Source organism: Leopardus geoffroyi, chromosome B4 (genome assembly GCF_018350155.1).
Source record: "Leopardus geoffroyi isolate Oge1 chromosome B4, O.geoffroyi_Oge1_pat1.0, whole genome shotgun sequence".
NCBI lineage: Eukaryota > Metazoa > Chordata > Mammalia > Carnivora > Felidae > Leopardus > Leopardus geoffroyi.
Window position 1 is genome coordinate 81,911,192 of NC_059341.1, and position 144,179 is coordinate 82,055,370.

Below are 144,179 nucleotides of genomic sequence, written 5' to 3' on the forward strand. Positions count from 1 at the left end.
AGAATAGAGGAAGAGATAGAGTTTCCCAGACAAACAAGAACTAAAGGAGTTTGTGACCATTAAACTAGAGCTGCAAGAAATATTAAAGGTGACTATTTAAGTGGGAAAGAAAGACCAAGAGTAAGAAAGTGTCAAAAGGAACAGAAAAAATCTCCAAAAACAACAACAAAACCAGTAATAAATGGCAATAAAATAATATCTATCAGTAATTATACTGAATGTAAATGGACTAAATGCTCTAATCAAAAGACATAGGTTATCAGAATGGATAATAAAACGAGAACCCTCTATATTCTGCCTATAAGAGACTCATTTTAGGCCTAAAGACACCTCCAGATTGAAATGAAGGGAGGGAGAAACATTTACCATGCAAATGTATATCAAAAGAAATCTGAAGTAGCAATACTTATATCAGACAAACTATACTTTAAAACAAAGACTGTAACAAGAAGTGAAAAAGGGCACTCTATCATAATAAAGGGGTCTGTCTAACAAGATCCAACAAATAAATATTTATACCCCAAACTTGCAGTCACCCAAATATATAAAACAATTAGTAACAAACATAAAGGAACTCTTTGACAATAATACAATAATAGCAGGGGCCATTAACATTCCATTTACATCAATGGACAGATCATCTAAGCAGAAAAATCAACAAGAAACAATGGTTTGAATGACACACTGGACCAGATGGACTTAATAGATATAATCAGAACATTTCATCATAAAGCAGCAGAATACACTTTCTTTTTGATTGCTCATGGGACATTCTCCAAAATAGATCACATACTATGTAATATTTGGGCCTGAAAACATCCAAAAAAAAATGATGTCATACCATACATATTTTCCAACCACACACACAAGAAAAAAGTTCAGAAAAACTACAAATACATGGGTACTAAAAAACATTCTACTAAAAAATGAACGAGTTAATCGGGAATTAAAGAAGAAATAAAAAGAAATATATGCAAACAAATGAAAAGCACAACAATCCAAAACCTTTGGGATACAGCAAAAGCAGTCATAAGAGGGAACTATAAGCAAAACAGACCTACATTCAGAAGCAAGAAGTCTCAAACACACAACCTAACCTTACACCTAAAGAACCTAGAAGAACAACAAATGAAGCCTAAAGCCATCAGAAGAGAAATAATAAAGATTTCAGCAGAAATAAATGATATAGAAACAAACAAACAAAAAACAACAATAGAACAGATCAATGAAAACAGGAGCGGGTTCTTTGAAAAAATTAATGAAATTGATAAACCCCTAGCCAGATTTATCAAAAAGAAAGAGGAAAGTATCAAAATAAATAAGATCACCAGAGAGGAGAAATCACAACCAACACCACAAAAGTAAAAGTAATTATAAGAGAACATTATGAACAATTTTATGCAAACAAATTGGGCTATCTGGAAGAAATAGATAAATTCCTAGAAACAAATAAATTACCAAAACTGAAACAGGAGGAAATAGAACACTGGAACAGACCAATAACCAGCAAAGAAATTGAATCAGTAATCAAAAATCTCCCACGAGTCAAAAGTCCAGCGCCAGATGGCTTCCCAGGAGAATTCTACAAAATATTATTTATTTATTTATTTATTTATTTATTTATTTATACCAACTATTTAAATTTTTTAAATTGTTTTTATTTAGTTTTGAAGGAGCGAGAAAGACAGAGCATGAGAGTGGGGGAAGAATAAAGACACACACACACACACACACACACACACACACACAGAATTTGAAGCAGGCTCCAGGCTCTAAGCTGTCAGCACAGAGCCCGATGCAGGGCTCGAACCCATGAGCTGTGAGATCATGACCTGAGCCGAAGTTGGATGCTTAACTGACTGAGTCACCCAGGCACCCCAATATCTACCATTTAAAGTTAATATATAATATAAGAAAAACTTCCAAACTCATTCTATGAAGCTAGAATTACCCTAAATCCAAAACCATCAAAAACCCACTAAGAAAGAGAACTACCAACCAATATCTCTGATGAACATGGATGCAAAAATTCTTAACAAAATGGTAGCAAATCAAATCCAATAGTACATTCAAAGAATCATTCACCACAGTCAAGTGGGATTTATTCCTGGGTTGCAATGGTAGTTCAATGTTTGCAAATCAATCAGTGATATACCACATTAATTAAAGAAAGGTGAAGAACATTATGATCCTCTCAATAGATGTAGAAAGAGAATTTGATAAAATATAGCTTCCATTCTAAATAAAACTCCTCAACAAAGTAGGGATTGAGGGAATATACCTGAACATCATAAAGACCACTTATGAAAAACTCGCAGCTGATATCATCCCCAATAGGAAAACCTTAGAGCTTTTACTTTAAGGTCAGGAACAAGACAGGGATGTATATTCTCACCACTGTTATTTAACATAGTACTTGAAGTCCTAGTCTCAGCAATAAGACAACAAAAGAAATAAAAGGCATCCGAATCAGCACGGAAGAAATCAAACTTTCACTATTCCCAGACAACATTTTATTCTATGTGGAAAACCCAAAGGACTGTCACCAAAGTATTGTTATAACTGATACATGAAATAAGGAAAGTCGCAGGATACAAAATCAATGTAGAGATATCTGTTCCATTTCTATACACCAATAATGAAGCAGCAGAAGGAGATATCAAGAAGTTAGTCCCATTTACAATTGCATCAAAAACTATAAGATACTTATGAGTAAACCTAACCAAAAAAGTGAAAGATCTGTACTCTGAAAACTATAAAACACCGATGAAAGAAACCAAGGATGATGCAAAGAAATGGAAAAACATTCCATGCTCATGGATTGGAAGAAAAAAAAATTTGTTAGAATACCTACTACCCAAAGCGATATACACATTTAATGCAATCCCTACCAAAATACCACCAACATTTTTCAAAGAGCCAGAACAACCAATCCTGAAATTTGTATGGAAGCACATAAGAAAGCCAAAAAAATCTTTAAAAAAAATGCAAAACTGGAGGTATAACAATTCCAGATTTCAAGTTATATTACAAAGCTCCAGTGATAAAGACAGTATGGTACTCTTAAGAAAACAGACACATAGATCGATGGAACAGAAAAGAAACCAAGAAATGGACCCACAGCTATATAGTTAATTAATCTTCAACAAAGCAGGAAAGAATATCCAGTGGAAAAAACCCAGTTTCCTCAACAAATTGTGTTGGGAAAACTAGACAGCAACATCCAGAAGAATGAAACTGGACCACTTCCTTACATCATACACAAAAATAAATTCAAAAGGGATGAAAGATATAAATGTGAGACAGGAAACCATCAAAACTCTAGAGGAGAACACAGGCAATAACCTCTTGGAATCAACCAAAGCAAGTTCTTACTAGACGTGTCTCCTGAGAAAAGGGTATCAAAAGCAAAAATTAACCAGTGGGACCTCATCAAGATACAAAGCTTCTGCACAGTGAAGGAAACAGTCAACAAAATTAAAAGGCAACCTTTTGAATTGGAGAAGATATCTGCAGATGACATATCTGGTTAAGGGTTACTATCCAAAATATATAAACTTATAAAATTGAACATCCAAAGTCCAAATAGTACAGTTAAGAAATAGGTAGAAGACATGAATGGACATTTTTCTAAAGAAGACATCCAGATGGCCACCAGATACAAGAAAAGATGCTCAACATCACTCATATTCAGGGAAATGCACATCAAAACTACAATGAGATATCCCTTCACGCCTGTCAGAATGGCTAAAGTTAAGAACACAGGAAACAACAGATGTTGGCGAGGATGTGGAGAAAGGGGAACCCTCTTACACTCTTGGTGGGAATGCAAACTGTGCACCCACTCTGGAGAACAGCATGGAGGTTCCTCAAAAAGTTAAAAATAAAACTACCCTACGACCCAGCAATTATAAATACCTAGGTATCTACCCAAAGGATATAAAAATACTGATTTGAGGGACACGTGCACCCCAATGTTTACAGCACCATTATCAACAATAGCCAAATTGTAGAAAGAGTCCAAATGTTCATCAACTGATGAATGGAAAAGGAACACACACACACACACACACACACACACACACTCAAAATGGAATATTACTCAGCCAACTAAAAGAATGAAATCTTTCCACTTGCAATCATGTGGATGGAGCTAGAGTGTATTGTGCTAAGCATAATAAGTCATTCAGAGAAAGACAAATACCATATGATTTCACTCATATGTGGAATTTAAGAAACAAAACAGATGAACATAGAGAAACAAAGACAGAGAGAGAGAGAGAGAGAGAGAGAGGCAAACCATAAAACAGACTCTTAAGTATAGAGAACAAACTGATGGTTACCAGAGGGGAAGTTTGTGGGGGATGGGTTAAATAGGTGACGGGTATTAAGGAATGCATCTTGTGATGAGCACTGGGTGTTGTATGTAAGTGAAGAATCACTAAATTCTACACCTGAAACTAATACTACACTCTGTTAACTGACTGGAATTTAAATAAAAACTTGAAACTACAAAAAATAAAAAATAAAACACAAAAGAGTACAAATATATATAAACCTCTGAAAAAGGCAAGCAAAATAATGGGACAAAATAAACACTGAAAAAAAGTTGTCACCATTAGCAAATGTAGTGTGTGTGTGTGTGTGTGTGTGTGTGTGCATGTGTGTGTTGGATGAGAAGGAGAGGAAGCTAGACCTCTGTGTTTAATATTTGACAAGGTAAGCACCTAAGAGTAACATAATTTCATCTTTTGTACAAGTGTATTTGTCTCATCACTGGTGTTTCCATCAAGATGATTTCTTGGTTTCACTCTATACAGTCTAAATTTTTTTTCATGATTTTTCATGACTTTTATCATTGATAAAAATCCATTACTTTGGGAGACAAGTAATTATTCTTTGTGTTTCCTCTTGTCTTGACTATTCACTTGTATGACATTAAGTCAGGATTGAAAGAGGGATTGGCATGAGTTTGTTTGACATCGTTAGGACATCCACATAGGCACTTAGGTTTTACATTCTGTACACAAAATTCAAATTAACCATGGCATTTTAAGTAATGGTGGTAAATGAATATGTGAAGGGAAGAGTTTAGACGTATTTATGATGGTATTAACAAGTAATTTCAGTATAGAAGTGAGGTAAGAGATATTCAGGGAACAAAGAAAGGCAAGAGTAACATTGGGGAGTCATGAAACTTCAAGATCTATTCAAGTGTTATGGAAACTGAGTATAAGTTTAAGGAGATGAAAAGGTAAGACTTGAAGCTGGAAATATACATTATGGACCCAGATTATTAAAACTAATACATGAAACTAGATTGTGAAAACCTCTGGATTCTCTGCTTTATGAATTAGAACTATGATATTCAACTCACACATATGAACAGTTTCTGAGATGACTATTGAGCCTATCCACAGACCAACTGACTAACACATATAAGGTTATTTTATATATTAATTTTGTAGTTCTGAATACATATCACAAGGCTGGGACTATATCTGATAATTTGCCCTGATATCTTCTTAGATTTCACAAAGTTGTTTGGTGAGTCCGGAATCAGGAGAAGTGAACTGAAACTTTTTTCTGATTAAGGTAATATTCAGAAGATTATCATATACTGAGTTTTTATTTTAATGAGATATTTTAGAGTCTGTGAAAAAAGGCAACATTTACAGTGATTTATGAAGTGCACATTTTTAAAATTAATTAATGGATCTTCATAAATCTGGAGGGGGTCTTTACTAAGAAATCTTGATTTTTTTCTGTACCAAAATTATTTCAGTGAAAATGTAGAAGTCTGTATGATATAACTTCCATTTGTGTAATAGTAGAGGATCCACAAATGTATTAGAACTGACTTTTATAACATAGGAATCTAGGCTACATCCAACAGACTAAAATATAAAAAGAGGTTGAGTATAAAACACTGCTGGGGCGCCTGGGTGGCGCAGTCGGTTAAGCGTCCGACTTCAGCCAGGTCACGATCTCGCGGTCTGTGAGTTCGAGCCCCGCGTCGGGCTCTGGGCTGATGGCTCAGAGCCTGGAGCCTGTTTCCGATTCTGTGTCTCCCTCTCTCTCTGCCCCTCCCCCGTTCATGCTCTGTCTCTCTCTGTCCCAAAAATAAATAAACGTTGAAAAAAAAAATTAAAAAAAAATAAAATAAAATACTGCTAACTGGTGTGTGGAAAAAGAAGGTGTAGGAAAAATCCACAGAACAAGACGAGGAACATCTGGCTTAGAAGCAATTCACATAAGGCCAAAACAGAACAAAGGAAAGAAAAAGGTTGCCCTTGACTGCAAGATGAATATGAGGCAACATGTGAAAAAATTTTTCAGTCTTATATGCCTTAAAAGAAGTATAAATTGCAAGTAGAGAGTGACATTTCAAGGAGATAGTTTATAGGAAGAGTGATGTCAAACGTTGACAGTGGATTATTTGACAGAGATACTGGCAGGATAAAAATCACCTAATAGCAGTTTGAAGGGACAACTTAATAAAAAAATAAAGACAATAAATCCAGAAATGAGAAAACTATGGGTCAAGAGTGTATCTGTCTTTTTAAATTTTGAAAGGATGTCATTTAGAGGATCAAGTAGAGATAGTCAATGTCCTACCTTAAATTTGGCTAAAGCCTCTGCCAATCAGACTGATAAGAGTTCCAGAGAAGTAAACTTTAGCTTACTGTAAAGAAAAATACTTTCTAACAAGGAGTCTTGTACAAAATAATTTTGTAATTGTCCCAAGAGTATTTAACAGGTTAAGAAATAATACTGAATGTTCACTCCTCCTGTAGCCCTCATGGGATGACCCTGGAGTTTGCCCTCATTAAGAAATTGTAATTAACTTATTTTCAGTCCTCTCTCAGGGGGACTGTTTCCTACAAACTTCAAAAAAACTTCATGCTGCTATTTTCTGAAATAGTTTCACAGGATTGGAAAAAACTACCGCTACCGTGGATTTTAGCTGCTACTATTTTTGCAGGTTGTCACAGACTGGGAAATCTTGTTACTGTTCTTAAATTTCCATTTTGCTCCCATCTTCATTCAAAGGTTTGCAAAACATGTCAGCATGGAGGCAGAAATTTTCGTGCAGCTTGATTTCATAGATCTATTGGCACGTACTTTAATTTTGGTAGAGAAATACCAGTAATTCTCTAAGGGAGCCAAGGAGATTCCTAGTCCATCATGTTCATTGGTGTTCCGGAAGACAGACACAACAGGTTTTCAAACAAAATTATACTAAAGAAAGAGCAAGCTTTAATAATAGGTAATAAAACTTATGGCTCTGTAGGCAATGCCACCAACAAAAAATATAGTCATGTTGTGCTTAAGGAGGTTGTTATTTTCTTGGGGATTAAACATTATTTGAGATGTTTAATTTTGGCATTGTCATTGATAGATTTATTTATTTATTTATTTATTTAATTTTCTAAGGTTTACTTATTTTTGAGACAGAGAGAGAGAGAGGAGAGAGAGAGTTCTAACGGGGGAGGGGCGGAGAGAGAGGGAGACACAGAATCCCAAGCAGGCCCCAGGCTCCATGCTGTCAGCACAGATACTGATGTGGGGCTCGAACTCATGAACCATGAGATCATGACCTGAGCCAAACTCAGATGCTCAACTGACTGAACCACCCAGGCACCCTGATAGTTTTTATTTCTTAAATGCATTTTCTTTTCTAGATTGCAATAAAAAGAATTTGGACCTCTGAAGTTTTCCATGGAAAAGTTCATAACATAGAAAAACAATATAAGTTTAGGTAAGAATAATTAAAAAGGAATCACACCTATTTTAGATATATAATAAGACAGCCAAGAACATTTCCTACATGTCTAAAAGATATTTTCCTTGCATTTCAAAATGCTTTTCTTAATGCTTATTTATTTTTCAAGGAGAGAGACACAGAGCATGAGCAGGGGAGGGACAGAGAGAGAGAGAGGGAGACAAAAATTTGAAGCAGGCTCCAGGCTCTGAACTGACAGCACAGAGCCCCACACGGGGCTCAAACCCACCAACTGTGAGATCATGACTTGAGCTGATGTTGGACACTTAACCAACTGAGCCACCCAGGCGCCCCCCAAATATTTACTCTTAATACTAGTGAGCTTCAACCATCAATAAACTTTGCTATCTAATCAATAAACTTTGCTATCTAATCTATTCTTTTACACAGTTGACCTTTTTTTATTGGTTCCTTATTTTGAAGTTTTAATTTTTTCTCAAATCTAGAAAAGTTTGAGATGACATGAATTTCTTGACAGATTTATGTGGAAAAAATACAGTGTTAATAAACTTCACAGGATAAAATATATAAGGCATCACTCACATTTTAGTTTTGCACTTAAATAAAATTAGACTATTTCCAGAAGTTGAAGGCAGATTGCACTTTAAAAGATCTCTAGATGAGACAATTGGGCCTTTAGAAATTTACCTGTACTTGTAAGAGGGTTTTTTGTTTTTTTGTTTTTTGTGGGTTTTTCTTTTTTTTTGGTAGAAAATTCATATTATCTTGAAATGTACTTTTAGCTTCTTTGTCTTACATTTACTTATTTTTATACTGTAATGAAGCAAAATATTATTATGAGAAAAATAAACACTAAGTGATAAATTCAAGGAAGTGTCTTTTTCTTACTATGAGGAGTTTATCAGATTTTAATGTTTGAAATCACAAATGACATCTAACAATTACAGAGTCATCTGTGTAAACTTAATGGGGTGATGAATATGAAGATGTTTTTTCATCTATCAGGTTTCTTTTAATGTGAAGTGTTATACGTGATAATAGAGAAATAGAATTTGCCATGGGTGGTAAGGGAGGAGACAACCACTCAGAAGTGACTGACTTCATTCTTGTAGGCTTCAGGGTCTGTCCAGAGCTTCACAGTCTCCTTTTCCAACTATTCCTGATTGTTTATGGGATGGTCCTTCTGCGGAACCTGAGCATGACTGACATCATTGTGATTGATCCCCGGCTGAACACACCAAAGTATTTCTTCCTAGGCAATCTGCTCATCATTGACCTCTCCTACTTCACTGTTATTGTACCCAAAGCTGTGGTCAACACCCTATCTCACAAAAAGACCATATCCTTTGAAGGTTGTGTGACTCGATTGTTTCTTTATGCATTTTTCATGGTCACCGAGGCCTCTGTCTTGGCAGCCATGGCCTATGACCGCTTCATCGCCATCTGCAATCCACTCCTCTACACTGTCCGCATGTCAAGAAGCCTCTGTATCCAGTTGGTGGCTGGTTCCTATCTCTGTGGCTGGGTCAGTTCCATCCTTCAAATCAGTGTAACATTCTCAATGTCTTTCTGTGCTTCCCGAGTCATTGATCACTTCTATTGTGATTCAAACCCAGTTGAGAAGATCTCCTGTTCCAATATCTTTATGAATAAGATGGTGTCATTCAGTCTGACTGTCCTCATTATTTTGCCCACAATAGTTGTTATTGTGGTATGTTACATGTATATTGTGTCTGTAGTTTTAAAGATGCACTCCAGTGAAGGGAGGAAGAGAGCCTTCTCCACTTGCAATTACCACCTGGGGATCATAAGTTTGCTCTGAGACTATTTCCTTTGTCAATTTCACACCTCCCAATAACTTTAAACTTTGTAAAGTGGCTTCAGTATGTTACATTTTGTTCACACCTATGCTGAACCCTTTAATCTACTCTGAGAAATAAGGGTGTTAAGATGCCATGAGAAAAGTCCTGTGGAAGAAAAAGTTTTACTTTAAATCTGCTTCCACTTGTTTTACTGTTTCTTGTACCAATTGATTTTGTCTGCTTGATCTTCTAGACTCAGACATTTAAAGTTCAGGCTGATTAAAAGACAAAACAAAACAAAGCATGTTAACTCTTTTATTCCACAGCATTAATAATTTCCCATAAAGAATGCTCCAAATAACTTATTCACATTTCCTCGAGGCAATGTTAAATATGAAAATTCTGGACACCCATGAACATTGGCATATTTCTACAAGGAGTTATATATTTCTTAGTTTCCAGGCATTAATATGTTATGCAAATGGGGAAGTATAGAATTTTAATGTTTCTCTTCCCTGTATACCTAAGTAAAATTGAAATACAGAAAATACCTAGTACGATTAACTTAGAAACTGTGTGACCAGGTTTTATATGCAAATATATTCAGTATAAATGCTAATTCTGTGTTTTGTTTTTAATGTCATTCCAAAGATGTGAGTGCATGAAAATAAGATAACAAAAAAAAATGGAAAGGTAGAATAGCCAGCGATCCTTGTTGAATTGAAGGGACCAAAGAGGGAACAAGGGGAAATTGTAGTGATTTGGTAAATTACGACATTTTGTTTGGTTTTCTTTGAATGCGATGGTCATCCCTACTTCACTCTAATACTGTGAGCATATTTTAGGATGCTTATGGTATTTTACAGCTGATGCCCTGTATCATTTGGATAATACAAATCATTGGTAGTGACTATGCAACTAGTAAAAGCGCCATATAGAAATAAAGTCAGCTTGAAAATCTGTTAAAAAAAATCACAATCCTTACAATAATAACTATGATTACTTAAAGTATATGTGTGTGCATGCATATGTGTGTTATTCTGTCTATGCATGAGAGTGTTTGGATTAATTTGATATAGGGTAATTTTAAAATGTTATCAAGATGTCGAGGGAGGCCAAGTTATGGAGAAATTCATGTCAGAGTTACTGATTTTACAACTGATATAAATAATACTTCAGCCAAACAGTTACAGTGCTTAATTCCAGTCTATATAAAACAGACACAAACTCAACCTAATATAAAATATTGATATTTTATCAGGTCTCTTTTTTTCTGGTTTTGTTTATGTAAAAAGCCTCCTATGATGAATGTACAATGGCAAGCATCTTTATGGGTTAATGTTTATTAGGGTAAGAGACTTGATAAATAAGTTTTTTATTTAGGAAATAAAAGGAGAGAGGCAAAGTGATTGATTTTAGAAATCAAAGTTGTATTTATTCCCTCCTCCCTAAACTTGTGAATGAATCTACCATTTTTCTTGGTATTCGTATGCTACTGTTTAAATGATATTCAGAAAAACATCATTTGAGAGAGAAATAGGAATCCAGATCATCCTTGGGAAAGTGACTGTTGGCATTGGTTGTTATTAGTCTGGAATTAATAAGTAGGCTTAGATTTTACTTATTTCCACTAGATGCCCATTAGTATTAGAATGTCACTCTGTGGTAGATCTAATAAGTGTGAGTCACTAAAGAGTGTTGGGAAAAAGATTTGAATATTGGATTAGAATACAGCCTGGATTTGTTTGCTTTAGTTTTTAGTCTGGTTGATTGTATATCCTGTTTTATAGTCATAACAGCAGTATTCCAAAACATAACCTCACGAGTGGCATTGCTGGAACCGCTTCATATGCTTGAAGGAATCTGGGAAAGTTGAAAACCAAGGCAGAATGCTTTAAAAGGTGCTAAATAAGGTCTCTATAATTTTCTTTCAATTGCCATAAACATTTTCCTTGCTAATGTTCCTGGGTTCACAGGACTTATTTGAAAAGTGGAGCCTAATTTATACCTGTCTTGTTACTTATGCCATCAAAATTCCATCAAAACATCGCAATGTCTTATCAACATTTTGTTGGCCTTTGTTGGCATGTCTTTTATTTTTCAATGTTGCATGGAATGTTAATGAAACACCGCCACAACCAAGGGACTTTGCAGGTTATATTCCACAACATGTACATCATGTTGTTATTTTGAGGGGTCTTTAAAACTGTACCTAAAAATCCACATAGAGAAATCTTTTAATATTCACATGATCTTAAGAGGCTGAAGATTACATTAGACACCTTAAACACTCTTATGTGTGATGATTCGTCTTCCCTGGTTACTAGTTTTTGGACATGCACATATATTGGTTGTCCTATAACAATGTGCTGCATTTGGTCTTTAAATGCTATGTGCTGTTAATGCTTACTTAATGTTTAGTGTAATGAGGCAGAACTTTGGTGAGTTCATTTATAATAATATTTTCTATTGTCAGAATGCTGACATTCAGCATGCTGACATCTGTCATGATTCAGATAGTTGCAAGTCATTTTAAGCGCTGTTTGAAACTTCATTAACTTACTTATATTAAAGTTGACTAACTGATATTAAATTTAAATGACTACATTAAGCATCTGTGGGGAAGCACCAAGAGCTTGCTTCATTGTCTTAACTTTGGAAAGTTTCAACTTCTTATTATGAGATTTAAATTATTATAGTGATTGGAGAAACTGAACTGATTAAATATTGTAAAGTGTTGTAATATTGGATTATATTGGACTATGCTATTCTTTTTTTTTTTTTTTTTAGTTCTAATACTTTTTATTGTCAAATTGGTTTCCATACAATACCCAGTGCTCATCCCAAAAGGTGCCCTCCTCAATACCCATCACCCACCCTCCTCTCCCTCCCACCCCCCCATCAACCCTCAGTTTGTTCTCAGATTTTAAGAGTCTCTTATGCTTTGGCTCTCTCCCACTCTAACCTCTTTTTTTTTTTTTTTTTTTTCCTTCCCCTCCTCCATGGGTTTCTGTTGAGTTTCTCAGGATCCACATAAGAGTGAAAACATATGATATCTGTCTTTCTCTGTATGGCTTATTTCACTTAGCATCACACTTTCCAGTTCCATCCACGTTGCTACAAAGGGCCATATTTCATTCTTTCTCATTGCCATGTAGTACTCCATTGTGTATATAAACCACAATTTCTTTATCCATTCATTAGTTGATGGACATTTAGGCTCTTTCCATAATTTGGCTATTGTTGAGAGTGCTGCTATAAACATTGGGGTACAAGTGCCCCTTATGCATCAGTACTCCTGTATCCCTTGGGTAAATTCCTAGCAGTGCTATTGCTGGGTCATAGGGTAGGTCTATTTTTAATTTTCTGAGGAACCTCCACACTGTTTTCCAGAGTGGCTGCACCAGTTTGCATTCCCACCAACAGTGCAAGAGGGTTCCCGTTTCTCCACATCCTCGCCAGCATCTATAGTCTCCTGATTTGTTCATTTTGGCCACTCTGACTGGCGTGAGGTGATGTCTGAGTGTGGTTTTGATTTGTATTTCCCTGATGAGGAGCGACGTTGAGCATCTTTTCATGCCAGCACCATTTGTTAAAGAGACTGTCTTTTTTCCATTGGATATTCTTTCCTGCTTTGTCAAAGATTAGTTGGCCATACGTTTGTGGGTCTAGTTCTGGGGTTTCTATTCTATTCCATTGGTCTATGTGTCTGTTTTTGTGCCAATACCATACTGTCTTGATGATTACAGCTTTGTAGTAGAGGCTAAAGTCTGGGATTGTGATGCCTCCTGCTTTGGTCTTCTTCAAAATTCCTTTGGCTATTCGGGGCCTTTTGTGGTTCCATATGAATTTTAGGATTGCTTGTTCTAGTTTTGAGAAGAATGCTCGTGCAATTTTGATTGGGATTGCATTGAATGTGTAGATAGCTTTGGGTAGTATTGACATTTTGACAATATTTATTCTTCCAATCCATGAGCAGAGAATGTCTTTCCATTTATTTATATCTTCTTCAATTACCTTCATAAACTTTCTATAATTTTCAGCATACAGATCTTTTACATCTTTGGTTAGGTTTATTCCTAGGTATTTTATGCTTCTTGGTGCAATTGTGAATGGGACCAGTTTCTTTATTTGTCTTTCTGTTGCTTCATTGTTAGTGTATAAGAATGCAACTGATTTCTGTACATTGATTTTGTATCCTGCAACTTTGCTGAATTCATGTATCAGTTCTAGCAGACTTTTGGTGGAGTCTATCGGATTTTCCATGTATAATATCATGTCATCTGCAAAAAGCGAAAGCTTGACTTCATCTTTGCCAATTTTGATGCCTTTGATTTCCTTTTGTTGTCTGATTGCTGATGCTAGAACTTCCAACACTATGTTAAACAACAGCGATGAGAGTGGGCATCCCTGTCGTGTTCCTGATCTCAGGGAAAAAGCTTTGTTTTTCCCCATTGAGGATGATGTTAGCTGTGGGCTTTTCATAAATGGCTTTTATGATCTTTAAGTATGTTCCTTCTATCCTGACTTTCTCAAGGGTTTTTATTAAGAAACGGTGCTGGATTTTGTCAAAGGCCTTTTCTGCATCGATTGACAGGATCATATAGTTCTTATCTTTTCTCTTATTAATGTGATGTATCATGTTAATTGATATGCGAATGTTGAACCAGCCCTGCATCCCAGGAATGAATCCCACTTGATCATGGTGAATAATTCTTTTTATATACTGTTGAATTCAATTTGCTAGTATCTTATTGAGAATTTTTGCATCCATATTCATCAGGGATATTGGCCTGTAGTTCTCTTTTTTTTACTGGGTCTCTGTCTGGTTTAGGAATCAAAGTAATACTGGCTTCATAGAATGAGCCTGGAAGTTTTCCTTCCCTTTCTATTTCTTGGAATAGCTTGAGAAGGATAGGTATTATCTCTGCTTTAAATGTCTGGTAGAACTCCCCTGGGAAGCCATCTGGTCCTGGACTCTTATTTGTTGGGAGATTTTTGATAACCGATTCAATTTCTTCGCTGGTTATGGGTCTGTTCAAGCTTTCTATTTCCTCCTGATTGAGTTTTGGAAGTGTGTGGGTGTTTAGGAATGTGTCCATTTCTTCCAGGTTGTCCAATTTGTTGGCATATAATTTTTCATAGTATTCCCTGATAATTGTTTGTATCTCTGAGGGATTGGTTGTAATAATTCCATTTTCATTCATGATTTTATCTATTTGGGTCATCTCCCTTTTCTTTTTGAGAAGCCTGGCTAGAGGTTTGTCAATTTTGTTTATTTTTTCAAAAAACCAACTCTTGGTTTCGTTGATCTGCTCTACAGTTTTTTTAGACTCTATATTGTTTATTTCTGCTCTGATCTTTATTATTTCTCTTTTTCTGCTGGGTTTAGGCTGCCTTTGCTGTTCTGCTTCTATTTCCTTTAGGTGTGCTGTTAGATTTTGTATTTGGGATTTTTCTTGTTTCTTGAGATAGGCCTGGATTGCAATGTATTTTCCTCTCAGGACTGCCTTCGCTGCATCCCAAAGCGCTTGGATTGTTGTATTTTCATTTTCGTTTGTTTCCATATATTTTTTAATTTCTTCTCTAATTGCCTGGTTGACCCACTCATTCGTTAGTAGGGTGTTCTTTAACCTCCATGCTTTTGGAGGTTTTCCAGACTTTTCCCTGTGGTTGATTTCAAGCTTCATAACATTGTGGTGTGAAAGTATGCATGGTATAATTTCAATTCTTGTGTACTTATGAAGGGCTGTTTTGTGACCCAGTATATGATCTATTTTGGAGAATGTTCCATGTGCTCTCGAGAAGAAAGTATATTCTGTTGCTTTGGGATGCAGAGTTCTAAATATATCTGTCAAGTCCATCTGATCCAATGTCTCATTCAGGGCCCTTGTTTCTTTACTGATCGTGTGTCTAGATGATCTATCCATTTCTGTAAGTGGGGTGTTAAAGTCCCCTGCAATTACCACATTCTTATCAATAAGGTTGCTTATGTTTATGAGTAATTGTTTTATATATTTGGGGGCTCCGGTATTTGGTGCATAGACATTTATAATTGTTAGCTCTTCCTGGTGGATAGACCCTGTAATTATTATATAATGCCCTTCTTCATCTCTTGTTACAGACTTAATTTAAAGTCTAGTTTGTCTGATATAAGTATGGCTACTCCAGCTTTCTTTTGGCTTCCAGTAGCATGATAAATAGTTCTCCATCCCCTCACTCTCAATCTAAAGGTGTCCTCAGCTCTAAAATGAGTCTCTTGTAGACAGCAAATAGATGGGTCTTGTTTTTTTAATCCATTCTGATACCCTATGTCTTTTGGTTGGCACATTTAATCCATTTCCATTCAGTGTTATTATAGAAAGATATGGGTTTAGAGTCATTGTGATGTCTGTATGATTTATGCTTGTAGTGATGTCTCTGGTACTTTGTCTCACAGGATCCCCCTTAGGATCTCTTGTAGGGCTGGTTTAGTGGTGACAAATTCCTTCAGTTTTTGTTTGTTTGGGAAGACCTTTATCTCTCCTTCTATTCTAAATGACAGACTTGCTGGATAAAGGATTCTCGGCTGCATATTTTTTCTGTTCAGCACATTAAAGATCTTGTGCCAATCCTTTCTGGCCTGCCAAGTTTCAAAAGAGAGATCAGTCATGAGTCTTATAGGTCTCCCTTTATATGTGAGGGCACGTTTACCCCTTGCTGCTTTCAGAATTTTCTCTTTATCCTTGTATTTTGCCAGTTTCACTATGATATGTCGTGCAGAAGATCGATTCAAGTTACGTCTGAAGGGAGTTCTCTGTGCCTCTTGGATTTCAATGCCTTTTCCCTTCCCCAGTTCAGGGAAGTTCTCAGCTATTATTTCTTCAAGTACCCCTTCAGCACCTTTCCCTCTCTCTTCCTCCTCTGGGATACCAATTATGCGTATATTATTTCTTTTTAGTGTATCACTTAGTTCTCTAATTTTCCCCTCATACTCCTGGGTTTTTTTTATCTCTCTTTTTCTCAGCTTCCTCTTTTTCCATAACTTTATCTTCTAGTTCACCTATTCTCTCTTCTGCCTCTTCAATCCGAGCCATCGTCGTTTCCATTTTGTTTTGCATTTAGTTTAAAACGTTTTTCAACTCCTCCTGACTGTTCCTTAGTCCCTTGATCTCTGTAGCAAGAGATTCTCTGCTGTCCTCTATACTGTTTTCAAGCCCAAAGATTAATTTTATGACTATTATTCTAAACTCACTTTCTGTTATATTATTTAAATCCTTTTTGATCAGTTCACTAGCTGTTGTTATTTCCTGGAGATTCTTCTGAGGGGAATTCTTCCGTTTGGTCATTTTGGATAGTCCCTGGAGTGGTGCGGACCTGCAGGGCACTTCCCCTGTGCTGTGGTGTATAACTGGAGTTGGTGGGCGGGGCCACAGTCAGACCTGATGTCTGCCCCCAGCCCACCTCTGGGGCCACAGTCAGACTGGTGTGTGCCTTCTCTTCCCCTCTCCTGGGGGAGGGATTCACTGTGGGGTGGCATGGCCCGTCTGGGCTACTTGCACACTGCCAGGCTTGTGACGCTGGGGATCTGGCGTATTAGCTGGGGTGGGTAGGCAAGGTGCACGGGGGCAGGAGGGGCAGGCTTAGCTTGCTTCTCCTTAGGTGATCCACTTCAGGAGGGGCCCTGTGGCAGCGGGATGGAGTCAGACCCGCTGCCGGAGGGGTGGCTCTGCAGAAGCACAGCGTTGGGTGTTTGCGCGGAGCAAGCAAGTTCCCTGGCAGGGACTGGTTCCCTTTGGGATTTTGGCTGGGGGATGGGCGAGGGAGATGGTGCTGGCGAGCGCCTTTTTTCCCCGCCAAACTGAGCTCTGTCGCCCCGGGCTCAGCAGCTCTCCCTCCCTTTGTCCTCCAGCCTTCCCACTTTCGGAGCAGAGCTGTTAACTTATGACCTCCCAGACGCTAAGTCGCGCTTGCTGTCGGAACACACTCCCTCCGTCAGGCCCCTCTGCTTTTGTAAGCCAGACTCGGGGGCTCTGCTTGGCCGGCAGGCTGCCCCTCTGCCCCGGCTCCCTCCCACCAGTCCGTGCAGCGCGCACAGCCTCGCCGCCCTTCCTACCCTCTTCCGTGGGCCTCTCGTCTGCGCTTGGCTCCGGAGACTCCGTTCTGCTAATCCTCTGGCGGTTTTCTGGGTTATTTAGGCAGGTGTAGGTGGAATCTAAGTGATCAGCAGGACGCGCGGTGAGCCCAGCGTCCTCCTACGCCGCCATCTTCCCACTTCCTGGACTATGCTATTCTTATTCTTATGAGTTGTATATGAGATGTCACTTTGCCCAATCCCCTGAAAGCAGTGTAGGTCACAAAATCAATAAAAATTTTGAGTGTGTATAAGGTATTATCTGAATGATGTCACTGAGAACAAAGCTCCCTCACTATTAAGGCCTGGAGAGGGAGGGGAAGAAGAGAAGAGATGGGATTAAAAAAAAAAAAAAAAGCAACATATCTTGGAAGTGAAACATGAAAACAGGAGTACATTTCAAAGTAATTTCTTAATTATTATAATTTTGTAAAGGAAAAAGACAATAACTCAAAAACTTTAATCAAAGACTGATTTTTATATTTGTTGTTACTTTTATGAGATATGGATTCTAGATTTTTGAAATGGCTTCTTCCCTTACCAACATTTAAAACTATCCATTTATGGGGCGCCTGGGTGGCGCAGTCGGTTAAGCGTCTGACTTCAGCCAGGTCACGATCTCGCGGTCCGTGAGTTCGAGCCCCGCGTCGGGTTCTGGGCTGATGGCTCAGGGCCTGGAGCCTGTTTCCGATTCTGTGTCTCCCTCTCTCTCTGCCCCTCCCCCGTTCATGCTCTGTCTCTCTCTGTCCCAAAAATAAATAAACGTTGAAAAAAAAATTAAAAAAAAAAACAAAACTATCCATTTATTTGCATTGTTTGGCACTGTGATGACTATCATGAGTTTCTTTAATTGAATGTCTTGTACTTAGATTTCTCTGTGACAACTTACAGAAATTAACTTTCGATGACTTAAGCAAAAGTGAGGTAATTAGACATATAAATTTCTTTGGCTCTGGCTGCACATCCACAATTGTAAGGCTGGAGAGGATGAGTTGTCAGTCATCATTCCAAGAAATTAGGAGGTGGAAAATAAACAAAAAATTTCTAAATAGGATCTGAACTTATCTAATGCTCACTTTTGGAAATACTTACCTGTAAAAAGTTCAACTCTTTGTGTCTCTGCTGATTAGTTCTGAGACAGGATCTAAATATTTTTAAAAGTCCAAAAAATATTAGGGTATATACTTCAATATTTGGTCACCCCAGAATTAGTTACCAAAGATTTAAGGAAGGCATGTTGGAAGGATTTAAGCTCACATCTTACTTGAGAATATCAAATCTTCTCTACATTCTAGTGGCTGTGTGTGAACCAACTCGGGTCTAGAATTGGAGGTTGAGTGTGATCTGAATCACGGCAGCTCAAGTCAGGTCTGTCTATCTCACAGAAGAGGTCCACTGATTTTATTCCTAGACCTCTCCTGATTAATTAATTGTGAATGAATCTACCATTTTCCTTGATACTCAGATGCTACTGTTTAAATGATATTCAGAAAAACATCATTTGAGAGAAAAATAAGAATCCAGACCAGCTTGGGAAAGTAACCATTGGCACTGATTATTATTAGTCTGGAAAACACCCTTTATAGGCTTTCACTTTCAGTTTTACTCTTGCACATATTACATAGTAGGACTTCCACAGGCAACATTGTGGTAGGGTCCTCTCCCTAAGGAGAGAAAAAAACAAAAACAAAAACAAAAAAACCTTCAAGGTAACCTAGCTATGCCCCTATGACCTACAACATCCCTCATGACCTTGTAAACTGAGACTACTTAATCAAACTACATGTTTGTGTGTGTTACCATATATGGGAGACAAAGAAACAGAAAATGTATGAAAAAATTATGCCACAGGACGTTCGGGGCTCAGTTCTTAGGGCACGAATCCAACTGAGTGGTACGAGCAGGAATAAAGTTGCTTCCTGGAAAAAAAAAAAAAAAGCCTCAGTGTCAGGACTCTCTGTGAGAGAATCCTGCTACATTACTTGGGGGCTCATGTCTGGGATTTGGAGATGGTGCATTTCCACCCGCTTGCCCACCGGGGATAGGAACATCAGGGCACCGAGAGAGGAGGCCTCGCCTGATGCCAGCAGACAGCTTGATCCACTGGAGACTAGCCCTCTGGTGTGCCAGGGCTACGACCCCTTGTGCGCCAGCGGAACCTGTGAGGCCCAGGAACCAGCTCAGGGAGCACGCATCAGACTGGTAAGAGCCCCGGTTCATTTTGGCAGACCTGCCCCCAAGAGGCAGAAAGGGAGACTGATCACCTCCCAGAGTTGCCCTAGTAGTTCCAGCTGCAGCTCTAAGGCGCTGGACACTGGGTGGCAGGTTGGAGTCACCGTGTGACTGTGTGTGAGGATTTGTCTCATTCATTTCCTGGGTCAATGACTATTGATAATTAGAGCCAACTGTCTCTGGTTATTCCACCTCAGAACGGGGACTTTAAAGAATATTCCCAAGCAGCTGCCAAAACTCCCTTTGTTTTGGGTAAATTCCCTGTCTTCTCTGGACTGACACGGACTGACTAATTCCACTAGTGGAAAACAAAGAAACCTGCAGTCTGCTCCTCTGTCTGAGCTGACAGGAATTAAAACTGGGAATTCTCTTTCTCCGCCTTTTGCTGGCACCTCGTTTCTTCTGCCTTCCCTTCCACCTCTCCTGTTTCTGCACCACCTGGGGGTGGCCTGCATAACTGGCTCCTCAATGCCTCAGACACCATCAGCTCCTCCTCTCCCCCTAGATGTCCTGGAGCCAAGATCACCAACTTCAGATTACCCTACCAACTGTTCCAGGTAAAATTAATCATGGGGAACAAATTGTCTTACGTGGACCCAAGTTAAACATATTCAGTGTTTAAGCTCATTTAAGTTTGTTGGTTTGAGATAGACAATATTTATCAACATCAACAACAACAACCAAAAAAAACCCTTTTATTCTGCCTAGATTTGCTGAAGGTCAAATAAGCTCATTATCTCTGTTCCAATTTGTCAGCAAAAAGATGACTTAAAGTAATGGTTAACTTTGTCTCTCTCATAGTTGTCATGGGTAATTGTTAAGATAGCTTTCAAAGTCTTTGGTAACCTAAAACGTTAAAGTTTTTGCTTGCATAATAAATTGAGATTAAACTCATTGGATATCTAACAAGAGGCTAAAGCACTAATTACTAGATGTAGGTCTGTGCTCTTGACTTGTTGCAGAAAAAAACAAGGATATATGGGTCTGTTGAAAAACATGCTTTGTGCTTAATTGAGTCATAAGTTTGCCATCTAGGAAATTCTAATGTAACAGTTCACAACTGGCTACTACTTAGTTTTCACTGGAAACTAAAGTTTCTAAGAGTTAAAATTCTGCTAAATGTAGTTTAAACTGATAAAAATAAGAAAAGCAACTCGGTATGTAGAAAAGTAGGAGGTATGAAAAAAAGATACAATAAATGGAAATATATTTTTGTTGAAGGTAAAAGAGAGTAATTTTGTCCTAAATGAGACTGGTTATTGGGAGAGAAATGGCTTGGAACAAAATCTAAACGCAAAGAAAAGTTGTAGAAGGTTCGTGAAGGAAAATCTTTTTTTTTTTTTTTTCAACGTTTATTTATTTTTGGGACAGAGAGAGACAGAGCATGAACGGGGGAGGGTCAGAGAGAGGGAGACACAGAATCAGAAGCAGGCTCCAGGCTCTGAGCCGTCAGCCCAGAACCCGACATGGGGCTCGAACTCACGGACCACGAGATCGTGACCTGGCTGAAGTCGGACGCTTAACTGAATGCGCCACCCAGGCGCCCCAAGGAAAATCTTTAAAAAGAAAAATTATGTGTGGCCAGGATGGAGTAAGGTTAAAATAAATGGATTTAAAAAAAAATTTTTTTAACGTTTTATTTATTTTTGAGACAGAGAGAGACAGAGCATGAACGGGGGAGGGGCAGAGAGAGAGGGAGACACAGAATCGGAAGCAGGCTCCAGGCTCTGAGCTATCAGCCCAGAACCCGACATAGGGCTCGAACTCACGGACAGCGAGATCATGACCTGAGCTGAAGTCGGACGCCCAACCGACTAAGCCACCCAGGCACCCCTAAAATAAGTGGATTTTAAAAGTACACTGGGTTAAGATTAAAATTCCTCCTCCTTTGATCCAAAGGCTGAGGAAATGATAGCAATATCCTTGGTGCCAGCCTCCAAATCCTCCACATTTGTGTTGTTCCTGTTTAGCAGAGGAATGGATGCATATGCCATATGAAGATGGATAATATATAAAGGGCTTTTACTAAGATACATGGGAGCCATTTTACTAAACTTAGCCCATTGTATGCCGAAAATGGATATCCACATTGCTGAAACATATTTATGTGGGCGTTGTTGAAAAAGGTAGGGGAACAGACCTTGACTTTGGCCCTTTAACCCCCTCTCTCAACGGCTAATGATCAATGAAAGAGCAGACCTAGGCCGGCCGACTCCATCTTGTTCTGGGTCCTCCATCTTGTTCTGTATCCTCCATCTTGAGTGACTATGTCCCCGACTTGGCCACAGAAAGAAATTCTCACTCAAACCTCAGACCATGCCTCCTCCCCTTGAGTAACTTCCCGATCAAACCACGCCCGGCAACCTGCGAAACAGAACTCTGACCCTTCCCCAGCCAGTCGGCTAAGGTCACGACCATTACCTCACCGACTACCCCTAGACCCCTATAAAACCTTTGTGCTTTTGAAACTCGCTCTCTCTCTCTCCGGCGTCTCACCGCTGTGTCAGTGCAGGTAGGGGATTGAGCTCGAGCTAGCTCGAATAAAGGCTCTTTGCTTTTGCATTGGACTCGGCTCCCTGGTGGTCTTTGGGGATCACGAATTCTGGGCATAACACAATATGTAAGTTACTGTTGGGCCAAAATAAAATTAGGGCATCCTACAACAACCAAAAATGTCTTGCTTGGTCATAGTCCATACCCTCAAGGTCCTGCAGATGGGAAACAGAGGGGTAAGAAAAAACAGGAAAGACCAGGTCAGCTCTCAGAGGTAGGGTCAAGCCTGGGCAAGAATGACTACTCCCAGCACCTTGGGAGACTGACAGGACTTTTGGCTGCCAATCACATAGCCAGCCAAAACGCGGGGCCAGGAGATGAAATTTCTCCTGGTCAGCTATAGGAAATTGACATAAGGAATAACTTTCTTCCTTTTACCTATAGATGACTAATTCCCCAACCAAGGCCATTACTCCTTTGGAATGCATTATGATTCATTTTCTTTTGCACTTAGGCTTGGCCCCAGTACAAATTGGAAGAGGGAACCTGGCCTCCAGAGGGAAATATCAATGACAATACTATCTTACAACTGGACTTGTTTTGCAAATGTGAAGGGCTATGGGGAGACTTCCCCTATATTGGTTGTGTTTGGGTCTTAAAAGAAATCCAGATATATATAAACAATGTAAGGTGGATCCTAATTTAATGGCAACCCTTTCTAAAAGCAATCAGGAGGGGAAACAACTAAGGTGCCTTTTACCTGTATGCAAAACAGACCTAGAGAAGGAGGAAGGGAAATCTTCCCCCTCAACCTCCTGTTGCAGGGAGTACGGCTGTAGTCGCAAAAGATGAGTCTGAAAACAAAGAGCAGTTAAGTGAAGGTCCTCATACTCAAGTCAGAATGAGGCCCCCACTCCAGAATGAAGCTTCTTTTTATTAAGATAATTGCTAAAGATTACGTGCACAAAGTCAGCTAAGCAAGGGTGTTAATAAATCGAATAGTTTAGCTTTTCAAGGTTGAATTTCAAGTTAATTGGTTTCTATATCACTAGGAAGGGTCAGGTGTGACGGAGGATCCAATCCTGGACAATGTCAATGGCTCTAGGTGTTCCTTCCAGCAACCGAGTTCATCTGTGTGAACATGTCCTGAGGCCTTGCACCTTCTCCAGCCCTTCCCTTTTAAAAGTCTTTTCCTTTGTTGCTTCTCTCCAGCATCTCCCACAGCCTCCTCCTCCTTGGGTCCTCAATCTATACATACAAAAAAAAAAAAAAAAGCCAGGAAAACAAACAAACAAAAAAAAGCCCTTTACATTACAAGGTTTAAGACAGATAAAAGGAGATGTAGGTAAAGTTTCTGATCAGATAAGTATATAAAGTCTTTTCAGGATATTATGTAGGTTTTTGAGTTGACTTGGAAAGATATAATGCTTTTGTTGAATCAGATTCTTAATGAAACAAATGTTTTTTAAAAAAATTAAGAAAATCTAAGATTTAACCCTTAACTTATACTAAATCAACCACTATTTTATTTAAAAAAAATTTTTTTTTTAACATTTATTTACTATTGAGAGAGAGACACACAGAGCATGAGCAGGGACGGGGCAGAGAGAGGAGGAGACACAGAATCCGAAGCAGGCTCCAGGCTCTGAGCTGTCAGCACAGAGCCCGACGTGGGGCTCAAACTCACAAGATGTGAGATCATGACCTGAGCCGAAGTTGGACGCTTAACCGACTGAGCCACCCAGGCGCCCCAGCCACTATTTTTTAAACACAATGAGAGCCCAATGGCCTTCCTGAAGAGGTTAGGGAGGGAGGCTCTCATTAAATATATGGCTATCTCCCTGACGCCCCTAAGACTGAGATGATTTTAAAAGACAAATTTGTCACTCAATCAGCCCTAGATATTCAAACAAAATGCAAAAATTGGATGTTAGCTTTGAAGGGACCCTGGAGGAACTCTGGCAAGCTGCCAGTCGAGTATATTGCAACCAACATCAAGAGGAGAATAATAATAAAAAAAAGTCTGAGGCCTTAGTTGTGGCCTTACGTACTAGGTCAGACTGGACTTCCCAAGGTCCTGGCACCAGGTGCCATTTATATGGTGATTCAGAGCACTAAAATGAGAATATCCTCAAGAGGACAACCAAAATGAGAATCCCATAAGCCATGCCCCTTACTTGGAGACAATCACTGGCGATCTGATGCCCTCGGGGACCTCTCTCTGTGAGGGCTCAGATAACCGGGGTCAGGGGCTCTTCACGGTGGCTCCCCGAAACCAACTGTCTATCAGAAACCAGAGCCTCGGGGAACTCTAAATATAGAAGGAAAACTGGTTGATTTCCTTAACACCAGAGCTACCTTTTCTGTCCTCCTTTCCACTCCAGACCGACTATCCAAATGGAGCATGAGAATTAGAGGCATCTCTGGAAAACTTCTAACTAAATTTTTCTCTCAGCCCCTGGGATGTGTATGGTAAAACCTAATTTTTTTTCTCATTCTTTCCTAATGATGCCAGACATCCTTACTTCCTTGCTAGAAAGGACCATTATAACTAAATTAGAGATTATGGTGCTACTAACTCCAGGACGAATACAAAATTGTATGAGTTTGGGAAAATTACTGGATATTGTAGGCTGTAAGTACCAGGGTTCAGGAAAATAGTTTGCCTGCTATATCAATTATTAAAGGAGACTCAATTCCACTGACTCTCTCCTCCCCCCTTCTCAAAATAAACTGGGGTCTGTCTGACTCCTAGACACTGTCTCCAGCCCTTGGAATGGTTACAAACAGAGTAGGGCAATCACTATTACCGAGCTCACAGAGCTTAAAGATAATTAAAACACAGCATCAGACCTTTCATTTAGGGAGGCACAAAACTTATCAAATGGCCCAAAGGATGTTTACTGGAACAAGTTTGTCAAGGACAGTTCTGCAAATAGTATCAGCCTGTGAAGTCAACTACAGACTTGCTCTCCCAGGCAATCAAGAAACTGGAGGCTATCCAGAGAAGACTGACCATCAGGTTTCAATACTTTTACTATTGGGTAAAGGCCTTCACCTACAAGGTAGAAAAGGCACAAAAAGTAATACAAATTCTGCTTTATAAAATAATACCCAGGTTTGGCTTACCTAAAAATTTACAAATTAATAATGCTAAATGGCTGCCTTGACTCTTATAGTAGAACTCCTGACTCTTGAAAAAGTTTTACACTTCAAAAATAAAGCAACTGTCTGCTTATACTTTGCAAATCTCTAAATAACACCTCAGAAGCATTAGATGCTTAAATTTTTTTTTTTTTTTTAATTAGGTTAGGGCCAAACTCTTGGAAATAGAGCCACCATTGACTTACTGCTTCTGCTCTTCCATCACCTGGATTATGAGAGATTCCCTGACAAATGTTGTTCACAAAGTCAGGGTCTGTCCTAGACTGTTGGACAGGTTTGGAAACTGTAGATATTATCTTAAGATGCCATCTTTTTGGTCAGTATAACCTTGTTTCTCTTTGTGTCTGCTAATGTTTATGCCGCCTCATGCCTGCCAGCCTCCCTGTAGAACCATACCGTGGGCCACTTGACTTGTTGTAAATATTTAAAGTTTATCATGTACGTGATGATGTTAAAAATTTTTTTTTTAATATTTATTTTTTGAGAGAGAGAGTGAGCACAAGCACGAGAGGGGCAGAAGATCTGAAGCAGGCTCCATGCTGACAGCAGAGAGTCTGATGCAAGGCTCAAAGTCACTAACAGTGAGATTGGGACCTGAGCCAAAGTCAGACACTTAACCAACTGAACCACCCAGGAACCCCTGATGTTTTCATATCTGAAAAAAATCTTTCTGGCTGGGGAGAGACTGTCCTGGGGCTAGCCAATATCAGAGATAACAAAGGAGCCTGGAGCATGCCTTTGATAGGCAAGTAACCAATCCAAGGCCCTGCCTCCTCTATCAGGCACTTATGCCCCAGGAGAAAATATTCCTCTGTTTTAATCATCCCTGGGCCAGGTACCAAACAACGAGGGACCACCACCATAGTATACAGCCAGCAGAAATTATTCAAATCAGCAAATCCTAAAACATGTACCCTGCCCCACCTTGTCATTTCTGTAGGAACTCCTTTAAAAGCTATGGCGTAAGCCCTTCACTCACCTGTCTCCTGACCTAAGATGGTGTCTTTTTGTGTGGTCCTCCTGAGAGACTAAAGAAAAATTATCAGGTGTACCCACAACCGCAAGGAAAAGACCGCCCCCCCCCCCCCCTCCTCTCAGACGTTCCTGGAACCAGCCAGGGCGTGCCCGGTTGTGGTTTGACCTAAGGGCGGGAACCAATCAAGTTCTGCTGAGTGTTCAAATTTAAATGTCAACCAATAACAACTCTGTAACCACGAAAAATCCCTAACTTCCCCATAACCTGTTTGTGCCTGTCTATAAAAGTGCTGTAAAAACCTCGCTTGGGGCCTCTTAGCGTCACCCGCAAGTAGTGCGCGGAGGTCCGGGTTCGAACCTGCAATAAACGACCCTTGCCACTTGGCTTTGACTCTGGACTCTGGTGGTTTGTTTTCCGGGGTCTCTCGAATCGGGGCGTATCATTCCACGGCATATGGTAACCATCTTTCCCCTCTTCTTGGGACCTGTAAGTAAAATAAACTTTTTCCTTCTAAGCTTTGTTTTTCTTTCCTCCTGTGGCTGCACCAACTTTACCATCCTGCATCCAACAGGCACATTCTTAGAACAATGAATCTACATAGTCAGTAGTAGAAATATTTCCGGAAACCATTCCCAGCTAAAATAGCTAGCATTATCTGACTACAAAAAAATGTCACTGAGAAACATCAAATACATCTCACTAAAAGCATTTAAATGTATTCTGAACACACAATTCTATTAATTAGATCCACCTCAAAGTACCCTGACACAAAGGGAAATATTGGAGAATGGAGTTAATACTTTTAATTGCTTGCAGGTAACCTATTTTTGCAAATCTCAAAACGCATGGGTTTTATTTTTTTTTTATTTTTTTATTTTTTTTTAAAACATCTTTAAACTCCACCATTTGTACTTCTGTGTGAGTTTTTTTTTTTTTTAATTTTTTTTTTCAACGTTTATTTATTTTTGGGACAGAGAGAGACAGAGCATGAACGGGGGAGGGGCAGAGAGAGAGGGAGACACAGAATCGGAAACAGGCTCCAGGCTCTGAGCCATCAGCCCAGAGCCCGACGCGGGGCTCGAACTCACAGACCGCGAGATCGTGACCTGGCGGAAGTCGGACGCTTAACCGACTGCGCCACCCAGGCGCCCCATCAAAACGCATGGGTTTTAGATAAACCCATTGCTAGTCCCTTCCACCTTCTAAGTGACTTCAAAGGGGATTGCACAAGTTGGAGGACTTAAATATAAGCTTCCTCAGCTTCATGACATAATCTGCCTCTGATTATGGCATATCTTTCACCTCATTCATGTCTTATTTTATATCTTTCAATAATTTTTTATAGTGTTCTTTATAAGATCTTGGTTTTTAAAAGGTCTTGTACACATTTTGTGTATAACCCAATTTTTATTACAAAATGGATATTTTCTTTTCTTTTTTAATGTTTATTTATTCTTGAGACAGAGACAGAGCGTGGACAGGGGAGGGGCAGAGAGAGAGGGAGACAGAATCTGAAACAGGCTCCAGGCTCTGAACTGTCAGCACAGAGCCCAACGCAGGGCTTGAACCCACAAACTGTGAGATCATGACCTGAGCCGAAGTCAGACGCTTAACTGACTGAGCCACCCAGGCGCCCCGATATTTTCTTTTTCTATTACACTTTCTAATTGCTTACTATTGGTATAGAAAACTATTCTTTTGAGTATGTGACAAAACTCAAGTATTACTCCTCATAACTTCGTGTAGGTTTCCTATATATTTTATAGAATGCCATTGTGGGCAATTATGCTACATTAATGCTTCCCTCCCCTCCTTCTAATCCTTATCTATTTTCCTTATTGCATTAGCTATAACCTACAATGAAATGTTGAAAGCTGGTGCTGATCCTTAAGTTGTCATGAATAAGGTGAAACATTAGTAACATTTTGCTATGATTTTCAATATAATAATTTTGAAGAAAAACATTTATTAAGTTAGAGAACATTCTTTCTATTCCCATGTGGTAAAAAATTATTTTTCTATTTTCTGCAACTGTTTCTGTGAGATCGGAATGACTTTGTGCCAAACTCCTTCATAAACTTTCCAGCCACATTAAGTAGTCAGAGAGTTTTAACTTTTTAATTTCTTCTTTTCTTTTAGTACTTTTCCTAGAAAGTTATATTATGTCTTCCATGTTGTGTATTGTTCTAAATTTTCTATCATGATTAAAAATATTTATTGCTTTTGTAGTTGTCAATTTTCAAAATTTTTACATTTTTCTCTTCTTTTCTGAATTAGTATTGCAAGAGATTTGTTTTTAAACACTGCTTTTGATTTTGATGATCATTTTATTATTTAGTTACATTGTCATAATTTTAAAGTCATTAATTCTTAACAAATTATTTCTCATTAATTTCATTCTTAAACATTTCATAATTTCCATTTTTTATTTTAAGGTATAAACTATTTAGAAGCTTTATGATTAAAGGAGTCTCTCTGCTTACATAAATGAAACTTACTATTCTATGCCCTTATAATATTAATTATATCAGTACATTTTGTTGTATTGAATGTGAGTTTTGGCATAGGTTTGTAGCCCCATAATAACTTTTTACTACATTGAACTAACATATCTGGTGTATTTATTCCAATTATTATATTTTTAATTTACTGTGGTATTTTGTTATAGAAAAATCACCCATAAGCAGTATATGGTTAGATTTCATTTCACATCTTACAGAAATTATAAATCCAATTTACAGTGTTTGAATGGGGTGCCTGGGTGGCTTAGTCAGTTGAGCGTCCAACTTCACCTCAGGTCATGATCTCACAGTTCATGGGTTTGAGCCCCATGTAGGGCTCTGTGCTGACAGCTCAGAGCCTGGAGCCTGCTTCAGTTTCTGTGTGTGTGTCTCTCTCTCTGCCTCTCTCTCTCTCAAAAATAAGTAAACATTAAAAAAAAAAAAGGTTTAAAAAAATAAAAAAATAAAGTGGTTAAAAAATAACTCCATTTTTAATTTAATTTAATTTTATGGCCATTGGAATTTAACTTTTTGTTTATATTTTTACTCTTACTTTTTCTCAGAAATAATTAATGCCAAGATTCCAATCATATCCCAAAACATTGATAACCTATACTTAAATGTTCATGTAATGAACAGCCAACTTTGATAATATTTTTGGTATTGCTTTCCCCAGTTTAAGACCCCAAATTCAGAAGAAAAACAAACTTCAAAAAAATATTTTATAATCCAAGTATTTCTTGAGTTTTTAAAGATGACTGCTCCCTTGTAATCATGATTACATGGTAGAAATGAGTGAGAAGTGATGGTATAAATAATTGGTTATAATTGTTGTGCTCCCTCTGTTTCAGTAGTTTATCACAGTTATTTCAGTGACTCTGCAAGTCTACAATATGGTAATTATCAGATCAAAAAGAAATGTTCAATCTTCCTAGAATGATTGCATATAGGTACATATATTTAAAATTAATGTATTTAATTAATGGTATAATACTCATGATCAGTAGAAACATGGTCAGATACAAAGACTGATATCATGTTTTTATTAATTTTATAAAAGTATTACATATATAAAAATACACAAATCATAAATGTATAGCACGATAACCTTCTTTCATGTTGGAGGCGTAACTCATGGTGATAATACTCACCACATGATAACCAGAAGATCTAAACCCAGGTTCAGTATCTATCAGATTTTGGCTCCTTTTTTTCTCTTTCTTCTTCTTTTCTCTTTCTTTTTCTTTTTAATCTAGAGCCTCTGTGGTCCTCATGGAGCTTGGCTCTGGAGGCTAGTTACCTTAATAACTTACTTATACTTCTTTTTCTCCCAGGAGGACCATCTCCCAGAAGGTGAAGGAAACCTCAATGCTGCAATTATTTGAAAAAGCCCCACTGTTAGCCCAAAACCAAAGCCAGTATGGATAACCACGGTTGATATTCTAGTAGATTATCAGGGATTCCAGATGGTTCAGGACCTCTATTTACATATCCAGGACAATCTACTTCACTTCTTTAAAAGCACTCAACATCCAAGAATGCAAGACAGAATATCCTGAGGATCCATTCCTCAGGTTCACTTTGCATGACTATAGACTGTAATTCCTGGATTTGTTTCAGTCTTAGCAAAGCATCATTTGGAAAATTCACCTTGTGTCTTCTACAAAGGACTGTAGCATTTTTCAAGAAATCAACTACTAAAGGAAAGGACAGTTATTTAAACAGAGAAATTAGGGAAATTACTCCAAGTTCTCTATGGGAAGAGCTAAAATTGAGATAATAAACATGCATTTGGAAAATTTGGGGGAAAGGGATTCGTTTTATCTTGACACAGTGATTATACAACACTTAGAACAAAGTCATTAATTAACTTTATGTTTACCTTTTTTAGAATTAAAATAACAAGAGGACAACATCAGGATTCTGCTTTTTCATTTTCAGAATCTAACAAATTGCCAAACAATATAAGGTAAGAGCACATCTTAAATCATGCAAACTCTGACGATTAAGTCATAAACTGAGCACTCTTTTATTGGCTACTCTGGGAAAAATTCTCCATTTTCAGTTCTTCAGGCGAAAATTTATTAACATGAGAACAAATTTGATAGGAATAAATTTGGAAAATTCAAATGAACAGTGTCCCTGCCCCTAGGCAAGATTACAGGAAAATAAGTAAAATATATTATTTTTCAAAAAATATTCATGGCTACATCAGGCTCTCTTTTCATGGCTTAAGTATCTTATGCCTCCATAGATCCTAAGTATGATCTATTTATAATTGCTCTTTTTTAATACTGATGCTGGCAGGTGGTCAGAGGACTTGGAGTTGAGAGGAGTCTCATAGGACCAGCTAAGAGGGTTTTTGGCTTCACACAGGGTGGAAATCAAACATGAGCCAACAGAATATGAAAGCAGAGTTTACAGAAGATATATATATATAGAGAGAGAGAGAGAGAAAGAGACAGAGACAGAGACAGAGGCACAGAGAGACAGAGAGACAGAGAGAGAGAGGGAGATGGAAAGAGTGTGTCCAGGAGACTTAAAAAGGAAAAGACCATGAGTTTTGTCTTTTTTCTGGGTCTGAGGTTTTTACTGAAGATGGTGGTCTGATGTACGTGTCCTCTCAGGCAACGAGGAACTGGTTTGAAGAAAGACGAGGGCCCAGGTGTTATTCCTTGGAACCAGGGGCTCTTGGCTTGGAGATATGTAGCTTGGTGTCCTGGAATATGCATATGATAGATTTATAAGGTCCTTTTCACCTGATCTTTTCTTAGATGTTATTTTTTCTAAAGAATCATTGCCTCCGTGTCCCTTACTTGATGGGTATAGGCTATTTGCATTACAAAGCATGTAGAAAGTGGGGTGGGGCTGCAGGTCCTAGAAAGAATAGAAGTAGGAAAAAAAAAGCAGATTTTTCTCTCTTGGGGTCCCTTAGGTTTCCCTGTCTCAATACAGTTCCAATGCTATAGAAATACAGCCCCAAAACTAACCTTTTGATTCATCATTGGTTGTAACTGGTTTAAATTTAAGTGAGAATAATTTATAAAGTTAATGAACAATGATTATAGAATAACTTAACAAATCCTAATATTGTAAGAGATTATTTGGAGCTTGGATCAAATCCAGAGTTCATTTGTTTTGCCTTGTGCCTCTCAGCAGGTTTCTGCCATGGGTGACAGGGGAACAGACAATCACTCGGAAGTGACTGACTTCATCCTTGTAGGCTTCAGGGTCCGCTCCGAGCTCCACATTCTCCTCTTCCTGATCTTTCTGCTTGTGTATGCCATGATCCTCCTAGGGAATGTTGGGATGATGACCATTATTATGACTGATCCCCAGCTGAACACACCCATGTATTTCTTCCTAGGCAACCTGTCCTTCATTGATCTCTTCTATTCGTCTGTTATTGCACCCAAGGCCATGATCAACTTCTGGTCTGAGAGCAAGTCCATCTCTTTTGCAGGCTGTGTGACCCAATTCTGTCTTTTTGCCCTCTTCATGGTGGCAGAGGGATTTCTCCTGGCAGCCATGGCCTATGACCGCTTCATTGCCATCTGCAACCCACTCCTCTACTCTGTCCAGATGTCAGCACGTCTCTGCACTCAGTTGGTGGCTGGTTCCTATTTATGCGGCTGCATCAGCTCAGTTGTTCAGACAAGCACGACATTTACTTTGCCATTTTGTGGTTCTCGGGCCATTGACCACTTTTTCTGTGATATTGGCCCACTTCAGAGACTATCTTGTTCTGACCTCTTCATCTATAGAATGATTTCTTTTTCCTTATCCAGCATCATTACCTTGCCTACAATAATTGTCATTATTGTGTCCTATATGTATATTGTATCCACAGTACTAAAGATACGCTCCTCTGAGGGACGTAAGAAAGCGTTCTCCACTTGTAGCTCTCACCTAGGAGTCGTGAGTGTGCTGTATGGTGCTGTGTTTTTTACATATCTCACTCCGGACAGATTTCCTGAGCTGAGTAAAGTGACCTCCTTATGCTATACCTTAGTCACTCCCATGTTGAATCCTTTGATCTACTCTCTGAGAAACAAAGATGTCAAAGAGGCTCTAAAAAAACTTTTAGAGATGAAAAATGCTATGCCTTGATTATTATTTCTCATCCATCAAAGGTATTGTGGCTATTTCTTTCATCTTTCTTGTGACCATTAATGAAAATTAATCTCCTGAACATCATAAAAATATTAACACAGCTTTTTCAAGATGATGTGTGTTCCACATATTACATTTTTTTGCTCAGGGACATTGTTAATCCAAAATGTCCTTGATATCGGAAATGTCCTGGACATTAGGGCAGCATTTTTCAAGTTGAACCTTCCCACTGATCTAAAATAACATTTTATTTCCTGAATTGACTTTTATATTTTTATAGCTTGCTGTTAAATGTGATTTTGATATTTTATTATAGTGTACGAACAGTACTTGTTAAACAGTTATCAAACATTCAGTTTGACAAGTGAAAAAAGTATTATAAAATACTTTCACCAGCATTTTTTTTTTTTCAACGTTTATTTATTTTTGGGACAGGGAGAGACAGAGCATGAACCGGGGAGGGGCAGAGAGAGAGGGAGACACAGAATCGGAAACAGGCTCCAGGCTCTGAGCCATCAGCCCAGAGCCATACGCGGGGCTCGAACTCACGGACCGCGAGATCGTGACCTGAGCTGAAGTCGGACACTTAACCGACTGCGCCACCTAGGCGCCCCCTTTTTTTTTTTTTTTTTTTCACCAGCATTTTATATGTCATGTATTGAGAAGTATAATAAGGAGAAACAAAAAATAAATAATCTTCATAATACATATTAACTTGAAATATTGTTTATTGATGTGTTAGAGGCTCTGAGGCCCTCTAGGTGCTGGATCCCAACTAATATGAAGAAACAAGTGGGACAAAGAGAACTGCAAATATTTCTCAGTAGTCACTTCCTCAATTTGGATCTTCATAATTTTTTTGTGTTAGTTATTCTATGAAATACTTTTCAAAAATTATAGCAGGAAGGTAGTCATCAAATACTGTATGATCCAAAATCACTCTTTTATGACTTAGAATATTTATTTATTTGATTAATTTTCTTGATTACTTATTTGATATGTTCTCATCTTGTGGTAAGCTCAGGTATAAATAAGGTCATTCTTTTGGGGGGATGCATATATGTATTTAATTTTATTTTTGAAAATGTAAAGTGTTTACATAGTTAAAAGTCAAAACTGTATACAAATATATTCAGAGAAATCTCACTGCCATCTCTTTCTTCTCCATGGTGTTGCCACCAGCTTCTTATGAGAAACCATTTTCAGTAAGTTTCTGATTTATCCTTCCTGGATAAATTTTGGCATAGTTAAATAAATAAGTACACACGTAAATAAATGGCTTTTAAAAAGTTCTTCTTACCTGGAAAGTAGCATACCATATACAGTCTTTTATACTTTGCTTTTATTTTTTGTTTTTGCTTTTATTTATTTATTTTAAAATTTTAAAGATGTTTTTATTTATTTATTTTTTAATGGTTAATTTAATTTAATTTAATTTAATTTTAATCTATGTTAGTTAACATATAGTGTATTAATGATTTCAGGAGTAGAATCCAGTGATTCATCACTTACATATAACATGCAGTGCTCATCCCAACAAGTGTTCTCTTTAATGCCCATGAACCATTTAGCCCATCCCGCCACCCACCTCCCCTCCAGCAACCCTCAGTTTGTTTTCTGTATTTAAGAGTCACGTATGGTTTGCCTCCCTCTCTTCTTTTATCTTATTTGTCCTTCCCTTCCCCTGTGTTCATTTGTTTTGTTTCTTAAATTATACATGTGAGTGAAATTATATGATATTCATCTTTCTCTGACTTATTTCACTTAGCATAATACACTGTAGTTCCATCCAGGCTGTTGCAAATGGCAAAATTTCATTTTTTTGATCACCAAGGAATATTCCATTGTATATATACACCACTTCTTCTTTATCCATTTGTCATTTGATGGATATTTGGGCTCTTTCCATAATTTAGCTATTGTTGGTAGTGCTGCTATAAATTTTGGAGGTGCATGTGTCCCTTCAAATCAGCGTTTTTGTATCCTTTGAATAAATACTTAGCAGTGAAATTATTGGGTCACAGGCGAGCTCTATAATTAAGTTTTTGAGGAACCTCCAAACTGTTTCCAGAGTAACTGCACCGGTCTGCATTCCTACTAACAGTGCAAAAGTGTTCCCCTTTCTCTACATCCTCGTCAACATCTGTTGCTTCCTGAGTTACTAATTTTAGCCATCCTGACAGGTGTGAGGTGGTATCTCATTGTGGTTTTGATTTGTATTTCCCTCATGATGAGTGATGTTGAGCATCTTTTCTTGTGTGTGTTGGCCATCTGGATGTTAAAGAAAATCATTCTTTAGGGAGCTTACAATTTAGTGTGAGAGTCACAGCTTACACAGGGAATTATAATCCAGAGATGTGTATGCCAATAATACATACAAGTGGTAAGATTGTGGTTGGTAATAAGTGAAAATCTGCAGCGCTACGTGGGAGATATATTTGAAAGGAATAAGATCGGAGTCAGGGAAACTGCTGAATCAATTCATATTATTGATGAAAGCTTGAAGTATGCCAATGTAAATCTAAAAAGGCTGATTTGAAAAGCTGCACATAAAATACACAGTACTGGGGCACCTGCGTGGCTTAGGTGATGAAGCAATTGACTTTTTTCTTTTTTTTTTTTAACCTTTATTTATTTTTGAGACAGAGAGAGACAGAGCATGAGTGGGGGAGGGTCAGAGAGAGAGGGAGACACAGAATCCGAAACAGGCTCCAGGCTCTGCACTGTCAGCACAGAGCCTGACCTGGGGCTCAAACTCATGGACAGTGAGATCATGTCCTGAGCGAAGTCCGACGCTTAACCGACTGAGCCACCCAGGCGCCCCATGAAGCAACTGACTCTTGATCTCAGCTCAGGTCACGATCTCTTGGTTTGTGAGATCAAGCCCCACGTTGTTGCGTTGGGCTCTGTGCTGACGGCACGGAGCCTGCTTGGGATTCTCTCTCTCCCTATCTTCCCCTCTCAAAATAAACACACTTAAAAAAATACACAGAACTGATTAGCTGATTAGTATGAGGAGAGTACACCAAAGGAAGTGTGTCTCACATTTTTGAACTTGTATGATGTGCTTGGTGATGGTAAAAAGTAAAGGAGTTATCAGCAAACGAGGAATAGAGGGGAATTTCCTAAACTTGAAAAAGAACATTTAAAAAAAAACACAAAAAACTACGGTTAAGATTATATTTAATGCTGACAAACTAGAAGCTTTCCTGCTAAGATAGGAATAAGGCAAGGATGTCTCCCCTGATCACAACTTCCAGGATCCTTTTGCAAGTCTTAGGTAATGCAAAAGACAAAAAGGGAAATAAAAGTGGCTGAATTATGTCTTCCCAAACTCTGATTTTGTAGCCCTAACCTCCATTACTGTAATATGTGCCTCTGTTTGGACACAGGGCTTTTAAACAGGTCATTAAAATACGGCTGTTACGGTGGATTCAAATATAATCTGACTGGTGTCTATAAGAGATTAGGACACACAGAGAGACACTAGACGTGCACATGTACTGAGGGATGACCATGTGAAGAGAGAGCAAGAGGCAAACAGCTGCAAGCCAAGGAGAGAGACCTCAGAGGAAACCAAATCTGCTGGCACCTTATTCTTGGACTTGGAGTCTCCATAACCATGAGAAAATAAATTTGTTATTTAAGCCACCCAATCTATGGCATTTTTGTTTTAGAAGCCCTAGAAAACTATTCCAAAAAGGTATACAGAATGGGAAAAGGAAAAAACACTTTTTTTCCACATGATTCTATGTAGAAAATCTGAGAGAATTGACAAAAACAAACAAACAAACCCTGAAACAGAGATTATACAAAGGTTGTGGGATATATGGTTAACATACAAAAGTTAATTGCTTTCCATACACTAGCAATGAGCAAGTGGAATTTAAATTAAAAACATAATATCACTTATCTTATCATCCTTACCTTGAAATAAAATATGTATGTATAAATCCCACAAAATATGTACAAGATCTATAGAGGGAAAATTATAAAACTCTAATGGAAGAAATTAAAGACCTAAATAAATGGAGAGACATTATATGTTTGTGGAAAGGAAGACTCAATATTGTCAAGATGTCAGTTTTCCCCAACTGAATCAACACATTCACTGAAACCCCAATCAAAATTTCAGCAAATAGTTTTATGGATACTGACAAACCTTAGAAGTTGAATATAAAGTGTATATGGAGAGGCAAAAGACCAGAATAACCAACACAATATTGAAGGAGAAGAACAGAATCAGGGACTGATACCACACAACTTCAAGACTGACTATATAGCTACAATAATCAAAACAGTGTGGTACTGGTGAAAGGATAAAAAGATCAATGGAATAGAATAGAGAGACTAGAAATAGAATGACATCAATAGAACCAACTGATCTTTGACAGAGGAACAAAGATAATAAATGGAGGGGGAAAAAACAGGCTATTTAACAAAGGGTACTGGAATACCTAGACATCCACATACAAAAATGTGAACCTAGATATAAATCTAACAGTATTCACAAAAATTACTCAAATGAACTGTCGACCTAAATGTAAAACACAAAACTGTAACTTTTCCTAGAAGATAATATGAGAGAAATGTAGATGACCTTGGGTATGGTGATGCCTTTATAGATACGATACCAGAGTCATGGTCTGGTCCCATGATAAGTGGGACTCCATTAAAATTAAAAACTTCTGCTCTGCAAAAGTCATTGCCAAAAAATGAGAAGACATGAGACAGGCTGGGGGAAAATATTTTCAAAAGACATATCTGATAAAGGATATCCAAAATATGCAAAGAATTCTTAGTACCGAACTGTAAAAAAAACAATCTGATTGGTCCAATGTCTTGAACTGACAGATCCCAAACAAAGATATACAGATGTTCAAATAAACATATGAAAAGATGTTCCACATCATATGTCATAGAGAATGCAAATAAAAACGAGATGCGCTATAATCCTATCAAAATCACCCAAATCCAGAAACCTGACAACATCAAATAGTAGCGAGCATGTGGAGCAAAAGGAACTCTTTACATTTTCAGTAGAAATGCAAATAGTATAAGTACTTTGGAAGATAATTTGGTAGTTTCTTGTAGAACGAAATATACTCTCACTGATCTGCAATACAGAAATTGCCCCTTGCTGTTTACCCAGTGGAGTTGAAAATTTATGTCCGCACAAGAACCTAGAGCAGTTTTATTCACAATTGCTCAAATTTGAAAGCCACCAAGATTTCCTTCAGTAAGTGAATGGATAAACCGTGGTACATCCAGAGAATAGAATGTTATTCAACACTAAAAAGAAATGAGCTACCAGTGTGAAAAGAGAAGGAGGAAGTTTAATTGCATAGTACTAAGTGAAAGAAGCCAGTGTGAAAAGTCTCCCTATTATATGGTTCCAACTCTACGACATTCTGGAAAAGACAAAACTTATGGTGACAGAAAAAAAGATTGGCAGTTGCCAGGAGTTGTGGGATGAAGAGATAGAGCACAGAACATTTTTAGGGCAGTGAAAATACCCTACATGATACCATAATTATAGATACAGGTCATTATATATATAATGCCATGTATATATACATAGATGTACATATATGTACAGAATATACAATACCAAGAATGTACCCTGAAGTAGACTATGAATTTTGGATGATAAAATATGTTAATACAGGTTGATCAATTGTAATAAATTATGCCAGCCTGGTGAGGGATGTTAATTAAGGGCTTTTAAGCTCTGGAAGGACATGGAAGAATCATAAATACATATTACTATGTGAAAGAAGCCAATCTCGAAAGGGTACATACTGCATGATTCCCACTAGATAACATTTCAGTTGTTGTATTTTTAAACTGCAGAATACATTTTTGAAATAATTTCTGTATTTTTCTTGTTATTTGCTTATTTATTTATTTATTTATTTATTGACTGTTTTATTGGCTTTTGTTTGCTCTGAGACATCATTTGTGTCACTTGTCAGAGGCACAACCTTAGGCTTGTGAGTACTCTTGGATGACAGTGGTTTTATTGAGACTAGTTTCTGCTGTATCCTCCCCTGAACATTTTATTGGGTGTGCCTCTGTAGGTTTCCTAGCTAGCAGGGAAGCTCCATTAATTCTCCTTTTGTTCTATTGTTTTGACAGCGTTGTGGGGCAGATATTTCTCTACTGTCCGATCCATTGTTTTTGTCACCTCTGCAAGGATAGCCTTTAAGTCCAGTCTTTGAGGTTTGCCCCCATCCTATGAGGAGGGCCTTCTTCACTGTCTCCTTCCCTGGTTCTCTCTGGTAAACTTCTACTTGGTCTGCATGTAGCTTTTTGTTCTCATGGAGCTACCAGCTTATCACCAAATGTGTATAATGTTTGAGAGTCACTTATGCCTATGCTTGAATTTTCCCACTTTTTTCCAAATAAATTCAGTTCACTTGAGGAGAGCTTTGGGGCCCTCTGTTATGGACTGCCTTTCTTTCTAGGTAAAACCTGTGTTCACCTGTTCTGGAACTGGGACAGGAGCAGTGGCCCAGCTCTCTCAGAGTGACACCCTGGATTTAGAACAGGTTTCTGGGTGAGTTCAGTAGGCCATAGTTTTCCAAGCTTGTTTTTCTTGACATAGAACCTCTCTCCTTTGAACTGAGGCAACTAAAATTGGGGAACCCATTATTCTTGCTCTATCATGCATGGGGTAGATCTCCTACCCTATGAATGGGCTTTAGATAGAGGAAGACATCTCCAGACATAGTAGCCACTCTTCCCTTGAATAGAGCTTCTGCAGCATGGAGCTGGAGGGAAAAAGGATTGTTTTCAGCCTGCCACTTCCGAGGTGATATGGTAGCTCTTGACTGGGATGTAAGGGAAGAGTCTCTAAGTTCTTTTCTGCACTTGCCTGTGTGCTTCCTATCATGCTGGGCTGGGAGAGAAGAGGGAGGGAGTAGGTCCTGATTCAAATAATACAAGCAAATGTTCCTATTGGCTTTACTCATAGTATCTAAAAGGTGAAAACACCTCAATTGCCCATGAATTTAAGAGCACATAAGGAAAATTTGGCCATATGTGTACAACGAAAAGCGGAATATGACTGAGCAATAAAAAAATGAATTACTTAAACAGATGATAAAATAATTAAATTTCAAATTCATTTTACTCAGTTAAATAAGCCTACCAGAAAAGAGTGCATACTGTATGCAGGCTATATATATAAATATGCCACACACACACACACACACACACACACACAAAGCAAAAAAAAAAAACAAAACAAAAAACCAAAAACAGATCACTGGTGGTGTGGAAATGGAGTTGGACAGAGGCATGGACTAATAGGGAGTATGATAATCTCTTAGAGGTAATGGAAATTTTCTGTATCTTATTGTGGCGATGGTTTTGTTGATGTCTAAAACTGTTAAAATTCACAGAATTGTACATTCTGAGCAAACAGTTCATTTCACACAATTATTCTTCAGTAAAATATTTGAGAAAAAAAATCAGCAGAACTTTTTTTTTTTAGATCCACAGACTTCATTTTAGAACAATGACTCAGATCTTTTTTTTGCACTGAAAAACAGGCACCTATCTACTCAAGGCAATAGAAGATATTTATTGTAATAAAAAAATCAATGCAGAAAGTAGGATAAAACCTATTAAAAATATAATTATTATTAGTGTAGCAGCAGTGGAGGGAGGATTCACCACCATTAACAGTATCATTTAAATTAAGAAAACTTTATCAGTTATTGATGCTACAGTCAGCTATAATTATATATTTAATGGGAAGTTAGTAGATGCGTTTGAAGAAATTTCTTATGTGCATTATATTTTAGGTAAGGGTATTATTTAGGTACCAACAATGATGTTTTTAAAAAACCCAGTAATTCCTAAGTCAAAATATTAGCTATATAGTATTAAAATGGCTTTTTACATGACTTGCACTACAACTTTGATTATTTGATGACCAGCCTTATAATGTATATATCATATTTAGAGAATTACATATGTGTAAATTTATGTGTATGTATGCATTGATGCATATATTTTTATTAATTTATATTAACATGCTAGTTAAAACTATTATTATTTTTGCTGCTTATCCCTGCTTTCAGAAATACTCCATACAGCATGTGCACCTTCTTGGAACCTAAAAGTAAAAGGAGAAGAGCAAATTCCAAACAAGAATGAGCACAGAATATACCTGAATATAATTCCTGTAGCAATGCCAGAAAGTACTGGACATCAGGAAAAGAAGAGAAAAAGTCAGCGTTGAAAAATTACTGCATGTGTCATCTTACGGTGAGGTCTGTTAGCTTCTCCCTCTGCCTGAGGATTCTTTTCTGAGTCATTTGGATGATGCTGAACACACTGGGGAGTGAAATAACCAGTGATCATTCTCACAAAAAGTATCCTGGAGAGAGAGAGAGAGAGAGAGAAAGAGACAGAGATACACAGAGAGACAGAGACAAAAAGACAGACAGAGAGACAGAGACCATGATTATGTTTGATTATGTATACATATGAATGTGTCTGATGGTGGTTGTGGGGGTACAGCACATGGTGAATATGGAGGAACATTGTTCTCCTAACAGCACGATTGTTAGGGCCTTTTTTCTCAGTTTGATAAAGGATTGCTAATATTCAGTGGATGAAGATTCAAAGAATGAGGAGCCTCTTTCTTTGCAGGCTCGTTCCATTATAGGACCCAGAATGTTGGCAAAATGATTCTGCATTTTACTCGTAGGGGAGGGTTAGTAAAATGTGCCTCTCTCATCCTAAACATCTTTCTGCTTCCTGTCAGGAAAAAGGCAAGACGCCGTCTTAAATCTACATCAAGTTTTTCTACCTAGTGAGTCCCCTATTTTCTTCAGTAACCTGTATTAAAAAAAAAAATGTGGGTGGAAGAGGTGACATTTGTTAAAGTATAAGGAAAGATGCTTAGAGAAAGACATGGGTAGAGACATGAACAGATATAGCATATGATGATAAGATACTATTTTGCGTTTAATTGAGACTCTTGTTATTTTGGTTTGTTTTTAATCTTTTCTATTAGTTCTCAGCAAAAAGAAAAATAAAGACTGAAATAACAAAGTTGGGTAATGCAAGCTCTGTCTATGGAAATGAAAACACAGGTACTCTTGCAGACGTGGGATGCTTCTCGGCACAGAGTGAAGTTACTGAGGGACAGAGAATGTTACTGTCTTTCTTCCTATCTCAGACTTAACATAAATAATAGTAAAGGCATAAAGAAAGAACAAATCTGGCAGCCAATAAATATACAGATTTAACAAATAAGTATGAAATTTATGTCATGTAATCATTCAAGTAACTCTGAGATGTAGATATGTACCCCATTTTACAGGAGGAAATTACAAAGCAGAGATACTATGTATCTCTTTCTCAAAGTTATACTATGAATAACTTTCTCAAAGCTACATTGGCAAAAACAGAATTTGAAAACTAAATTTGACACCTGAGCTTATTTTTTAACTCTTAGGTTCATGATGAACTATATTGCCCTTATATTTCCTTCCTCATTTTATGAGGTAGCATTTCTCCAGCAGAGATGCTCAAACATAAAAGTCATTGTTCAGTTCTACATCATTCTCATGTTATCAACCAGCAATCAATATTCAGCTTACTTTAGCTGCCATTCTAAAGGTCATCTCTTTCTTCACAGTCCCTAATAAGATTGCTTTTTGTAAAGCCATTGCAACCTCTTACATGGATGACCGCACAGTTTCTATGACTATTGTCTTCTCCTCCTGAATATTTATTTTCCATAAAGCTACCAGTATGGTTTTTGTGAAATGCCGAGTTGAATACAATACTGTCTTTTTGAAAAATCCCCAGAGCTTACCCCTTGTCTACAGAATAAAGGCTGTCTTCCTAGGCTCGACATATAGGTCTGCATGATTGCCATGAATTTCCTTTTAAGTCTCATCCCTCACTCTTTGTCTTGTGCGTTAAAATGACTTATTAAACTTCATGGAGTTCACCATATAGTTATTTATTTCTCTTTGCACAGAAACCTGCTCAATTCTACTTATTTATTTTGCAAAGCACTTAAGATTTCTCTGACCATCAAGAACATTCACCTCTAAAGGCTGCATTTTTTTTTTTTTTTTTTTTGTATATTCTATAAATGCGTTTTTCACTGAGTTTCTGTGTGGCGGTTTAGTTATCTGTTCAGCTCTTTTCTCCTCATCTGATTGTGAGCTTAAGTACAGATTATTTACACTTACGGATTTTCATATGGCAAAATGCACATCAAAATTCAATAAATATCATTTAATGAATTTTTTCTAAGGCATATACAACAAAAAATGAATTATCTTTGTTTTTGCTTCATTTTCTTTATGGTTTTCTTGTCAAGGGAGGATTTTCAAGAATAATTTAAGCCACAGAAAACTGTGAAATATGTGTGTCACTCATTGACCCTCTGGACAATTAAGAATGACTCATATGTCACCTTTAGGACGGTGTGCACTGCAGAGTAACTGTTTCTCTCATGCAGCATTCAAAAAGATTTCTGCAATAAATCAGATATTTTATTCTGTCTTCTTATCATATCAGATTTTGTTACCCTACCAGTTACATACATATTACATAACACTTGTTCCTAAGTCAAAATAAACAATACACCCCAAACAACATCCTTAGAGTGCCAGCAGCAAACTTGGGATATCTTTTCCCTAAAATCAAAATATATGGCAATCGTTATCTTTACCCATATGAAGATGAAGTATGGCGAAAGCCATTCCACCCCAAAATCAACAGCCAGGCAAAATGTAGTCCTAATGTATCCTTCAGCTGTAAGTACATGGGTTTCAAATACGCAAAATTTCCAAAATTAAATATTTCTAATATCAATGGGCAAATTCTCTGTGTCAATGCCTCCCCAGGTTATCATAATGCCTCTGCCTTTCAGTTATGTCACTGTTAAGATAGAATTAAATAGAAGTATTTTTTTCCCCAGAATCTTTCTCAAAGCTTCTCTGACATCTTTGTTTCTCAGAGAATAAATCAAAGGATTCAGCATGGGAGTGACTAGGGTGTAACATAACGAGGCCACTTTACTCAGCTCAGGAAATCTATCAGGGATGAAATACATAAAAATCACGGCACCGTACAACACACTCACGACTCCCAGGTGAGAGCTGCAAGTGGAGAATGCTTTCTTACGTCCCTCAGTGGATCTTATCTTTAGAACTGTGGACACAATATACATATAGGACACAATAATGACAATTATGGTAGGCAAAATAATAATGCTGCATAAGAAAAACGTAACCATGTTATGAAAGTAGAGATCAGAACAAGATAACCTCTGAAGTGGACAGTCATCACAGTAAAAGTGGTCGATGGCTCGGGAAGCACAAAAGGACAAAGTAAATGTTATGCTTGTCTGAAGAACTGAGCTGATGCAGCCGCATAAATAGGAACCAGCCACCAACTGAGTGCAGAGACGTGCTGACATCTGGACAGAGTAGAGGAGTGGGTTGCAGATGGCAATGAAGCGGTCATAGGCCATGGCTGCCAGGAGAAATCCCTCTGCCACGATGAAGAGGGCAAAGAGAAAGAGCTGGGTCACACAACCTGCAAAGGAGATGGACTTGCTCTCAGACCAGAAGTTGATCATGGCCTTGGGTGCAATAACAGATGAATAGAAGAGATCAATGAAGGACAGGTTGCCTAGGAAGAAATACATGGGTGTGTTCAGCCGGGGATCAGTCATAATAATGGTCATCATCCCAATATTCCCTAGAAGGATCATGGCATACACAAGCAGAAAGATCAGGAAGAGGAGAATGTGGAGCTCGGAGCGGACCCTGAAGCCTACAAGGATGAAGTCAGTCACTTCCGAGTGATTGTCTGTTCCCCTGTCACCCATGGCAGAAACCTGCTGATAGGCACAAGGCAAAATAAACAAATGAAATCTAGGCTTTGTTTCTAGTGGCATAAATAATTTCTTAAATGTAGAATAAATTATTTACATTTTTTTTTCAACGTTTATTATTATTTTTTTTTTGGGACAGAGAGAGACAGAGCATGAATGGGGGAGGGGCAGAGAGAGAGGGAGACACAGAATCGGAAACAGGCTCCAGGCTCTGAGCCATCAGTCCAGAGCCTGACGCGGGGCTCGAACTCACGGACCGCGAGATCGTGACCTGGCTGAAGTCGGACGTTTCACCGACTGCGCCACCCAGGCGCCCCTAAATTATTTACATCTTAATTAACTATTTCACATAAAACAATTTTAATGTCATGAAGAATCAAGAATTTGCATTACATAATACTAGGCTTATGAGACTAATTAAGCAGTGAAAAAATTTTCTGGGTCACTGTACTTAAATCACAAATTTGCTGTGAGTTCAGCCAATAAGTAGCATACAATATTGTCTAATTTCAATCAAATTTGAAATTTCTATTCTTAACATTTTTATAGTAAAATAATTTTCACAATCTAAAATAGGAGTGTTACTAGGATCTAAAATAGAGATATTACATGTAATTGCTATGACAATGTTTATAGCCTGTGATAGCCAAGTCAGTGTTTGAATCATTACATGACAGTAATAAATATATTTTAAAATATTGTTACCTTATTTACCTCAATTTCTTTCCCTTTCATTATCACTGTATCCATCTTTGAAAATAGAATAAAAATAGATGTTATTTGTATGTTAAAATCAATAAAATTTAAAACCACTAATCCTAGATCAAATAAAATGCTCTAAAGATCATTCTAAATAAATGGGCATTTCCTCAGATCAAGTCCATTCCCCCAAATAAAGGAATTTTTATTGCTTCATTATAAATATTTTACTTCCACTAATAGTTGTTTAATTAAAATATGCCATAATCAGCTCCTTTTCTGAAGTGGGGAGAAGTTAATGAACATTCTAATACTTACAACACAATGATGCCTTTCTACCACAACTTCATCAATTCATGGGATCTGGCTCTTTGGGCAGGGCAAGTATATTTAAGGAATATATATAATGGAGAGTTCCTTTCTTAAATCCTAGTAGGCTTTATACATCTTAAAATGAGTATTAAAGGACCATAGCAATTTTGTGTCATCTATAATCTATCATCATTTGCTCCAGTATCATCAGTGGTTGTTTATGATGGTCTTACTTATTTTAGTCCTATGCAGTCTTTCCTCAGGATATTTCAACATTAAGGTTTTGCTTATCCTCTGTGATGGATTCCATTGGGAGAGGAGTAATCATAAAGTCAATTATAGAGACATAAGTACAGGCTCCAGGGCTGTTGTCCATTAGGACTTCAGTAACCTCAGACACAAACAAATAATCTAATAATAGTCCAAATACAAGGAACTTTTCCCTTTGGTTGTATGTATGCTTTGGGAAATTTCTTTGGACTTAGTCTTCTTCATTGACAAAGAAAAACTTTCTGGTAATTATCATAGCATACATATTGGTATGTACATAGAAACAGATTTAAAAGGTAGTACTATACGAGAAAAGTGTTAGATAAGTGAATATTTTTAATTATGTAGTAAATTAAATTCACTATGCTTTAAAAAAGGATAAAAATTCACTCCAAGATATGGTTTGTCTATATTTCTTGATGTAGACATATTTCTTTTCTTTTTTTAAAATATGCAATTTATTGTCAAATTGGTTTCCATACAACACCCAGTGCTCATCCCAACAGGTGCCCTCCTCAATGCCCATCACCCACTTTCCCCACCCTCCCACCCCCCATCAACCCTCAGTTTATTCTCAGTTTTTAAGAGTCTCTTATGGTTTGTCTCCTTCCCTCTCTGTAACTTTTTTTCTCCCCTTCCCCATGGTCTGATGTAGACATATTTCATGATATGACAAATACCCTGTAAATCACAAACTCAGAGTCAGATAATATTTTTCTCATGCTATGATTTCTTATATTCAAATACTAAACAATTAGAGAAGAAATAAAAGCACTCAATAAAATGATTTTAAATTTCCTTAGTAAAAGATTTTAAAATATCTTAACTATTTTATGACTAAAGGACTGCATTAAAAGCATAGACATAGGGGCGCCTGGGTGGCTCAGTTGGTTAAGCATCCGACTTTGGCTCAGGTCATGATCTGGCGGCTTGTGGATTTGAGCCCCGTGTCAGGCTCTGTGCTGATAGCTCAGAGCCTGGAGCCCGCTTCAGATTCTATATCTCTCTCTCTGCCCCTTTCTTGCTTGTGCTTCTGTCTTTCTCTCTCTCTCTCAAAAAAATACATAAACATAAAAAAAATTAAAAAAAACAATAACCATAGGCATAATACTCTATTTAATGAGCTTAGTATTTTGAGCTTTATATATTTTCATCCTAAATATTTCCATAAATTAATTGTAATACTACTTTTTAAATCTCCTTTTAATTAAAAATTATTTCTAGAATTTATTTAGAATTTTCCTCTGTATGGAATACAAAATGATACAGGGTAAGAGTTTCTCATTATAATACAGTATTAGTAAAAGTTTGGTCAGTGTAGGAAGAAAAAGCAGATTAGGTATGTCATGTTTTTATTTTTTTAATATGTATTTATTATAAGAGAAGGAGAGAGAAAGAGTGGCAAGCAAAGGAGGGGCAGAGAGAGAGGGAGAAAGAGAAAATCCCAACCAGGCTCCACATTGTCGGCAGTATCTGATGTGGGGCTCAATCTCATGAACCATGACATCATTACCTGAGCTGAAACCAAGAATCAGATTCTTAATAGATGGAGCCTCCTAAGTGCCCCAGAAGTACATTATGTATGTTAAAGGAAAATATTAATTAAGGTGAATTGAGGCCTATCAAATTTGGAAAGGCTGGAAGAATTTCTGGATGACACTCTTATAATGATCCTGAGAGAAATTTAGGATAAACTCACAGAGAGATACTACTATTGGGGATACAATTCAAAAGTACAGCACCTGACCTATGGTCCAAGGGATCAGATACACAGAAGCAAAAAAAATCACTACTTCCTCATCCATCAAAATCACTTTTCTAGGAAGTTGGGGATTCAACAGCACTGCAGAAATAAGCCCACATGTTTCTACAACTTCTTTTTTCTACTGGTAGAAAGAATGGACAGAAAGTTGATCCCCAAGTCATTGTGCCCTTCTAAATTCTGAGCTTGTATAGATCTAATTGGTAGAGCAAAATCTGTGTCAAGAACCTGTGTGGCAGGAGACATTTGAACTTTCCAACATCTCTATCTAGAAGGCACATGAGATAGAGTTTGAATATCTAACCTGTAAAATGTACCATAATCTAATATACTTTTTATATTTTTAAAATTTTTTTTTTAACGTTTATTTATTTTTGGGACAGAGAGAGACAGAGCATGAACAGGGGAGGGCAGAGAGAGAGGGAGACACAGAATCAGAAGCAGGCTCCAGGCTCTGAGCCATCAGCCCAGAACCCGACGCGGGGCTCGAACTCACGAACTGCCAGATCGTGACCTGAGCTGAAGTCGGACGCTTAACCGACTGAGCCACCCAGGTGCCCCTCTAATATACTTTTTAATCCTTAAACTTTCCACAATAGCATTAACGGTAACAACATGCTATTTCTGACAAATACGTAGAGGGCCACTAACTGTCACAATAGTTGAGACATAAATAAACCCTCAACAAATTCATTGATTAAAATCATTCAATATATGTTCTTGATCATATTCAACTTAATATAGAAATCAAATAGATTTTTAGGAAGTGTTTATTTTTAGTGTTCATGCCCATAGAATTTTCTGGTTATCTATCATTATTGATTTCATAAGTGATAGATAACTAGAAATCTTTATGGGCATGGACATTAGAAATAAACACTTCCTAAAAATATACTGATAAAAAAGAAATCAAATAAAATTTTGATTTCAATTGAACTAAATTATAATGAATCATGATGTATTTAAACTTGGTAAGAAAAAGCAGTACTTAGAGGGATATATAAAACCTTACAGACAAATATGAAGAAGATAGGCAGGAACATTTAGATTTTAATAATAACAATCTTGTTAATAATGTGAAATAGAAAACAGCAAGTCAAAACAAAATATGAGGCGCCTGAGTGCTCAGGGGGCACCTGCATGGCTCAGTCGGTTAAGCATCCTATTTCGGCTCAGGTCATGGTCTCGTGGTTCATGAGTTTGAGCCCCAGGTCTGGCTCTGTGCTAACAGCTCAGAGCCTGGAGCCTGCTTCAGATTCTGTGTCTTCCTCTCTCTCTGCCCCTCCCTGACTCACACTCTTTTTCTCTATCTCAAAGATAAACAGAAAAAAAAAAAAAAAAAGCACAAAACAACAAAAACAGAAAAGAAATAATGTAGATAAAAATTACTTAATTAGAAAAAAATATGTATAATATAGGATAGCCACATAGTCTGACACTGACTCTTTGAAAAATTAGTAATGTGTATAAAATCCTAGCCAATTTAATGAAGGAAAAACAGCATCATTAAATCACAAGAGTCAGGAATTAAAAGGTGATGGCACTACAGATTCTGCTGATATTGATAAAAAATATTTTTACCAAAAATTGATGATTTTTTAAATAAAAATATTTTAAGTAGGACAAAATTATGTGTAAAAGACAAGTATGAATTTTTAATCATATTTTCTAAAGAAATTGAATTTCATTAATGATATTTCCATGAAGAATAGTTCTTGCCTAAATGACTTCACCAGTGTTCTGAACATTTGAGAAAGAAATAAGATCATTTGTACATAAACTCTGTCAGGAATAGTCATAAAGGAAATACTCTCTAACTATAGTTTTGAGTCTCTCATAAGTGTCATAAGGACATTAAATTTTATAGGTAAATCTTACTCATAAACTTAATGTCAAAAGTCTAAACAGACAATAAATAAAATACTTCAGTAAAAAAAAGAATAATGCAATCTCACTGAAGTGTATGTACTAGAAATGTTAAAGTCATTCAATATTTTTAAAAAATAGATTTAAGATTTTCCACATCTAGTTATTAATGCATAGCTTTTATAAATTTGCTTTCCATCACAAAAAAATTAAACTCTGGAGAAAATATATGAACCAAATATTTTTAGAGATTGCATAATAAGTGGTAAATGGCTAATTACTGAGAAAAAGGAAACATACCAGGAGAAAAAGATTTTAAACTTGAATACACAGCAATAGAAACAAACCAAACCTAAGATTGAGTTAAAAAGGAAAAAATAGAAAAGAACAGATGTTCAATGACAACTGAGAAAATATTACCCATGTAATTTGGAAAAAGAGAGGCCAGAAAAATAACAGAAACTATGGTGGGCAAAAATTTTTTCTAAGTTGATGACAAATCTAAACACACAGATGCAAGGAAATGGGCAAAATCCCCAGCAGGATGAACAGAGAGAAAACCAAATAAAACACATCAGAATAAAAATCTGAAGGTGAGTGAAAAAGAGACACTGTCAAGAGGGGAAAAGAGAGACATTACACACAAGCAAATGAAAGTTAAATCATACACCTTGGTCAGAAACAATTCGAACCAGAGACATGGAACAACATCTTTAAAGCACTTAAAGATAGGAGGAGGGGAGACCAAACCAACAAGCATGTGCAGGACAAATGGGCTTCAGAACTGAAGGCAAAAAAGGAACTTTCTGACTAAAGGAAAACTAAGAGAATGTGTCATGCCAAATTTGCGGCACAAGAAATACCAAAGAAAGTTGTCCTCACTAAAGGAAACATTGTCAGGATAAAGTGGGAAGGATCTCTAGGATCCTGAAGACGCTGCTTTCACACTGACAGCAGAACTAAGGATGTGTGAGGAGGGGGAGTTTCCTTCTCTTTCAGTATGCTCCTTAGGTTTTTCTCTTGTTGGTTCTGGCACAGGTGGGCACACTCCACCCTGGTGCTCACTCTTGAAGCAATTCCCAGGCTTCTGGGATCTTTTAAGCCACCTCTTCTGTTGTCTTGAAATCATAGATGGAGGTATGACTGCCTCCTCTTACCCATCTCTGTGTTACTTCTAAATACGAACCCCCGGGTTTCCCCAAACTCTTTTTTTTTTTTTCAACGTTTATTTATTTTTTTTGGGACAGAGAGAGACAGAGCATGAACGGGGGAGGGGCAGAGAGAGAGGGAGACACAGAATCGGAAACAGGCTCCAGGCTCCGAGCCATCAGCCCAGAGCCCGACGCGGGGCTCGAACTCACGGACCGCGAGATCGTGACCTGGCTGAAGTCGGACGCTTAACCGACTGCGCCACCCAGGCGCCCCTCCCCAAACTCTTTAACTGACTGTTTAGATTCTTCTCCGCATAAAATTTTCTTCTAATACCAGCATGCTGTATTAACAGTAAAGAAATGAGTTTCTAAAAGTAAGGTTGTTCATCTACCCAAATGAAAACTAGTGAATATCCTTCTATATATCATGAAATTTAAAAAAAGAATCAGGGGCGCCTGGGTGACTCTGTCCATTAAGATTGTACTTCCATTCAGGACATGATCTCATGGCTCTGCGCCGACAGCTGGGAGCCTGGAGCCTGCTTCAGGTTCTGTCTCCCTCTCTCTGCCCCTCCCCCACTTGTGCTCTGTCTCTCTCTCTCTCAAACATAAATAAACATTAAAAAAATTTTTTAAGAAAAAAGAATCAAGTACTTCTCATCCAAATGTGTTTGTTATTATTGTTATTGTTTTTATTAATTTTGTTCAGTAAGTAGAAGGTACTTCTCATCTCCTCAAGAGAGCCCTTCTAACTTTCCAAAGTTCTGTTGAGTTTAATAATTTCTTTCCTCATTTTTCTTTTGCATTCTGATACAAAATACATTACTGGTGAGAGAGAGACTGTTGTCCCTGGTTAGTATCTTGCAGAGGGAATGCTCACCACTCTGGTTTCCATCCTCATGAGAGAACTTCTCATAGGAGCCACCCCAGGTCTGGTTGATTTAATCAATGAAAGAGCACATTAAAAAAAAAAAAAGAGAGAGAGAGAGAGAGAGAGAGAGAGAAACTACAATTGTTGCTGGTACTTGTTCATCTTAGTGATTGGACTCTGATCTGAACAGTGAGGAAATACAATCCATTTTGCAGGAAGACTTCCTGTTAAACTAAAGTGTGCTTCTTTTCATACTTTTGTTTCTTCATGATTTCACATATGGTAGAAGGTTTATAAGGTAAGAAATGTGTTCATTCTTAAGAATATTGTTTATATTTAATTTGTTTATTCTCAACACTTCTTTTTTAGATAACTTTAGTTATATCTTTCTTTTTTTCCCAATTTTTCTGTTGAAGTCAGAAACTTCTTTATGTAAAACATGAATTTAAGGAAACCATGCATTTTTCTGGTTGATAGGCCCTACCAGAGTATATTTTGGTGATTCTCCTGCCTCCTAAAATCAATCAGTCAATATTTCTGTTAACCTTTAATTTTTTTAAGAAAGTAAGTTTCATACATACTGAACCAAATTGACTCTAATATACTTCCATAGTCCCAACTGTCTTAAAAGAATGTCAAAATTAGTGAAACCATACCAGTGACAACAATAAAAATTACAAGAGATATTATAAGGCATTTTATAATTTATAAAACATATAATTTTATTTATGTATTATAATTCTATAATTTACATAATGATTTATGTAAATACACAGAATTATAATTTTTATACTTATAAAATTATAAAAGACATTTTCATAGTATGTGAATCTTTGAATTTCTTGTTTGCCAGTTTTCTTTTACATGTTTTGTTTATTGAATAGTAAACCCCTTTGCTGCTCAATCTCATGACTCTAAAGAAGCCTTTTAAATGTGTTTTTGTCTTAATTTCCCCATACATAAAATAAAATAAAAATTACTTCCTCCCTCTACCACAATATTTTAAGAATGCTTTATAGCCATAATAGTATATGCTGAAATCAATATAATGTAAGCTTGTTTAAATACATATTTCTTCCTTTTTTCCATTTATACCTATCTTTAAATTGTCCTGTGTGTGTTCTATCCTCCCCATTCACAGATCTTTGTATTTTTTGTTAGATTTGTCTGTTTCTGAAAGGATAGAAAAATCGCTACCCAAGATCTTAGAATTCCTCACTTGCATTCCACTCTGTAAATTCCAAAGGAAATCAGAGAGGGAAAGAAGGAAGGAAAGAAGAAAAGAAAAAAATAAAAATCTGATTACATTGTGTTCAGAAAATATATACAAGAATCACTTCTGTTTTTAGCAGATGAACTGTGCCACATTAAAGTGCATGTCACTATAGGGACAAAAATAATGGAAGAAATAAGATGAAGTTAATGAGTAAAAGGATGCCTTTGTCAGGATTTGAAGGTTTTCTCTCCATATAAGAAAGATGGATAGATACAGTATTAGTATATCATTTTTCTATAATAGATAAGGAAACTAAATTATTTCTTTAAGATAAAATGAGACCATCAATTGAATGGATTTTCATTACAAATGAGAATTTTTTTTTTTTTTAATTTTTTTTTTTTTCAACGTTTATTTATTTTTGGGACAGAGAGAGACAGAGCATGAACGGGGGAGGGGCAGAGAGAGAGGGAGACACAGAATCGGAAACAGGCTCCAGGCTCTGAGCCATCAGCCCATAGCCTGACGCGGGGCTCGAACTCACGGACCGCGAGATCGTGACCTGGCTGAAGTCGGAGGCTTAACCGACTGCGCCACCCAGGCGCCCCTACAAATGAGAATTTAAGTGCATTGTAATGTCTGTGAGAAATATTGTCCACTAGAAGAGGCAACTTTCAATGGCAGTAACTGATAATAAATCAAGAAGGGAAAACAAAGAGCAAGCTCTTGTTTCCAGACAGTTTCCTGGAATCTCCATTTCCCCAAAGTACACCTTGAGGGCACATCCTCATTATTTGCAAAATAAGTATATCTAAAGAGGCTGACCAATGAGATTGGATTCTTCATTAGGAAGACTTTTTAAAAACAGTAATCTGTCCTTTATTGGTGTTGTGTGATTTATTGGAAACAATATGATGAAAATTTTCCACACTGGGTTTTAGTTATTTTTCCTAAAACAAGTGTTCTGATGACTCATTTCTTTCATTTTTACCATCTCTCCAATTCCACCTACATCTCAGCCATGAAGAGCGAGCCTAACAGGAATTACTCAGAAGTGACTGAGTTTGTTCTACTAGGATTCATAACCCCTCCAAAAGTACAGATCCTCTTATTCCTAGTGTTCTTGCTGATCTACATGGTCACTGTGGTGGGAAATATTAGCATGATAATTGTCATTAAGGTGGACTCCAGACTTCATATGCCTATGTATTTCTTCCTTAGAAACTTGTCCTATTTAGATCTCTGCTACTCCACAGTCATTGCTCCCAAAACTTTAGCCAACTTCCTGTCTAAGGGAAAGAAGATTTCTTACAATGGCTGTGCAGCCCAATTTTTCTTCTTTGCCCTGTTTGTCACAACTGAAGGCTTTCTTCTGGCTGTCATGGCATTTGATCGATTCTCGGCCATTTGTTCCCCTCTCCTTTACCCCGTGCACATGTCCCAGAAAGTCTGTGCTCAGTTGGTGACTGGATCCTACATCTGTGGAGGCATCAACTCCATGGTTCAAACAGGTTTCACCTTCAGTTTGCGTTTCTGTGGAGAAAACAGACTAGACCACTTTTTCTGTGACGTCCCAGCCCTGATCAAGATCTCCTGTGCGGACACATCTGTGAACGAGATTGTGTTGTTCATTCTCTCGGCCGTCATTATCATCACCACCACAACCGTCATTGTGGTTTCCTATGCTTACATCCTGTCCACCGTCCTGAAGATCCCCTCGACCCATGGCAAGGGTAAGACCTTCTCCACCTGTGGCTCCCATATAGCAGTGGTGAGTTTATTCTATGGGGCTGTATTCTTCATGTATGCCCAGCCTGGGGCTATCTCCTCTCCAGAGTCAAACAAGATTGTAGCTGTGCTGTACACACTGGTAATACCGATGCTAAACCCTCTAATATACAGTCTGAGAAACAGAGATGTGCAAGAGGCTATGAAAAGAATACTACTACACAGGAAATGATTCCTCCCCTGATAATTGTAAAACCATCATTCAGTGGACACATTTTGTTTTCTAAGGGTCTCAGTTATCTTTGTTCTTGTAAAATTAGTATTATTAAAGATATTTTTATATACAGCAACAAATGTTTTTCTAAGTGTTACAAAATGGTATTTCTATGCTTAGAATATATGAAAGAATTATCTGTTTTCAATTTCTGATGTGATAATGTTTTCATTTCAATTTTGCTTTAAGAAGTAAATGGTAAGAGCTGCTAGTATATAATAATTAAAATATTACATCTGTGTGAATGATTCTTTAACTTTTCTGCTTTACAAAACAAGTAAACTGATATTTTTTTAAAGCATTTTATTTAGAGAGAGAGAGAGAGAGAGTGCATGTGCATGAGCAGACTGAGCCACCCAGGCGACCCCTGGTATTTGTTTGGAAAAGAGAACAGCCACACTGTATAGGTGGCAAAACAGAACAGTAATGGTTACATAAAACACTTTTAAGTAAAGGCCCCCTTTTTCCCAGAGATCCAGGTTTATATCCTGAAAAGTACCATCCTTAGCATTACTACTGCTATAAAAACAGGACGCACAATATCTTATTTGATTTGAGAAGCAATTATTCACATGGAAATATGTGTCAAATAATGCTCTATTAAGTTTTTATTTCTTCATTTTCTTCTTAATATAAAATGATATGTTTTATAATAAAAGCTGAAGCATAAAAAGCAAATACCATTTTTATCAACATTTTCAAATGAGGAAATTGAGGCAGTTGGGAACTAAGGAGCTTGGTGTAGCCAAAATGCAAGACTAATATGGCACCAGAATTTTTATTATTCTAATATATGCTGTAAAGCATGTGGAATATTCTAAAAATATAATCTCACAATCTAGAAACAACCATTTTTGTTTTTATTTTTTAATTTTTTTTTTTCAACGTTTATTTATTTTTGGGACAGAGAGAGACAGAGCATGAACGGGGGAGGGGCAGAGAGAGAGGGAGACACAGAATCGGAAACAGGCTCCAGGCTCTGAGCCATCAGCCCAGAGCCCGACGCGGGGCTCGAACTCACGGACCGCGAGATCGTGACCTGGCTGAAGTCGGACGCTTAACCGACTGCGCCACCCAGGCACCCTAGAAACAACCATTTTTGAAGGACGTATAGTTATGTGGCCAGTCTTTAAACTGTAACAGATCTGACCCATTATCCTGTCATTAATTGTGCAAATGTAATTCTGTATTTATTTTCTTATGAAATTTTAATCAATTTTGCATGTAAAGCAGTATGACATTTGCATACCATTTTATTTATCGGTCTTTTTACTTTTAGTTTATTGCCTATACTTACCCATTCAAAATCAGATAAATATTTTCGAATATTAACGTTTTTCTATAAGATATTTGACTTTTAGTTATTATAAAAGTGATTTTTCTATTTGGTGTGGACTGAGGTACTTGCTCAAGTTTTTTCTTTCTATCAGCTAGAAATACTTAAAAAAAATTGTTTTTAATGTTTGTTTATTTTTGAGAGAGAGAAAGACAGTGTGAGTGGGGAAGGGGCAGAGAGAGAGGGAGACACAGAATCCAAAGCAGGCTTCAGGCTCTGAGCTGTCCAGCACAGAGCCCAACATAGGGCTCGAACTCACAAACCGTGAGATCATGACCTGAGCCAAAGTCGGACACTTAACTGAGTGAGCCACCCAGGCGCTCCTCCATTGACTAGGAATATTTTTAATACCTAAAAAAATGTGGAGAGGAAATAAAAGTTTTGCCCTGGTTTGTCATAATGTACAACACTTTATATACTGCTGAATATAATTTTCGAAAGCTTCACAATGCTGCGTTAACCTGATCAGAAGAGTTCCATGATATTCTTTGCTAACGTTAAGTGGCTAATTATTGTGAAGTGAATTATATGATCCAGGTATGCGTATATAGAACCGCTCAGGACTCCCTGGAGGGTTTGGCTCCAGAAGCAAACCATGGACGCAGTTGCAGTTGCTGCCATCTGGTGGCTGTTGTCCACTCCTACTAAGTCTGAAGAGAAGAGTCTGGATACTGTGATAGAATGGAACTTCCAGAACAGTGGTTAAAAATTCAAAGTACTTCCTAAATTACTTGGCTTCCACCCCCATCATATTGTCCTGAGCAAGGGAGATTGGTTGACTATAAGCAGACATGTGGAAAGTTACCCTATTCCTCCCTGCCTCCTGAGGGAAAGTTGTCTGGAGTTGCCAGCCCTACTTTCCCACCCCTCCTTTTGTGCTTTTCCTTCACCAAAAATGAATCATGTAAGATCTCGCCCTTGTTTCAGAAAAGGGGTGCGTAGAAAAGGGAAAATATTTGTCAATTATATTATTTCTGAATTTGTCTTATCTTGAGATATATCTTGATAGGATTTTACTGAATGTTATTAGACTTGTATATGTTTATCACTGAGACAGAGCATTATTTGTTTCTCTCATACTAATTAGGGCACATTTTGGACTCAAGCTTGTCTGAACATCATTCAAAGATGGAGACTTTTTCCTCCTTGTTTATTCTGAAGAAGAGGTTGTGTAACAATGAAATTATTTCCTCTTTGTTTGTGAGAAATGATGGGAGATGCCATCTGGACAAGGAGTTTCTATGATGGAAAGAGTTTGACTAATGAGTGAGTTGATTTAGTGGTTACCAAAAGTGATGATAATAAAGACATTTAACAACTTGTTAAGTAATGTTTATATATCAATGTTTAATATATCAATCAATACAAAGTAGCCCCTTTAGTGTTCTTATTAAACTGCTTAACTAGTGGTAAAGTTTTCAACACAAATCATCCTAAAGTTTCCATGCCATTTCTTTTCCTTCCTCCCTCCCTCCCTCTATCCCTCTTCCTTCCTCCCTTTCTTCCTTCCTTCCCTCTTTTTCTTCCTTCCTTCCTTTCCTCCTTCCTTCCTTCCCTCTCTCTTTATTTTTCTTTCTTTCATTCCTTTTCCAAATTGTTGGGAGAAATCTTTGGTTTGATGTGTTATTGCTAAATGCAATTTGATGCGAGGGGACTACACTAAACAAGCCATTACAATAGTTGTCCCATTAAATCAAAAGTCATCAGGGACGCCTGGGTGGCGCAGTCGGTTGGGCGTCCCACTTCAGCCAGGTCACGATCTTGCGGTCCGTGAGTTCGAGCCCCGCGTCGGGCTCTGGGCTGATGGCTCAGAGCCTGGAGCTTGTTTCCGATTCTGTGTCTCCCTCTCTCTCTGCCCCTCCCCCGTTCGTGCTCTGTCTCTCTCTGTCCCAAAAATAAATAAACGTTGAAAAAAAAAAATGTTTAAAAAAAAAAAAGTCATTAGATGATGTGGTGTTTGCAAAAGCAAAATTTTATTTCAGCAAAAGTGTTTATAATGCTGAATCTTCTGAAGCTTCTGCTAAACTAATACCAATTACATTTAAAATTTCCTAGCTCCTTCTCTTGCTCCTGATGTGAGAAGTCAGTCATTTTTTCATCATTATGGGGGATAATACCTATGGGTTTTGGATAGTTGCTCTTTATTAAGCTGAGGGAAATTGCTGAGTTGTATCAGATATGAATGAATGTCTGGTTTTGTCAAATGCTTTTCCACATCTATTGAGATGATTTTAAATACACACACACATATATACATATATATGATTATTTATGTACACAGGTGATTCTTGAACAACACTTTTGAATTGTGTGGGTCTACTTATATGCACATTTTTTACAACACAGTACTGTAAATGTATTTTCTCTTCCTTATAATTTTCTTATTAACATTATCTTTTCTGTATCTTCTTTATTGCAAGAATACAGTATATAATACATATAGCATAAAAATAGCAAAAAAAATATGTGTTAATCAATGTGCTTATGTTATCAGTAAGGGTTGTGGTCAATAGTAGACTATTAGTAAGGTTTTGGGGGAATCAAATGTTATATGTGGATTTTCAACTATGTGTGTGGGTCATTCTACACCCCTGACCCCCATATTGTCCAAGGGTCAATCACATATACACATGCACATACACAGACACACAGACACACATACACACATATGCATATATGTGATATGTATTTTTATATATCACATGTTTATATATAATATATAAACTATATGTATATGAATTCATATAGCAAATATTTTCTCATATATAACACACATTTAGTTTATTAAATATAATTGAGATCTATTTTAGTTTGTTTATAGTATAGTAAATTAAATATAGTAAATTAAATTAATTTATTTTTGAATATTAAACCAGCTTTATATCCTAAGATAACCCCTACCTGGTCATGGTGTATGATAGTTTTGATCTTTTTCTAGATTGAATTTACTAAAATTTTGTTTAGAAATTTTGCATCTATGTTCACAACAGATATTGGCTAGTAGTTATCTTCTTCTTTTTCTATCTAGTTTACCATTAACAGTACACTGGCTTCATAGAATCAATTAGGAAGTAGTTTCTTGTTTTAAATTCTTTGGGAAAGTTCATGCAGAATTGTTACTAAGGTTTTGCTCAAATGGTTGGTAGAATTCACTAGTGAGCCAAACTGGAGTGTTTCTTTGTGGGATCCTTTTTAACTACAATTTCAATTTTTTGAAGTGTTCTCAGTGAAATAAACTGGGGTACTCATTGGGCTTACCACATTTCTTTCTCATTTTTTAGGAATCACTGTGCTTCATTGTCTACAATCCAATGTCTTCAATGTATATGTGTATATATTCATATGTATATGTGTGTCTGTAAGTGTGTTTGTGCCATAGATAGATAATAGATGATAGATGATGATGATGATGATTGATAGGTAGATAGATAGGTAGATAGATAGAGGTGCTGAGAGCCAGAGTGAGAAAGAGAGAGAGAGAGAGAGAGAGAGAGAGAGAGAGAGAGAGAGAGATGTTTCCTTTTTGTTGATTTAGGCTCCTATGACTTCTTCTTGAACAGAATTAGAAGTCTACTCATATCTTTTCTATTTCCCAAGTCAAATTAAACTTCATTTTCAATCTGCTTGAGTAGTAGGGAAACATTTATTTTAGTTAGATTTTTTTTTTTTTTAATTATCTGTTTAACTAGGGGTTTTCATAGGTAGGGTCAATGTGCCCACTGCTTCTCATTGAACATTGAAGAGTCACTGAAGGCAATTAAGTCCGAATTTTCAGTGGATGAAACTGTTCTATTGTTGATGAAGTTGCCTGCACAGGCTGCCTGAGGTTCAGCGAAGAAAGTTATCTACATCTGTTCCTTTTTTTGAAGGATGGTCTCACTCTTTGAAGGCCAAATTCTTTTGGGGATGACACTTTGATTCTTAAGACCACTTCTCTTAGTTCTCAGCATTTTGTATTCCATTCCAGAGAATTACCTTCGATTTTATGGCACAAATGATTTGGGTGTCCATCATTTGTAGACCAGGAATGATTCTTTGTTTCCTATCCAGGAATCTCTGCAGCAGGAGTTAGTCATGTGCCTTTTCTTATTTTTGAAAATGTAAATCACCACATTTGAGTTCATAGGTCTTTGGTCTTTTTATCCCATTGGTGTTATCAATCCTCTTTTCTGGACAGTGAAACTACGCTTATTCTACTCTGCCACTCTTGCATTTTGGGAAGACAGACATCTTCGTGCCTCAATAACAATTCACTTTCTTCAAACCAAATGAGGTTCTTTTAAAATTTGTTTTGCTGCGGGGCGCCTGGGTGGCTCAGTCGGTTAAGCGGCCGACTTCGGCCCAGGTCATGATCTCGCGGTCCGTGAGTTTGAGCCCCGCGTAGGGCTCTGTGCTGACAGCTCAGAGCCTGGAACCTGTTTCAGATTCTGTGTCTCCCTCTCTCTGACCCTCCCCCTTCATGCTTTGTCTCTCTCTGTCTCAAAAATAAATAAACGTTAAAAAAAAAATTAAAATTTGTTTTGCTGCAAAGGATTACTACCTTCCCCCTTCATGGGCAGGCTCTTTTATCTTTTTTTTTTCTTCTTGTTAGTGCGTTATTGAGTATTCTTAGTGTAATATCATTGCTGCTGTTACTATGTAGCTTAATATTTCATAGTTTATGTGAGATATAATAAGAATGATACCTTGCACATATCTATCTATCTATCTATCATGCTATGTTTTACATATATTAATAAATGTAATCCACACAGCAACTCTATGAGAAGTTACATTTGTTATCTCCAGTTTCCAAACAAACAACATATGTGATTGGAAAATGAAAAAAAAAAAAAAAGTGAGGGGATGCCTGGTTGGCTCAGTTGCTTCAGTGCCTGACTCTTGATTTCTGCTCAGGTCATGATCTCACAATTTCTGAGGTCGAGCCCCACGTCACCTGCCCCTGCCCTCCTGTCCCCCATGCTGTCATCGAGGAGCCTGCTTGGGATTCTCTTTCCACCCTTCCCCCACTTATGCACACACATGCACACACACACACTCTCTCTCTCTCTCTCTCTCTCTCAAAACAAATAAATACACTTAAAAAAAAAAGTGGAGGGGCGCCTGGATGGCTCAGTCAGTTAAGCTTCCAACTTCAGCTCAGGTCATGATCTCACAGTTGGTGGGCTCCAGCTATGAGTCCAGCTGAGCTGACAGTGCGGAGCCTGGAGGCTGCTTTGGATTCTGTGTCTCCCTCTCTCTCTCTGCCCCTCCCCTGCTCATTCTCTCTCTCTCTCTCTCTCTCTCTCTTGCTCTCTCAAAAATAAGTAAACATTAAAAATTTTTTTTAAAAAGTGGAGATAGTGAAAAGTATGCTAAAACAAGAAATTTAAGGGGCTTCTGGGTGGATCAATTTGTTAAGCCTCTGACTCTTGATTTCACCTTAGGTCAGGATCTCACAGTTTCGTGAGTTCAATCCCTCTGTACACTGACCATGCACACTGACCATGCAGAACCTGCTTGGGATTCTCCCTCTCTCCCTCTCTCTGCCCCTCCCTTGCTTGCATTCTCTCTGTCTCTCTCAAAATAAATAAATAAATATTTTAAAAAAATAAGAAATTTAAATATGTTTGATACCCAGTGTCGGGGAGGGATTATGAGTGCTGGTAGAGTTGAGTATATAAACACTCAAAGATAAATAGATTTAAGTAAAAAGTCAAAATGAAAACAGTTTGAGACAATGAAGATATATAATACAAGAATACTCAAGTAACTGTACATCAGGATAGTAGGCGTGTTACAGAACTTTAAAGTAGTTGGTAGCTATTATAAGGTATTTTGTAAAACATGATTTTATATACACAACAAGTTTACAAAAAAGAAATAACAAAATAAATTTAATATTAATTATATACCATGTATTGTGATGATATTAATTGACTGAATGATGCACATTAAAAAATAATTTGCAGGGGTGCCTGGGTGGGTCAGCAGGCTAAGCATCTGACTCTTGATTTCTGTTTAGGTCATGATCTCATGGTGATGAGATCAAGCCCTGTGTTGGCTTCACACTGAGCATGGAGTCTGCTTAACATTCTCTCTCCCTCTCTCTCTCTCACGCCGTCCCCTGCTTGCACTCTCTCTCTCTCTCTCTCAAAACAAATAAATAAAATCTTTAAACAATAATTTGCAAATCTGAAGGGTAAAAAAATCACTGATATTCCTTGCTTTCATTGTCCATTATTCTTGACTTGTAGGTGTATCACTTATAACTTTTAATACTAATAATTTTCAGTTAGGAGTTGTTTTTAGAATTTGATATAAATCAGAAAACCTATTTGCTATTTTATTTATTTATTTAGTTAGTTAGTTAGTTTATTTACTTTATTTTTGAGAGAGAGAATGGGGGAGAGGCAGAGAGAGAATCCTAAGCAGACTCTGTGCTGTCTGTGCAGAGCCTGACATGGGGCTTGATCTCACAAACTGTGAGATCATGACCTGAGCTGAAATCAAGAGTTGGACGCTCAACCAACTGAGCCACCCAGGCTCTCTCTCTAACCTGTCATTTAAATGAAAAAAAATTGGGGGGATGCGTGGGCGGCTCAGTCGGTTAAGCATCCAGCTTCCACTCAGATCATGATCTTGCAGTTTGTGGGTTTGAGCCTTGCTCTGGGCTCTGTGCTGACAGCTCAGAGCCTGGAGCCTGCTTTGGATACTGTGTCTCCATCTTTCTCTCGGCCCCTCCCCCACTGGCACTCTGTCCCTGTCTCTCAAAAATAAATAAACACTAAAAAAATGTTTTTAAATAAATGAGCAAAATTTTATTTATTATTGGGGTTTCATAAAGTCTCAGAAGTGTCTTCAAATATTCCATGCCAAGACATTTTTACTGTATATAAAATATACTCTCTACTTTTATAGCATTCTTTAAAATGTCTTTTAGAGCCCAAGATAAAAGTAGATGTATAGAGTGGAAATGTAAGTGAAGTAACAGAATGCCTTGGATGTGGGTGAACCTGGTATATCTAAGCAGGATAGATCTAGTTTAAATATCTATGGCATCTGGGGCACCTGGGTGGCTCAGTCAGTTGAGCAACCAGTTCTCAGTTTCAGTTCAGGTCATGATCCCGAGGTCATCAGATCAAGCCTTGCATTAGGCTCATGCTCAGTGTGGAGCCTGCTTTAGTTTCTCTCTCTCTCTCTCTCTCTCTCTCTCTGCCCCTCTCCCACTCACTCTGTCTCTCTCTCAAATAATAAAATAAAACAAAGAAACAAACACCCACTACGTCAGAAAAGCAAGAAATAGGTTATATATATTCCATATTTGTGTTGGATAAAGACAGAAATTCCTGGAAGTATTATTTGTAAAACAATGCCTTGAAGGATGAGGAATATCCTTTTAGGAGAATCTTTATAATTAATAATGATTTTGATTGACTGTGAGTGACTCAACCACTATTCTTCCAGGAAGCAAAAAGAAGACTAAATTCACTGATTCTTGAACTTCTACATGGAGACTGATTTCTTAAGTCATTTGAAAATCTTAAAGTACATATGAATGCTTTTCCACGTTCATCTCACTAATAAGATAATTTTCAATGTTAAGATTAAGAATGAGGTGTGATCCAGGAATCAGTATTAAAAGTAGAGTGAAACAAACCCTTCCCAGCTGATTCTGAGGTATGGGTAAGTTTGGTGAACACTGACCTAATTGACCTCCAGGGCCTTCTTACTTTTCAAAAACATCTGACGTCTGTGTGTGTGTGTGTGTGTGTGTGTGTGTGTATTTCTAATCTACTTTCTGGGTTTTAAGAATAACTATATGGCTAGATCAAATTTATGGCAGATCACATATAAGAGGAATCGTCAGTTCTGTCTTTGCAGAATATAAAGAGTAAGATATTTCTTTTTTTTTTTTTTTGAACATTTATTTATTTGTGAGAGACAGAGAGAGACAGAACGCACACGGGGGAGGGGCAGAGAGAGAGGGAGACACAGAATCTGAAGCAGGCTCCAGGCTCCGAGCTGTCAGCACAGAGCCCAATGCAGGGCTCAAACTCACGAACTGTGAGATCATGACTTGAGCTGAAGTCCAGCGCTAAACCGACTGAGCCACCCAGGCACCCCAAGAGTAAGATATTTCTTGAGTTTCAAACCAAAGATCCAGACTAAGATTTCCTTTTGGTTCAAATAAGTAAAAATGAGGAACATAAGACTTAGAAATAAAAAGACTTAGAAATAAAGACTTAGAAATAAAAAAGTCTGCTTATTGACTATACTCAGAACAAATCTAATATATATTGTGAAGCATTTTTGTAATTAACTACACTTTCGTCAAAACTTCCTTTAAAAGAATAATCAATTATTAAAAAATTTCAATGAAGCTTCTTTTGGAATCTGCTGGATCTCAAGTAAAGTAAGTGGTTTTTGAACATCAACTTTTTCTGAAGGTAATTTTCTTAGTTTAGCAAACCTTTCTTTTTTTTCTATTAATCTTTCATAGATCCATTATTTATTGAGCACTTGTTCCTTCCCAGTTGCTATATATTTCATTTAATTTAAATGTATCATTTAATTTAATCCTTATAGTAACAATCCTATGGGGTAAATGTTCTAAGGCATACCTTGCTGATGAGAAAACCAAGGTGAATGAAATGTGAACAATTTTCCCAAGGTTAGCCAGTGAATGGCATGACATGGATTAAAATTCAGATTTATGTGAGTTAAAATGTCACTCTTTAAAAAAAATGCCACGCTTTTAACTAATAAAACATTTTGACTTTACACACGAAAAAATAGTGACAGAAGCTACACCAGTTTTACTTCTGATTCTATGGTACTTTTAATTTTATGAAAATTTCTGAGTAACAATGTGACTTCAAATATCATAGTAAGTTCCTTGAAGGGAAAAAAAATTGTCAGTTCTGAAATTAAATAAAGTAATGGAACCATAGAATTATAAAATTTCTTATATTTCATTTGACTTTAATATTTCTTTAAAAAACTTTTTTTGATGTTTATTTATTTATTTATTTTTAAATGTTTATTTTTGAGAAAGAGACAGAGCACAAGTGGGGGAGGGGTAGAGAGAGAAGGAGACACAGAATCTGAAGCAGGTTCCAGGCCCTGAGCTGTCAGCACAGAGTTGGACGCGGGGCTTGAACCTACGAACAGTGAGATCCTGACCTGAGCCAAAGTTGGATGCCTAACTGACTGAGCCACCCAGGTGCCCTAAATTTAATATTTCTGATACTTAAAAATTACTGACTTTTTTTTAAAAAGAGAAGTTCTTTTATTTTTTTAAGTTTATTTATTTTGAGAGAGAAAGAGAGTGGCAGAGGGGTTGAGAGAGAAAGACAGAATTCCAAGCAGGCTCTACACCATCAGTGTGGAGCCTGACTCAGGGCTCCAACTAACAAACCATGAGATCATGACCTGAGCCAAAACCAAGAGCCAGAGGCCCAACTGACTAAGCCACCCAGGTGCCCCCAAATTATTGATATTTTATCCATATGCCTCTTTAGTGCTTAGTATTAAGATGGATAGTTATTTAAAAAGCAAAAAGCAAACCTATGAAATATTGATATTTTTGGCTCTATTTCCATTGATGCCTTCAGTTTCATTAACACATATACAAGGAAAAAAGGGACTTCTTGTTGGTGAAAGTTAAGCTGGTACTTCAACCATAATACCTCTATATAAACAGAATAATTTCTATAATTGAGATGTTAGCATTTGACAGGAAAAGGCAAAGTCATGCTGGGGTTTGGCTGCCAACAAGGGAGTGGAGGTACCAGAATCAGAGATTAGAGATTTGCAGTAAGTGAAGTAGGAAGTAGAAGTTGAAAAAAGCATTAGTGGAAGAGTTTGATCATTTCATGTGACTTTCTTTGAGACTGGTGCTTCATTCTCCCTCCTGAAACAGTAATCCCATGTTTCCTAATGTCTTTTAAATAGCAGAATGTTTTGAGAACCAAATTAACTGTGTCTTTTAGTGGGAAAGGAGATGACCTGTGTTTTCACTCAGTCTTCCATTCCTAACACAAAAATAATTTTTAGGTGTTTGTTTCCTGGTTTATTTATTTGACGAATATTTGTTTGCTTTAGGATGTTCTAGTAATTGTAAAACTGAGGGTTGATGGGAGGGAGGGTGGGTGATGGGTATTGAGGAGGGCACCTTTTGGGATGAGCACTGGGTGTTGTATGGAAACCATTTTGACAATAAACTTCATATATTGAAAAAAAAAGAAAATGGGCAAAAAAAAAAAAAAGATGTTCTAGTAATTGTAAATATTGCCTTTCACACTCAGTCCCATGTTATTCTCACAGTAATCCCATAATGTAGGTATTATTATTATCTTCCATCTGATAGAAGATTTCAAGGTGTTGAGAGCGCAGGTCATTATTTTAGATTCTATTAGATTGAAAGAGGTAAGATTTGGACTCAGTCCATCTGATTCCACAGCTCTGAACAAATGGCATAAAATGACTGACCCAGACGTCCTCATTTCCCATATTGTAATGACACTGAATACAAAATATATGATATATTTGGGTACTGGTACTCCCAGGTAAGGCTATTCCGTCAGATGTGTTGCTAAGGACACTTAGCATTTTTTTTCATTCACTGGTAACTTTGGGAACCAAAAGTTAACAAGGCATTCCACAGGCTTCCTGATCATCCACTCATTTTCTCAGATAGGTCTCAGCTATGAAGAAAGAGCTGAATAGGAATTACTCAGAACTGACAGAGTTTATTCTGCTGGGATTCAGAACATCTCCAGATGTACAGATTTTTTTATTCTTATTCTTCTTGCTTATCTACCTGGTCATTGTGGTGGGAAATATCAGCATGATAATTGTCATTAAAATAGACTCCAGACTTCATACGCCTATGTATTTCTTTCTCAGAAATTTGTCCTATTTAGATCTCTGCTACTCCACAGTCATTGCTCCCAAAACTCTGGCTACTTTCTTGTCCACGGACAAGAAAATTTCCTACAATGGCTGTGCAACACAATTCTTTTTCTTCGCTCTTTGTGTTGGGACTGAAGGCTTTCTTCTAGCCGTGATGGCATATGATCGCTTCTCAGCCATTTGCTCGCCCTTCCTCTATACTGTACATATGTCTCAGCAGGCTTGTATTCGTTTAGTGTTTGGCTCCTATATCTGTGGAGGCATCAACTCCATGATCCAAACAGGTTTCACCTTCAGTTTGCGTTTCTGTGGAGAAAACAGACTAGACCACTTTTTCTGTGACGTCCCAGCCCTGATCAAGATCTCCTGTGCGGACACATCTGTGAACGAGATTGTGTTGTTCATTCTCTCTGCCCTCATCATCATCACCACCACAGCTGTCATTGTGGTTTCCTATGCTTACATCCTGTCCACCGTCCTGAAGATCCCCTCGACCCATGGCAGGGGTAAGACCTTCTCCACTTGCAGCTCTCACATTACTGTGGTGAGCTTATTCTATGGGACGGTGTTCTTCATGTATGCCCAGCCTGGGGCCATCTCCTCACCACAGAAAAGCAAGATTATAGCTGTGTTCTATACTTTTATCATCCCCATGTTGAATCCACTGATTTATAGCCTAAGGAATAGGGAGGTGAAACATGCTGTGAACAGGATACTGTTGAGAAAATTATCTTTTCATTGACATCCAGCTATCTATAAAACTGTAGAATAGAATAAAAACAATATTTTCAATAATTCGTTATAGAATAGTTTCAACTAAGGCCATCCAAAAGTTTTGAGTATCAAAGTGTTTTTTTTTTTTTTTCAGGAGTAGAATTTAGTGATTCAACACTTACATATAACACTCAGTGCCCATCCCAACAAATGCCCTCCTTAATGCCCATCACCCCACCCAATATCCTCCAGCAGCGTAATATCAATAGATTCTTTAGAAATGAATTTGAAAATCAATATAGATTTTTCATATTCCTACATAATTATTTCATGGTGTGATGTCTAGTTATTATGCAGATTTGTTGTTCATGTTTTATTTTTCTTAGATGCATATGCAAAATTATAACTTACAAATACAGTATCCTAAATTAATACACACATTCAATTTATTAATATATATCTAAAAATATATATAAATATGTGTAAATATTTACATCTCCATCTATATATCTGGAGAGGGAGAAGGGTGGGAGAGACATTATTGAATGTTCTATGCTTTGTTTTCTCCAAATCATAATCAAGTTTGCTACTGTCCAATCTTTGCAAATGAGATTTCAAGATACTATGGTATTATAAATTATTGGCTCTGTCTATATTATACAAAAGAGTGGTAGAAAGTATTACTTCAAAAATATTCTTAATAATATCTTTCCATTGTCTAAACATTAATGATTGCACCAAGAAGCAAAAACTAAAAATAAATAAGTAAATGTGATATGGTTGATGTAAAACTATCTTGTCATGGGGGTCGTCTTCTTTTTTTTTTTTAAATGTTTATTTACTTGAGAGAGACAGCGAGTGTGGGGAAGGGGCAGAGAGAGAGGGAGAGAGAGAATCCCAAGCAAGCTCCGTACTGTAAGTGTAGATCCCAATGCAGGGCTCTAGCTCACAAACCATGAGATCATGACCTGAGCCAAAATCAAGAGTCAGATGCTTACCTAACTGAGCCACCTGGGTGCCCTGTCATGGGGTCTTAATAACAAATATTTGATCATCTTTCCAATATTGCTCATGTGTATGAGTCTCATTACTGTCTATTAACATTCTGGGATCATCTTCACAGATTGTGTATTGATTGAAAATCATTATTTTTCTCTAAATTTGAAAGATTATTGCCATAGAATGACATAAAATCATGGCTTATAATAATTTCTTTCAGTGTGTTTTGTTATCTATAGTTTTATTATTAATCCTTAGAACTTTATCCTATTTTTTGTTCTTTAATGAAATTTGCCAAGGGTTTGACTTCATGCCTTTAGACTTTTGAACTCCTGGTCAATGTTTTTAAACTAGTTATTGTTTTAAAAAGTTAGTGGTATCTAGCCGTTACATAGGTTTATTCTAGTTTTGTTTTGCTTACATTCAAAATTGAAACTCCTGAATTTAATACATAAATACACACATTAGATTCATTCATATAATATCTGCATATACATTTGCAAATATACATAATTATTTTGATTCATTCACTTATGATCTGGTTTTATTAAACTTTTGCTTCTGAGTTCATATGTTGAATGCTTGGTTAGTTTATTTTCTGTTTTTACTTTAATGACATATTTAAAACTTTTACTTACTGGGGCGCCTGGGTGGCTCAGTCGGTTAGGCGACCGACTTTGGCCCAGGTCACGATCTCACGGTTCATGAGTTTGAGCCCCGCATCGGGCTCTGTGCTGACAGCTCAGAGCCTGGAGCCTGCTTCTGATTCTGTGTCTCCCTCTCGCTGCACCTCCCCTGCTCATGCTCTCTTTCTGTCTCTCGAAAAATAAATAAATGTTAAAAAAAATTAAAAATAAAAAAAAACCTTTTACTTACTTTTCCATGTATCTTGCTTTTGTTTTTGTTATTATATAAATAATTTTTCTGCTTACTTTTCATGTTAAGAATTCTTTAGATGATGTTTCTTATTCCATTATAATTGATTTGTTTGAATGATAACGTTTTATTGTTGATGAAATATAAAAAACAATATCTCATAGATGAAGAAAGAATATTTGATAAATTTTTACACCATTTTATATTAAAAACAGTAAAATCATAAAAGTAACCAAACATCATTAATCTGTCAAATTACATTTATACGAACTAATGAACATTCTAAAAGGAAAGATATTAGACATATATGGATAAAAAAATGTCCATTATCCTCAATGTAGTTCAGCATTTTAGTATTTCTAGTAAGAGCAATGTGATAATAAATAAAAACTTAAAAGTATAAGGGATTAAACATAAGATTAAACTGTTCACTTACATGATTATTTACAAAGAAAATCTGAAGAAGTGTTATACAAATGTGTGAGTTAACATAGAAAATCAATTTCATGTTTATAGAACAGTAGTGAACAACTAAAATATTTAATTAAAAGGCTGCACCATTTCTATGTATATCAGATATTACCAAGGATTTAATATAATTTAGCAAAAGATGTATACGACCTCAATGTGGAAAATTAGAAAATTCCTTAAAATATGCAGTAGAAAAGTAACATTCAAAAATACAAAGAAGGGAGGAGTGATGTCAGCAAGACCACAGAATAAGCTGTACCCTTCTCATATCCCTCCTGAACAATAATTTGGCATTCATCCGCGGACAAAGTGCCTTTGTGGGAGGTTTGGGATCCAGGTAGGAGACTTTGCAACCCTGGTATAGTCCGCCACTGAAGACAACCATTTTGAGATCACAGGCCGACATCCAAGCAGTTTGACTCCTGCACGTGGTCCCAGCTGTGGTTCTGGAAACAGCTCCATACCCCTGAGGACTCAACTACATCCCCTTTTGGCTTGATCCTGTGACCAGTACCAAATGCCAGGGCACTCAGAGGGAATCATGCCCCTCCATAGGTTGGGGAATAGGCATATAGACATCCCGTCTTGTCTGTGGACCTGGAAGTAGCTGGCAAACCAGCTCCAGTCCCTCTCAGCCAGAGTCTGGGAGTTCCTGAAAGTAAGCCCACCAAACACGATCAGATTGTAGATTCTGAGTAGTCCTGTAACTAACTGGGTTCCGGCCTGTCCCAGCAGCAGTTCATAAATTGTCCTGCTGATACAGAGACTAGGCAGGAAACACTCCTGTCTGCACCACTAAAGATCCTGAAAGGGCCATATATTTCCCTAGAGCCACAGTCTGCCAGCAGTCCTGCGAGTCCAGGGACCCAGCAGGAGACACTCCTGTCTGTGCACCTGGCAAGAGATACATGAGGACCTGACTATGGACCCTGAAAGAGATCCTTGTCCCAGTGCCACCCTACTGAACAAGCTGCCGGAGGCAGTCCATCCACCCAGGGACCAGACAACATCAGTGCTCACCCTAGCCCCTGGTAACAAGCATGCCAACAAAAGACTCCACTACAGACCCAAGGACAGTCTTAAACTGGCTCCAATCCAGCACCACTACAATTCTGGAGGTGATTCCTTTAGCTCAGGAAACCAACAGGAGGAGGACTTTACCTGCTGAAACCAGTCCATAAATCTTAATGGAATAAGAAGAGGTGTTTGCTCCCTAAAACACATATATACCAATCCAAAGCCACATGGATCACATAGAATCAGGTAAACACGATGACGTCGACAAATGAATTAATAAAGCTCTTGTAACAGACCCCAAAGAAATGGGGATCTACAGTTTGCCTGACAAAGAATTCAAAATAATCCTCTTAAAGAAACTCAGTGAACAACTAAACAGAATCAGGAAAACAATGCATGAGCATGCTGTCATGTGGAAGACAGGTTTTCTTCATAATTTTAATGTAAACGTATCAGCCAATCTAATAAACTTTTCTGAAAGTTTCAGCACAAAGAAAGAATTCAAGGGAAAAATACATTTCTCGGGAATGAATAAATGTAGCTTTGATCAATTGTGCCTTGGGAGCATGAATTATTTCTCATCCATAGGGGAAAAAATGAAATAGAGAAAAAAATTTTAAAGATTACAAAGGGCTTCAATCATGTAAGAAGAGATAAGTACATGTAGGAGTAGTTTTGCCCAACAAAGGCACTTTATAAAAAGTAAAATCACAAAATGCAAGCTTAAAGAATATGTTTATAGTACATGTTCACATATACACAAATGTTCACAACCAATAAGATTATATACTGAGCTCGAGGCACCTGAGTGGCTCAGTCGATTGAGCATTGGACTTGGGCTCAAGTCATGATCTCACGGTTTGTGAGTTAGAGCCCTATAAAGGGCATGCTGTGGTCAGCCTGTCAGCCTGTGAGAACAGAGCTCACTTTGGATCCTCTGTTCCCCCTCTCTCTGCCCCTCCCCTGCTTGTGCTCTCCCCCCCACCAAAAAAAAAAATTAAAAAGATAATATACTGAGCTCTACAAACATATAAGAAAGGCACAATTAACCAGGGTGAAATGGATAAAATATTAGTACACATTCTACAGAAGAGCAAACAATATTGCAAAATTTAATTGGAATGTTTTATATCAATAGTGATTAGGGAAACGTAAATCAAGATTATAATAAAATTCCATTTTATGCCCATTTAATTAGAAAGAAGTGAAAAAGTCTGACCATGCCAAAGCTGGAGAGTACATGGTCCACAGCACACATTCTAAACAGAAGGATATTTTCTCTAAGGGAGCAAAAATTGTTTCTGGCTTGTGATAGAAAAATCTTGTTTTTTTAGTTTAAAATATTCTTTTGCATCATATCCTTTTTATTTACACATGGAATAAAAATCATATTTCTGTATATATACACGCAGTTATTACCATATGATTGTAGTATTAACATTTCATGGTGGTGATTATAAAAATGTACAAAATAGGCTGTTGCGGGTGACGATGAAAAAATAAGATTCAATCTGCAAGTGGTCCACAGGTTGTATTTTACATCACATTTGGTAGTGTAAATCAATACAGATAATTTGGGAAGTTTGTCATTATCTTCTTCAGTGGATTATTTATGTATCTTATGACACAAAACTCTATTCTTGAATAGATACCCAAGAGGAGATCTTGCACATGAAGTGGAGAAGATATGTGTAAGAATGCTCATAACAGCATAATGAACAAGATAAAAAATTCCAGAAATAAAATGCTCATCAATGGGATTTTTGATCAATGAAAACTGGTGTTTTTACACAACAGAATATTATGCAACAAAGAAATGACAGATATACCCACAACAAAAGTGAATCTACAGTCCTCCGCTCTACCAACTGAGCTATCGAAGGAATCACCAAAAGTGAATCTAAATAATAATATGTTAAGGAGGAAGTCATTCCCCAAACATCACTTATGGAATATGATGTTTAAAAAATTAAAGTCTATACTTTATTCAGATTTCATTAGTTTTTTTTTTTAAATGTTTTTTTTTTTTTTTTTCATTTCCCGGAACTCTCTCAGGATACCATGTTACATTTTATTCTCATGCCTCTATAACCTACTCTAAACTGTGACAGTTTTTAGGCCTCCCTTGTTTTTGATAATCTTGATAGTTTTGAGGAGTAGTGGTCAGGAGTGGGGAGTGAAGCTTTACCTCCTGGTGAGGTGTGTCTACATAAATCATATGGAATTCTGTATGTGACACTTTTTAATAAAATAAAAGCAACTGAAATAAAAGTAGTTAGAAAGACCTGTGTATTTACTCAAACTATTTTAAATGTTAGCAACTGGACGATTAAGGCAGTGAGATTTGGGATGGGAGGATGCAGGTATGAGAGGGAACAGCATGGTCTGAAGTTGATAGTGGAGCATGAAAGAAGGATTACCACAAATCTGTTTCTGTACACTTGAAGTTCAAGTGTGTCCAAATTACAATTTTGTATTATTTTTGTGTGTGCTTAATGATATTCCCCAGAATTCTATCTGATACATTAATATTTTTGTTTCTTCCTTTTTGTTTTCAGTTTGTTTTTTCCTTAACCTTTGCAACTCTCTTTATTTTCAGTGTTTATTCAGTTCTCTTTCTTCCCACTTGGTCGCTTTTTATAAGCTTTATAAGTCATAAACATTTTCCTAGGTTTCCAAGGAATTTTATATTTTAGTTTTTGCATTTATTTTTGTGATGCATTTTGAATTAATTTTTGTATGTGGTGAGAGGTATAAATTAATTTTTTGCATATAGATATCCAATTGTTTCAGCACTTTGTTGAAAAGATTATCTTTTTTCCACTGAAAAAAGATTTTGTATCCTTGCTGAAAAATCAACAACCATGTAGGCGTAGATCTATTTCTGGACTCTCTTGCTTTGGTCTATCAGGATGTCTTGATATAAATTCCATGCTGTTTTGATTTATAATGTATAGAATTACAATGCTAGTATTAGAATTAGGCCTCCAATTTTGTTCTTTTTCAAGTTGTTTTGGAAATCCTCTGTCCTTTGAATTTCTATGTGAAAATTTAGGATAAACTTACCAATTTCTACAAAAACCTTGTTGGGATACTGATTCAAATTGATTTGAATTCATAGATCAATTAGGGGATAACAAATCTAATATTATTGAATCTTCCAATGATTTAATATGGCATATGTCTCTGTAATTTCTCTTCTGTAATTTCTCTCTGCAAATTTTTTAGTTTTTAGTAAACTGGGCTTGCACATTTGTCAGATTTATCACTAAATATTTAATATTTTTATTCTATAAAAATTTATGTTTTTAGTAGAATACAATTCTACTCAAACTCCTCCAGAAAATGAAAGTAGAAATAATATATCCCAAATCATTATGTGGCCAACATTACTTTGATAGAATACCCATCTCTCATGTACACAAATATGCAAAAGTTCTTTTTTTCTTAAGTTTATTTACTTATTTTGAAAGAGAGAGAGTGAGTGGGGGGATGGGTAGAGACAGAGGGAGAGAGAGAGAATCCCAAGCAGGCTCCAGACTGTCCGTGTGGAGCTGTTATGGGGCTCAATCCCACAACTGTGAGACCATGAGACCTGTGTCGAAACCAAGAGTGGAACGCTCAACTGACTGAGCCACCCAGTTGCCAGATACAAATATACAAAACTTTAATAAAATTTTAGAAAAATCAAATCCACAATATATAAAAAGGATACTGCATCATGACCAGTAAACTTTATACCTGGAAAGTAAAGTTGGTTTGACATTTATTATTTCTGGTAGTTTTTCTGTAGATTCTACTGAATTTAATGCACAGATAATCATGGCATCTGCTAATAAACGCAGTTTTACTCTTCTTTTCCATTTGGAGTGCCTTTTTAACATCTTTCTTAACTTATCACACTTTCTTGAACACCCAATTCAATGGTGAACAGCGATAGTGAACCAGATATCCTTGTTTTTACCCTGGTGTTAGCAGAAAATTCTCTCTATAAGGTATGATGTTAATGGTTGTCCTATTGCAGATGCTTTTGGTAAGGTTGTGAAGCTTCCTTTATATTCTAATTTTCTCATAGCTTGCACCTATAATGCAGGTTGAATTTTTTCCTTATCAATAAATTTTATCATGGTTTTTCATTTTTAGTCTATTAGTAGGCTGAATAATATCCTCTAGTTTTCTCATGAGGCTGTATGGTTATGATATCACCAAAAGGATATAAGCAGCAGTGTCATTTGAAAATTATAAGTACCCTTAAAGGAAATTTGTACATCGTTCTTCTTCCTCCTTAATTTATAAGGACTTTAATTTTTTTTTTAATTAAAATTTTCTCTCTTTGGCTGGAGCTCAACAATGGCATGTGTCAAAACTTAGTGGCTTAACACAACAAACATTTAAAAGCTCATCATTTAATGATTATCTAGAATATTAACCCAGTCTCCTTAACATGATGATGGGCACAGAGTTCACAAATACAGCAAGAGGGGTATTTGAAAATCCTCATAAAGGTTAAAAATTCCCACAACATCAATGCTACCACATTATATAAGTCAGTGTGATTCACAAGGCCACCCTAGATTCACCTCTTTGTAAGAAAGACCTGGAAAATACCAGAGTGATATTTGTTATTAACTACAAAGTGGTATCTCCCTGTTGAAGGGTGTAGACTAACAAGTTAGAAAGAGCAAGTGTCCTTGATGAATGTAAAACTACTACACGATTTCTTCATTGTTTATCTCAGGACATCAGTTTTTGAAAAGGAAATAAACCTACAGTTAATTTAAGCCACATTTATTTTGTGATTAACAAACTAACAACTTTCAAGAATCATGCTTACAAATATACAATTCAGCCTGGATTCTTCTGTAGGGGAGTCAAAACTTTACCTCTACCCATCTCAGGTTCTCATTTGGGGCTCTTAAACAAAAAGAGATTGACAAGAGGAAAAACAAAACAGTTTATTAATGTATGCAGTGCATATCACATGGGAGAAACCTAAAATAAAAATAACTTACAACGGTGATTTAGAATTCCGGTTCACATAGCAGCTTCAGCAAACAACAATACGTGTATTGAGAAATGATTGGACAAAGGAAAGCAGTTTTAGGCTTCCACAGTGGCAAACTGAGAGAAGGTAAATATATATGGGGGAAAAAAAAAACCCAACAACTAATGGACTAAGCTTTATTTGCAGATTTCTCTGGTGCCATCTCTGGGGTGATGAGTCTGTTTCCAGCAAAACAGACTCCAAATTTGAGCCTTTAGCTCAACATACTTTTTATGTCAAGGAGGCATATTTGGGGATGACATTCCTTCATTCCCCCACATAGTGATGCTGGGTGATTGCTTCTCCCACACTACAGCTTTGAGGTTTATTTCCCAGGAAGTGTAAACCAAAAGATTTCTAGATTTGGAGACAGCAGAGAACATGGGTGGGCATCATACCAAAAGATGGAGCAATTAAAAACTATATTCTATTTTATTTTATAAATTTTTTTTTCAACGTTTATTTATTTTTGGGACAGAGAGAGACAGAGCATGAACGGGGGAGGGGCAAAGAGAGAGGGAGACACAGTAAAAACTATATTCTAAACAAATGTGAGATGCGCCAGGATTCCTCCCTCACTTGCATGCCAGAATGCTGGCTATGAGACTGCTATCCATTATTCAGTAATTCATATTTCCCAAAGGAAAGACTCAAATATGCTGAAATTGAGGATTTACCCATAAATGACCCAGAATTAAAGTAAATTCTCAAAGCAATAAAAAAATCATGTGATGTAAATAATGAAATGTGCATTTTAGACATTTTGTCTTTATCAAGAGCCTTTAATAAACAATGTGCTAAATAAATGTGGAAAAATACAGACACAAACAAAAGCATCAAATAAAAATATATGGAGGAAATGTGCAATGTAGCAGGATCTCTTTTGCAACTTCTGAACTCTGTCATTGTAACAAGAAAATAGCCGTAGATAAATAGGAATGAATGAGCATGGCAGAGTTCCCATAAAGTTTTACTGACACTGAAATGTAAAATGCATGTAATTTTCATGTGTCATAAAATATTTTTTTTACATTTTTTCCAATCATTTAAAATTGTACAATTTAAAAATGTGAAAAATGTTTCTAACTCACAGGCGTGTAAAATCTTGTGGCTGACCAGATTGGATCCAAGTGATGAAATTTGAAGTGGGGTTCGTGAGCAAATGGCTAAGAAAAAATTCTTAAGACATTTTTAGTGCGACAAGGTGATTTTATTATAGCACAGGGACAGCACCCATGGGCAGAAAAAGCTGCTCCAGGATTGTGAGGAGTAACTGATTATATATTTTTAAGTCTGTGCAGGGAGGGGGTGGTAGAGATAACGTTAGTTTCTAAGGAATTTCTGTGGGCTGAAAGCTGGTTCTTACAAGATTCAGAATTTTAGCTATTGTCAAGATAAGGTTGCTTTTAGTTTTTAAAAAATGTTACATTAAGGCCTTAAGGCAGCTCTGAACTTCCTGAGGAATGTTACTGGAGCTGCATGTCTCTGGTATCTATCAGTGGGCTGTAAACTTCAAGGAGATTTAATTTAAACTACATTTTTCTTGCCTTTGTTTCCCTCATCACAAGGGCTATACAGTGTGCTGACTCCTGATTTAAAGAGTTATCTTTTAGAGAAATTTAAAATGAGAAAACAAGGGGAGCCTGGGTGGCTCAGTCAGTTAAGTGTCTGACTGCAGCTCAGGTCATGATCTTGCGGTTTGTGAGTTCAAGCCCCGCTTCGGGCTCTGTGCTGACTGCTCACAGCCTGGAACGTCCTTCAGATTCTGTGTCTCCCCCCCTTCTCTGCCCCTCCCATGCTCAGGCTGTGTCTCTCTCTGTCTCTCAATAATAAATGTTAAAAAAATAAAATGAGAAAGTAAGATTTTATTTTATAGTCATTTAGTCCATTTTAAAACTTGTAATTTCTTTGTGTAGATCAAGTTCTTGACCCATATTATATTACCTCTATATGAAATACTTTATACACATTTTTTAAAGTGGGAAATGAATGTCTTTAAGTTTTTATCTTAGACAGTCTTTCTCCTTTGTATCTGAAGGATATTTTCACTGGATATACAATTCTAGGTCTGCAGTTTCTCGTGTTTTTTTTTTTTTTTTTTCCTGTCTGTTTTTTAGCAGTTTAGAGATGTTACTCTATTGTTTCCTTGCTTGCGTGGTTTCTTATGAGAATTCATCTGTATTCCTATTTCTCCTTATCCTGATTTCTTTTTTTTTTTTTAATCTTTCTTTCTCTTTCTTTCTTTCTTTCTTTCTTTCTTCTTTCTCTCTCTCTCTTTCTTTCTTGAGAGAATGAAAGCAGGGGAGGGACAGAGTGAGGGTGACAGAGGATCCAAAGCAGGCTCTGCGTTGACAGCAGTGATCCTGATGTGGGGCTCAAACTCACCAGCCTTGAGATCATGACCTGAGCTGAAGTTGGGTGCTTAGCCCACTGAGCTACCCAGGCGCCTCTTTATCCTTATTTCTTTTATAGATGCTTTCTCTTCACTTTTCTGGCTGCCTCCATAATTTTCTCTGTCTCTGTTTTAAGTAGTGTGAACACCATATGTCTATGTGCAGTAGTTTTGGTATTTTTCCTGGTCGGTGTTCCCTGAACTGTGTGGATCTCTGGATTTGTGTCTGTCATTTATTTTGGAAAAATTTTAGCCATTATTTATCAAACTTATCTTCATACTTATCTGTAACTTACCTGTGATTTCAAAACAAAAATTTTAATGTTTATTCATTTTTGAGAGACAGAGAGAGAGAGAGCATGAGCGGGGAAGGGGCAGAGAGAGAGGGACACACAGAATCTGAAGCAGGCTCTGGGCTCTGAGCTGTCAGCACAGAGCCTGATGCTGGGCTCGAACTCATGAACTGTGGGATCACGACCTGAGCCGAGGTCGGAGGCTCAACTGACTGAGCCACCCAGGTGCCCCCCTGTGATTTCAATTACACATGTGTTGCACCGTTTGGCATTGTCCCACAGTTATTGGGTGCTCTGCTTTCTCTTTTAAAAATGTTTTTTCTCTTTACATTTCATTTTAAAGAATTTATATTGATTTATCTTCATGTTCATTAATTCTAATAATTTTGGGGAGATGTATAAAGTATACTAATGAGAACAGCAAAGACATTCTAAATTTAGGTTACTGTGTTGATTTCTAACATTTCCATTTTTTTCTTAGAGTTCCCATCTTTCCCCTAAAATTAAATTTATGATCTTCCGTGTTGTCTATTATTTCCATTACATGACATATTAATCATAGTTACTTTAAATTCTCTGTCAGAAAGTTACAGGTAAGTTGAAAAAATAGTAAAAAAAAAAAAAAAACCCTTTCCTTAAGAGTCTCCACTTCCCACAATGTTTATGTTTCACATAATCATAGAACAATGATCAAGGATAGAAAATTAAACAGTATCTTGACTATACCTTATGGCTAAAGACAAAAGGTCATACCCAATTGCTGTAATCTAGTAGGGAAAAGTGTTTTTCACAATTTTGTTTTAAATTAAAAAATACTTGATTCATAGTATTTTCCATTATTGTGGAGATATAAATATGTTTAATAGTTTTTGACCAGTGGTTTACTTGGTAATAGATTGTAAATTTTACAAATATGAAGGAACTGTTGCCATGGCCCAGAAGCTCAGTGGGATCCTGTCCTTCATCCCCAAGATTGAGAAAGGGCAGAAGAAGCTGGACTTCAAGCTGTACCTCATACTTGGTCACAACGCCCTGCTACAGTGATGCCTTTGCCAAGTTGCTAGAGTCTGGGGACCCGAGCATGAGCTCACTCAAAGTCAATGGTATTAGTATGTCCTTCCAGAACCTTCTGGCATAGATTTGTTTTCATCACCATTTTTCTGTGGTGGAGAGAGTACACTCCTGCACCTCCAGGTATATACAGCCGCTCCGTCCAGGGTCACCGTGCCTGTCTGCTGGTGAACAAGGAAAGAAGTCCCTATCACTCGATGGGAAAGCAGTAAATGGATGTTGCTGAGCAACTTGCTGGAGGAGATGAAGGTGACGCCGGCCAAGTGCTGAGCCCACCCGCAACCCTCCGAGACAGCGCACGACGTAGGCCAGAACAGGAGCCAGGTGGCCGGGGTCCACCGTTGCCCACCGTTCAAAAGGAGAGGCGATATGTTGTTACGCTGGTTTATCTTGTCATTTTTACTTTGACTCTTTCTACTCTCTTTGGCGAGAAGCCCTCATCCAGCCCCCAATCCACGGGGCGCTGGCAGCTAGGCCGGCCCCCTGGGGGAAAAGCTTACCTGCCAACAGGCTGAGGACACTCAGTGGACTGCACAGGGTGGTGCGTCTTGCTTCTGTGAGGCCATCTAAGTCCCACAAGTCCCCCAGGTATCTTGCTCGGGGCACCTGCTCGCCGCAGAGACGCTCTCTGTCACCCTCACAGCTGTGATCCAGGACACCTGGTGGCCAGAGGGTTGTTCAGCCTGCTGTCCCTTGTGTTCTCTGCGTCCCACTGGTGCGTTCATGTGCTGGGCCCGGAGCAGGGGGCTGCCACCTGGGGTGGGGGTCCACACGGGATCCTTGATGGAGCAGGATCTGGACCTTGCTGGTTTACATTTTTTTCCTGTTCAGTGAAATGTGTCTTAGTAAGCACTGTTTGATGAGTGGTGGGACTGTTTGGGATTATAGGTCCTGTCACTGAATGCTCCACAGGGTTTGTTCCCACATTGTGCCCGCAGTTGCCAGGAAGGCCCCGTCCTGGGGTGGCCCCAACCCCTGGAATGCACCTCATGGGCAGGCCAAGGGAACTACGGACCAACCCAGTGAAATGCACTTCCTTAGAGATGATGGTCCTCAGTGACAATTAATTTCCTTTTGATGAACACTGTCACTTTAACATGTAATCTAGTATAGAATCCTGTGCAGGATTCTTTTATAAAATATGACTGGAATTTTAATTCAAAATTGTATGATGTGTTAATATAAGAATTTATTCACCACGACATTTCCGCATAAAGGAGAGAGGGATGTATCACACTGCCGTAATGATTTTGTGTCACGATGATCCAATAAACTTGTAAACAGAAAAAAAAAAAATATGAGGGTACTGTTAACGAGCTTTTCCAGTTGTTGCCTTATTTATTTATTTCCAAAGAATGCTATCCATATATGTATTTCTAATTGTGATGAATCTAACTTGACTGCCTAATTTATGATTTTCTTTTGATAATTATTCTTCATGTGCTGAAGAAGAAACTGCATTCTTTTGTTTTGGGGGCCCATACACACATTATACATGTGCATGTTTATATATATTTTAGCAGGTGCCTATCATATCAGTCTTTTTACATTTTTACATTACTTCTTTACATTTTTTCTGATTTCCTGTCTGCTTTATTTTTTAATATTTAGTGAGATATGTGATGATCTCCTACTATGATGTTGAGCTTGGCAACTTGTTTCTGTAGCATGTTTTCTATATAGAAGCTATTTTATTAATTACAATTTGAGACTAGTTTTATTCAGTTCTAAATTTAAGTTTTATCAATATAAGAATACTTCTATTTTAATAATGTCCTTCTTACATTGGTGCCTTTAACTTATCTATGCATTTGAACTAAATCAGAAGTTGATGAGATGTCTATACAGCCTCCAGAAAGGTAGGAGAATTCTGGTAGCTCCTCGTCTTTGCCAATTGCTTCTCTGTCTTCTCAATAGTAGCCAGTCTAGTTTGTGTAAAGTGGCCTCACATCATGATTTTAACTTTAATTTCCATACTAACGATGTCAAATTAGTATGTTTCTGTGAACTCATTGGCCATAAGCTGTCAAATAAATGGATGTTCTTTTGTCCATTTTTATGGTGATATGTTTGTCTTTTAATTATTGAATTCATAGGCATTCTTATATACTCAGGATAAAAGTCCTACGTCAAGATACATGAATCATAGGTATTTTCTCTTAGTCCATATTTTGCCTTTTCATATCAAATGTGATGTCCTTTGAAGAACACATTTTTTAAATTTTGATAAAGTCAAATTTATCATTTAAAATAATAGTTAGTGTTTCATGTGTTTTTTTTCTGAGGGATGCTTACCTCCTCCAAGTTTTCAAAGATAAACTGTGTGTTTTTCTATAAGTTTAATAGTTTTGGTTTCATGTTTAGGTCTGTGAATCCACTTTAAGTCAATTAAGGGACATGACACAAGGTGGGATCCAGGAGCATTTTATTTGTTTTTTGTTTTATGGCTAGTTATTTCTGCACTATTTGTTGAAAAGAATTCTCTTTTTCCAGTGAATTTCTCTTTGCTAAAAATCAAAAAATCATACACATGCAGTCTTTCTTCATTCTCTTTTCTGCCTCACTGATATATTCTTATGCCAATACAACAGTTTTCTGATTGCTATATCTTAAATCTAAATCTAAAACCAGTTTAAGTCCTCTGATTTTCTTTTTTTTTAATGTTACTGCTATTCTATATTCTTTGCGTTTTCATAAAAATAATAGAATCAGCTTTTCAACTTTTTACAAAATATGACTGGAATTTTAATTCAAATGGTATTAACTTTATAGCTCAATTTGGGGGAACTCAATAAGTTAATAATATATCTTAACAATTGATGAGTATAGTATATCTCTCTATTTAAGCTTTCTGGAATTTCAGCAGTGCAGATTTCAGTACAGAGGGCTTGTGGATGTTTTGGTAAGTTTATTCTAGGTTTTTAAATTTTTTAATGCTCTCCTAGATGGTGTTTTTAATGCCGTTATTCAATTGTCCATTGCTTATAGTGGAAATGCATGTTCTTATTAAGTTAAATTAGTATCTTGCAATCTTTGTGAACTTAGAAATTTCCTTTTTTTGTAGATGCCTTGAAATTTTAAAACATTTGTTTTTGAGATAAAATATATATAAAATAAAATTTACCAATTTTAACTGTATAATTTAATGGGTTATGGTAAAAGTATACATTCATGGGGCGCTTGGGTGGCTTGGTCGTTTAAGCGTCCGACTTCGCTCAGGTCATGATCTCACGATCTGTGAGTTCGAGCCCCGCATCGGGCTCTGTGCTGACAGCTCAGAGCCTGGAGCCTGTTTCAGGTTCTGTGTCTCCCTCTCCCTCTGCTCCTCCCCTGTTCATGCTCTGTCTCTCTCTGTCTCAAAAATAAATAAACGTTAAAAAAAATTTAAAAAAAAATATACATTCATGAAATCATCATTAAAATCATGATTTAGGGGTGCCTGGCTGGCTCAGTCAGTAGAACATGTGACTCTTGATCTCAGAGTTGTGAGTTCAACTCCCATGTTGGGCCTAGAGTTTAATTAAAAATCTAAAATAAAGTTGTGATATAGAATATTTCCATAGTCCAAAAAATTTTTTCATACACCTTCACGTTCAACCCCTTACTCCATTATTTGCCTCTAAGAATCACTGATCAGCTCTGTCACTATATTTAATTTTTTAGAACTGCACACAAATAGAATTTACAGTATTTATCTTTTTGTAATAACATCTTTCTCTTGGTATAATGCTTTAGAGATTGATTTATGTGTTTATATCAACAGCTTGCTCTTTTCATTGCTAAGTAGTATTTTTATTACATAGATGTATTGCAATTTATCCATTACCTATTGAACCTGAATTTGGTTTACTTCCTTTTTTTTATGTTTATTTATTTTTGAGAAGGAGAGAGAGAGACAAAATGAGCAGGGGAGGGACAGAGAGAGAGGGAGACACAGAATCTGAGGTAGGCTTCAGGTTCTGAGCTGTCAGCACCAGCCTGACACGGGGCTCAAACTCACTAACTGCGAGATCACGACATGAGCCAAAGTCAGACATTCAACTGACTGAGCCTCCCAGGAGCCCCTATTTCCTTTTTTTAAACTCTTATGGTAAGGCTGCTATTAACAATCATATACATAACTTTGTGATGATATATATTTTCATTTCCTTTAATAAAATAATTGGGGTGATTATTGATTTAGAAAGTGTATATTTGATTTTAATGATATTGCATACTGGTTACAAAGGAGCCGTACATTTTGCATTACTTACCAGCGATGTGTGAAAGTTCAACTTGCTCCAAATCCTATCAACACTTGGTATTCTCAGTGTTTTTAACTTCAGTCATTCTCATGGGTATGTATTGACTTAACTACCATTACCCTGATAACTAGTCATGTTAAGGCTCTTTTCATTTGATTAACATTCATATAGCTTGTCTGGTAATGTTTCTGTTAAAGTTTTTGCCTATTTTTTTTGCCTTTAATTTTTGAGTTATAAGAGGTTTTTATATGTTGTAGATAACTTCTAATAGATAAATGTTTTTCAAATATTTTTTTCCCAATCCATAGCTAGCCTTCTCCTCCTATCTCCCAGGTTTTGGCAAACACCATTCTATTACTTTCTATCTCTATGATTTTGACTACTTTAACTACTTCATATAAGTGGAATCATACAGATTTTGTCTTTTTGTTTGGTGCCTGGCTTATGTCACTTAAAAAATGCCTTCAAAGTAAATGTGTGTTGTAGCATATGTCAGAATTTCCTTCCTTTTTAAGGCTGAACAATATTCTGTTGTTTATATATATCATATTTTGCTTATCCATTCATAAATTGATGGGCACCTGGATTGCTTCCATGTTTTAGCTACTGTGAATTATGCTGCTACAAACGTGGGTGTACAAATATCGCTTTGAGATCCTGCTTTTAATTATTTTGAGTATGTACCTAGAAGTGGAATTGGTCGATCTGATGACAGTTTTATTTTTAATATTTTGAAGAATCCACTATGCCCATCTTCCTCAACTTATGATGGGGTTATATTATGATAAACCTATCATAAGTCAAAAATAACATAAGTCAGAAGTGCATTTAATGTACCTAATCTACTGAACATCATAGCTTAGCCCAGCCTACCTTAAATGTGCTCAGAACACTTGCATTAGCCTACCGTTGGACAAAATCAATGAACACAAAGCCTATTTCATAATAGTGTTGAATATATCATGTAGTTTATTGTATATTGTACCGAAAGTGAAAACAGGTGGTTGTAGAGGTACAGAATTGATGTAATGGTATTGATTGGTATCCCTTTCATGTTACTATGGCTGACTGAGAGCTACAGCTCACTGCTGCTGCCCAGCATCTTGAGCGAATATCATACCACATCCCCCTAGCCCGGGAAAAGATCAAAATTCAAAGTACCGTTTCTACTGAATGCACATTGCTTTTGCACAGTTGTAGAGTCAAAAGATAGCAAGTTGAACCGTCATAAATTGGGGGCCATCTGTACTGTTTTCTCCAGCTATACAGCTTTACATTCCCCCCAAAAGTGTACAAGGTTCCAATTTCTCCACATCCTCACCCATGCTTGCTTTCTTTCTTTCTTTCTATTTATTTATTTATTTATTTTTATAATTTTTAAATATTTATTTATCTTTGAGATAGAGAAAAAGAGTGTGAGTCAGGGAGGGGCAGAGAGAGAGGGAGACACAGAATCTGAGGCAGGCTCCAGGCTCCGAGCCGACAGCACAGAGCCCAACGCGGGGCTCAAACCCACAAACCATTAGATCGTGACCTGAGCCCGAGTTGAATGCTTAACCGACTGAGCCACCCAGGTTCCCCTCTTTTCTTTTTAAATAGTAGCCATCCCAATTGGTGTGAAGTGATATCTCACTGTAGATTTGATATGCATTTCCCTAATGATTAGTGATGGTGAGCATCTTTTCATGTGACTTTTTTTTTTAATGTTTATTCATTTTTGAGAGACAGAGAGACACAGTGTGAGCAGGGGAGAAGCAGAGACAGGGGAGACACAGAATCCGAAGCAGGTTCCAGGCTCTGAGCTGTTAGCACAGAGCCTCACGTGGGGCTCAAACTCACAAACCAAGAGATCATGACCCAAGCCAAAGTCAGTCACCCAACCAACTGACCCACCCAGGTGCCCCACATGTGATTGTTATTTGTATATCATCTTTGCAGAAATGTCTATTAATTTCCTTGCCCAATTTTGAGTCTTATTTTTTTGCTTTTTGTTGTTGAATTTTAGGAATTCTCTATATATTCTGAGTACTAGTCACTTATCAAATATGTGACTTGAAAGTATTCTCATCCATTCTGGGAATTGCATTTTTATTCTGTTGTCTTTTTTTTTTTTTTTAATTTTTTTTTTCAACGTTTATTTATTTTTGGGACAGAGAGAGACAGAGCGTGAATGGGGGAGGGGCAGAGAGAGAGGGAGACACAGAATCGGAAACAGGCTCCAGGCTCCGAGCCATCAGCCCAGAGCCTGACGCGGGGCTCGAACTCACGGACTGCGAGATCATGACCTGGCTGAAGTCGGATGCTTAACCGACTGCGCCACCCTGGCGCCCCTATTCTGTTGTCTTTTGAAGCAAAAATTTTTTTAATTTTCATTAAGCCTTTTTTGCCTGTATTTTCTTTTGTTTTCTATGCCATTGATGTCCTATCAAACAAATATCAATAAATAATTGACAAATTCAATATAGCTTTAGCTTCATTTTAGTTATTTTTTCCCTAGTATCATTTAGTGTAAAGTCATTCAGCTCAGATTTTTTTTCGTTTTTTAATTCCACTTTGATTCATGTATTTTTAAAATGTTTATTTATTTATTTATTTATTTATTTATTTATTTTGAGAGACAGAGGGAGAGAGAGCATGAACAGGGAGGGGCAGAGAGGGAAAGAGAGAATCTCAAGCAAGCTTCATGCTGTCAGCACAGAGCCTGATGTGGGGCTCAAACTCTTGAACCATGATATCCTGAGCTGAATTTAAGAGTTGGATGTTTAACTAACTGAACCACCCAGGCACCCTGATTCATGTATTTTTTTAAGTTTCTTTTATTTATTTTGAGAGAGAAAGAGCACTCCAGAGAGTGAGTATGTACATGGGCAGGGGAGGGGGAAAAAGAGGGAGGACCAGAGGGAGAGGGAGAGAGAGAATCCCAAGCAGGTTCTGCACTGCCAGCACAGAGCCCCTTGCAGGGCTCCAAGTCGGGAGTAGTGAGATCATGACCTGAGCCAAAATCAAGAGTCAGGTGCTCAACCAACTGAGCCACTTAGGTGCCTCTTTGATTCATATATTTTTAGATGTTATTTAGCTCTAGCTATTTGGAGATTTTTCTGGATGTATTATTATAATTATTATGGATTTCTAATTAAATTACTATTTTCCTATTGTGGATTAACTAAGAAATAAAAGCATGAAAATTTTTGAAGACTCAATAATGATAAATTGTGTTTGGCAAGTAAGATTGTGAAATTAAAATGAATAATTTAAAAAATCAACAAATCTCCTGTTTAGATGTTTGTTTTATTTTCTCTAAAATATGGTAGGCATCTGGTGTTTTGAATTGAATATATTTCAGCCTAGGGAATAGAACAGGAAATTGTGTATGCAGTAGTTTTCATGGAGTTTTTAATTCAGTCTTTAAAAAAGTCTGTGATATAAGGCTGAAATTCTTAAGGATTTTAAATGAGAAATACCTGAAAAGTAAAATGGTTAGCCAGCCCATGTGCACACTTCTTTTTGGTACCAATCACTACTAGAATCCAATTCTCCTAATTCCAAATTCTTATTTTTCCCACAATAATTTACCTATATTTAGATTAGAGATTAGATAAAAATAATTCATGATAACTAGAGTTTTTTCCTTTTAATTCTGAGATTTTTGTATAATTGATGGGGAAATTTTCTGACTAACTTTTTTTTGATTCTTCTTTCTTTCTTTCTTTCTTTCTTTCTTTCTTTCTTTCTTTCTTCTTTCCTCTTTTTTAAGTCCTGTCTCATCTTAATTATGTGAGGGGACAAAATCCCTTTAAGATACCCTTTTCACCTAGAGTGTTTAATGCACCTTCTGGGGTTTATAGTAAAAAGAAATTTACATTTTTAGTTCATCAAACCCTGGAGACCAATCATAAACTCATATAGCACTTCTCTATTGTTGCCATTAATCATATTTATCCTTGGAGAATATTTATATAAATTATTTTAAATTTAAGATGAAGTTATCCTCAGGGTAATATTTTGGAATCAGTTTACTCTGATGGTTTCCAAATACTGCGATTCCCACTGGATGCCTAAAATAATACTCCATTTTCACAGTTAAATGTACCAGTTAGAGACATACCTATGAGAGAAAAAATCATACCTTTAAAAAGGTTAATAAGAAGATGGGACCCCACTGGTCTCAAGATACAATTGTCTCAAGATACAACTGGGGCGTGAGGTAGATAATTCCTCAAACTTCCTCAGACAAATTGATCTTGTTTTGGCATAATTAGCTATGGGTTACACCAGGGCAACCAGATGATTCCCACTGGTGGAGTGAAACTTTTGTATCCTGCTATGAATCATCTTAAATAAAGCTCATGTAAAACAACTCTTGATTTTAATCAGTCTCATTGGACCTTATTTAAAAGTGAATTTAGTCAAAGAACTAAATTAGAAAGAACCTTAGGAAATCCCTGAATAGATGATTACTAGGCAACTCAAGCTTGAAATAGTTTTAAGTGATACATTAAATGTTAAAAAATATAGAGTCAGAGACAACTGTTTCCCTTAAATTTTCATACTTGTCATACACACACAGACCCAGCACACACAATGCACTCACAAGAATCTTTTAGGTAGATGCCCATATTAGTAGAGTAGTTCCCAAAGAGTCCACATGTTAAAAATATATATATATATGCAAACACTATTTTCTGACTCTTTCCATGAGAAATTATATTTACCCTTGACCATATATTAAAAACAACAACAACAGTCTATTTGAAGGTACAATTTATAGCTTCCAGTTTGAACTCATTTTGTGTTCCTAATATCTGGAAGTTAGTTTAGAATTTATTTATGTTTATTATTCCTTCAGTGGAAATAGTAATCTTATGTGATTCATCAGGTTTAAAAAACATAACCTAAAATAAGTGTGAAAAAATTAAAGCTCTTTTTCTAAAATGGTTTCCCTTATGTATAGACAAATTGGAACCACAGTTTCTCTTACTTCTAGTACACACATGTAAAATGACATTTTACCCAATTTCTTGAAAGTTTAAATATATTTTTTTCTTTTAAAATAACTATGGATCTGGGGCACCTGGGTGGCTGAGTTGATTACGCGTCCGACTTCGCTCAGGTCATGATCTCACAGTTCGTGAGTTCGAGCCCCACATTGGGCTCTGTGCTGACAGCTTGGAGCCTGCAGCCTGCTTCAGATTCTGTGTCTCCCTCTCTCTCTCTCTGCCCCTCCCCCGCTCATACTGTCTCTCTCTGTCTCTCAAACATAAATAAACATTAAAAAATAATTTTTTAAATAACCCTGGATGGCAAGATATAATTAAACAATTTCTTTTGAGATGATGCAAAATTTTTACAGAAAGTTCAAAAAAGATATTTCCATTAGTCAAACATGTTACAATCTTTACCTCCCTCAATGAATATACTATTATTATTTGTAATCACTTCAAGCTTTTATATACATATATTATATATATATAACCTTTATATAATATGTATATATTTTTCATATATATATATATATATATATATATATATATAAACTCAGGGTTATTGTTTGATTGGTTAGACTGAGTAGTTGTTTTGAACTACATTAGAAACTATGCTGAGTATGATGCACTATTTTCACCTAGTCCTTTTAACCAGAGCAGTCACAAAACAGAATAATGAATCATCTCAACGTTAATGTTCCTGATACTTGATATCAATTCAATATCAAAATCATGTCACAAGTTGTAATAACAATTAAGTATATGCACAGGATTTGAGAAATGGCTACCAAAAATATTTTTATTCAAGTCTTCTCAAAGACATCTATTATACTCAGTCACCTTAAAAGAGTTTTTCTCCTGTACCCCACCAAGAGTTAGGGATAACACTGGAAGATAATTACAGGTAGAAATTCCCTGACTGTGATGACTAAAATGATAAATATGAAAGAAGAGAGTAAAATGGTGAGAATAATGAGTCTGTAATTTACCCAAAACAATGCAAAGTGGACTGCCTTCAAAAATACAAAGTTCTCTGGGGTGCCTGGGTGGCTCAGTCGGTTGAGCGTCCGACTTCAGCTCAGGTCATGATCTCATGGTCCGTGAGTTCGAGTCCCGCGTCGGGCTCTGTGCTGACAGCTCAGAGCCTGGAGCCTGCTTCAGATTCTGTGTCTCCCTCTCTCTCTGACCCTCCCCTGTTCATGCTCTATCTCTCTCTGTCTCAAAAATAAATAAAAAAACATTTAAAAAATTAAAAAAAATACAAAGTTCTCACTTAACAAAACTAGTTAAGTATATCCTAACTGGCTACTGACTTAGGAAGTAACAACATACTAACTATGTTAAATTTGGGCCAAAAATAAAACATTGTATACCTTCTGTTTGAGGCTAATCCCAAACACTAAATAATTAAGCTATAATTCAAATGTTTCTTTCATGTTTCCCAGACCTTTTGTCACTTAGAGATAGGGGTTTCTTATTCTAAGTAAGAGATGTAGTGTGCTAAAGCTTTCAAAATTTTAAGGCTTTCCTTAAAGCGGATAGATATTCTTCTTCTTATTTTTAGTTAAATAAGAATTTGATGATAGGTTCTCAGAAGATTATGGAATAGAAATTTTTCTTAAAGAAATGTTTGGTTTTACTTGTCTATTTTACAGCATTCATGCATACAAATAACCCTCCAAAAGATTGGAAACCATATTCTACCTAAAGACAGAGGATGGGGGTCAGGAAGAAGGAAGACAATGGAGATTTAAATTTTAGGCACCTGCTTTTAGTGTTTTTAATACTTTCAAATGAGGAATGTGTTGTGCTTTCTTATGTCATAGATGTGCGTTAAGTAATTTAACCTAACGATATTCAAAGTCCTTTCTATATGCTTCCTAAATCAATTATCAATTAGAACACACTTGAATATTTTTGACAACTGAGAATTTCATATTTTTTTCAAGCAGCCCATTTCATTTTCAAAAAGCTATGCTTCTTAGAAAGATTTTCTTTATAGTGAGCAGAAAGGTGCTTTCCTGTGACTTCCTCTCATTGGTTTTAACTTTATGCTTTCCATATTTGAGAATAAATTAAGCCTCTTGTAAGAGTTCTTTAAACAGGTAATGATAATGACTTTGTCTTGTATATATTCAGCTTCTCTAATGACTTCAGTTGAACCTTGTTGTGGCCAAACAGCAATTCTGTCCACCCCTATGAATTTGCTCTTTTACTTCATCTGGGTCTTTCAAATCGGGTAACATTTAAAATTGAATGATATTATCAATAATGTATTTATTTAAACTATTTAATGCTTTCTAGGTCCTCCCTGAAGGGTGGAGGTATCATCTTTGGACTTCTTTATTGGAAATCATTGATGGCCATGACAGTAGTCATCTCTGCTCTCAAGCAGCTTGTAAGTTTTTGTGGAGAGAGATGCCAGGGAGTTATAAGTGCTTTACAGAATAATAGAGTTCAGTGACAAAAAATGAGTCATATGTGACATGTTCTTCATTTGATGTATACACAAAACAGAGTGAAGGAGCAAGGGAAGGGAATGATCATATTTCTTTGGGTAGATTTTAAATAATTATAATAAATATAATAGTTTTAATAAAATTGCATATGTCTTAAGAGCTAAAGTGTCACAAAGTGTCAGGTTTTTTTTTAAGTGTAAAAATGTCCAGACATGACATACGTTCAGACACAATCTGCCAAACAAATGGATGACTCCAAATTATTTGTTCTATAAGATTTGAATGATATTTATTGAATACATTTGCATCATTCTGGAATTACTCTTAAAGGCTATGTGCATGCTAGATTTGTTTGATTAATAGAATTATTAAAATATATTTTAATTCATGAAATTTGTGGGGGTGCCTGAGTGGCTCAGTCGGTTGAGCGTCCAACTTCGGTTCAGGTCATGATCTCAAGGTTCATGAGTTAGAGCCCCACGGCAGGCTCTGTGCTGACAGCTCAGAGCCTGGAGCCTGCTTTGGATTCTGTGTCTCCCTCTCTCTCTGCCCTCCCCCGCTCATGCTCTGTCTCTCAAAAATGAATAAACGTTAAAAAAATTTTAATTCATGAAATTTGTAGGGAAGACCATTGAACATTTTCACCATATAAAGTTATGTCAAGCTAGAATGTACAGCAATAGCTTATCTTTCCTAGAAAAGTAAAAAGAGTAAAAACGTAGCTAGGTCTAAGTCTCTAGAACATGAGTTAAAATGTTAAAATGGCTTTTGAATCATTGAGGATTTTTGAGTTACTGGCAGGGAATACCTCATCTTGAAACAATGTAAAAAAATGATAAAAGAGTGAGAGGGCATTATTGTCCCATGCAATAGAAAATTGTAGCACATTATGAAAACTGGATTCACTAGCCTATGTTGTCCTGACTCAAGATTTATGCAGCTCTGAGCAGTGTTTTCCTCTCATTGACATTACAACCAAATTATTCTCTTTCCTTGTGCTACAGTCCTCAGAAGCTCCAGAGTTATATATTCCCAAGTTCACGTCCAATGGAAAAGATATCACTTTCTTGTTTGCTTAAGGAAAACCTTAAAAGTTAGTTTGATTGGACCTCACTGGGTCATCAAACTTTGAGCCAGTCTCTTCTATGAGTGAGGCCTTGGCCACATGCCCACCTGTGTTAGGTGGTGCTAACGTGTGGTTTGAGAATTGGTAAGATGTGCTTCTGAAATGAAACAAGGCAAAGTGTCATTGGTTGCTAAGGAGATTAAAAATTCAAAAAATGTCTCTTACATGTTAGCACTAATAAAGGATGAAAGAACAAAAACATAATGAAATGTGTTTAGAATAGATTTCTTTCCTCCAACCACAGTTTTACAGTTTCAGGTATGCCCAACACCTGTTTTTTGTCTATCCATTTCCCATTGCTTTAAAATGGTGGATTCTTCTAATAGAGATGTTTCTTAATCTGTGCTCTCAGAATGACAAATGTCTCCGTCTTCTAAAAAGTAAAGTTTGGGTTTAATATTTCTAGTATGCATCAGAGACTTTCTTACTAAAAGAATTGGAAATTTTTAAAAGAGTATTGAAAAAGGAAGACTCTAAAAATAAAGTGAATAAGTTCTGTGTACATTTTATTTCATGAATTTACAGATCGGCACATTAATTATAAAGGAAATTATCAATTTAACATTAATAAGGTGTTCATTGTTTTTGATAAGTTCTCCTACTTGGGAAATAATGTGTGGATAGATCATTCTAGTCATTCCAATCCACTTAAGCCAGAATACAACATACATACTATGTGTAACTGACTTTCACATAAAGAAATAAGACATTTGTACTAGAATGCTCAAGTCTTTAGGAACACAGCTATGAAATGGTTGTACCTTTCTCCAACCATCTGTTTAACCTTGCTGTTTTGATTTCCCCCTTTGTATTCCTGAACTATTTCAGTCAGTTTCTATAACGTCCAGTTATCTTTTAGGGATTAACAGTTAGTGCAATGGAATTTTAAATCTTTCATTTCATTTAATTAAAAACCAAGCCAGTGCCCAGCAGTTTGTAGACCTTGGATTGGTAAATCAGGGATGAGAAAGAGGAAAAGGGCAAATGTCTTTACAAACGTGAGGCCCAGGCAGTGATAGCCTATAGTTAATTATGTAGTTAGTTATGTTGCTGATACGTACAGAGCTATACGTACAAACGTTTTTTCAGTTCTTTGATTTCTTCCATCAGAGTTTTATAGTTTTCCTCATATAGATCTTACACATATTTTGTTAGATTTGTACCTAAGTTGTTTATTTTTTTCTCTACTCCATTCCTGTCAAACGCTGCCTTTAAAGATTCCTACAGCGAACCTCAAAATAACAATATTAACTGGATAAGAAATGATTCTCGCCTTTATGTTTACACAATCCCCCAAATTCCGGTGGATACAAGCAAAATATATCTGAAACGTTTTGTCACGTGAGGCTTCACTCGGATGCATCGGTGCTACATCCCAGCAAGCATCCAAATGGAGAACTACAGTCCAGTTTCACTTTTTAAGACATAGGCTGTTTTCTGTAATTTGGTGGATTTACTGCTTTTGTTTGCCATGTAGTGTGAGAAGAAGTAGGAAAATCTCATGAGCCTGGCTGTTTTACAAGTGTAACAGTTTCACTGCCTCACATTCTCCTCAGCCTTCCTTATACACGGGGAGGTGGTGGGGGGGTGACTTCCTACTTTTTTTTTTTTTTTTTTTTTTATCCAAGTTAGTTAACATATAGTGTAAAAATGGTTTCAGGAGTAGAATTTAGTGATTCATCACTTACATATAACACTCAGTGCTCATCCCAAAAAGTGCTCCTTAATGCCCATCACCCATTTAGCCCATGCCCCCACCCAACACCCTCAACAACCCTTAGTTTGTTCTCTGTATTAAAGAGTCTCTTACAGTTTGCCTCCCTCTCTGTTTTTATCTTATTTTTCCTTCCTTTTTCCTATGTTCATCTGTTTTGTTCTTTAAATTCCACATATGAGTAAAATCATATGATAGTTGTCTTTCTCTGACTGGCTTATTTCGCTTAGCATAATACATTCTAGTTCCATCCATGTTGTTGCAAATAGCAAGATTTCATTCTTTTTGATTGCTGTGTACTATTCTATTGTATATATATACCATATCTTCTTTATCCATTTATCAGTCGATGGACATTTGAGCTCTTTCCATAATTTGGCTATTGTTGATCGCGCTGCTATAAACATCGGAGTGCATGTGTCCTTTCAAGTCAGCATTGTTATATGCTTTGGATAAATTCCTAGTAGTAAAATTTCATAGGGGAGCTCTATTTTTAACTTTTTGAGGAAACTCCATACTGTTTTCCAGAGTGGCTGCACCAGTTTGCATTCCCACCAGCATTTCTCCATAACATTGCCTTGTTTCCTGAGTTGTTGATTTTAGCCATTCTGACAGGTGTGAGGTGGTATCTCACTGTGGTTTTGCTTTGTATTTCCCTCATGATGAGTGATGTTGAGCATCTTTTCATGTATCTGTTAGCTATCTGGATGTCTTCTTTGGAAAAGTGTATTTATGTCTTTTGCCCATTTCCTCACTGGATTATTTGTATTTTGGGTGTTGAGTTTGATGAGTTCCTTATAGATTGTGGATACTAACCTTTTATCTGATATGCCATTTGAAAATATTTTCTCCCATTCCATCGGTTGCCTTTTAGTTATGTTGATTGTTTCCTTTGCTGTGCAGAAGTGTTTTTTTTGTTTGTTTGTTTTTTTCTTAATCTTGATGAGGTCCCAATAGTTCATTTTTGTTTTTGTTTCCCTTGCCTCCAGAGACAAGTCTAATAAGAAGTTCTGTGGCCAAGGTCAAAGGGGTTGTTGTCTGTTTTCTCCTATAGTATTTTGATGATTTCCTGTCCTACATTTAGGTCTTTCTGCTTTTTTAATAAACCTAATTATTATTGATCCATTTGCAGTCTTATTTAGAATTTCAAGTGCCTCTTGCCTTCAGCTTTGTCCTCATCTGAAATTGTTAAGCAAGTGGAAAAATCGCCACTCCATGACTATCACATATTGAAAACAATAGTTACAGTGAATATAATATGAACTTTTTGCATGATTTAAAATTAATAAAAAAGAATTTAAGTAGAGAGAGAGTGCAAAAGTGGGGGAGGGGGCAGAGGAAGAGAAAGAGAGAATCTTAAGCAGACACCACACTCAGTGTGGAGCCCAACTCGGGGCTCAATCCCATGATCCTGGGATCACGACCTGAGCCAAAATCAAATTCAGACACTCAACTCACTGAGCCACCCAGGCACACCTTTAAAAATGTTTAATATCTTAAAAACATAGACTATTAAGTGTAATATCAGGTTTTATCATTTTGGAGGTCTGTAACGGTACTAACTAAAGATTTTTGGTACTTAAAATTAGTTTTGGCTTTGGAAGAATGTCAAATTGTCTTAACGTCAGGGGACTGAGTTCTGGGCAAGTCTCAGAAAAGTAAGCATGTACTGGAAAGCATCTCATTAGTGTCCATAACTTTCTATTACTTAAACTAAGGATGTATACACATCTTTTTCCTTTCATACTTTTTACAATAGGGTATTTTTTGAGGTTGCTTTTTTGGAACCTCTCCACAGTTTTCTAAACCAATAGTCAGCATTGATTTATCTTTTGTGGTATGTGTGGAAAATATTCTTTAAACTTTTGACTTGGGGGTAAACTGCTTTGAATTCAAGAAATAAAATGCCACACAAGTTTAGTAAAGAAATTTTTGTTGTGTCTTTTCCTGAAAATTAAGCGTTCTGATTTTGGGGAACTAGAGGTTGAGAAACTTTACTTCTGGTGTAAACATGGATTGATTTCTTAATACTTTGGTAATAAATAGCAACAGCAAATCCTCTCTAAGTGGTTTTTCAGGGCAGTGAGTATTTGAAAAGAGCAAAACAATAAAAGGGATCAGACACTCTGTAATGACTGGCAGCTGTTGGACTTACGGTATGTTGGGAGGTGCATATGTGAGGTAAACATTATGTACCTCAGAGACAACTAAGAGATACCTTTGAAGAGGGCGAGGCTCTGCTATTACAGTGCCCATAAAGCCTTCAGTCATTCCTCTCTTCTGAAGTTTCTTTCACCTGTTACCACAGTATCCCATGTGCAACCACAAACACTCTCAACAGGAGACAGCACACATTCATGTTATTCAGTCACAGGAGATAAAATATGTTTGTTCAGCTTCTACTTGTAGTGACAGTTAGTTTCTGAGTTTAAAATACCCAGATGTATCCCTTCCAGCTGTAATTCGATTGATAACCATCCAGGTTCTGATCACCACAACTCTAAAACTGAGGACCTGGGTGATAATTTGACTAGAATGATAATGTGGGCAAAACAATATACTGTGTATTCAATACAGGGGAAGACAAGATGACCGGGTGGGGGGAAGACAACCACAATTTAAAAGTAAGATAAACAGGAAACACTTTCCGTAGCAGTGTCATATTTTTATCATTAGCGCCCCCCCCACACACACACATTATGTAATCTTTTTTCCCCCAAAATAGTGAATGTAAGGTAACTGAGAGGATGAGTGAATGATGACACAGGGATCAGTTTTATCACATCCTGCAATGTGAAATGAATTCTTGGTTATCAAATTTAGCCGCTTCCCTTTCTGTCCCCTTTAAGCATTTTGTACTTGTCTTTTCTTGAGCATGGATGATAAGAGTACTGGAGATTTGCTATGAGAAGACAATATGGTTAAGTAATCACAACAGCCATTAAAACAAGAACACACCATTTCTCAGTACTTGAAAGCTGAAACTGGGTATTTATGTCCACAGGACTTACTTCACAATGCTATTTTAATTGATAGCGATAGCAACTATTACTATATGGTTCCTCAGTGTCAGGACACAAGCTAGGTGATTTTTAATAATGTTTTACCCATTTAATCACCACAACCTAGAAACATAATCAAAAAGAAAATAATTTGTTTTTCTGTTATTACATTATCATAAGCACATTAATGATGAAAGACTATAGGTACAAGTTCCAAGAACATATTCACACAGTAGTGTTTAAGTGTGACTATTTTTCAAAATTACCCAATGAAACATTTCCCATGATCCATTACTTAGGCTGAATATAATTAGTCATGTTTACTATTTCTTTCTCTATTTGCATCCACTTAGTGCTAGGAGTGAAAAACAAAAGATACAATGAGCTATTAAGTGTGTGTTCATCAGAACACCCACAATTATGAATATTTTATGTTTTATACAAGGTAATGTGACACCACATGGTTTGCATTTAGGTTTAAATACCCTTATTATGTTAAAAATAAAAAGAAAATCAACCTTTCTTGTGGGCTGAGTAATGCTTCCAGGCCCCTTTTGTTTCTTACTACTACTGTTGTTTTGGATATGCAGGCTCACTGGCTAGAAGAACTTGAGTAACTCCTTATGTATCTTCCAATACAAAGCATCCCCTTTATACTAAACATTAATGAGATTTGGGGATTTTGTCCATGGAATTTTGTTCAAATACACTTCATCTTTAATATGTTTATCATCCCTAATTATGAGTATGTTATATATCAGAACTGTGATGTATAGCTCTAGCACCGGCCTTTGAGGAACCACCATTCTACAAACAGAGCCAGAAAATACAACACAGAAATATAATTCTGAAATATAAAATTCTTATTTTATATTCATTCCAATTCACACATATACTTTACCTTTTTTACTATCACAAATACAAGTATCTCAAATCCTTCTGGAAAATAAATGGGTAGATTTCACTGACAGTCTTACCTCTTATATCCCTCCAACTTGCCATCTTAAGATCCAATGCCAGATACTTTCCAGATGTCACAAATCCAAATCACTGTTCTTGAGGGCATTTCCAGAAGTTTGCAACAGTTAGCAGCTAAGTATTACTGTCAGAGTTAATGCTCCCTAAGATCAACCTTTAATCAATGTATATGATAGGTGTATATGTACACAACCCTATATGTCAATACATTTTAGGATTGTGCTTTACACTATTTCCCTTCTAAGAATAAATTTTAGTGGCCTTTTATGGTACCTGGCATAATAATGGGCAATTTAGTGGCTGTCTTCCCTTGCCTGTATCATTTTCTCACTTCTGAGTCCTTCCAAACAAATTGCTTGCACTGGTATTAAGATTTGACTACAGGGTAGGGGCGCCTGGGTGGCGCAGTCGGTTAAGCGTCCGACTTCAGCCAGGTCACGATCTCGCGGTCTGTGAGTTCGAGCCCCGCGTCGGGCTCTGGGCTGATGGCTCAGAGCCTGGAGCCTGTTTCCGATTCTGTGTCTCCCTCTCTCTCTGCCCCTCCCCCGTTCATGCTCTGTCTCTCTCTGTCCCAAAAATAAATAAAACGTTGAAAAAAAAAAAAAAAAGATTTGACTACAGGGTGAAAACACTAAGATAAAAATAAAATGTTAACTCTAATTTCTACAGAATATTACTGAACATTTAAATTATTTTGGTCACCTCACTTCTCCAAAGTTGCCATAAGAAACCAGCTTTTGTTTAAAAGTTATTTATTTTGATTTTTTTTTTAACGTTTATTTATTTTTGAGACAGAGAGAGACAGAGCATGAACAGGGGAGGGTCAGAGAGAGGGAGACACAGAATCTGAAACAGGCTCCAGGCTCTGAGCTGTCAGCACAGAGCCCGACGCAGGGCTCGAACTCACGGACCGTGAGATCATGACCTGAGCCGAAGTCAGCCGCTTAACCGACTGAGCCACCCAGGTGCCCAAAAGTTATTTATTTTGGAAGTCCTGTTCTTGATTATTCAGGGTCAAAAATAATATAATTAATTAGCTAGGATAAATGGTCAGCTCCTAAAGGAAATTATATTCAAACATATACATTTAAGGCTTACAATGGGAGTAACAAGAATGAATGTCACACAGGAAGAAGTTTTTCTAAAACTTGATTCATATGAAAAACCAAACACTAAGTGAATAAGAGCAAGGGAAGAATCTAGTTTTGAATAAAGAATCAGGGTTCCACTGGATTTACAAGTTAGACATTTTAAACACTTACCTTAAATACTTAGAGTTGTGTTATAGTGTATATCACTCAATAGTATTTATTAACAATTGATAATTTAAGATGCATGATTTTTAGGTATAGAGAGCTAAGCAATTAGGGACTGTACTCCACTTAAGAACTTAAATCCTGGGCGCCTGGGTGGCGCAGTCGGTTAAGCGTCCAACTTCAGCCAGGTCACGATCTCGCGGTCCCTGAGTTCGAGCCCCGCATCGGGCTCTGGGCTGATGGCTCAGAGCCTGGAGCCTGTTTCCGATTCTGTGTCTCCCTCTCTCTCTGCCCCTCCCCCGTTCATGCTCTGTCTCTCTCTGTCCCAAAAATAAATAAAACGTTGAAAAAAAAAAAAAGAACTTAAATCCTAACAGCCTATGTTTGACACTAAAAAGCTACTAATTGCTTCCTATTCATTTTTAACATTCTCCACAATAATATTTCAGTTCCTCAGTAAAGTGGTGTAAAGGATACCAAGCTTAATCCTAGTACTTATGGAGAAGGAAAAAATGAATAGTGTCCAGGACACAGGAAATGCTTGCGAACGAAAGATAAATAATTTGAAGACCCTACTACATAGTTCCCTTTTGCTTAAACACATTGAAAAAATGTACAACATTCATAAGTGTTTCCTAGTTGGATGGTACAAATACTTTAAGGACAATGTATATTGGTAGATGCATCATAAAACCTTGGGTAACTAACTTATCTGTATATTAGTATATGTTTCATCCACTATGGCTGGGTTAGGCCATTTGTCTAAGAGGATTCCTCTGTGTTACCCTTTGAAAGGCTTCCTTTACTTCCTTGTTCCTCAAGGTATAGATAACAGGATTCAGAGCAGGGGTGACCACTGTGTACATGAGTGCAGTTGCTTTGTCTGTTTCTGGAGTGTGTATAGTCTTTGGTTGGATATAAGTGAACAAAGCAGTGCCATAGAACAGAGAAACAACCAAGATATGAGATGAACAAGTGGAGAAAGCTCTGTGTCTGCCAGCTGCTGAAGGGATTCTCAAGATGGTTACAAGAATTCGCAGGTAGGAGCACAAGATGAGCAAACAGGGAGTCATGATGAAGATCATGGAGAGAACAAACATCACAATCCTATTGTGGGAGGTATCAACACAAGCCAGTTTCATTACAGGCATGAGGTCACAGAAAAAGTGCTGAATCTTTCCTGTTCCGCAGAAGGGAAGACTGAAGATCCAGGTGATCTGGGCTGACTCCACCACCACCCCAGTGGTCCAAGACGCTGTAGCCAATATCAAACACATGCGAGGGCTCATCAAGAGTGTATAACGCAGCGGGTAACAAATAGCTACAAAGCGATCATAAGCCATGGCTGCTAGCAGGGAGCATTCTGTCAGTCCCAAGATGGCAAATGTGTACATCTGAGCTGCACAACCACCCACGCTTATAGTCTTGGTCTCCATCAGCAGATGCACCAGCATCTGAGGCACCACACTGGTGATGTAGCACATCTCCAGGAAGGAGAGGTTAACCAGGAAGAAATACATGGGAGTGTGTAAGGAAGTGGAGACCCAGACCAGGGAGATGATGATGAGGTTTCCTCCCACAGTAAACAAGTAAATGAGTAAGAACACAACGAAGAGCACAGGCTGTAACTCTGCTAGAGAGGAAAAAGCCACAAATGTGAATTTGGTGCAGAGGGACTGATTTCCACCCATTGTAGGCTCAGAGCCAGACATCTGTGGAGACAACAGAGAGGACAGGTAATCCTGAAGGGAATCCAGACCACCATGGTTGCCTATCAAACCCCAGCAAAGGAGCTCTCGTAGGATCAATGGTCCTACATGAGAACCTAAACATTTGGATTTATTTTGATAAATATTTCTAAATAAATGCCCAATTAAAATAGATGCAGTTTTCTTCCTGATTTTGTTTTCTAGATCTTGTGGTGTTTTCACAAAAATTAAAAGAAAACAATGGCTTTAAATTATATAATCTAATTTTTGTTTTTATCTTATTGATATTCTAATCCTATACACAGGGTATATGTAAGCAATATGGGAAGATATTCCATTGAAAAAGTTACACAAAACTTAAGCGTAGAGAGTAAAACACAAAAGTGCTATATTTAGGTTCTGAATTCCACACTTTTCTTCAAGCCACAACTAAGGGTTCAGAAGGGAGTATATTTCCAGCCATGTATTTATTTGCATGCATGAATTTACTCATTTAGATTTAAAAAAAATAATCAAATGATTAGGCAGGTAAAATCCAGGGAAACCAAAACTAACAGAATCTTCTTTCCACAACCTCAGTGTAATTTTACAGGAAATTATGAATAGGGGAACATACCTAGAACCATAAGGTGAATTTTCTTTTCCCTGTTGGTCTTCCAGACTTTCTACAATTCCAAACTGGTGGTGGAATAGGCAGTATTTTTATTCTGACTAAAGACCGAAGGGATTGTATTCACTGCACAGTTTAATTAGATTTCTCTCAAGAGGGATTTCTTCAGAAACAACAATGAACATTCGATGTAAATTTCGTTTTCATTTTTTGAACACATTTTCCAGAGAGAATCTATTACTGTTAGTTACATCGGTTAAGTTTCAATGTGTCAAATGAAAAGTTTCTAATGGATTTCCATTATGCAATTGAACTAATTATTGGATTTATGAATGTTTGCCATGGTAATCTTCTTTAAGCTCCTCAAATGGACAGTGACTGTTCAGGTCTTTGTGATATTGTAGGCACAGTGCAGGGACAAAGAAGCTCCATTAACACCACAGATGGCTTTCACTTAATTATCTATGTGGAAATTAACAACATAAATAAATAGACCTTAACAGGGCAATTCCTAATTTTGAATGCTTCTAATTAAAATAATTTGTCAGAACGTGAACAATGTGTTTTCTGCACTTCCTCAAGAAGTGGAAAAACTCATTCATTCTGAGAATTTTTATTTTCAAACATAACACATTTTTAAATTTTGTTTCTAGTTTTATGGAGATATAATTGGAAAATAAAATTTTACATATTTAAAGTTTACACATGACAATTACATATAATATACATATAATTGTGAAATAATTTTCACAATTAGGATAATGAACACCTAAATCACCATGCATTGTTATCATTTTGAGTGTGATGACAAAGCTTAGGATATGTTGTCTTAGCAAAGTTCAAGTATACAATGCAGTATTATTAACTAATACCATCATGCTATATACATTATATCCCCAAACTTATTCATCTTATAACTGAAAGCTTTTACCCTTTCATCAACATCTATCCATTTCTCCCACTCCCCAACTCATTCTACTCTCTGTTTCGAGTTCAATTTTTTTTAGGCTCCACATAACTGAGATCATATGGTATATGTCCTTCTGTTTCTGACTTATTTGACTTAGCCTAATGCCCTCCGAGTCCATCCATGTTGTCACAATTGGCAGTATTTCTTTATTTTTTTATGGCTAAATAATATCCCTCTTTGAAATTGGTCTTAATGATTTTTGGAGCACAGGCAAGAAAGGCAAAAATAAACAAGTGGACTACATCAAATAAAAACGTTTCTGCACAGCAAGGGAAAGACAGTTAAGAGCATGAAACAGACTGAAGTTATTTATGGGTAAATAGAAATAAAAAAGTGAAAGAAACCAGTGGCAGCATTCTGGAAAACAGTGTGGAGGTTCCTCAAAAAATTAAAAATAGACCTACCCTATGACCCAGCAATAGCACTGCTAGGAATTTACCCAAGGGATACAGGAGTACTGATGCATAGGGGCACTTGTACCCAATGTTTATAGCAGCACTCTCAACAATAGCCAAATTATGGAAAGAGCCTAAATGTTCGTCAACTGACGAATGGATAAAGAAATTGTGGTTTATATACACAATGGAATACTACTTGACAATGAGAAAGAATGAAATCTGGCCTTTTGTAGCAACGTGGATGGAACTGGAGAGTGTGATGCTAAGTGAAATGAGCCATACAGAGAAAGACAGATACCATATGGTTTCACTCTTATGTGGATCCTGAGAAACTTAACAGAAACCCATGGGGGAGGGGAAGGAAAAAAAAAAAAAGAGGTTAGAGTGGCAGAGAGCCAAAGCACAAGAGACTCTAAAAAACTGAGAACAAACTGAGGGTTGATGGGGGGTGGGAGGGAGGGAGGGGAGGGTGGGTGATGGGTATTGAGGAGGGCACCTTTTGGGATGAGCACTGGGTGTTGTATGGAAACCAATTTGACAATAAACTTCATATATTGAAAAGAAAAAGAACAAAAGAAACCAGTGGCAGCAACATGTGGGAGAAGTTTGCTCATGAAGGGGAAGAGATAGGATGATACCTAGAGAAAAACAAAAGACAGGATAAGATTACTTATTATTGTTATTCATTATGTTTTTAAGATGGAGAACCATATGCCATATCTGGTGTGAAGGAACATCTGAAAAAAAGCTCTCTAGTGCTTATTTTGGAAATAAAATGATATAACATATATTTTAATATTTGAATTAAAGTACTAACTTAGAAAACTATGAACATCTCAGGGTAGAAAATTACAAACAGCCATTTATCATAATAAGATCTGTGCTTCTAGGACTTACAATGTTTGATTTGAGATAAAGAGTAACTTAGCATTTGCAACAGTATTTAGATAGTCTTTTAATAAGATTAATTAATTAAGTTACAATACCGTGAATTTTATCAAAGCTTATCAGTTATTAGTAAAGTGATAGCAACTATTACTATATGGTTCCTCAGTGTCAGGACATGAGCTAGGTGATTTTTAATAATATTTTACCCATTTAATCACCACAACCTATAAACATAATGAAAAATAAAATAATTTGTTTTTCTGTTATTACATTATGATAAACATATTAAAGATGAGGTGTATTTGAACAAAATTCCATGGACAAAATCTCAAAATCTCACTCATGTTTAGTATAAAGGGGATTCTCTCTCTTTCTCTCTGTCTGTGGGATTGTGGGTGATCATCTTCCATGCTCAGATTTTTGGTCTCAGGCCGCAGTGTTTGGCAGAAATCAGTGATTTTTCAGAACGTTGGAAGGTGCCCACAACTGGCACTAGTGTTTTTTTTTTTTTTTTTTTGTCACTTCAAAGCACCTATGGACAGTCCTTTGCTTTTCCATACAAGAGTAAGCTTAGCAATGCTTTGCTTCATTCTAGGTCAGGCTGCCTGCAGATATAGACCCTTTCCTCTGCTGCCTTATTGCCAGTTACATTATATACAGTATATTAAAAGAGTTTATTAATACTGTACTGTAGTCAACATCCATGCGAACATATACGATGACCCCCATGCAGAAAAAATGTTGAAAAGAAAGATGGTAAGAAGAAGGAGGTTATTTTAGTGGAAATTAAGAAGGAAATCATCGAGAAGTACGAACAAGGTATGCGAGTGACCGAAATTGCAAGATTTTGTAAGTTTACATTTGCATCTTGTCCGCAAAGAAGAAGGAGAAAAAGGTGGAGGAATCCTTCACTTCAAACGAGATTAGGGAGAAAGGTAAAATGTGAGAAACAGGGCAAAATTTTGTAGAAAGGAACCACATGAATAAGGCTGTAGTGTGAGCGATGAATCTGTTTAACAACAATGCAATGTCACATTTCTGTGAAATCCTCAAAAGGAGGCAAAAACAAGTGTCATTGTCTGGGTTCCTTGTTAAAGTTGCACAAAAAGAGAAAGATTCCATTAAGTCAATAGAAAGCAGTGATTCCACTAGTGATAGTGAAAGTTGTTCTACACAAACTCTCTTGTCTCCCTCACACCAGCCATAAAGCTTTTTTTCAAAGGTAAGCACAGATTAATTTATTTTTCTTTACACTTTGTATTTTCTTTATTATTTTGCATTATATTGCAGTATTGCAATCATTTTTATATGACTATTTTTGGGTTGTGGAATGAATCATCTGAGTTTCCATTATTTCTTGGGGGGAAATTCATTTTGATATACAAGTGCTTTGGATTATAAGCACTTTTCCAGAAAAACTTGTGCTCGCAAACCAAGGTTTTACTGTACTAACATCTCTTCTATTATTACACACAAAAACAGTTTGTGAAAGACTTGATTGTGTGTTTTTGTGTTTGTTTTGCTGTAAATTGTCTGGTAGAATTTTCTGGTGAAGTCATCTGGGTCTATTTTGGGGGGAAATTCTTTTGACTACTGATTCATCTTTTGCAAAATTGTATGTCTAATCCAGTTATCCATTTTTCCTTGAGTCAGTTTTAGAAAACTATCTTTTTTTCCTCAGTGTTATCTTTATTTGACACTCATTCTTTTTTAATCTGGAATACCTGAATAGAGATACCTTTTATTTATTATTTATTACTTTTTTATTATTTGCTTTATTTTCTGAGTGTATCTTGCCAGAACATTGCCAAATTTTATCTTTTCAAAGATCAATGCTGGGTCCACTAATATTCTCCTCTGTACATAACATTTTGTTTCACTAATCTCTGATGTTTTCTTTGTAATTTATTTCCTTCCATTTTCTTTTTTTTATTTATTTCATTTTTTATTAAAAAATTTTTTTTAATGTTTATTTTTACTTTTAGGGAGAGAAAGAGAGACAGAGCATGAGAGAGGGAGGAGCACAGAGAGAGGGAGACACAGAATCTGAAGCAGGCTCCAGGGTCTGAGCTGTCAGCACAGAGCCTGACACGGGACTCAAACTCATGAACCAGGAGATCATGACCTGAGCCGAAGTCAGATGCTTAATTGACTGATCCACTGAGACGCCCCAAATTTATTTCATTTTTTAAAATGTTTTATTTATTTTGAGAAAGAGAGAGAGAAAGAGAGCAAGCAAGCACTAGCAGGGGAGGGGTAGGGAGAAAGGGAGAAAGAGAATCCCAAGAAGGCTCCGTGTTCAGTGTGGAGTCTGATGCAGGGTTTGATCTCACGACCATGAGATCACGACCTGAGCCAAAAACAAGAATCGAAGGCTTAACAGACTCTTTATGAGTCACCCAGGCACACTTTCCTTCCATTTTCATTGGGTTTAACTTACTATTGTTTTGAAAATTCTAAGGATGAATTGTTGTCATTATTTCTTGTTGTAATTAAAAGCAAACATATGAATTGCACTTTAATTAGGAATTTTATGAATTCCAGATGTTTTTGGCAAGTCAACATGGCAGGAAGATCAATGGCTCCTCAAAGATGTCCATGCCCTAAGCCCCCAAAGCTGTGAATATGTTAACTTATATGGAAAAAAGGCATTTTGTAGATGTAAAAATACTAGAGACTTTAATATGGGGAGATTATTCTGAGAAACCTGAGTTGGCTCAATCTAATCATGTGAATTCTTAGAAATGACTCTTAGAATGCAATTCTTGATCTTAGGGTCCTGAGTTCAAAGCCCACGTTGGGAGGATTTTATTTAAGTTAAAAAAAATGAAACGTGTAAACTATGTTCATTACATTTTTTTAAAAGATACATCCCTCAGTTTAAAGCACACAAATAGATTTTACACATCTTAAGTGTTTACACACTTTTCACATTTATACACCACATTTGGTGTGAGTTTAATTTGTGTTCATCACCTTCTAAGAACTTGGATTCCTCAGGATGAATTCACATATTGAAATTCTAAAACTGAAATCTATGGACCAAATCCTAGACGAATATAAGGACATACTTTATCTTTATTCAAGAGCCACTGGATAGCCTATCCTGCTGACATATCTTCATTCTTTACTCTTTCAAAATGAATTTCATGGTTATAAATGATACAGATTCACAAGAAGTTGCAAAGTGCACATTTTAGTTAAACATAAAGCAGGACATCAAACACACTAAGTTGACATTTTACAAAATGTGAATACACGTGAATGGCTCTATACCATTTTATTGCATGTGTAGATTCATGTAACCACTATTAGCGATTATGGTTGAGTTTTGTAAAAAGTTTTTGAAGGGGTGTGAAATATCTATGGAAGAAAAAAAACAATAAACATGTGAAGATAAAAGGTGAATTTTGTTAAATTAGAATTATAATGCAATCTTTTTGAGATGGGCATCCGTGTCTAGTGTACCTTTCAAACCTGCTGTTTAGCACAGTGCCTGTCACTTCGTAGGTGAAGAAAAAAATCTATGGAAAAGAATCACTGATGTTTTTTCAGGCAAATGCAAATGTGTAACAACTGGAAAATTATCAGCTAAAATAGTTATGATGAATGACTCACAAGGTGGCAGTAATATATACTTAGGGGATGCGTCGTACAAGATGACTTTAGGAACTGGCCAGGAACTAGACTACTGTAAAGTGGTAATTGGACACTTACACACTGAGCTTACACAGTGTATTTAGTAGGTAGTTGTCTCTATCTAGTGAATTGAAATAGCTTTAGAAATTCCAAAAATAAAATACTCCAAGTATTAAAAAAGAAAAATTACTCACTTTTTTATGGCATTAACTTAGACATTATAAGATACTACTTCCATGGAATGTTATATGAAATTTGGTACTGTCTACAGTGTTCTCCTATTAAAACAAACCAACAGCCAAACTATTTAGGGTATAAGACTGCAATAAAATACGTGCCAATTATCAGCTTAACTTGAGGTGTTTAATCATTTGAAATGATTTTTACTAGAAAAATATATGTTTAAGATAACATTTACAAATGAATTACAATTTGAAATTTAAAAATCATGTAAGTTTCAAGGAGGTACTACAAATCTCTTTTGTCAGTATTGGGCCAAAATCTATTCCATAAAAAGTACAAAAATCTTACAGGGAAAATGAAAATCTCTGTTCCTTATACAGTCTTGGCATATTAATAGTTGTAATCCTGAGGGATTTGACCAGTGTGCCCAATGGACCCACCACAAAATATCTATTATTGAAAAATACATATTGAATTGCAGTCATTATACCTTAAAAAATATAGACAGTTTCATGAAAATTCTACATTCTCCACTATGAGATTTAAGCAGGTGTGTAATTAATAGTAGTTCCTTCTAATGTCCCTTGGGTCATTTCCCCAAAGCCAGTCACACTTTTAAATATTACTACTAAAATATATTCACCACTTAGTGCCATTGCAGAGCAGGTTAGTGTGTCCAAGGTATTTGCTTAGTTCTGAAAATTTGAACCAATAAATAAAATTATGTATCTTTAAAGTTGTCATTAAACTTCTAATTAAAGAAGAAATACAAGGTTTTATTTGGTAAGATATATCCAGATATTCTTTATGGCTTAATTTCTTCCCTCAATTAAAAAAAAAAAACTCATGTTATCTGCATATCTGTGTATAATAAAAACATTTTAAATCAAGTAAATATAGGACTTTATGGAAAAAGGAATAAGCTTATAATTTATTAAAATAAAACAAAAATAATGGGGTCCTTGTTCTGTCTAGAAAGCTATAGAATGGTAAAGAAATGAGTATGAAGAAAAAAATGAGAGTTGTGTACTTAAAGAATGCTGTGGATTACAACCATGCAAAGTCTTTTCAATTCAGAGACTGGGTTCATTCATTTTCCAATTAAGTAACTACACTTTGTGTTGTACTGTTCCAGTAAGAGACATGTAACGATGATTTCAGCTTTGTCTGGTGTTCCAAATACTGATGATGTAATTGCAAAGATCCATAATGAATTTTTTTAATGGGAAAATATATGTTTGGGAGAAACCTGGCTAGAATGAAAGGTAAAGTCTGTTTCTTCAGAAATGTTGGAAGCTGACCAGCTTAGTAAGAAGTGAAAGAGCTCTTTGGACTCCTGAGATATAGCCAGCTAAATTAGTGGACTTAAGTAAATGTCATTAAGTTATCAAAATGCTATGCAGCAAGTAAAATTTTATATTCTCTAGAGCATGTAGTAATCATGGCAACTCGGTCACAGTTTGCGAATTTTAAAAAAGATGATATAAATCTGTGGTATTGCTTGTAATCACTGCTGACAAATCTTTCCCAAAGAGGATATATGCAATGTAGTCAGTAGGGTTTTTAGGATTATAACAGGAATGAGAGAAACACTTGGAGACACATTCTATGATATTATCAACCCCCAATTTTCCAAAATTTTGAATTTAAATGTGCCCAGGCATGGTGAAAAATTTACAACACTAATTTTCAAGCAATCAAGAAAATGGTGATTTTCTTGGATAGCCTTATTCTTATTTTACATTAGAGACCATGGATGGTACACTGTAGAGCTTGATCACTCAAAGTTCAGCCATTCAACCTAGCATTGCTTTGTGTGGCATCAATATCAGAGTTCTGAGGGGCGGTAGTGGCTCAGGCATTTAAGGCATACACTAAAAATCATAACATAATAAATATAAATGAATAAATTTTAATAAAATAGGGATACTTTCATCAACTCTCATATTCTTATTTTTCTCCAAATAATGGAGTAATTTTAGTGCCATGACAAATATACAATTGCTGCAAAATGCTGGTGAGCATGAAAACACATGTGAAGCTTTTTATCAGTTTTGCTAAATGTACCAACAACAATGTTGTTGTTCTTTCACTGATGATGAGAATGGTATTGAAGTATGTTTTGCAATAATGGTGAGAGGCTAATGGGCACAATTACCGTTACATCTGTCCCTGTGATTCTGGGACTTCTAGGGGAATGGAGAGTGTGGGAGCACCAACATTCCTTTCCTTATGCTACTGAGGAAGTTGGCTTCAGAACTTAGAGTAAGCAAAATAGACAAGTGAGAGCGTACCACAAGTACATATATTTGGGATGGAATTAAAGCAGAATTCTTCGAATGAGCCACTTATTTCAGAATGGATCCAGAAGCTGTGAGTTTTCAGCTCCTTTCTTTCAGAGGGGAAATCTGTTTTAAATATTTTTACTATAGAAGGAAGTAGTTAAGTATTTTTCTGAATTAAATTAGAAAGTGTACTGTAAAATAGTAGATCCAATATTCACCTAACCCCACTATTAAAAAAAAACAATGTTCATCTCAGTCTCAACGTAGCATTATGAATAATTATTTTTCCAATATGTTTCTGACATTACTAATGTCTGCTATGCTATTGCTGAGTAAAGCTTGTACAGAAAATATTGTCTAATTCTACTTTTGGTCACAATACTTAATTCTAAATAAGATATAGCAATTGAGTTCATAATAAATGAGTGAATACTTTTATGGCTAGATTTTTAGTGGACGCACAATAGTGACTAACTCTCACTTCTGACCATGCAGTTTTGGAAATGATTGACAGTCTATTCAGAGTTTAGCTAAACTACCTCATGATGCTGCTGACTTGACATCTTTTTGGGGTAGCCAGATTGCCTGCAGGACCCTTGAACTGGTATTAACCTCCCCCCACCCCGCCGCTTGAATGCAAACCTTAGGTAACAGCCCAGAATCACAAGTAAATATAAGCTCCTGATATGATTCCCCAACCGTCTTTGTGATAAATCATAGATTCCCCTGTCTCCTGGGGCTCTCTCCTTAGCCCTTAGATAAAAATCCCAAGAAAGCATACCCAAGTCATGCTCTTTTTGGTCTAAATTGACCAAACTGGCCTTAGCCAGGGAACCCCAAAGTACCCCACTCTCAGATTCTAATACAAGTATGTGTCCCAGCTCCTGCTTCACTCTCTCTGCCTGCACTGTGCCTTGACTTCCCCATGTGGCACCTTGAGTGAGCTGTGTGCCTCCTCCAGGACCAGTGAGTAATAAATTTCTCTATTTTGCTTTCCCTTGTGGTCTTTTGTTGAACCCTAGTTCAACATCCTACCCATCTCTACTTAATGATAACTGAATTTGGAAGGAGGACTTCTCTATTCAAAGTCATAATTGTTCAGAAGGATTTTTAAGCCCAGCACAAATAATAGGACCACACTCATGTCAGTAGTAGAAATAGGGGCCCAGGGAAGTCAAATTATGGATCAAGAGACAATATTAAAAATCACGTAAGTTAGTAGCCCCAGGAAGATCACAGAAAAACACCAAAATCAAACATGTAAGTTATGCTTATTTTTTACTATGTTTATCAATTGTTTTTCATATATACATACATGTGTGTGCACATGTAAACGTATATGTAAATGCATATGTACATAGAAGATGATGGTGTGGAGTACACACTCCATTCTTATAAACATGCAATCTATATCCTAAAAGATTCCAAAAGTCAAACTCACCCACAATTTCTCTTTTTGTTCCCTGGATTTATTTCATATTTTAAAAAATTAGTAGATGATTCTACTTTAAATATCATCTGCCTAAACTACTTCTACTTAATCCTGACAACGGCATGCCTCTGATGAAGAACATGAGCTGCAGGCTGTGACCACTGACAAAAAAAAACAAAAAACATAAAACAAAAAACTGCACCTACGTGATAAGCAATTAGTAGGAGTCATGCAAAATATTTCTTTGATCTTGCTTATATTTTATTGTAAACATTATTTCTGCATCAGAGGAATAGAACGATGAAATGCCTGAGCACAGTGATGCTTTTATGGATTTTATTGATATATTTGAGATTATACCTGTATTTAAACAATATCCTTTCATGCACATATTTGATTCTTACAGAGAAACTAGTCTGAGACATGATTTGTGAAAATCACACCAGAGTCACTGAATTTCTTCTTCTCGGTTTTACAAATAACCCTGAGATGCAAGTTTCCCTCTTTATTTTGTTCCTGGTCATCTATACAGTCACTTTGTTGGGCAATTTCCTTATCGTCACAGTTACCAGTGTGGATCCTGCTCTTCAAACACCCATGTACTTCTTTCTCCGAAACCTATCACTTCTCGAAGTCTGTTTTACCTTGGTCATGGTGCCGAAGATGCTGGTAGATCTAGTGTCTCCAAGGAAAATCATCTCTTTTGTAGGCTGCGGTGCCCAGATGTACTTTTTCTTCTTCTTTGGCAGCTCTGAATGTTTTCTTCTGTCTATGATGGCTTATGATCGCTTTGTGGCCATCTGCAACCCTCTCCGTTATTCAGTCATAATGAATAGGTCCCTGTGCTTGTGGATGGCTGTCGGCTCTTGGATGTCTGGTGTTCCTGTCTCTATGCTACAAACAGCTTGGTTGATGGCCCTTCCTTTCTGTGGACCAAATACCATAGACCACTTTTTTTGTGATGGTCCTCCGGTGTTGAAACTAGTCACTCAGGATACAAGCATGTATGAAATGCAAGCACTTGCCTCCACACTACTGTTTATTATGTTTCCTTTTTCCCTCATTTTGGTCTCCTACATCCGCATTATCACAACTGTCCTCAGGATGCCATCTGCTACTGGTCGCCAGAAGGCATTCTCCACCTGTTCATCACACCTCATTGTGGTATCCCTTTTCTATGGAACCGCCAGCTTGACCTACCTACGGCCCAAATCCAGCCAGTCCCCTGAAAGCAAGAAGCTAGTGTCATTGTCATACACTGTCATCACTCCTATGTTAAATCCGATCATCTACAGCCTAAGGAACAATGAAGTGAAGGGGGCTGTCAAGAGGACAGTCACTCAAAAAGTCTTGCAGAAGTTAGATGTGTTTTGAATTCTATTGTCTAGAGTGTTTCTAAGCAAAGCAGGGGCAGCAGGACCCACTGACAAAAGCTTAAAAAGAATATAAGATTTGCTTTGATTTTGTCAGTATCACTTACTGTGATGGGTGGATCTCAGTATAACAGTCTGAGTCTCAGCAAGAGATAGATGGTACTTTCAAATTGGAATCATTGAGAGAATATTAATGAGGGGGCTCTTAACAAACTGGGGGATGGAGTTAGATAACTGTCACACAGCTCATAGGATGGAAATTCCATGTCTCTTTCCCTGAAGGGACAAACAGGAGTATTAACTGGAACCAGGATGATCCTACTACAATAAATAAAAGTCACTCAACAGGAATTCTGGTTTTTAGTAGAGGAAGGCAGCCATCCCAGTCTTATTCCATCCTGACTCTCAAATTTGCGATTCCTGTTCTTCATCCAACCAAATCTGAGGGGCACCTGTGTGGCTCAGTTGGTTGAGGTCCAACTCTTGATCTGCTGAGGTCATAATCTTGCAGTTTATGAGTTGAAGCCCCACATCTAGCTCTGCACAGCTAGTGCATAGCCTGGTTGGGATTCTCTCTCTCTCTCTCTCTCTCTCTCTCTCTCTCTCTCTCTGCCCCTCCACCACTCTTGCTCTCTTGTTCTCTCAAAAGAAATAAATAAACTTAAAAAAAATCTGAGACAGAGGGCAAGAATGTCTATTGGTGCCGTATATAAAGGCCAGCCTTGTGGGGCACAAATCAGAATAGAAAATCATGAAGTGTAAATGAAAATATTCACCACAAACCTCTATACGTTCTGCAGCTAATGTGATGCAAATATAATCATGTACTGTGTTTTACTTTTTAAAATTTGTATTAAAAGGTAGAGACTTCTAGTTGCCAAGAATTCATGGTTCAAATTGTTTATATGCGTAGCTGTTTTAAATGAAGTTATTTAATAAGATTATTTTAGTATTAACATTTGATGATGTGGGTCTGGACTTTTTTGATCGTTGGCTAAATCATCTATTCATCATTACTAATTAACTTTTACTTATTAGAATTTAAACAAAAAATACTTGCTGGACACTATAGTAAAACCAAAAGAGTAGTGATAATAATAGACAACATGATTTATCAAGTCACTGTCTTTAATAAATGTCCATGCAACAACCCAACAGGTAGATCTTATTATACATTTAATTTTCTAAAAGATATATTGGAATCAGAAAATTTAAGACTCTTGACAAGGCAAAGAGTTGTTGAGAGGTAGCCATAAGAATTTAAATTCAGACCCTTCTGTGTTTGAAATTCAATATGGTAATGTGTTAAAAATCTCTAGTCACATTTTCATCCAGATAGAGCATGATTATAGATGGGATTTTTTTTTTAATTTTTTTTTTCAACGTTTATTTATTTTTGGGACAGAGAGAGACAGAGCATGAACGGGGGAGGGGCAGAGAGAGAGGGAGACACAGAATCGGAAACAGGCTCCAGGCTCTGAGCCATCAGCCCAGAGCCTGACGCGGGGCTCGAACTCACGGACCGCGAGATCGTGACCTGGCTGAAGTCGGACGCCCAACCGACTGCGCCACCCAGGCGCCCCCATGGGATTTTTTTTTTTTAATTAACACCTTAAATGCCTTCAAACAACTAAGAAGACAAAATGTGACTGGGTCAAATGTAATTTCGGAAACTGTAATATTTCCCAGAGCATAAAGATACATTGGCTTTGAATATGCAACTTATATCTAATAATATCTGTTGCTCCAAGTCTTCATTAGCAATTAGCCTTTTTTTCAAAATTGTATAGACTTGTTTTTAAGCGGTAACCAACCTCCATCATTCTTGGTCAATTTCCAGGAAAAATTTAAATCATCACAAATATGCAACTTGAGATAACTATTTTAATTTAAATGCCATTCCCTGAGATTTGTAGCCATTGACTATATTGGGAGTTTAGGGTAAGAAATATCAGTTTCTTTAAATCTTTCTCCTTCAATGGCCTTTTAGTTTTTTAAGTTAAATGCATATATCCCCAAAATTAATGTTACTAAGTTCAGTGACCATCTGGTAAGACTGTTGCAACGTTTTTCTACTAGTTGTGTGTGACTCATGAGTAGATTGCGAGTTTTTAAAATCAGTTTAGTAGTGCATGTGTATGCATTTAATAAGCTAGCGTAATACAAACTAGAATAGAATAACACAACAATTTATGAAAACAGTCAATGGCAAGTAAATGCTATCTGAGTGTTTGATAGTACTGTTGTGAAAATCACAGAAAATATAGGATCAGATCTCACATGTTAAATTGTATGCTTTAGTTATGCATATATTATGTTTCAAATAAAATGTAAAATTGATTTCTTCTTGTAAGATGCCAGCCAAAATTTTCATAAGTCATTCATCTATTGCATATCTTATATGATTTATAATCCCTGGCTTCTTGAAAGGAATTTATAACACGATTACTATGTTTCATATAGTTTCATTAAAATTGATGTAAGTCATAAAGCCACAGACTGTTTGAGACATTTTTTTCTTCAGGCTTGTCATCCTCAATTTACAGCTTGGTTTTTTCTTTAGAGTTCCAAAAGCCAATTAATAGAGTCATTATTATATCCAGAGAGATGATTGAAAGTATTGATTTGATAAGTAATTCACCACCCCCGCCAAAATGCTAAGATTTTCATCACTAATAGTATTCTAGAGTTTTCTTTGGAAAGATATTTTTATCATTGTCTTTATGGTGATATGATTGACTCTTTTAGTGATAGTGAAAAAACATTTTGTAAAGAGTGTTTCTTACGTTTATAATTCATTAGAGCACTTCTCTATATATGTCCCCTTATTGTCATTTATAAGCTTTTCCGGAAATATCTCCTCCAAATGTCTTCCAGTTTGAGTGTCAGAAGATGCCCTCAAAGACCAAACCTGGCACCCCTAAAATAAGAATTGGTTAGTTCAGGGGCACCTGTGGCTCAGTTGGTTAAGCAACCAGCCTAGGCTGGGGTCATGATCTCATGGTTCGTGAGTTTGAGCCCTGGATCCGGCTCTGTGCTAACAGCTCAGAGCCTGGAGCCTGCTTGGGATTTTGTGTCTCCCTTTCTCTCTCTCTGCTCCCCCCACACACTCATTTTCTCTCTCTCTCTCTCTCTCTCTCTCAAAAGTAAATATTAAAAGACAGACAAATTTTAAAAAATTGGTTAGTTCAGTTTATATATTATCCAATCCTGTCACATGTATGAGAACTGAGGGAAGAAGAATGAGCTATCAACGTGGTTGATATTTAAATATAGCTTAAAAATTCTATCTTGCTTTATTTCAATGACAATCAAGTCAAATTTGTGAATCCAATCCAATGTATAGAATTGCTTTATTTATTTAACATGGAGGAAATAACACTGTCCCAAGGGAGTTTTAAATTTGGTTAGGAGACAAAACTTAAGAGCTTTAGTAAAAATACAATTATGTAATGAAGTCATAAAGCAAAATTCTCAATATACCAAAATCAATGCTACGAAATGCACATACATGCACATTTATAAACTCGTTTTATTAAATAATGTTGATAGTGAGTGCTGTGGATTTTCAGGTAGTAAAGAGAATAAAATGCACTCACAATGTTGATTCATTATGGAATGAAACCCACATATTTGATAGTCAGATAATCACTATTTTGAATCAAGATCCAATACACAATAACTATTTATCCTCCATGAAACCTCATCTCTAGCACAGATTTGTGGCAAAGTCATGTCAACTTTCATTGTGCTATTACAGTTCGGTACATTCAGAAAGGTGGGAACAGTGATCATCCACTAACTGCTTAGCCTCTGGACTCCTCATTTTTGAGTCTTAGGGAAGGAAGGCAGAAAACATTTCCCATGGAGGAAATCTGAAGGTCATGTATGTATTTTACCAGACTCCCTTACAGCCAGTTTGTGGGCATGTAAGCTAGCTCAACTGATAAGATACTGAATTCTGATTTAACAATGCAAAGAAATGGAGACAGTGGGGATCCACCTGAAGCCAGTGGGTCCCAGTGTCCAGGGCCATGGAGACTGCAGTGACAGTGTCCAGAGATTGATGCAGTATACTTCTCACTATCTTTTCAATATGTTTCCTGGGTAAATCATGAAAAGTCAGTTTGAGTTTTTTTGGATTCCTTTGTTTTTCTTTGATTTAATGAAGACGTCGAATGGATAGAAAACAAGTCAGGGAACAAGTGTCTTCCGACAAAATTAATCTGTAAGTTCCTATCGAAATGGCTTGCCCAGAATGTTACGAAAGGAACATTCTAGATCCAGAAGAAAAAAATACATACACATATGTATATATGGAATATATTGATATGTAGAGACAAAAACCGCCCTTCATCATAAATAAGAAGTAAATAACTTGATCTATGTGTTCTAAGGGAATCTGGACACAGGGCAAAAATAATTTTAAAATAAGCCTTTGGATGTGACCTTAAAAAATATTTTGATATTTTTAATTTTCAGATTAGTTGGATGTATTTTCTTTACCTAAAACAATTGACAGATTTATGGAAAAATGTGTGATAGAAAAAAAAAGATAATTGTGTAATCAATTTTTAGTTGTTAATGTGAACAAAAACCATATTAATAAAGCAAAATCAAATATGTGTTGCTAATATTAGTTTTTAAAACCAAGATGCATACACATCAATGAATAGTTGACCAAGGAGTCAAGAATACTCAATGGAGAAAAGACAGTCACTTCAATAAATTATGTAGGAAAGTTGGATATTCACATGTAAATGAAAGAAGACCCTTGTCTGACACCACTCACAAAAATTAACTCAAATTCAAGTTTTAAGTGTAAGACATGAAACCATAAAACTCATAGATGAAAACAGGGAAAATACTTCTTGACATGGGTCCTGGCAATGACTTCTGGATAGAATGCTTCAAGCAAAAGCAACAAATAAAAAATGAACAAGTGGGACTGTATCAAAATAGACAGCTTTTGCACAGCAAAAGAAACAATCAGCAAAATGAAAAAAAAATCTATAGAATAGGAGAAAATATTTGCAAATTATATACTTGGTAAGGGATTAATAGCCAAAATATATAAAGAACTCATTCAATTCAGTAGCCTAAAACTCCAAATAATCCAACTTACAAATGGGCAGAGGACCTGAATAGACATTTTTCCAAAGAAGATATTCACATGGCCAAGAAGTACATGAAAAGGTGCTAAAAGTCACTAATCATCAGGGGAATGCAAATTCAAATCACAATGAGATATCACGTTGGACTTGTTCGAGTGGCTATCATCAAAAAAGAGAAGAGATACCAAATACTGTAGAGGATGTGGATAAAAGGGAACCCTCGTGCACTGTTGTGGAAATGTAAATTGGAACGGCCACTGTGGAACACAGTGTGAAGTTTCCTCAAAAAAAATTAAAAGGAGAACCACCACATGACCTAGCAATTCCACTTCTGGATACATATCCAATGGAAATGAAATCACTATGTAAAAGAGATATATGCATTCCCATGCTCACTGCAGCATTACTTACAATAGCCAGGATGTGGAAACAATCGAAGGATCCATGACAAATGCACGGATAAAGAAACTGTGTGTGTATGTGTATGTGTGTGTGTGTGTGTGTACATGTATATGCAATGGAATGCTATGCGTCCATAAAAAAGAAGGAAGTCCTGCCATTTGTGATAACATGGATGGACCTTGAGAACATTATGCTAAGTAAAATATGTCAGGCAGGTAAAGACAAACGCTGTCTGAAATCACTTATATTTGAAATCTAACAAATGCTCAGAGAAAAAGAGATGATGTTTGTTGTTAGCAGAGGCAGGGGGTAGGGGTTAGAAATAGGCAAAGGGGATCAAAAGGTGTAAACTTGCAGTGATAAGATAAATAAGCACTGGATGCAATGTACAGCAACTAGACTGAAGTTCCTTCCGCAGTATGGACAATTTGAGAGTCGCTAAGCAGGTAGAGCCTGAACTGTCTCATCATAAGGACAAAAAATTGTAACTGTATGAGGTGATTGATGTTAACCGAATCTGTTGTGGTAATCATTGTGTCATATATGTAAGTCAAGACATTATTCTGTATACCTTAAACTTATATGGTGGTATATGTCAATTATATCTCGATAAAATGGGGAAAGGCAAAACTAGTGAAAGTTGAAAATAGAAATAAAAGCCTAGATGTCATTGCTGATTCTTTCATTAACTATCTTGTTGACCTTGGTCAAGACAGAAACTCTTTGAAACTCACTTTGATCATCTATAAAGGAGCAAGTTCGAAAATCGTGTGAAATAAAACATTTGACAACAATAAAGAGTAATGTATGGCTTATAAACGGCAAAGTGGTCGGAGATAGGGTAAAAACGTTCATGGATCAATTTGCAAAAGGAACTTAACTTTAAGTTGAAAAAGAAGCATGCCTTGTGTTTGACCAGGTACCATAGGGAAGGCCAAAAAGAAAGCGAGGGAAGCTTTTCTAATGCTAGTTGACTTTTTCTCTATTTCTCATATACTCGTCTATAGATTGGGCTTTTCTATATTTTATGAATTTATAGGCTTATGATTTTAATGGTAATCAGGATACTTGATATCTCTTCAGCATATTCCACACAATATATATCATCACTGTTGTGAAACGAATTGTGTCCCCCACAGAGGTAAGTTGAAGTCCTAAAAGTGGGTATGTGTGAATGTGACTTTATTTGGAATAGGGCATTTACACGTGTAATCAGGTGAAGATAGAGTTATACTAGATTGGAGTGGGCCCTACATCCAATGATTATTGTCATTATTTAAGGAGAGATTAAGAGACGCAAAGATCCACAGATCCACAGGACCAACGGCCATGTAAAGATGGAGACAGAAGCTGGAGAGATCTCGCCAGGGGTACTGAGGACTGTTGGCCACCACCAGAAGCTAGAAGAAACACATGTTCCTCAGAGCCACCAGATCTGGCCTCCTGAATTGTGAAAGAATACATTTCTGTTGTTTTAAGCCACCGGGTTTGTAATTTGTTATGGCAGCCCTGGGAGACCAATATGGTCAAAACGGCTTTTAAAGTGATTAGGATAATGAAGCTCAGAGCAGAAAAAAAAAAAAAAAAAAAGAAAAGAAAAAAAAGAAAGTGATTAGGTGATTCTTCATGAGCTGGTGTGGTGGATGGATAGGAAAATGGCCATGTCTTTTGCTATGTGACTCCACAGCTCCACTCAGCAGGAAAATGTCTGCTTCTCATCCTTTGAATCTAGCCTAGACCTGTGACTTGCTTTTACAAAGAGATGTGACAGAAGGAATGTTGTGACAACTCAGAGTGTCAGTATCAAGAAGCCAAGCATGCATTCCCCTCTCTCTCTCTCTCTCTCTTGCACCCGCACAATTCTCATGAGAGCAAACCAAGGCTAGTCTGCTGGGACAGACATCTATTGAAGTAGAACTGATTCATCTCTACCGAGGCCATCCTAGACTAGCTTAGAGCCAATTGATTCCCCAGGAAGTGGGAGAACCCAGTCCATATCAGCAGAACTGCCTAGCTGAACCAGAGACTCATGAACAGTAATAATGCTTGTTGTTTTCAGACACTACATTTCAGGGAGCTTTGTTATGTAGAAATGGCAAAGTGATAAAAGGTACATGACTAGTTCCAGACAATCCCTTGACTCTAAATTTTTCCCAGTATAAAGCACGGTGCAGAGAAGTTGTAAATGTTAACCATGTATTGTATCCAGTTTCTCCTACTTACCTTTCTATTTACCCACGTGATTTATTGAAATCTCTCTGCATTCATTTGTCTGTCTCTCCATTCTCAATATTCCAACATTGTTTTCTATCCTGTTTGGAATCTTTTACCTGGCTTAGATTTCCATTTGCCTTTTGGATCTCATCACTACATTGATCTCAGCATGAACTCTAGCTGCAGTTAGAACATACTGCCCCTAGATACCACAGCTCTCAGTATAGTCCCTATAAATTATCTGTTAGAACATAAAGCACCCATTTACTCACTGAGGTGTATAATGAAACAGTGATTAAGCATAGCTATAAATAACATAGGCTATATGCTATATTTAACATCTACAGAAAAAATGGTAATGCCACGATGTTGGGTATTTGTGGAAAACATGCAAAGGAAAGAGAATATCTGAATACCTTTATGCTTATAATGCTTAATTGGAGAATTTAGAGTTGGCAGTTGGTAACTTCTTCTTTCTTTCTTTCTTCTTCTTTGGAATAACACTCACACAGTTGCAAAACTGATAAATTCTTTCCCAGCGAACTGATCTTCTGTGTGAGAATGTAGGGTGGGTTGCAAGGCAAGGATTAAAAGGAGTATGAGACAATTTTAGGGTTATATTGACTGTGGTGAAGTCTTCATAGGTTTATGACAGATCTCAAAATTTATCAAACTGTATACTTTAAACATGTGAAATTTATTACAAATCAATTATGTCTCAATAAAATGGAGTATGTAATTTAGACACTTAATTTGGCTTAAATAAATCCTCAACAAATATTTACTCAGCAAAGGTATCATGCTATTTCCTTCCTGCAGGGAATACATATCTATATATCTATATAGATACTGGCGTGTGCGTGTGCACGCACACACACACACACACACGCACACACACAGAGCCCAATATATCATAAAATGGTTGTTGCCAAAAACTTGCTTAAGCATATAGAGAAGTTAGTACCTATTTCTCATATAAGGCATTACAAGGAATATGAGCGTTGAAGCAGAGTTTTATACAGCAAAGTATTTCAATGAAAGACATATTTGAGAAATGGTTGGCAGCACCCATATGGCTTACATTAAAAGAAAGGGCAAAGAGAATATAAAAAGATGAGTTATCATTAAAGCATTGGAGGGATTCAGTAGTTACTTCACAAGGCTAGATTAAGTGCTAAAGAAGTTGCACGAAGAGATAATATATCAAAGGATGAAAGCTTTGTATTTATGCGTATATGAGTCAAAGAGAGGTTTCAGAGTGAAATTGGCCTGCTTTCCTGAGAAAATATTGGACTCATTAACATTACTATGTGTGTGACAGTGTGGTGTCAAGCAAGCAATTAGTGGCTATCTGGAAGAAGTTCACATTGCATACAATATTTTTTTATTCATTTTTTGAGAGGGAGAGAGAGAGAGAGAGAGCGAGAGAGAGAGAGAGAGAGAAAGGGACAGAGATGGAGAGAGAGAGAATCCTAATCAGGTTCCTCACTGTCAGCGCAGCGCCCGATGAAGAGCTCAAACTCACAAACTGTGAGATCATGACCTGAGCCAAAATCAAAAGTCGGATGCTTAAGCCACTGAACCACGCAGCCACCCCTACAATTTTTTTTCTTATTTCCATTTTGCACATAAAAGGCTTTTATTGATTAAAATCATTTTGAGGCATGGGTATATTTAGCATATATACATGTTCTATCAATCTACCTATCTACATATCTTTAGTTTTCTGTTATCTTTATACACACACACACACACACACACACACATATATGTGTGTGTATGTAAACTGAATGTATATTATAAAATTTTTATTTTGTACATTTATTTTATACAGTGCTTATTTTATACATCTGATTTTTTAATTATGTAAAAAAATGTTTAATGTTTATTTCTTTTTGAGAGAGAATGAGAGAGAGAGGGGTGGGAGAGGAGCAGATAGAGAGGAAGACACAGAATCCAAAGCAGGCTCCAGGCTCCAAGCTGTCAGAACAGAGCCCTACACTGGGCTCCAACTCACGACCTGCGAGATCATGACCTGAACTGAAGTCAGACACTTAACTGACTAACCATCCAGGCGCCCATCTGATTTTTTTTAACATAAGTTTGGTGGACATTTTTCTCATCAATAAATTGACTTTGAAACTGAAAGTTTGCACATGTGAATTGGAGATTAGAAGAACCGTCTGCATAATTTTTGACTGGAATTCTATACAATTTTTCATTTTTTTAAAGATTTAAAAAAAATTTTTTTTATTTATTTTGAGAGCGAGAGAGAGAGAGCATGAGCAAAGGAGGGGCAGAGACCGAGAGAGAGAGAGAGAGAGAGAGAGAGAGAGGGAGAGAATCCCAAGCAGGCCCCACACTGTCAGCACAACCCCCCACGGGGGGCTGGATCTCACAAACTGTGAGATCATGACCTCAGCAGAAATCAAGAGTCAGAGCCTTAGCTGACTGAGCCACACAGGCACCCCTATATAACTTTAAAACATAAGATCAAGTTAGGAAAATAATTATAAAGGTGATATTTTATTTAATTGTGCAATCTTGGGGTCCCTGGATAGCTCACTGGGTTAAGCATCAGACTTCAGCTCAGGTAATGATCTGGCAGTCATGAGTTTGAGCCCCATATTGGGCTCTGTGGGGACACCTCCAAGCCTGGAGCCTGCTTTGGATTCTGTGTCTACCTCTCTCTCTCTGCCCCTCCCCCACTCACACTCTATCTATCTCTCTCAGAAAAAAAAAAAAGAATAAATAAAAACATTAAAAAATGTTAATTGTGCAATCTTAACATTCCATTTTTTTGTGTGCTTTCTTTGCCTGAAAAATTGTTAACTATTTGGTCTGTGATATTTGCATGTGTATCCTCATCATTTAATCAGAAATATTAATCATGATTAGCTTTCAGGAAGAACTACAAACTTCCTTTAATGTTATCCCTTGAGTGGGATATGTTATAGTGAAATCTATTTTCTTAACACTTAGGAGGGCCTTTCAGATCAGTTTATTTGAAATATTTAATATAAATCAAATATTTATATGAAGTCTGTTAAAACTTTTGATGTGTCAATCATATCTTTTTCTGTATGAAGTATCTTTGGAGAAAAGGAATTGTTGTTTCAAAGACATTTGATCCCTTATAATAGATGAAGGCAAATGATATGCTGGGATAGCTCAAGACTATGGAAAATTGCTATTACATAAGATTCCGGAGACAGCCAAAGCATAAGAGACTGTTAAAAACTGAGAACAAACTGAGGGTTGATGGGGGGTGGGAGGGAGGGGTGGGTGGGTGATGGGTATTGAGGAGGGTACCTTTTGGGATGAGCACTGGGTGTTTTTTGTTTGTTTGTTTGTTTGTTTGTTTTCAACGTTTATTTATTTTTGGAACAGAGAGAGACAGAGCATGAACGGGGGAGGGGGAGAGAGAGAGGGAGACACAGAATCGGAAACAGGCTCCAGGCTCTGAGCCATCAGCCCAGAGCCCGACGCGGGGCTCGAACTCACAGACCGCGAGATCGTGACCTGGCTGAAGTCGGACGCTTAACCGACTGCGCCACCCAGGCGCCCCGAGCACTGGGTGTTTGTATGGAAACCAATTTGACAATAAATTTCATATATTAAAATAAAATAAAATAAAATAAAATAAAATAAAATAAAATAAAATAAAGTAAAATTTCTTAGGAAAAAAAAAAAAGGTTCTGGTGAAAAACAAGATTTAATTAATACATATCTCTAAGATTCCAAATACGTGCTAGTCATTTTCATAAGTCCCAGAGATTCAGCACTAAATAAAGTCCTTCAGTTACTTGAGCTTACTGTTTAGTGAGGATAGAAGACAATAAACACATAGGAAATAAATAATAGAGTTTAAGAGTGGTGTGAGGAACAACAAAAAATCTACCGGGCATAAGATATCAAGCCAGTTAAGGTGTTAGACAGTGATTGAGTAGTGGGCATCTTGGATAGTATAGTCAGGGAAGCTTCCCCTGAGGCATGCCCCAATTCTGAGATCTCAGGGACATGAGGGTGCTAGTCAGGTAATGTCTGGAGAAAGAACATCACAGAAAGATGCAACAGCCATTGCAAAGGCTTTGAGTTGACCACGGGCCTGGATGACAAAGGAATAGCAAGATATCCATTCACACAGACCAAAACGAGTAAGAAAAAGAGGGAGATAAATTCTAAGAGCAAGGGAATGGCAAGGAAGACTTGGCAGGGGATTTCAATCTGCTTACATACTTTGTTTCTTCTTTTTACCTGCTAATTTGACAGATCTTTGTTGGGACAAAAAGCCAGGCATTCCTCAGCATTCTGAAGCAATCAAATTCTGGTGACCCAGGGACCATTTCCCAGTGGGTCCTAAGCCTTTATATTCTCTGATTTAGCCATGGAAGGAGCTGATTTGAAAGTAAGGCAGAAGTGATTCACCTGTTTGAGGTAGGAGAGGGTTGGTGATGGCTGCATTTAACTAGACACGTACAGTCTATTGATTTGCTGTCTACCTTTCATTTTGCTTGTTGATACAACTGCATATACATTCTTTTTAAGCAATATTTTGATTGATTTTTTTTTTAATTTTTTTTTAACGTTTATTTATTTTTGAGACAGAGAGAGACAGAGCATGAGCAGGGGAGGGTCAGAGAGAGAGGGAGACACAGAATCTGAAACGGGCTCCAGGCTCTGAGCTGTCAGCACAGAGCCCGACGCGGGGCTCGAACTCACGGACCGTGAGTTCATGACCTGAGCTGAAGTCGGCCGCTTAACCGACTGAGCCACCCAGGCACCCCTATTTTGATTGAATTAAACAGATACAGCTAAAAAATTAAAATATGACAGTTTTGGGGCACCTGGGTGGCTCAGTCGGTTGGGCGACCGACTTTGGCTCAGGTCATGATCTCACAGTTTGTGAGTTCCAGCCCTGAGTAGTCGGGCTCAGTGCTGACAGCTCAGAGCCTGGAGCCTGCTTTGGATTCTGTGTCTCCCTCTCTCTCTGCCCTTCCCTCACTCATGCTCTGTCTCTCTCTGTCTCAGAAATAAATAAACATTAAAAAAATTTAAATATGACAGTTTAGCATATACACATACATTCAGCAGAAAATGTTACACCATACTCACAGAATTAGAGCTTAAAGGAAATCAAATCACACTTTCTTCTGTTTTTCCACTAAGCCCTCTCCTACTTCCCATGGACTCAAGTTTCTGAACTTTCCTCCTAAATGCTTCATAAACTAGCAAACAGGTCCACCACAGAAGGAGACAGAGGCTAAACACGACACTTACATACAATTAATTGTAGAAATGATTTTACTTTGGAGAAGACATTCATAACTAAATTTATCTCAAAATTTTAGGGAAAGCTCTTCCACATCTTTTCAACTACAAATAAACCTCTTAAAAAAAATCACTGTACCAGCAGTAAGTCTTTGAGTAAATATATGTATTTTTTGCCAGATAAATCTTGTTTGGGTCAAGTATTTATTATTTGATCATATATACATATGACTATGTATATACCACATATGGTATATATACAATTTTTCTGTAAATAGCATGAACTTTATTATAAAGGAGTATCATCTTTTATTTTGCTGACAGAAATGTTTGATATAAATTTTTCTTTTAATATACAAATTCTCATTGTGTTCATCTTTTATTTGATAGATGATGAGGCCACTTCCTAATAATTAAATGGTTTCACACTCATTTTTGAACACTCACTCATTAATCCAATGAAGTGTTTCTATTATGTGGGAATAATGGACAAAGTTTTCACTTTGTCAAAAAACTGATTACTTACACAATGGAAATTTCAGATTATTAATGTTCCTTAGCAAATACAATTGCTTGAATACTGTTAGATAATAAGTCTTAATTAATAGTTAGGATCTAGAACGGGAAGCTTAACATCCATGTCTCCAAATTTTCTGACACATTAGCTATTTTCATGTAGACACAGAAAATCATTACCAATGGTTCAAATCCCCAAGATTTATTTCAACTAGTTTGGCAATATTACAGTCTAATGAGCTATGTTGCCATGGTAGAATAGGTGTGCCCTGATATTCTCTGCATATAAAATATTTTTGCAAAACTCATTATTTGTGCACATTTTTAATTACCTATATTCACTTATTTGTACCCATAGAAAGTAATCAACATAATTCATGGAGCCATAGAAAGCCATTATTTCAACTAACACTGAAATTTATATTATTGGTGTATTAATCTAATTATCAATAACATAACTGAATTTTCAATAACACTTATAAGTGTGTAGCATATTATAACTTTTAAATTTGTTAATATGGAAGTATTTAACACAAAAGATAATTATCTACAAAAGTGCAAACTGATTAAAGTTGTGTTAGGAACACTAAAATTTTCCCATATGATTCTAGACAATCAGCCTTCCCAAGTTGGCAAAACTCTTCTTTTGTCCGTATTAAATACTTCTGGAATTTTTACCTTGATAGAAATATGTAATGTGTGACTATTACTAACTCATTACATGGTGTAATATAAAAATTATCAACCTATGTAAAACAGTTGTTAAAATGAAAATAATTTCATAATTTTTGGAGTAGAGAAAGAATTCTTAGTAATATTTCTTTGTGTCTGATGATGAAAAATACTAAAAGATATTCTGAGGAGTAAGCTTCGGTGGAATTTTTATATGTATAGTAACTATAGCATTTAAGAAAACAGGGCTATGAATCTAAAGAGGTCAAAAAATTGATGAATCACTGAATTCTCCACCTGAAACCAATATATTGCACTATATGCTAACTAAATCAAATTTAAATTAAAAAAAAATTAAAAATCATGAATGTAAGTAATTTTATAGAAAAGGAGCTAATAAACCTTAGATTCTCTTATTACTTCAAAAAAATTTACGTTAAAGTTTTTACCAAATCTGTACAATTTTCTCATCTCTGTATAAAAGATATGGGAGAAATAAGAGCCTATTCTTTGAGCAATAGATTTGTGTTAAAGTCGTACAGACAAAGTGTACGTACTTGATATAACTGGAAAAGAATTGGGCTTTATGACCAAGTGTTATTTTGGTAAATTTTAATACAGAAGGGGAAGAAAGAGTTATTTTTGATTGCAATTGTTAAAGTTGTATGAAGAGTTGAATTTGAACGGATAATTAAGGAACTGTAATATGCTGAAAACTCACACAATTCTCACAATTAGTGAGATTATTTTAATTTCATGCTTCCCCAAGTACTGACTAGTCCATATATCTATATTAAATTGTGATAGCATTAAACACCTTTATTTAACATTTATTTAATTTCAAGACAGAGAGAGACAGAGTGCGAGCGGGGGAGGGGCAGAGAGAGAGGGAGACACAGAATCCTAAGCAGGCTCAAAGCTCCAAGCTGTCAGCACAGAGCCTCATGCAGGGCTCAAATCCATGAACTGTGAGATCATGACCCGAGCCAAAGTCAGATGCTTAACCCACTGAGCCACCCAGGCGCCCCTATGTGACAGCATTGTATTAGATCTTTGCCATGACCCAGGAACTATAAGTTATATGAATTGCAAACACTTTATTAAGAATTAAAAGAAGAGTCAATCCAGGCTTAGAGCTTCAGCAGATACAGAGAATTATTACTCAAAATGAGAAAACAGAAATAAATAAGAAAAAATACAGAACGGCAAAATGAAGAAAACAGCCAAGTTCAATTTTATTCCTATAGTTCATACCTTCATTTGTATTTGCTTTGTTGGCTAATAAGCTGAGAGTTAAAAGGCTAATTTAAGAAATTTATTTAATTCAAATAACCCTACTCTAATTTTGTTTTAGATTTGTCTATATATATGTGACAGACAGCATCTAATAACTTACAGAGGAAAATCAAAATAGATTCAGAAGGCAAAAATAAATGAAAATGAATTGAAAAGTGATGAGAAATGAATATGAATACAATTTAGGAGAACTAATTGAGTATGAGCCTAAGAAGGAGGAACTTTGTTAATTGTGAAGTAAAATAAGAAAACGTGTTAACATTTCCTTAAAAGATATGTCAGTTTTAAAACGAGGGCTAGAGAAGGATTCAGAGTTTTAAGGTTTCCCTCCATTTTTTTTACCTGGATTTTATGTTTCAATAAAAATCTGGAACCTTTCATTTTATTCCAACCTTTGTCATTATTATAGTTTTCTCTCTTAATTTGCGTGAAGTTAGTGATGAGCAACCAGACATCAGTGATAGAGTTCATTCTTCTTGGACTGACAGCTGACACTGAGCTTCAGGCTGTGCTTTTCCTTTTTCTGCTGCTAACTTACGTCTTAAGCATCATGGGAAACTTGACCATCATCATTCTGACCACACTGGATTATCGCCTCCAGACTCCTATGTATTTCTTCCTCCGGAATTTTTCCATTCTGGAAATATCTTTTACCTCTGTCTTTGTTCCCAAAATGCTAGTCAATATTGGAACTGGAGACAGGACTATCTCCTTTGCTGCTTGTTTCACTCAGTATTTTTTTGCCATCCTTCTGGGAGCAACCGAGTTTTATCTTTTAGCTGCCATGTCCTTTGACCGCTATGTTGCCATTTGCAAACCCCTACACTATACAACTGTAATGAGCAGGAGACTCTGCATTCAACTTGTCTTGTGTTCCTGGTTCTCTGGTTTTTTGGTTGTCATTGGGCCTCATATAATGACTCTCCAGCTGCCTTTCTGTGCATCCAACATCATCAATCATTACTGCTGTGACTCTACTGTACTGTTGCATCTAGCTTGTTCAGACACACATTTCATAGAAGTGATGGAGTTCATCTTGGCTGCAGTCACCCTCATCTTCACCTTGGTGCTAGTGATCCTTTCCTACATGTACATTATCAGGACAATTCTGAGAATCCCCTCTGTTCCACAGAGAAAAAAAGCTTTTTCTACATGTTTCTCTCATATGATTGTGGTCTCACTTTCTTATGGAAGTTGTATCTTTATGTACATAAATCCTTCTGTTAAGGATGCAGAAACTTTTAATAAGGGCGTGGCTGTTTTAAATACATCAGTTGCCCCTCTGTTGAACCCTTTCATCTATACCCTCAGGAATAAGCAAGTGAATATAGCCTTCAAAGATATGGTCAGCAAAGTAACAGCTTTTTCAAGAAAATAAAGCTGAGGCTCATAATAATAATAAATACCAAATAACGAATACATTTTTGTAGATGTATATTATTGTATATTAACAGTGTTTTCTATAATATGCCATCAATAGTCCTACCTGAACACCAAAACAGTAAAGCTATCTATTTAATGAAGCCTATTTTAACATGACTTTATTTCTTAAAAGTTTTAAAGGCCTGTGAGTGTATATATGTGTGTGTATCTTCTAATGCTTTCATGCTATTTTTCCTTATTTGTACCTCACTTTCAAGGAAAGGATTTGGGAGAAAGTTAGAATTGGGAGTATGAATTCTAATTGTTAGTTTTTTACAACTGAACTTTTCTTATCCACTCCCACATGGTGTCCCATCTCTATACTTGGAAATTGAATCATTAAATATACACCCAGAAGGAATCTACTTTAGTTTGTGAATAATAGCTTCAATAATATATCAGTTAATTAACATAAAGTTGGTTATTTTGTAATTATACTATTCAGATTTAAGTTTAGTGTTTCCACAATAATCACTTACTGAAACACTAGGCTACTCAATATTTGGGGTAAGAAAGATAGATGTGAAGAAGAGAAAATCAATATCTACTTATTTTCAAACTGATAGGAAAATAGTAATGATTTATACACACATTAAACACTCAGTGAATCCACAAAAGAGGGAAAGGGATGATTCAAATTTCAGTTACTTAGCAATATATCATTATAGCAAATTCATACAAATTAATGTTGTGCCTAGTCATTGTTCTGGTTCCGTTTCACAACAGTATGAAATAAATTTATATGGACAGCATATATGATGCATATTTTCTGAAATATTTTCTGAAAATCATTTTCTTTCTAAGTTGATGCTAAACTTTAAATTTTATAATCTGATGTCCTCAGGCAGGGTGTCCATCACAAGCCGATATTTTCTAAACATTTCTTATCCATATTAATTTTTTTCAGAAAGCCTGGGCCAGACCCATAGTACGGGTAATTTTAAAATTTAAAGGACCTATGCATGTTTCTTTCAATGTACTGATGAAGAAAACGGGGCCCTAGAGGTATCAACAAAATACTTTTTATTAAAACATATTGTTAAATTTGTACTCTTGAATCTTGACTCATCCATATAATAATGGAGAATCTACTAAGTAGCAGAGATACTAAGAGAGTGCCCTGGGACACCAAGGGGGAGAAAGATGATTGAAAATGTAGCACCTGTTAGTTTCGTCTGAAAAATCACCTAAATTCCTGACATGTAGTTGTTGGCAAGTGAGGAAGTTTGAAACTTAGCTATTCAGATTGACGAGTAACTGACTCGTTAGTTCACTCAAGAATTTGTTGTTTCTACATCATCAGTAGTACATCAATCATAGTCATCCAAAACATTATCTCGTGTTATGGTGGTTGCTCAATTTCAAAAGACAGATCAAACAATGCTATGTGGTGGAACACTTTTTTGACAGAGGTAATTACTTTTAAAATACGTAAAATTCTGTTACCCCCATTTAATTAAAATATAAAAGTAAATCAGCCAACCAAACAACCACAAATCTAGGAACATTATGCTGAAGTTGCTGAACATGTGCAGAAGATAGAAAAACAAACAAACAAACAAACAAACAAACAAAACGGCAGTCAATTAGGAAACAGGGTGGGGGAGTCCTAGGACATCCAGAGGAATAATAAGAGGGAATCATTATTGAGTCTCTTAGTTCACTTAGAATCCGAGTTGAGTTCAGGCTGGGTTGCAGGTTTTGTTGCTATTCTGTTTTGTTTTGGTTTGTTTTGTTTTGTTTCCTTATTTTGTTTAATTTTACAATTTTATGGAGTTATAATTCATGCGCAATAAAGTGGGACCAATAAAGTTTGTAACTTGAGGTTTGACACATGTATACATTTGTGAAACCATTACCTAAATCAAGATAATGAACTTCAAAAGTTTCTTTAGGCACTCTGGCAATAAATGTCTGCAGTCTTTGTAATGTTTCCACTTGGCTAGGCTGAACTATTGCCCTCAGATTTCCCTTTCCTGTTTATTTCCTGTTTTAGTGGACCACCAGAGAGATTATTTGGGATATTTGGAGAACGGAGTGAAGCAGAAGGCATTCTGTGGCTCACAGAGGTTGTTGTTTAACTGCTGGTTTATTTTGTTGTAGGACACAGCTGCCATGCTTGCAATCTTTCCATTGTCACCTGGATTGCTTTTCATCTTCTCCAACACCAGATCTGGGTATCTCTGTTTAGCTCCATGGCAAGGCGCCCAAGCTTTTTGTAGGATACCAGTAAATGTGAGCTGAGAGGCAACAAGAGCTAACACAGGTTTCAGTTCCTTCTCATGTGATTCTGCCCGTGCACAGACTTTACATCCTTCACAAAAATGAACTTAACATTGATTGTGGACCTATGTATACAAGGCAAATCTCTAAAACTCTGAAAAAAATAGCACAGAGAAAACCTAGATGACTCTGAGTTTAGCAATGATTTTTTTTTAATTTTTAATGTTTATATTTGAGAGACAGAAAGAGAGAAAGAGAGAAAGACATTGCATGAGCAGGGGAGGGGAAGAGAGAGACAGAGACAGAATCTGAAGCTGGCTCCAGGCCCTGAGCTGTCAGCACAGAGCTGAATGCAGTGCTCGTACCCACAAACCGTGAGAGCATGACCTGAGCCCAAGTTGGAAGCTCAACCAACTGAGCCCCTCAGATGCCTTGGCAAAGATCTTTTAGATACCACATGGAAGGCACGATCCATGAAAGGGATGATGGATAAGCTGGACTTCATTAAAATTTATCAAAGCTTATCAATAATCAATAAATTTCATAGCCACTATTATTGTGTGGCTTCTCTGTGTAGGGCATGAGTGACGTGATTTTTACTAATGTTTTACCCGTTTAATCACCACAACCTATTAACATAATCAAACAGAAATTAATTTGTTCTTGGAGCGCCTGGGTGGCGCAGTCGGTTAAGCGTCCGACTTCAGCCAGGTCACGATCTCGCAATCCGTGAGTTCGAGCCCCGCGTCAGGCTCTGGGCTGATGGCTCAGAGCCTGGAGCCTGTTTCCGATTCTGTGTCTCCCTCTCTCTCTGCCCCTCCCCCGTTCATGCTCTGTCTCTCTCTGTCCCAAAAATAAATAAACGTTGAAAAAAAAAAAAGAAATTAATTTGTTCTTCTGTTTTTGCATTATGATTAACATATTAGAAATGAGGATATTTTGACCAGAATTCCATAGATAAAATCTCAAAATCTCATTTATGTTTATTATAAAGATGATGTTTTGTATTAGAAGATACATAAAGGAGTTTCTGAAGTCCTTGTAGACAGTGAGCCTGCATGCCCAAAAACCAGTAGCAGTAAGAAACAAAAGGAACATGAAAGTATTGTGCAGCCCACTAGAAAGGTTGGTTCTTTTATTTTTCTTCCAAGTTTTTATTTAAATTCAAGTTAGCTAACATACAGTGTAATATTAGTTTCACATGTAGGATTTACTGATTTATCACATACCACACCCTGTGCTCATACCTCTGCCCACCCCCCCCCCCCCCGCCGCAACCCTCAGTTTGTTGTCTATAGAGTCTGTATTATGGTTTGCCTCTCTTTTTTTTTTCTTCCCTATGCTCATCTGTTTTGTTTCTCAAATTCCACATATGAGTGAAATCATATGGTATTTGTCTTTCTCAGACTGACTTATATTGCTTAGCATAATACACTCTAGCTTCATCCATGTCCTTGCAAATGGCAAGATTCCATTCTTTTTTATTTTAAATGTTTATTTATTTATTTTGAGAGAGAGAGAGAGATAGACAGCAAGCAGGAGAGGGACAGAGAGAGAGGGAGACAAAGAATCCCAAGCAGGCTCTGTACCATCAGCACAGAGCCTGATGTGGGGCTCAAACCCACAAACTATGAGATCTTGACCCAAGCTGAAAGAGTTGGATGCTTAACCAACTGAGCCACCCAGGTGCCCCAGATTTCATTCCTTTTGATGGCTGAGTAATATTCCATCATATATATGTATACCACATCTTCTTTATCCTTTCATCAGTTGATGGACATTTGGACTATTTATAGAATTTGGTTAATGATGATAATTCTGCTATAAACATCAGGTGCATGTACCCTTTTGAATCAGTATTTTTGTATCCTTTGAGTAAATACCTAGTGTGCAATTCCTGAGTCATAAGATAGTTCTATTTTTAAATTTTTGAAGAAATCCTATAATTTTCCAAGTGGTTTAGTTTGTATTCCAATCAACAGTGTAAGAGGGCTCCCCTTTCTCCACATTCTCACCAACATCTGTTGTTTCCTGTGTTGTTAATTTTAGCCATTATGACAGGTACAAGGAGGTAACTCAACGTCATTTTCATTTGTATTCCCTAATGAGTGATGTTTTCATGCATGTTTTGGCCATCTGGATGTCTTTGGAAAAATGTCTATACTTGTCTTCTGTCCATTTCTTAGCTGGACTGTTTGTTTTCTGGGTGTTGAGTTTGATAGGTTCTTTATAGATTTTGGATACTAACCCTTTATCTGATATGACCTTTGTAAATATCATTTCCCATTCCATAGGCTGCCTTTTAGTTTTGTTGACTGCTTCTTTCACTGTGCAGAAGTTTTTATCTTGATGAAGTATGAATAGTTCATGTTTGTATTTGTTTCCTTTGCCTCAGGAGAATGTCTAGTAAGAAGTTGCTGCTGCATCTGAGGCCAAGGGGTTGCTGCCTGTATTCCCCTCGAGGATTTTGATGGTTTCCTGATGCACATTCAGGTCTTTCATCCATTTTGAATGTATTTTTGTGTATGGTGTAAGAAAGTATTCCAATCTCATTCTTCTGAATATTGCTGTCAAGTTTTTCCAACACTATTTGTTGAAGAGACTGTCTTTTTTCCATTGGGTATTCTTTCCTGCTTTGTCAAAGATCAGTTGACCCTATAGTTTTGGGTCCATTTCTGAATTTTCTATTCTGTTCCATTGAACTAGGTACCTCTCTCTCTCTTTTTTTAATTTTTAAAAATATTTATTTATTTTTGAGAAAGAGACAGAACACGAGTGAGGAAGGGGCAGAGAGAGAGGGAGATACAGAACCTGAAGCAGGCTCCAGGCTCTGAGCTCTCAGCACAGAGCCTGATGTGGGGCTTGAACTCATGAGGCATGAGATGATGACCTGAGCTGAAGTCAGATGCTTAACCAACTTAACCACACAGGCATCCCACTATGTATCTGTTTTTGTGCCAGTACCAGGCTGTTTTGATGACTAAAGCTTTGTAATATAGCTTGAAGTCCGGAATTGTGATGCCTTCAGCTTTACTTTTCTTTTTCAAGATTGTTTTGGCTATTTGGGGTCTTCTGTGGTTCCATACAAAGTTTAGGATTGTTTTTTCTAGCTCTGTGGAAAATACTAGTGGTATTTTGGTAGGGATTGCATTGAATGTGTAGATTGCTTTGGGTACTACAGACATTTTAACAATGTTTGTTTTTCCAATTCATGAGCATAGAAAGTTTTTCCATTTCTTTGTGTTGTCTTCAATTTCCTTCATAAGTGTTCTACACTTTTCAGGGTACAGATCTGAAACGTTTTGATTGGATTTATTTCTAGGTATCTTATGGTTTTGGTGCAATTGTAAATGGGATTGATTCTTGATTTCTTTTTCTTCTGCTTCGTTATTGGTGTATAGAAATGCAACAGATTTCTGTAGTTTGATTTAATATCCTGCAACTGCTGAATTCGTGTATTAGTTCTAGAAATTTTAGTGGGTTTTTTTTAATTTTCTACATTGGCTACCTTGTTGTCTGCAAATAGTGAAAGTTTACTTCTTCCTTGCTGTCTTTTATTTCTTTTTGTTGTATGAGTGCTGAGGCTAGGAGTAACAGTAATCTGTTAAATAACAGTGGTGAGAGTAGACATCCTGTCTTGCTCCTGACCATAGAGGAAAAGCTGTGAGTTTTTGCTTATTGAAGATGATATTAGATGTGGGACTTGCATACATGGTCTTTATGATGTTAAGGTATTTTTCATCTATCCCTACTTTGTTTAGGGTTTTTTTAATAAAGAATGGATGCTGTATTTTGTCAAATTCTTTTTCTGCATCTATTGAGAGGATCATGTGGTACTTATCCTTTCTTGTATTAATGTGGTGTATTATGTTGATTGATTTGTGAATATAGAACACCCTTGCAACTCAGGAATAAACCCCACTTGATCATGTGAATGATTACTTTAATGTACTTTTGGATTCAATTTGCTAGTATATTGTTGAGAATGTTGCATTCATGTTCATCAGGGATATTGGCCTGCAGTTCTCTTTTTTAGTGGAGTCTTTGTCTGGTTTTGGAATCAAGGTAATACTAACCTCGTAGTTTGGTAGTTTTCCTTCCATTTCTATTTTGAGAGCATTTGAGAAGAATAGGTATTAACTCTTCTTTAAATGTTCGGTAGAATTCTCCTGGAAAATCATCTGGTCCTAGACTTGTTTGTTGAGAGATTTTTGATTACTGACTTAATTTCTTTACTGGTTATCAGTCTTTTCAAGTTTTCTTTTTCTTCCTGTTTCATTTTTGTTAGTTAATATGTCTCTAGGAATTTATCCATTTCTTGCAGATTGCCCAATTTGATGGCATGTATTTTTTTCATAATATTCTCTTATAACTATTTGTATATCTGTGCTTATCTTATTTCTCCTCTCTCATTTGTGATTTTATTTATTTGGATCTTTTGTACTTTCTTTTTGATAATTCTGGCTAAGAGTTTGTCAATTTTTAAATTTTTTTCAAAGAAGCAGCTCCTGATTTCATTGATCTGTTTACTGCTGTTTTTGTTTCTTTGTTTTCTTCTATATAATTTATTTCTGCTCTAATCACTATTATTTCCCTTCTTCTGTTGGTTTTAGGTTTCATTTGTGGTCTTTTTTCTAGTTCCTTTGTGTGTAAGATTAGGTTGCTCATTTGAGATTTTTCTTGCTTCTTAAGTAGGCTTGTATTGCTATGTACCTCACTTGTATGAGCACTTTTGCATATCCCAAAGGTTTTGGACCATCATGTTTTCATTTTTACTTGTTTGCATGTATGTTCTTATTTCTTCTTTAATTTCCTGGTTGACCCACTCATTCCTTAGTGGGATGTTCTTTAATCTCCATGTATTTGTGGTATTTCTAAATATTTTCTTGTATTGACTTCATGTTTCATAATGTTGTGGTTGGAATATACATATTTTGTACTTATTGAGGACTAATTTGTGACTTGGTAAATGATCTGTTCTGGAGAATGTCCCATGTGTACTCAAAAAGAATGTGTATTCTGCTATTTAGGATAAAATGTTCTGAAAACATCTGTTAAGAATATCTGGTCCAGTGTGTTATTCAAAACCATTGTTTTCTTGTTGATTTTCTGCTCAGATGATCTGGCCTTTGAGGTAAGGGGTGTTGAAGTCCCCAACTACTATTGTATTATATTGTATTGTATTGTATTGTATTGTATTGTATTGTATTGTATTATTATGCTTTATGTTTGTTGTGAAATGTTTTATATATTTGTGTTCATCCAAGTTGGGGGAATAAATATTTACAATTGTTAGACCTCGTTAGATAGATCCCTTTATTTTGATACAGTGTCCTTCTTCATCTCTTGTTACAGTTTTTGGTTTAAAATGTAGTTTCTCTGATACAAGTATGGCTACTCAGGCTTTTATTTTGTATACATTTTCATGGTAAATGTTCTTCCATTCCCTCACTTTCTTTTTTTCTCCAATATATGAAGTTTATTGTCAAATTGGTTTCCATACAACACCCAGTGCTCATCCCAAAATGTGCCCTCCTCAGTACCCATCGCCCACTCTCCCCTCCCTCCCACCCCCCATCAACTCTCAGTTTGTTCTCAGTTTTTAAGAGTCTCTTATGCTTTGGCTCTCTTCCACTCTAACATCCTTTTTTTTTTTTCCTTCCCCTCCCCCATGGGTTTCTGTTAAGTTTCTCAGGATCCACATAAGAGTGAAACCATACGGTATCTGTCTTTCTCTGTATGGCTCATTTCACTTAGCATCACACTCTCCAGTTCCATCCATGTTGCTACAAAGGGCCATATTTCATTCTTTCTCATTGCCACGTAGTACTCCATTGTGTATATAAACCACAATTTCTTTATCCATTCATCAGTTGATGGACATTTAGGCTCTTTCCATAATTTGGCTATTGTTGAGAGTGCTGCTATAAACATTGGGGTACAAGTGCCCCTATGCATCAGCCCTCCTGTATCCCTTGGGTAAATTCCTAGCAGTGCTATTGCTGGGTCATAGGGTAGATCTATTTTTAATTTTTTGAGGAACCTCCACTCTGTTTTCCAGAGTGGCTGCACCAATTTGCATTCCCACCAACAGTGCAAGAGGGTTCCCTTTTCCCCACATCCTCTTCACCATCTATAGTCTCCTGATTTGTTCATTTTGGCCACTCTGACTGGCGTGAGGTGATATCTGAGTGTGGTTTTGATTTGCATTTCCCTGATGAGGAGCTGCGTTGAGCATCTTTTCATGTGCCTGTTGGCCATCCGGATGTCTTCTTTAGAGAAGTGTCTATTCATGTTTTCTGCCCATTTCTTCACTGGATTATATGTTTTTCAGGTGTGGAGTTTGGTGAGCTCTTTATAGATTTTTGGATACTAGCCTTTTGTCCGATATGTCATTTGCAAATATCTTTTCCCATTCCGTTGGTTGCCTTTTAGTTTTGTTGGTTGTTTCCTTTGCTGTGCAGAAGCTTTTTATCTTCATAAGGTCCCAGTAGTTCATTTTTGCTTTTAATTCCCTTGCCTTTGGGGATGTGTCAAGTAAGAAATTGCTACAGCTGAGGTCAGAGAGGTCTTTTCCTGCTTTCTCCTCTGCAGGTGTCTTTAGGTCTAAAATGAGTCTCTTGTAGGCAGCATATAGATAGGTCTTGTTACTTTATCCATTCTGACATCCTATGTCTTTTGATTGGACATTGAGTCCATATACACTCAGAGTAATAATTGGTAGATATGAATTTAGTGCCATTTTATTGCTAGTTTTGTCGTTGTTTCTGGATATTTCCTCTGTTCCTTTCCAGTGTTTTTTCTACTCAAAAAGTCCCCTTTAATATTTCTTGCAAGGCCAGTTTAGTGATCATGAACTACTTTAGTTTTTGTTTGTCTGGGAAACTCTTTATCTCTCCTATTCTGAATAATAGCCTTGCTCAATAGAGTATTCTTGGAGCAGTTTTTCCCATTCAGCACATTGTATATATCATTCCACTCTCTTCTGCCTACCAAATTTCTGTGGAGACATCTGCTGCCAACCTTATTTGTCTTCCCTTGTAAGTTAGGAATCTGTGTCTAGCTACTTTCAGGATTTTTCTTTATCTCTATATTTTGCAAATTTAACTACAATATTTCTTAGTGTTGACCTGCTTTTACTGATTTTGTTGTGACCTGGTAAATGATCTGTTCTGGAAAGTGTCCCATGTGTACTCAAAAAAGAATGTGTACTCAAAAAAGGCTACAGTCCTCCTCCTCCTTCTTCTTCCTTCTTCTTTCTTCTTCTTCCTTCTTCTTCCTTCTTCTTCTTCTTCCTTCTTCTTCCTTCTTCTTCTTTCTTCTTCGTCCTTCTTCTTCTTCTTTCTTCTTCCTTCTTCCTTCCTTCTTTCTTCTTCTTCTTCTTCTTCTTCTTCTTCTTCTTCTTCTTCTTCTGAGACTCTGAGCTGTCAGCACAGAGCCCAACTGGGGGCTCAAACTCCTGGACCACGAGATCATGGCCTGAGCCGAAGTCGGCCGCCCAACTGACAGAGCCACCCAGGCGCCCCATAATTGTTGCTTTTAAATTGTATATCAGGCATATTACTTATAATTGTTTCAATTAGAAACCTGGCCATGACCTTTTCTTCTTCCTTCTTTTGGCATGAATTACTCTGTCTTGGCAATTTGTCTAGGTTTCTGTCTTCTGTTTGTTTATTTGAGTTTATTTAATTATTCTATATACTAAATGTTTTCTCTACCAAGTGTACCACTTGGCCCTTAGGGCCTTTGTCCTCAGGTAGAAAGCAACAGAAAAGTAACAGTAAGAAAAATTTACTCCCCATATTTTTTGTCTATTAAGTTTTTATTAGTGTTTATGCAAATACCATTGGCCAAATATTTCTAGAAATTTGTTCCAGAAAGGGACAATTGTTTTAAGGTGTTAATTTTAGAGCAGTTTTAGGTGTACAACATAATTGAAAGAAAGGTACAGAGATTTCCCATATACCAGTGGGCTTCAAATATGCATAGTCTCCCCCATTTACAATATCCCCCAGGACAGTGGTAGGTTTGTTACAATTGATGAACCTACATTGACACATCATAGTTACCCAAAGTCTACACAGTTTGCCTTATGGTTCATTCTTGGTGTAGTACATCCTATATGTTTGGACAAGTGTATAATGTTTGACAGATAGATAGGTATATAGATAGGTAAATGATATAAATGGATGATATGTAAATACAGATAATGTATTTAGATGTATAGATAAAATCCTCTGTGCCCTGCCTATTCATCACTCCTCACCCATCATCCATGAAAACCACTGATTTGCCGTCATCATAGTTTTTCCTTTCCCAGAATGTCATTTAGTTGGAAACATAACATATGTAGCCTTTTCAAATTGGGTTTTTTCACTTAGTGACATGCATTTAGGTTCCTCCATGTCTTCTCATGGCTTCAAAGCTCATTTCTTTTTAGCACTGACTAAATTTCTATTTCCTAGATGCATCAGAGTTTATCCATTTACCAAATAAAGGGTATCTTAGCTGCTTCCAAGTTTGGGCAGGTAAAATAAAGCTGCTATAAAGATCTGTGTACAGGTTTTTTCATGGACATGTTTCCATCTCCTTTGGGTAAATAACGAGACGGGTGATTGCTACGGTAAGAGTGTGTTTAATATGGTAGAAAAACACCAAACTTTCTCCTAAAGATGCTGTACCCTTTTGCATTCTACCAACAATAAATGAGAGTTCTTGTCACTCTACATCAACATCAGTCTTTGTTGATTTCAGTCTTCCAGAGATGGCCATTTTAATACGTGTGCAGTGGTTTCTCCTCGTTGTTGTGATATACATTTTCCTAATGATATGTGATATGGATCACTTTTTGTGTGCTTATTTGCCATCTGTATATCATCTTTGTTGAGACATCTGTCAAGATCTTTGGCCCATTTTTTTTTTAATTTTTTTTTCAACGTTTATTTATTTTTGGGACAGGGAGAGACAGAGCATGAACGGGGAGGGACAGAGAGAGAGGGAGACACAGAATCGGAAACAGGCTCCAGGCTCTGAGCCATCAGCCCAGAGCCTGACGCGGGGCTCGAACTCACGGACCGCGAGATCGTGACCTGGCTGAAGTCAGACGCTTAACCGACTGCACCACCCAGGCGCCCCTTGGCCCATTTTTTAATTTTGTTCATTTTCATACTGTTGAATTTGAAGAGTTTTTGTACATTTGAGTTAATTTATTTTAGAGGTGTTTTCACAAAATTGACTGCCAGTATGTGGCTTCTCTTCTCATTTTCTTGACATTGTCTTTTTCAGAGCAAGAGTTTTTAATTTTAATGAAGTCCAACTTATCCATCATCCCTTTCATGGATCGTGCCTTCCATGTGGTATCTAAAAGATCTTTGCCAAGGCATCTGAGGGGCTCAGTTGGTTGAGCTTCCAACTTGGGCTCAGGTCATGCTCTCACGGTTTGTGGGTACGAGCACTGCATTCAGCTCTGTGCTGACAGCTCAGGGCCTGGAGCCAGCTTCAGATTCTGTCTCTGTCTCTCTCTTCCCCTCCCCTGCTCATGCAATGTCTTTCTCTCTTTCTCTCTTTCTGTCTCTCAAATATAAACATTAAAAATTAAAAAAAAATCATTGCTAAACTCAGAGTCATCTAGGTTTTCTCTGTGCTATTTTTTTCAGAGTTTTAGAGATTTGCCTTGTATACATAGGTCCACAATCAATGTTAAGTTCATTTTTGTGAAGGATGTAAAGTCTGTGCACGGGCAGAATCACATGAGAAGGAACTGAAACCTGTGTTAGCTCTTGTTGCCTCTCAGCTCACATTTACTGGTATCCTACAAAAAGCTTGGGCGCCTTGCCATGGAGCTAAACAGAGATACCCAGATCTGGTGTTGGAGAAGATGAAAAGCAATCCAGGTGACAATGGAAAGATTGCAAGCATGGCAGCTGTGTCCTACAACAAAATAAACCAGCAGTTAAACAACAACCTCTGTGAGCCACAGAATGCCTTCTGCTTCACTCCGTTCTCCAAATATCCCAAATAATCTCTCTGGTGGTCCACTAAAACAGGAAATAAACAGGAAAGGGAAATCTGAGGGCAATAGTTCAGCCTAGCCAAGTGGAAACATTACAAAGACTGCAGACATTTATTGCCAGAGTGCCTAAAGAAACTTTTGAAGTTCATTATCTTGATTTAGGTAATGGTTTCACAAATGTATACATGTGTCAAACCTCAAGTTACAAACTTTATTGGTCCCACTTTATTGCGCATGAATTATAACTCCATAAAATTGTAAAATTAAACAAAATAAGGAAACAAAACAAAACAAACCAAAACAAAACAGAATAGCAACAAAACCTGCAACCCAGCCTGAACTCAACTCGGATTCTAAGTGAACTAAGAGACTCAATAATGATTCCCTCTTATTATTCCTCTGGATGTCCTAGGACTCCCCCACCCTGTTTCCTAATTGACTGCCGTTTTGTTTGTTTGTTTGTTTGTTTGTTTGTTTTTCTATCTTCTGCACATGTTCAGCAACTTCAGCATAATGTTCCTAGATTTGTGGTTGTTTGGTTGGCTGATTTACTTTTATATTTTAATTAAATGGGGGTAACAGAATTTTACGTATTTTAAAAGTAATTACCTCTGTCAAAAAAGTGTTCCACCACATAGCATTGTTTGATCTGTCTTTTGAAATTGAGCAACCACCATAACACGAGATAATGTTTTGGATGACTATGATTGATGTACTACTGATGATGTAGAAACAACAAATTCTTGAGTGAACTAACGAGTCAGTTACTCGTCAATCTGAATAGCTAAGTTTCAAACTTCCTCACTTGCCAACAACTACATGTCAGGAATTTAGGTGATTTTTCAGACGAAACTAACAGGTGCTACATTTTCAATCATCTTTCTCCCCCTTGGTGTCCCAGGGCACTCTCTTAGTATCTCTGCTACTTAGTAGATTCTCCATTATTATATGGATGAGTCAAGATTCAAGAGTACAAATTTAACAATATGTTTTAATAAAAAGTATTTTGTTGATACCTCTAGGGCCCCGTTTTCTTCATCAGTACATTGAAAGAAACATGCATAGGTCCTTTAAATTTTAAAATTACCCGTACTATGGGTCTGGCCCAGGCTTTCTGAAAAAAATTAATATGGATAAGAAATGTTTAGAAAATATCGGCTTGTGATGGACACCCTGCCTGAGGACATCAGATTATAAAATTTAAAGTTTAGCATCAACTTAGAAAGAAAATGATTTCAGCTTATGAAATTGTTAACATCATATATGCTGTCCATATAAATTTATTTCATATTGTTGTGAAACGGAACCAGAACAATGACTAGGCACAACATTAATTTGTATGAATTTGCTATAATGATATATTGCTAAGTAACTGAAATTTGAATCATCCCTTTCCCTCTTTTGTGGATTCACTGAGTGTTTAATGTGTGTATAAATCATTACTATTTTCCTATCAGTTTGAAAATAAGTAGATAATGATTTTCTCTTCTTCACATCTATCTTTCTTACCC

The 144,179-nt window shown here is 36.8% G+C and overlaps 8 protein-coding genes across 8 annotated transcripts; 6 read left to right on the plus strand and 2 right to left on the minus strand.

The window, feature by feature from the left end:
* Positions 1-8,804: 8,804 nt before the first annotated feature.
* LOC123591680 (olfactory receptor 9K2-like) lies at positions 8,805-9,569 on the plus strand. The gene has a single exon (XM_045466240.1). It carries the CDS (start codon positions 8,805-8,807, stop codon positions 9,567-9,569), a length of 765 nt encoding a protein of 254 aa, XP_045322196.1.
* Positions 9,570-32,167: 22,598 nt separating this feature from the next.
* On the plus strand, positions 32,168-33,139 carry LOC123591837 (olfactory receptor 9K2-like). The gene has a single exon (XM_045466485.1). The coding sequence runs from the start codon at positions 32,198-32,200 to the stop codon at positions 33,137-33,139; it is 942 nt and encodes a 313-aa protein (XP_045322441.1). The 5' UTR covers positions 32,168-32,197.
* A 10,912-nt stretch (positions 33,140-44,051) lies between these two features.
* Positions 44,052-45,065, minus strand: LOC123591838 (olfactory receptor 9K2-like). Its single transcript, XM_045466486.1, has one exon. The coding sequence runs from the start codon at positions 45,012-45,014 to the stop codon at positions 44,052-44,054; it is 963 nt and encodes a 320-aa protein (XP_045322442.1). The 5' UTR covers positions 45,015-45,065.
* A 9,123-nt stretch (positions 45,066-54,188) lies between these two features.
* On the plus strand, positions 54,189-55,127 carry LOC123591337 (olfactory receptor 12-like). Its single transcript, XM_045465490.1, has one exon. The coding sequence runs from the start codon at positions 54,189-54,191 to the stop codon at positions 55,125-55,127; it is 939 nt and encodes a 312-aa protein (XP_045321446.1).
* Positions 55,128-67,195: 12,068 nt separating this feature from the next.
* Positions 67,196-68,143, plus strand: LOC123591392 (olfactory receptor 12-like). Its single transcript, XM_045465662.1, has one exon. The coding sequence runs from the start codon at positions 67,196-67,198 to the stop codon at positions 68,141-68,143; it is 948 nt and encodes a 315-aa protein (XP_045321618.1).
* Positions 68,144-100,788: 32,645 nt separating this feature from the next.
* On the minus strand, positions 100,789-101,730 carry LOC123591839 (olfactory receptor 10C1-like). The gene has a single exon (XM_045466487.1). The coding sequence runs from the start codon at positions 101,728-101,730 to the stop codon at positions 100,789-100,791; it is 942 nt and encodes a 313-aa protein (XP_045322443.1).
* A 10,846-nt stretch (positions 101,731-112,576) lies between these two features.
* Positions 112,577-113,527, plus strand: LOC123591602 (olfactory receptor 10A7). Its single transcript, XM_045466085.1, has one exon. The coding sequence runs from the start codon at positions 112,577-112,579 to the stop codon at positions 113,525-113,527; it is 951 nt and encodes a 316-aa protein (XP_045322041.1).
* A 15,923-nt stretch (positions 113,528-129,450) lies between these two features.
* LOC123591464 (olfactory receptor 6C4-like) lies at positions 129,451-130,389 on the plus strand. Its single transcript, XM_045465799.1, has one exon. The coding sequence runs from the start codon at positions 129,451-129,453 to the stop codon at positions 130,387-130,389; it is 939 nt and encodes a 312-aa protein (XP_045321755.1).
* Positions 130,390-144,179: the final 13,790 nt, after the last annotated feature.

Coding starts and splice junctions, on each gene's coding strand:
- LOC123591680 (XM_045466240.1), top strand. CDS start 8,805: ATGGGTGGTAAGGGAGGAGACAACCACTCAGAAGTGACTGACTTCATT.
- LOC123591837 (XM_045466485.1), top strand. CDS start 32,198: ATGGGTGACAGGGGAACAGACAATCACTCGGAAGTGACTGACTTCATC.
- LOC123591838 (XM_045466486.1), bottom strand. CDS start 45,014: ATGGGTGACAGGGGAACAGACAATCACTCGGAAGTGACTGACTTCATC.
- LOC123591337 (XM_045465490.1), top strand. CDS start 54,189: ATGAAGAGCGAGCCTAACAGGAATTACTCAGAAGTGACTGAGTTTGTT.
- LOC123591392 (XM_045465662.1), top strand. CDS start 67,196: ATGAAGAAAGAGCTGAATAGGAATTACTCAGAACTGACAGAGTTTATT.
- LOC123591839 (XM_045466487.1), bottom strand. CDS start 101,730: ATGGGTGGAAATCAGTCCCTCTGCACCAAATTCACATTTGTGGCTTTT.
- LOC123591602 (XM_045466085.1), top strand. CDS start 112,577: ATGATTTGTGAAAATCACACCAGAGTCACTGAATTTCTTCTTCTCGGT.
- LOC123591464 (XM_045465799.1), top strand. CDS start 129,451: ATGAGCAACCAGACATCAGTGATAGAGTTCATTCTTCTTGGACTGACA.